This window comes from Tachyglossus aculeatus, chromosome 16, assembly GCF_015852505.1.
Source record: "Tachyglossus aculeatus isolate mTacAcu1 chromosome 16, mTacAcu1.pri, whole genome shotgun sequence".
Taxonomy (NCBI): domain Eukaryota; kingdom Metazoa; phylum Chordata; class Mammalia; order Monotremata; family Tachyglossidae; genus Tachyglossus; species Tachyglossus aculeatus.
In genome coordinates, this window is record NC_052081.1 from 4,278,959 (window position 1) to 4,400,854 (window position 121,896).

General features: G+C 48.4%; 5 protein-coding genes across 8 annotated transcripts in view; 3 read left to right on the top strand and 2 right to left on the bottom strand.

The window, feature by feature from the left end:
- POGK (pogo transposable element derived with KRAB domain) overlaps nt 1-545 on the top strand; it is a 13,164-nt gene extending 12,619 nt beyond the window's left edge. Inside the window, exon 6 of the mRNA XM_038757961.1 lies at nt 1-545. This exon is cut by the window's left edge and continues 1,325 nt beyond it. The gene's annotated coding sequence lies outside the window, so the exon portion shown is untranslated.
- A 298-nt stretch (nt 546-843) lies between these two features.
- On the bottom strand, nt 844-10,229 carry TADA1 (transcriptional adaptor 1). Its single transcript, XM_038757962.1, has 8 exons — nt 10,143-10,229; nt 7,070-7,161; nt 5,125-5,190; nt 4,215-4,312; nt 3,245-3,454; nt 2,690-2,841; nt 2,002-2,164; nt 844-1,877 (listed from the first exon to the last, which is right to left on the bottom strand). The coding sequence occupies exons 1-8, from the start codon at nt 10,214-10,216 to the stop codon at nt 1,725-1,727; spliced, it is 1,008 nt and encodes a 335-aa protein (XP_038613890.1). The 5' UTR covers nt 10,217-10,229; the 3' UTR covers nt 844-1,724.
- Nucleotides 10,230-15,845: 5,616 nt separating this feature from the next.
- Nucleotides 15,846-31,717, top strand: LOC119938150 (zinc finger protein ZFPM1-like). Its single transcript, XM_038757855.1, has 4 exons — nt 15,846-15,882; nt 24,641-24,761; nt 27,724-27,852; nt 30,750-31,717. Exons 2-4 carry the CDS (start codon nt 24,683-24,685, stop codon nt 31,715-31,717), a joined length of 1,176 nt encoding a protein of 391 aa, XP_038613783.1. The 5' UTR covers nt 15,846-15,882; nt 24,641-24,682.
- Nucleotides 31,718-31,867: 150 nt separating this feature from the next.
- LOC119938151 (zinc finger protein with KRAB and SCAN domains 7-like) lies at nt 31,868-40,710 on the top strand. The gene is made up of 4 exons (XM_038757856.1): nt 31,868-31,929; nt 32,397-32,420; nt 36,591-36,679; nt 39,102-40,710. The coding sequence occupies exons 1-4, from the start codon at nt 31,868-31,870 to the stop codon at nt 39,875-39,877; spliced, it is 951 nt and encodes a 316-aa protein (XP_038613784.1). The 3' UTR covers nt 39,878-40,710.
- A 9,564-nt stretch (nt 40,711-50,274) lies between these two features.
- On the bottom strand, nt 50,275-117,554 carry ILDR2 (immunoglobulin like domain containing receptor 2). Of its 4 annotated transcripts, none has more exons than XM_038758032.1 (10): nt 117,138-117,554; nt 96,669-97,001; nt 94,207-94,326; nt 70,256-70,312; nt 65,896-66,042; nt 63,733-63,909; nt 59,436-59,552; nt 57,259-57,466; nt 55,285-55,972; nt 50,275-53,289 (listed from the first exon to the last, which is right to left on the bottom strand). In XM_038758032.1, exons 1-10 carry the CDS (start codon nt 117,181-117,183, stop codon nt 53,254-53,256), a joined length of 1,929 nt encoding a protein of 642 aa, XP_038613960.1. In that variant the 5' UTR covers nt 117,184-117,554; the 3' UTR covers nt 50,275-53,253. The 4 variants fall into 4 exon arrangements, with proteins under 4 accessions (XP_038613960.1, XP_038613959.1, XP_038613961.1 ...); XM_038758031.1 differs by having other exon boundaries at nt 55,270-55,972; XM_038758033.1 differs by lacking the exon at nt 70,256-70,312 and having other exon boundaries at nt 55,270-55,972.
- Between the last annotated feature and the right edge of the window lie 4,342 nt (nt 117,555-121,896).

Sequence of the window (121,896 nt, forward strand, 5' to 3'; positions counted from 1 at the left end):
ATGTACTACAAGCATGTGCCCGAGGGGGACTTTGAAGGGGCAGAGGCAGACCACGGCGGCAAGGACACCTCCCGGCCCCTACTGTCGGCCGGCTCTGACCTAGAGGTAAATCTGTCGTCCACTCTGTGTCGGTTCAGCCCCCTTGCCCCCAGTAGGCAGCCGGTCTGAGCGAACACAGTGGAGGCTGCCACACGCCCTCCATCCCGCCCCGGTTCTCTGACAGGAACATAGCCTCCCGTCTCCGACCCGGAGCGGTGAGAGCCTTGGGGCCGTGAGAGGAGCCGGACGCTTCCTGTCCCAACCCCTCCAGCCCCCACCACGTAGGCCTGGGGCACGGGAGCAGCTTCTTACAGATGGTGATCCCTGCCCCTCGCCTAGATTTCCACCTCAGGAGCTCCGCCATCCTCCCACCACTGAACTGTGACCCCTGACCCGCCACACCGTAGCACCCAGGGCCAGTCGGTCTCCCGGCATCGTGAGTCGCCGCTGCCCTTTGACCTGTAGGTAGAGACCGGTCCCTCCAATAAAGTTTCGTAATGAAAGCCCGGGTGGCCCACGTGGTGGCACGCCGCGAGTTCGAAAGCGTCCCCGTTGCGGATCGTGCCGGGTTCGGCGCTCGGCCAGGGCTGGGGGGTGGCCGGGGATCGCCGAGGTGACGTTTGATTTCTCTGCGGGTCCAGTGGTTGCCCCGTCTCTGACCGAAGGGCCACGCTGAAGCCGCATTTGCAAAGGCCAAAGGAAGGAATTGAGGCTGTACCCCTGGGGGTGGGTAGGATTCAGCAGTGAGGTGTGTTTTGAGTATGCGAGGCCCCAGTGGAAGAAGTGAGCAATTGGGCTCCCAAGACTATTTTGGCATCTTTATTAGACAAAGGCTTAAGAAAATACAATGATTAAAAAAAATCGATTGCTCAGTCTAGCACTTGATACAATGTGTCATACCCGAGGGTTTGGGGCAAGGGGGTGTGTGGAGGGGAAGAGTGCGCTCAATAAATACTGAGATTACGAGCCCGGACTCCAGCGCCCGGCTGCCTTGTTAGAAGAGGGGTCTGACGGCTGAAGCCCGGCCCCTGCCAGCTCATGACCTCCGCTCCCCTATCAAACCATGACAGCAGTCCTGGTGCCTGCCGTGACCCCCTCCCCGGGACCCGACGGCTTCTTAAGTTTCGTGAGCCGGGGCCCTTGGTGTCTTGGAAGACGGGGATTTCCCTCTGCTTGACTCATCACGTCCTAGGCTTAGGGAACCGTAGCCGTTTAAGCTAGTATGATCTTCGGGTCGGAACCGTCTGCGGGGCCTTTGTCCTGCCTGGCTGAGAGCAGAGGGCCACCCGCTCTCCTGGATGGACTCCCAACGCTTCCGTGAACCAGAGCCAGTCCCCGGTCTCCAAAGTGCCCGAGGTTGGAGTCCCGGGCCTGGTAGAGCCTGCAAGGTGTGGGGCAGAACCCATTGTCCTGGAGGGAAGGGTGGGATCCCCCATGGGGGGAGAATTAAGCTGAAGGCCGCGGAGCCTCCGCGCTCAATTCAGGAAGGAAGGCATGTGGGAGGGCGGAGGCTACCCTCGGTCCCGGACTGGAGAGAAGAGGACAGGCCACCGTGTACAAGCTCCACGGCCGGGTGACCAGAGATGAGCCATGGACAGTCGTGGCTCCAAAAGGCTGCCGCGAGTCCCCGGGGCCCCCCGGCCCGCGGGACGCAAGGTCTCCCCGGGTCCTCCTTCCCCGACGCCTCAGCCCAGCAGGAGCCGCTGCCTGGCGGCCAGGCGCTGGCGGTGGACGCGGTCCTGCTGCAGCTCCTCGTGGCTGGGGTGCCACAGCTTCGTGATGACCCTCTCCATGTTCAGGGCGTAGACCGTGTGCGTGGGGATCACCTCCCGGTGCACCTGTGGAGGGGCCGGGCCAGGACAGCCACGTGTGAGTCCCCCGCCACCATCCCTTCGGGCCTCGGGGGGAGATTTCCGTCCGTCCGTCCGCCCGACTCGAATCGCGGACACCCCGCCCGGTTACCTGTAAGGCTTCGAACAGGTCGTACATGTTGACGGGGGGCAGGGCGGCCAGAAGACTATCCCCCGAACAGGCCAGGAGGAGCGCGGCCTGCTGCTCGGCGTCGTCGGGGGCCGGCTGCGAGGCCGGGTTCGGGCCGGCCGAAGGGGCCGCGCAGGTCGGGGGGCTGGGGAGAGAGGAGCCACGCGACGCGCAGCCGCCCAGGGCGACAGCGGGTCTGTTTATTGTTGAACTGTTCCTCTCCCGAGCGCTCAGTACAGCGCTCGGCCCGCAGTTAGCGCTCAGTAAATACGACTGAAGGAACGAACAAGTCCACGAGTCATCCCATCTCCCTTCTCGGGGGTGGATCCAAACCAAGTTAACTCGGCTCAGCATTAAGCAGTTGTATTTACTGAGTGCTTACTTTGTGCAGAGCACCGTGCTGAGCGCTTGGGAGAGTGCGATACAACAGACGCTTTCCTTGCCCACGACAAGTTTACAGTCTAGACTGTAAACTGACAATCCGACTGTTGCAGTACCCTGCGAGCTTCTTGAGAACAGGGTAGGGTCTTAGTCGGACTGTCCCCAAGCGCTCAGTACAGAGTTCTGCGCATAGTAGATTGTCGACTCCTTGAGACTGTGTCTGCTCACCCTATTATAAGCCCATAGGAAGCGCTTAAATAGCATTAAAAAAAAAAGGGGGGGGACTCACCACTCTATTAGATGGTTGTACGCGACGACGCTGTTTTTCAAGTAGGGCTGGGGATTCACGTTGCTCCCGAAGGCGAACTTGAAGTGGCCGTCCCTCAACCGGTAAGCTTTCCTCCGCGACACCACGGAGGTCAGGATGTCCTTCAGGTGATTCTGAAAGAAATGAATTTCTCCGTCGGGAGGGGGGAAACTGAGCGACGGAGCACGGGAGCCGAGAGCGACAAGCGGCCTGGGGGCTAGTAGGGTTAGGGAGGGGGATTCAAGGGGCCTGATTTGGAGTGAGCTGGGGTCTCTCTGTGTCGTCTCTACGCTGCGCCTCAATGGGAGAAGTAGCAATTGCTGTGTCTGTTTATTGTTGCGTTGTGTTTTTCCAAGCGCTTAATACAGAGCTCTGTACACAGTAAGCGCTCGGTAAGTACGATTGAATAATAATAACAACATGAGCTAAAGGCACCCCTCGGAGGGAGTCCTTGGCCGAGCCTGGAGGCCAAACCGAGCCGTCCCGCCCGGAGACGCGGGAGATCCCGCGGGGGTCCCGTCCCCCCCCCCCGCTGACCTCCACGGCGTAAACCACGGCGCTCACGGCCTCCTCGGTGACGTTGTCGAGCCCGTGCTCGAAGGCGGTGACGATCATCCTCCCCTCCAGCTGGCCCCGGGTGGGCAGCGCCATGGTGTGGGAGCAGAGCTTCAGGTCTTCGTCGTCCTGGGGGTCCTTGGCCACGAATTGCTGGGCGCCCGACAGCGGGTTCTGGGGCTGGAATCGGTGCTGTTCGGGGACATAGTAATTCCGGCTCTGTTCCCTGCCTGCCGGGTGACCCTGGGAGAGTCACTTTACTTCTCTGGGCCTCCGTCTCCTCAACTGCAGAATGGGGATTCTCATTCTCTCTCCTCCTCAGGCTTCGAGCCCCACGTCGGGGCAGGGACGGTGTCCGACCTGATTATTTTGTATATACTCCAGCGCTCAGCACACTGTCGGCGCTTAGTAAATGCCATCACTATCCTTAGGTAAAGAAACAGACAACTAGGAGGGCCCAGAAATAGTAATGGTGATAATGATAATAATTGTATTTATGTGCTTATGAGCACTGTACTACACTGCTCTGCACACAGTAAGCGCTCAATAAATACGATTGATGATGATGATGATGATGTTAGGGCTACTCAGATGACACCCAGGCCCTGTCCCATTCAGGGCTCACAGCCCAAGGGGGAGGGAGAACAGGTATTTGATCCCCATTTTACAGGTGAAGTAACTGAGGTACAGGGATTCCAAGTGACTCGCCCAAGGTCACGCGGCATGGAAGTAACGGAGCGCAATTAAAACCCAGTCCCGGGCTCTTTCCACCAGGCCAACGTGCTTCTCAAGCGCTATTACCTGGAGTTTACATCTCCCCAGGGGCAGAAGACCTTCCGCTTATCAAATCCCCGCTCCCCTTTCCAAATAAAGACCGCTGGCCGGGCTCGTATCGGCCTCGGCGACTTAATTCGTTCCCGTGGACCCGCTCGGTGGAACGTCGCCAACTCACGTCGAACTTCTGGCGCACCGAAGAGAGCTTTTTCTTTCCTTTTGGCTTCCCGGGTTTTGTGGCCGAGCCCCCGGACCAAGGCGTGGATCCCGTGCCATCTGGAAGGGTAGGAAAGATTGAGGATGCTACCTCTTGGCTGCTTTCTAGTGGGTTCTCCGCTGGCAGATTTCTGTTTCTCTTAATGTCTGTCCCCCCTCTAGACTGTAAGCTCGTGGTGGGCAGGGAACGTGTCTGTTGATTGGTATACTCTCCCAAGCGCTTAAATACAGTGCTCTGCACACAGTAAGTGCTCAGTAAATACCCCCGATTGATGGGCTGACATTTATTACTCTATTGTACGTATTTACTATTCTATTTATTTTGTTAATAATGGGCATCTAGCTTTATTTTTATTTATTCTGATGTCCTGACACCTGTCCACATGTTTTGTTGTCTGTCTCCCCCTTCCAGACTGTGAGCCCGCTGTTGGGTAGGGACCGTCTCTATATGTTGCCAACTTGTACTTCCAAAGCGCTTATTAAGTGCACACAGTAAGCGCTCAATAAATACGACAATGAATGAAGACAAGGAAACAAATGGCATTACGAACGCACAGAGCAGCTGGTTGGGGTCCCTTTTGACCTATCGTATTTATTGAGTGCTTTCTGCGCACACGGCATTTGGGAGAGCCCAATATAGAACAGTGCTTGGCACATAGTAAGCGCTTAACAGATACTATCATTATTATTAACATAACAGACACATTCCCTGCCCACAACGAACTTACAGCCTAGAGGGGAAGACAGACATTAATAAAAATAGGTAACCACCGGATATTGGACGTAAGTCCCTTTGTATTTTCACAGCTCCGTCCTCAAAGCCGACATGCTGAGACCCAGCTGGACAATTTCTGGGATGTCTCCCCGCTTACCTGGGGAGGAAACCAGGATCTGGCATCGGGTGAGTATGGCCAGGAGGAAATCGTTGTGCGAATGAACTGAAAGACACGAGGAAAGACGGACGACGGAGTGAACTGAGCGAGCAGCCGCGAGGCCTCGCGGGGAGAGCCTGGTATGTATATATGTTTGTACATATTTATTACTCTATTTTATTTGTACATATCTATTCTATTTATTTTATTTTGTTAGTATGTTTGGTTTTGTTCTCTGTCTCCCCCTTTTAGACCGTGAGCCCACTGTTGGGTAGGGACTGTCTCTAGATGTTGCCAATTTGGACTTCCCAAGCGCTTAGTACAGTGCTCTGCGCATCGTAAGCGCTCAATAAATACGATTGATGATGATGGCGGTCGGGACGCTGGGGTTCTCATCCTGGCTCTGCCGCTTGCCTGCTGGGGCACCCTGGGCAAGCCACTGAATTCCTCTGGGCCTCAGTTTCCTCATCTGTAAGATGGGGGTGGAATTCTTCCTCCCCACTGAGACTGTGAGCTGTGAGTGGGACGGGGGCTGTGTCAGGCCTGACGGTCTGGTATCCAACCCGGCGCTTAGTCCGTCACTTGTTTTTAGGAGCGCTTACTGTGTGCAGAGCACTGGGGTAAGCATCTGGGAGAGTCCGATATAAAAGACGCATTCCCTGCGCACAGTGAGCTTACAGTCTAGAGGGCTATAATAACAGAAATAATAGTTGTGGTACTTGTTAAACACTTACTATGTGCCATCATCATCAATCGTATTTATTGAGCGCTTACTGTGTGCAGAGCACTGGACTAAGCACTTGGGAAGTACAAATTGGCAACATCATCATCATAAATCGTATTTATTGAGCGCTTACTATGTGCAGAGCACTGTACTAAGTGCTTGGGAAGTACAAATTGGCAACATATAGAGACAGTCCCTACCCAACAGTGGGCTCACAGTCTAAAAGGGGGAGACAAAGCCAAACATACTAACAAAATCAAATAAATAGAATAGATATGTACAAGTAAAATAAATAAGTAATAAGGCACTGTACTAAGCGCTGGGGTAGATACAAGTGAATCAGGTTGGACTCCTGCCCCTTATGGGGCTCACGGTCTTAATCCCCATCTTACAGATGAGGGCACTGAGGCCCAGAGAAGTGAGGCGGCTTGCCCAAGGTCACCAAGCAGACAAGCGGTGGAGCCGGGATTAGAACCCAGGTCCTTCTGACTTCCAGTCTCGGGCTCTAGCCCTCAGGCTACGTTGCTTCTCTGACTCGCCCAGGGTTCCTGCCCCACATAAAAGCCTCGCTTCCGTGTCGCGGCGGAGAGGCGGTGTCCGAGGGGGAGGCTTGCGGGGCTCTAAAGCAAAGATTTCCTACCGAACGAGGAAAAAGGCTCCATGAAGTGACGGGGAGGGAGGCCGCAGGCTGAGGGGGAAGGGTCGGGGGGTGGCGTGGAAGTTTTATGGGGGGCAATAGCCCAGTGGGGCTCAGGAGAGCCTCCTTACCTCCTTCCCTTCCCCACAGCACCTGTATATATGTATATATTTATTACTGTATTTTACTTGTACATATCTATTCAATTTATTTTATTTTGTTAGTATGTTTGGTTTTGTTCTCTGTCTCCCCATTTTAGACTGTGAGCCCACTGTTGCGTAGGGACTGCCTCTATATGTTGCCAACTTGGACTTCCCAAGCGCTTAGTACAGTGCTCCGCACACAGTAAGCGCTCAATAAATACGATTGATTGATTGATTGATTGAGAGGAGAATCACGGGGGAGCTCTCTCTTCCTAGTCTTCCCCAAAGCATCCCCCCAGCGCTCCTGCTGCTCCGATTTCCACCCGCTCCCATTCTGGGTTAAGCTGGGCTCCCCCATTGGGATATTCTATCAGACTTTTTGAAAACCAAGAACCTCAGGATTCAAAAGCAACCCCCCCCCGCCACCCCCCAGCCTCTTACCATTATCCTGGGCCAGGAGCCTGTGAGCTTCAAGGTCAAACTCTTCTTTGCTGATCTTCTGCTTGAACCACAGTTTCAGGTTAGCCCAGTATCTGGAGGAGCGGCAGAGAAACCAGTAGCACCATCGGCCTCAGTTTCCCTCCTGGCTCTCCTCCATCCCGGATTTTTCGCCGGCTCCTCCTCTGCCCCCAGCCCCTCGGGGCGCGGTTTGGTTCCCCTTCGGCATCTACCCTCCCTTCCTTAGGGATTTGGAGCGTGCTCAGTCAGTCATATTTATTGAGCGCTGACTGTGTGCAGAGCACTGTACTAAGCGCTTGGGAGACGACAATACAACAATAAACAAACCTATTCCCTGCCCACAAGACTGGGAGCCCACTGTTGGGTAGGGACCGTCTCTATATGTTGCCAACCTGTACTTCCCAAGCGCTTAGTACAGGGCTCTGCACACAGTAAGCGCTCAATAAATACGACAATGAACGAATGAGCTCGGTCTACAAGGGGAGACGGACAGAAATAAAAAGTGACTCTATGAAGATGACTCCCAGATGGATCTAGATTTTTGCGAGCCCCTTGAGGGTCTAATTTCCTCTTGGATACTCTTTCCCAGCGCTTAGCACAGGGCTCTGCACACATTAAGCGGTCAACAAATAGAAAATCGGTTCAATCTCACAGACGACTACCGGTGCTATTTAGATAAATGATGGTTTTGTCACTGACCGGTTGATGACTAAGAATGAAATGTCCGTCTCCCCCTGTAATAATAATAAAGATGGCATTTATGAAGCGCTTACTATGTGCAAAGCACTGTTCTAAGCGCTGGGGAGGTTACAAGGTGATCAGGTGGTCCCACAGGGGGGGCTCACAGTCTTCATCCCCATGAGGTAACTGAGGCGCAGAGAAGTGGAGTGACTTGCTCAAAGTCACACAGCTGACAGTTGGCAGAGCTGGGATTTGAACCCATGACCTCTGATTAAAACCCCGGGCTCTTTCCACTGAGCCACGCTAGACTCCAAGCTCCTTGTGGGCGGGGAACGTTGCTTCCAACTCTTGTTTCGTTCCCCCCTCAAGCGCTTAGAACAGTGTTCCGCACGCAATAGGCGCTCAGTAAATACCATCAACAGGCTAAAGGCCCGACGAAGCCCCTCCTTTCCTCTTCTCCCACTCCCTTCTGTATGTTGCCAACTTGTACTTCCCAAGCGCTTAGTACAGTGCTCTGCACACAGTAAGCGCTCAATAAATACGACTGAATGAATGAATCGACTGACTGACTGAATTATAAATACAATTACTACTACCTCTCAGGCCCCAGCTGCTCTCCTCCACCTTCTCCTCCTCCCTCGGGGACACCTTCACGTGGAAGTCCTCAGGCTCCACATCTCATTTTCCCTCCCAAATCCTCAATGCCCTCCTAACTCTCTCACCTCGTCTGACAGGGCCAGCATCCTTCCCGCCTCTCGGCCCCATAACTGTGGCATTAGCCTCGACTCCTCAAATTCAAATCACCAAATCGTGGCGTGTTTTTCTTCACAACAAGCCTGTAGAAACACCCCCTACATCGCTCGCTGCCCTTGTCACGGCCTTTCTCAACTCCTGCACTGGCCTCCTCGCTGTTCTCCCTGGCTCCAGTTTCTCCCCGCTCTACTTCGCTCCGCTGCCTGGATTTCTCTAAAGAAAAAAAAAAATCATTCTGTGCCCATTTTTATAACTCATGCTTGCTTAAAGCGCTTACTATGAGCCAGGCTCTGTACTAAGCACTGGGGTAGATACAAGTTAATCAGGTTGGACCCAGTCCCTGTCCCACATGGGGCTCACAGCCTTAATTTCTCACTTTCCAGATGAGGGAACTGAGGCCCAGAGAAGTGAGGTGACTTGCCCAAGGTCACCCAGCAGGCAAGTGGCGGAGCGGGATTAGAATCCGGGTCCTTCTGACTCTCAGGCCCGGGTTCTACCCACTAGGCCACGCTGCTTCTAGTTCTCAGTGGGGGGCAGCTCTGGGGGTGCCTGGTCTACTGTGATCTGGTGGGGGGCAACTCTGGGGGTTCCCTGATCTGGTGTGTGTGTGTGTAGGGGGCAGCCCTGGGGGTTCTTGCTCTGGTGGAGGGGGTCCCTGCTCTTTTGGGGGGGGCAGTTCTGGGGGTCCCTGACCAGGTGGGGGGGGGGGGCAGCTCTGGGAGTCCCTGCTCTGGTGGGGGGGATAACTCGGGGGGGCGGGTTCCTGTTCTGTTGGGGGGGCAGATCTGGGGGTCCCTGCTCTGTTGGGGGGGGGCAGCTCTGGTGGTCCCTGACTTGGTGGGGGGGGGCATCTCTGGGGGTCCCTGAACTGGTGGGGAGGGGGCATCTCTGGGGGTCCCTGCTCTGGTGGGGAGGGGGCATCTCTGGGAGGGGGTCCCTGTTCTGTTCGGGGGGGCATCGCTGGGGGTCCCTGACCTGGTTGGGGGGGCATCTCTGGGGGTCCCTGCTCTGTTGGGGGGAGGCATCTCTGGGGGTCCCTGACCAGTTGGGGGGGTATCTCTGGGGGTCCCTGACCTGGTTGGGAGGGGGCATCTCTGGGGGTCCCTGACCTGGTTGGGAGGGGGCATCTCTGGGGGTCCCTGACCTGGTTGGGAGGGCATCTCTGGGGGTCCCTTACCTGGTGTAGGGGGGGGGCAGCTCTGGGGTCCCTGACCTGGTGGAGGGGGGCAGCTCTGGGGTCCCTGACCTGGTGGGAGGGGGGCAGCTCTGGGGTCCCTGCTCTTATGCGGGGGGGCATCTCTGGGGTCCCTGACCTTGTGGGGGGGGCATCTCTGGGGGTCCCTGCTCTTATGTGGAGGGGCAGCTCTGGGGTCCCTAACCTGGTTGGGAGGGCATCTCTGGGGGTCCCTGCTCTTATTGGGGGGGGGGGGGGGCAGCTCTGGGGTCCCTAACCTGGTTGGGAGGGCATCTCTGGGGGTCCCTGCTCTTATGGGGGGGGAGCTCTGGGGGTCCCTAACCTGGTTGGGAGGGCATCTCTGGGGGTCCCTGCTCTTACGGGGGGGGCGGGGGCATCTGTGGGGGTCCCTGACCTGTTAGGGGGGCGGGTCGGGTCTGCACTCACTGCTTGACGTTGTCGCCCAGCGCCTCGCTCAGGTTCTTCTTGGCCGCCTCCAGCTCGCTGACGAAGGTGGCCATGGCGCGCGGCCTGGGCCCCCGAGCCCCACGGGCCCGCCCACACGGGCCGCACGGCGCATGCGCGAGCGGGCACCCCACACCGCCCCCCCCGCAGCCCCATCCCTTTAAAAAAAAAAAAAGCCTCCCATAGCAACCGACTCCCTCCTTCCCCCGCCCACCAGACGTTGCTTGGTTTCCCGGCTCCCTCCCGCCGCTCTCGCGAGATCACGAAGGCGCGCGCGCGCGCCCCCTTCCCGGTCACGTGGTGCCCCCTCCGCCCGCGCGCCGCCTTCCCTCACGGTTTCCAGGCCGCCCGCCCTCATTCATTCATTCATTCATTCATTCATTCATTCATTCATTCATTCATTCATTCATCCATCAATCAATCAATCAATCGTATTTATTGAGCGCTTACTATGTGCAGAGCACTGTACTAAGCGCTTGGGAAGTACAAATTGGCAACACATAGAGACAGTCCCTACCCAACAGTGGGCTCACAGTCTAAAAGGGGGGAGACAGAGAACAGAACCAAACATACCAACAAAATAAAATAAATAGGAAAGAAATGTACAAGTAAAATAAATAAATAAATAAATAAATAGAGTAATAAATATGTACAACCATATATACATATATACAGGTCATATATATATACATATATACAGAATATACAACCATATATACATATATACAGGTCATATATATATACATATATACAGAATATATATACATATATTCATTATCATCATCAATCGTATTTATTGAGCGCTTATTATGTGCAGAGCACCATACTAAGCGCTTGGGAAGTACAAATTGGCAACATCTAGAGACAGTCCCTACCCAACAGTGGGCTCACAGTCTAAAAGGGGGAGACAGAGAACAAAACCAAACATACCAACAAAATAAAATAAATAGGATAGATATGTACAAGTAAAATAAATAAATAGAGTAATAAATCTGTACAACCATATATACATCCATCCATCCATCGCTTACTGTGTGCAGAGCACTGTACTGAGCGCTTGGGAAGTACAAGTCGGCAACAGATCATCATCATCAATCGTATTTATTGAGCGCTTACTGTGTGCAGAGCACCGTACTAAGCGCTTGGGAAGTACAAATTGGCAACATATAGAGACGGTCCCTGCCCAACAGTGGGCTCACAGACTAAAAGGGGGAGACAGAGAACAAAACTGAACATACTAACAAAATAAAATAATTAGAATAGATATGTACAAGCAAAATAAATAAATAAATAAATAGAGTAATAAATATGTACAAACGTATATACATATATACAGGTGCTGTGGGGAAGGGAAGGAGGTAAGATGGGGGGGATGAAGAGGGGGACGAGGGGGAGAGGAGGGAAGGGGCCCAGTCTGGGAAGGCCTCCTGGAGGAGGTGAGCTCTCAGTAGGGCCTTGAACTAGATAGAGACGGTCCCTACCCAACAGCGGGCTCACAGTCTAGAAGGGGGGAGGAGAGACAACAAAACAAGTAGACAGGTGTCAATACCATCAGAATAAATAGAATTATAGATATAAAATTGTGTTTGTCAAGGGCTTAACAATGGGCCAGGCCCTGTACTAATCGCTGGGGTGGATAATAATAATAACAATAATAATAATTGCGGCATTTGTCAAGCTCTTAACAATGGGCCAGGCCCTGTACTAATCGCTGGGGTGGATAATAATAATAACAATAATAATAATTGTGGCATTTGTCAAGCTCTTAACAATTGGCCAGGCCCTGTACTAAGCACTGGGGTGGATAATGATAATAGTAATGATGATGGTATTTGTTAAGTGCTCACTATGTGCCAAACACTGTTCTAAGCGCTGGAACAGATACAAGCGCTTAGTACAGTGCTCTGCACACAGTAGGCTCTCAATAAATCTGATTGAATGAATGAATGAATGAATGAATACAAGGTAATCAAGGCTGTCCCACGTGGGGCTCACCGTCTTCATCCCCATTTTACAGATGAGGGAACAGAGGCACAGAGAAGTTAAGTGACTTGCCCAAAGTCACACAGCTGAAGAGTGGTGGAGTTGGGATTAGAACCCACGACCTAACAAATAAGAAGCAGCGTGGCTCGGTGGAAAGAGCCCGGGCTTTGAAGTCAGAGGTCATGGGGTCAAACTCCAGCTCTGCCAATTGTTAGCTGTGTGACTTTGGGTAGGTCACAACTTCTCTGTGCCTCAGTTCCCTCATCTGTAAAATGGGGATTAAGACTGTGAGCCCCCCGTGGGACAACCTGATCACCTTGTAACCTCCCCAGCGCTTAGAACAGTGCTTTGCACATAGTAAGCGCTTAATAAATGCCATTAAAAATACCACAATTAATTATTATTATTAGGACTAGTAGTAGTAGTAGATGTATACTAGAAAGATAGACTTCCCCAACATAACTACAATCTGGGAGAAGCATCAGTGCCCAACCAGCTATTTTGATCCACTTCTCTGTTCTGATTGCTTAGTCTTTCATTCATTCGATCATATTTATTGGGCATTTACTGTGTGCAGAGCACTGTACTAAGCGCTTGGGAAAGTACAACGCAACAATAAACAGTAACATTCTCCTGCTGTGTGATAGGAATAGTAGTAAGGGTATTTAAGAGTCAGAAGGTCATGGGTTCTAATCCCAGTTCTGCCACCTGTGTGCAGTGTGACCTTGGGTAAGTCACTTAACTTCTTTGGGCCTCAGTCACCTCATCGGCAAAACGAGGATTAAGGCAGTGAGCAATTGGGGGATAGGGACTGTGTCCAACCTGATTTGCTTCTATCCCTCCCAGCGCTTAGTACAGTGGCTGGTACATAGTAAGAGCTTAACACATACCATTTTTTTTCATTCTACTGAGAGCAGTATGCAGTGCTAAGCATGGGAGAAGAACAATAGAAGCAGAAGACACGTTCCCCTGCCCACAAGGAGCTAACACTCTAGCAGGAGAGACATATGTGGAAATAATCATGAGCGGTAGAATCAGAATAGGCATTGATTATTCAATCGAATACGCATGTAGATCTATAGACGTGTTAGAGGCTGCTGAACTGTTGATAAGATTCTGTGTGTAGCCATCGCCATAGTGACCACCCAGGTTGCTGTTGCCATGGTGATAGTTGCCGGCAGTAAGGGTCAACCATCAATGAGCCAGATAAGAGGCATCCCATCCCAAATATCTCTTATCAAGAGAATCGGTGTTTGATGGCTTCTACCACACTTCTGGAAGGTAAACCCGCCTTTAGCGATGGTTGTCACGGATGATAATAATAATAATGGTAGTATTTGTTAAGCACTTACTGTGTGCTAAGCACCGGGGTAGATACCAATCAATCAATCAATCAGTCATATTTATTGAGCGCTTACTGTGTGTAGAGCACTGTACTAAGCGCTTGGGAAGTACAAGTTGGCAACATATAGAGACAGTCCCTACCCAACAGTGGGCTCACAGTCTATAAGATACCAGATTATCAGGTTGGACACAGTCCCTGGGGTTCACAGTTTAAGTAGGAGGGAGTAGGATTTAATCTCCATTTTACAGAAGAGGAAACTGGTGCACAGAGAAGTGAAGTGAGTTCCCCAAGGTCATACAGCAGACAAGGGGCAGAGCAGGGATTAGAACCCACGTCCTCTCACCCTTTCCACACAGACTCTCTCCACAAGGCCACACGCAGCTGCTCTTGGCCGAAGGGAGGCATGAAAATGGAGTGGAGGAGTCTGGGTGAGGGGAAGAGACCCTGTTTGCCCTCTGACCTTTGGAAATCTTTACACCGTCAGGAAAACTCTTTCCTTCTTAAGACGATTCAACTCTCACCTCTCCCTTCCCAGAACCACTCACCTGCCCAGCTTGGAAAAACTAGTGAGCCCATTCCCTTACAAACTTACCCTTTACCCACTCAAAACTTTCTCTCACCGTAAGGGTGAGGGAGGATGGTTGTACATATTTATTACTCTATTTATTTATTTTACTTGTACATTTCTATCCTATTTATTTTATTTTGTTGGTATGTTTGGTTTTGTTCTCTGTCTCCCCCTTTTAGACTGTGAGTCCACTGTTGGGTAGGGACTGTCTCTATGTGTTGCCAATCTGTACTTCCCAAGCGCTTAGTACAGTGCTCTGCACATAGTAAGCGCTCAATAAATACGATTGATTGATTGATTGATTGATTGATTGATCAGAGCTCATCCAGAACCCCTTCGGTGAGTCGGCCCTTGAGATGATTTGCCCCCTCCTATCTTAACTCGCTGCTCTCCTGCTACAATGCAGCCCACACTCTTCGCTCCTCTAATGCCACTACACCTCCATCTCGTCTATCTCACCGACGTCCCCTCGCCCACGTCCTGCCTCTGGCCTGGAACGCCCTCCTTCTCCATATCTGGCAGACAACGACTCTTCCCCCGCTTCAGAGCTCGATTAAAATCACATCTCCACGAGGGTTTCCCCAATTGATGCCCAGTTCCTCTATCCCCTCTCCCTTTTGGGTCAGCTTTGCAGTTAGAGCTGTACCCTTTCCTCGCCTCCCGCCACTTCGGCTCCAAATCCGTAACATTTATTTCTATTAACATCGGTCTCCCACTGCAGACTGAAAGCTCCTCATGCGTAGGGACTGTGTCTACCTATTATACTCTCCCAAGTGCTTAGTACACCCTGCTCTGCACACAGCGCTCAATAAATACCACTGACTGATTGATTAACCAGGGCATTTCAACCTCGCTTCTTGGTTAGCACCATTTAGAAGGGACACGCAAGGTGATGGATAGGAAACAGGGAACTATGATAACATTTATAGGAACATAGCAACCTTTAATACTAAATATTCTCATTAAATGATCAAGCCCCAATGGTGAATTAATGATAATAATAATAAAACAAAAGCAAATAGCCCGTAAAACATATAAAATTTGTACTTCCCAAGCGCTTAGTACAGTGCTCTGCACATAGTAAGCGCTCAATAAATACGATTGATGATGATGATAAAATGTGTTTTATATTACAACGTAAAATATTGATTGGTAACAACAGAAAGCACTGCACTTGGAAGAACAAGTAGACATTTAGAAATCAAATAATTTCTACTTATATTAATGTTAATATAAGCATTATAATATAATATAATTATAATATAATCAATATTAATGTTGATTAATATTAATGTGATATCTAGAAATCATATCATTTCTACTTACATTAATGTTAATATTAATGTTGATTAATATTAATGCTATATTAGCGTCTGCCTCCCCCTCAAAATGATAAGCTCGTTATGGGCAAGGGAACACGTCTACCGACTCTGTTGTACTGCACTCTTCCCAGAGATTAGCACAGTGCTCTGCACACAGTAAGCGCTCAATAAATACCACCGATGATGATGGTGATGATAAACCTAGGGTAAAATTTTTTCTGTAATAAACATCGGACCTATCGGGGATCTGGATTTTAAAAAGAGAGACAGTAAGCGCTCAATAAATACGATTGATGATGATGATGATGGTGATGATAAACTTAGGGTAAAATTTTTTCTGTAATAAACATCGGACCTATCGGGGATCTGGATTTTAAAAAGAGAGACGATTCAAAGCAAGCTTGTTGTTGTTGTTGTCTTGTGCTGCAGAGTCGTGTCTGACCCATAACGACGTCAAGGACACATCTCTCCCAGAACGCCCCACTTCCATCTGCAATCGCTCTGGTAGCGTATCCAGAGAGTTTTAATAATGATGGCATTTATTAAGCTTTTATTATGTTCAAAGCACTGTTCTAAGCGCTGGGGAGTTACAAGGTGATCAGGTTGTCCCACGTGGGGCTCACAGTCTTAATCCTCATTTTCCAGATGAGGTCACTGAGGCCCAGAGAATAATAATAATAATAATAATGGCATTTGTTAAGCGCTTACTATGTGCAAAGCACTTTTCTAAGCGCCGGGGGTGGGGGTTACAAGGTAATCAGGTTGTTCCACGGGGGGCTCACAATCTTAATCCCCATTTTCCAGATGAGGGAACTGAGGCCCAGAGAAGTGAAGTGACTTGCCCAAAGTCACACAGCTGACAACTGGCGGAGCCGGGATTTGAACCCATGACCTCTGACTCCAAAGCCCGGGCTGTTTCCACTGAGCCACGCTGCTTCTCTCTAGTACCATTTTCTTGGTAAAAATACGGACGTGGTTGTCCATCGCCTTCTTCCACGCAATAAACTCGAGTCTCTGCCCTCGACTGTCTCCCGGGCCGCCGCTGCCCAGCACGGGCTAGTTTTGACTTGTAGCAGGTTGCCTTCCACTCGCTAGCCACTGCCCAAGCTAGGAATGGATTGGGTATCATCATCATCATCAATCGTATTTATTGAGCGCTTACTGTGTGCAGAGCACTGGACTAAGCGCTTGGGAAGTCCGAGTTGGCAACATCTAGAGACGGTCCCTACCCAACAGCGGGCTCACAGTCTAAAAGGGGGAGACAGAGAACAAAACCAAACATACTAACAAAATAAAATAAATAGAATAGATATGTACAAGTAAAATAAATAAATAAATAAATAGAGTAACAAATATGTACAAACATATATACATATAGGAGGGTAGGCCTCTGCTTGACTCTCCCTCTGGTAATTGCGACCGGTACAGTCCTGGGAACTCTCCAGGTACGACCCTGAGAGGGGAAGGCAAGCTTAATCTAGAGAAATCTTGGTCTGTCTGAAATTACATCTCCTCCAGGAAGCCTTCCCTGATTAATCTCTCATCTCCCTTCCCTGTTTCCCCGCTAATTGCCACTTGAACACTTCAGGATAACCACGACCATCTGGAGACTCCCTTTCGTTGGGGTTTCCTATCTTCAGACTCTATTTGCTTCCTCCAACCTGTCAGCATTTTTTTTTAGCGTGTCTCTCCCATTAAATTGTAAGCGTCTTGAGGGCAGAGCTAATACTGCTCCTGATTATAATTATTCATTATTATTATATTATAATAATTGTTAGTATATAGAGCTTTGTGGATTGATCCTGGATATTAATCCCAGCTCTGCCACTTGTCTGCTGTGTGATCTTGGGCAAGTCGCTTCACTTCTCTGGGCCTCAGTTTCCTCATCTGTAAAATGGGGGTTGAGACTGTGAGCCCCACGTGGGACAGGGACTGTGTCCAACCCAATTGGCTTGTATCCAACCCAGCGCTTAGTACAGTGCCTGACACATAGTAAGCGCTTAACAAATACCATAATTTTCAACGCTCAGAACAGTGCTTGACACATAGTAAGCGCTTAACAAATACCATTATTATTAATATTATTATTGTTAATAATAAAATAATCATAGTAATTATTAAGCGTTTGCTATGGGCCAAGCACTGGGATAGATACAAGAAAATCAGATCAAACCCAGTCTGTGTTTCACACAGGGCTCGGCCTGAGAGGGAGGAAGGACAGATATCGTCTCCCCATTTTACAGATGAGAACACTGAGGCACAGAGACTTTAAGCGGCTTGCCCAAGGTCATCCAGCAGGCAAGTCGCAGAGCCAGAACTGGAACCTGGGTCTCTTGATTCCCAATCCCACGCCCTTTCCACTAGACCATACTGTCACGCTGTCTTTGATGACTACCGTCCTCTCCCAAGCGCTTAGTGCAGTGCTCTGCACAAGCTAAGCACTCAATCAATCCTACGGATTGATTAATTAATTAATTAATTAGTGGAAAGGGCATGGGCTTGGGAGTCCGAGGACCCAGATTCTAATCCCAGATCTGTCAATTTTGCTGTGAGATATTGGGAAAGTCGCTTAACTTCTCTGGGCCTCCTGGGACAATCTGATAACCTAGTATCTATCCCAGCGCTTAGAACAGTGCTCAGCACGTAGTAAGCACTTAAATACCATCATTATCATTATTATTATTATCTGTAAAATGGCGAGAAGATACCTGTTCTCCCACATTTTTACAATGGGCGCCCCGGGTGGGATGGGGAATTGGGTCAGATCTGATTATCTTGTATCCAGCCACAGTGATTGACTTATTGTGAGCGCTTAATAAATACCACAATAATAAAGCTCTCTGGGATTGGCTCTGTCCCCTTTAAACACTTGATATTCACCCCATCCTCAGCCCCCACGGCACTTATGTACATATCCATAAATGATTTATTTATATTAATGTCTGTCTCCCGCTCAAAACCGTAAGCTCCCATGAGCAGGGAACAGGTTTGCCGACTCTGTTATACTCTCCCAAGTGCTTAGTACAGTGTTCTGCACACAGTAGCGCTCAATAAATTCTACTGATCGATCTAATGAATGGTTCTTGCCTGGAATTCATGAAAGAATCGGTCCTATTGGGAAAATCCTCACTGACAAAATTAACTCACCACCCAACTCAACTATGAAAAAAACGCACAGGGATTGAAACTAAAGCAAGGAGGTGGGGCTGGTGATTGAGACATTGATTGGAAGGTCAATAAGGGATCATTACATCACCATCATCAGTGGTATTTATTGAACACTACTGTGTGCAGAGCACTGCTCTAAGTGCTTGGGAGAGAACTGGCAGACACCACAACGAGCTTACAGTCTAAAGGGGGAGATGGACTTTAATATAAATGCCTAATTTATAATATGCAATTTATAGATATAAATTGCTAGACTGTGAGCCCACTGTTGGGTAGGGACTGTCTCTATGTGTTGCCGACACAGTAAGCGCTCAATAAATACGATTGATTGATAGATAGGAAATCAATCGATGGTATTTATTGAGCGCTTACCGTACGCAGAGCACTGAACCAAGTGCTTGGGAGAGGACAGCACAACTGAGACGGCAGATGTGTTCCCTGCCCACAAATGAGCTTGCAGTCAAGAGGGTGAGACAAACATTAATATAAATAATTTATAACATATAATTTATAGATATGAAATCCATCGGTGGTATTTATTGAACTCTTACCATAATAATAATGATGGTATTTAAGCGCTTACTATGTGCCAAGCACTGTTCTAAGCACTGGGTAGATACAAGTTAATTAAGTTGTCCCATGTGGGGCTCACAGTCTTAATCCCCATTTTCCAGATGAGAAGTAACTGAGGCACAGAGAAGTGGAGTGACTTGCCCAAAGTCACACAGCTGACAAGTGGTGGAGGCGGGATTAGAACCCATGACCTTGGACTCCCAGGCCTGGGCTCTTTCCACTAAGCCCCGCTGCTTCTCATGTGCAGAACACTGACCGAAGAGCTTGGGAAAGTACAATACAAATACAGCAGCAGCAGCCAGAGGACCTGGGTTCTAATCCTGCTTCCCCACCTTGTCTGCCGTGTGACCCTGGGCATGTCACTTCACTTCTCTGGGCCTCAGTTCCCCCAAAAATGGGGATCGAGACTGTGAGCTCCATATGGGACATGGACTGTGTCCAACCTGATCATCTCTTTCCCAGTGCGTAGTATAGTGTCTGGCACATAGTAACCACTTAAATCCCATTAAAAATTAAACAACCCATTAATAATAATAATAATAATAATAATTATGATGGCATTTATTAAGTGCTTACTATGTGCAAAGCACTGTTCTAAGCGCTGGGGAGGTTACAAGGTGATCAGGTTGTCCCACGGGGGGCTCACAGCCTTAATCCCCATTTTACAGATGAGGTAACTGAGGCACAGAGAAGTTAAGTGACTTGCCCAAAGTCACACAGCTGACAGTTGGCGGAGCTGGGATTTGAACCCATGACCTCTGACTCCAAAGCCCGGGCTCTTTCCATTGAGCCACGCTGCTTCTGCTAAGCCTTCTGTTAAGCCTTCTCAGCCTTTAGCTGCTCTTTGATTTTATGATGTCAGAAATCTCTCAATTTCTGCACAACAAAAGAGGAAAGCAGAGAGGAAAGGATGAGGAGCAGGAGAAAATGGAGAAGGAGGGGGGTTATAATAATAATAATAATGGCATTTATTAAGCGCTTACTGTGTGCAAAGCACTGTTCTAAGTGCTGGGGAGGTTACAAGGTGATCAGGTTGTCCCACGGGGGGCTCACTGTCTTAATCCCCATTTTACAGATGAGGTAACTGAGGCCCAGAGAAGTGAAGTGATTTGCCCAAGGTCACATGGCTGACAATTGGCGGAGCTGGGATTTGAACCCATGACCTCTGACTCCAAAGCCTGGGCTCTGTCCGCTGAGCCACGCTGCTTCTCTAAGAAGGGGAAGGGGCGGGGAAAGAAAGGTTTAATTTAGTCCCTTCAATGGCAGAAACTTTGTACCTGGTGTTACATATCTTGGGCACAGATTTCATTACCAACAGTATTAATAATTAATGATGAATGAATAATGCTCATCATGGTGGCATTTGTTGAGCATTCACCTTAGGTCGAGCCCTATACTAAGCGCTGGGGTGGATATAGTACAAATAAATCAGACCCAGTCCCTGTCCCACTCGCACTCTGAGGTGGATCTCCTCTCCATTTTATGTATATATGTATATATGTTTGTACATATTTATTACTCTATTCATTTATTTATTTATTTATTTTATTTGTACATATCTATTCTATTTATTTTATTTTGTTAGTATGTTTGGTTTTGTTCTCTGTCTCCCCCTTTTAGACTGTGAGCCCACTGTTGGGTAGGGACTGTCTCTATATGTTACCAATTTGTACTTCCCAAGCGCTTAGTACAGTGCTCTGCACATAGTAAGCGCTCAATAAATACGATTGATGATGATGATGAGGATGGATGAGGAAATAGGCTCAGATAAGTGAAGTGACTGGCTCAGGGTCACCCAGCAGGCAAGAGGTAGAAGGGGGATTAGAACCCAGGTCCTCCTATTCATTCATTCATTCATTCATTCAATCGTATTTATTAAGCGCTTACACTGTACTAAGCGCTTGGGAAGTACAAGTTGGCAGCATATAGAGACGGTCCCTACCCAACAGTGGGCTCTTCCAGTCCTGAGGTCTTTCCGCAAAGCTTCTCGTGGGATTGAAGGGCAGATATTTTAAGGGAGATGAGGACTGGCAAGGGACAGCCTTCGATGGGTACTAACCATTCATTCAGTCAGTCAATCGTATTTATTGAGCGCTTACTATACTAGGTGATTGGATAGTACAATTCAGCAACAGATAGAGACCAACCCTGCCCAACAATGGGCTCACGGTCTAGAAGGGGGGAGACAGACAACACAACAAGTGGACAGGCATCAGTACCATCAAAATAGATAAATTACAGAGTTCTATAATTTCTCTCCTTCTACTGCCCAGCCCGCACCGTCCGCTCCTCCGCCGCTAATCTCCTCACCGTACCTCGTTCTCGCCTGTCCCGCCATCGACCCCCGGCCCACGTCATCCCCCGGGCCCGGAATGGCCTCCCTCTGCCCATCCGCCAAGCTCGCTCTCTTCCTCCCTTCAAGGCCCTGCTGAGAGCTCACCTCCTCCAGGAGGCCTTCCCAGACTGAGCCCCTTCCTTCCTCTCCCCCTCGTCCCCCTCTCCATCCCCGCATCTTACCTCCTTCCCTTCCCCACAGCACCTGTATATATGTATATATGGTTGTACATATTTATTACTTTATTTATTTATTTTACTTGTACATATCTATCCTATTTATTTTATTTTGTTGGTATGTTTGGTTTTGTTCTCTGTCTCCCCCTTTTAGACTGTGAGCCCACTGTTGGGTAGGGACTGTTTCTATGGGTTGCCAATATGTACTTCCCAAGCGCTTAGTACAGTGCTCTGCACATAGTAAGCGCTCAATAAATACGATTGATGATGATTGATGAATTGATGTAACCCACCAAGAAGCCACCATGAAGGGGTCATCTTTTTAGGGAGCCGGCAGAGCGGCTCAAATGGGTTGACGGGTGGGCACCTCTGAAACCCACAGTGGCTTGAAATTGCCCTCCGGGAATGGAAATGGGACAGGTGGGAGAGATCAAACTCCTTAGGAAAACGTTTGGGGATAACACCCAAAAGCAAAGTCACCTGAGAAATCTGAGTCAGGATTGGAGGGAGGCAGAGAACTTTCCACAGCCTGAGGAGGAAGCAAGAAAAGGCCAAAGCTGCCTTCTTCAGTTACATTTCTCTCCCTCCACACCAGGTAACTTTATTATTTTTAGACTGTGAGCCCACTGCTGGGTAGGGACTGTCTCTATATGTTGCCAACTTGTACTTCCCAAGCGCTTAGTACAGTGCTCTATAAATAAGCGCTCAATAAATACGATTGATGATGATGATGATTATTATTGTTTTTTCCTTCCTTTTTTTGCCTCCACGGGGCCCTCCTTCTTGGCCTGTGGATGTTTCAGAGAAGGGCTCAGGAGGCAAACAGCGGGGTGGTTGGCTTTGAGCTCATCACTGCCACGTCTCCCGGAGGTTCACTCGTTCATTCAGTCGTATTTATTGAAGCAGCGTGGCTCGGGGGAAAGAGCCCGGGCTTTGGAGTCAGAGGTCATGGGTTCAAATCCCGGCTCTGCCAGTTGTCAGCTGTGTGACTCGGGGCAAGTCACTTCACTTCTCTGGGCCTCAGTTACCTCACCGGTAAAAAAATGGGGATTGAGACTGTGAGCCCCCCGTGGGACAACCCGATCACCTTGTAATAATAACAATAATAATAATAACAATGTTGGTATTTGTTAAGCGCTTGCTATGTGCAAAGCACTGTTCTAAGCGCTGGGGTAGATACAAGGTAATCAGGTTGTCCCAAGAGGGGCTCACAGTCTTCATCCCCATTTTCCAGATGAGGGAACTGTAACCTCCCCAGCGCTTAGAACAGTGCTTTACACATAGTAAGCGCTTAATAAATGCCATCATTATTATTATTATTACCTGTAAAATGGGGATTAAGACTGTGAGCCCCCTGTGGGACAACCCGATCACCGTGTAACCTCCCCAGCGCTTAGAACAGTGCTTTGCACATAGTAAGCTTTTAATAAATGCCATTATCATTATTATCTGTAAAATGGGGATTAATCAATCAATCAATCAATCGTATTTATTGAGTGCAGACCACTGTACTAAGCGCTTGGGAAGTACAAGTTGGCAACATATAGAGACGGTCCCTACCCAACAGTGGGCTCACAGTCTAGAAGGATTAAGACTGTGAACCCCCGTGGGACAACCCGATCACCTTGTGACCTCCCCAGCGCTTAGAACAGTGCCTTGCACATAGTAAGTGCTTAATAAATGCCATTATTATTATTATTATCTGTAAAATGGGGATTAAGACTGTGAGACCACCGTGGGACAACCTGATCACTTGGTAACCTCCACAGCGCTTGGCACAGTGATTTGCACGTAGTAAGCGCTCAATAAATGCCATTATTATTATTATTGGGTGCTCCCTGTGTGCCGGGCACTGTACTGAGCCCACCCCGCACCCTCCGCTCCTCTGCCGCTAATCTCCTCACCGTACCTCGTTCTCGCCTGTCCCGCCATCGACCCCCGGCCCACGTCATCCCCCGGGCCTGGAATGTCCTCCCTCTGCCCATCCGCCAAACTAGCTCTCTTCCTCCCTTCAAGGCCCTACTGAGAGCTCACCTCCTCCAGGAGGCCTTCCCACACTGAGCCCCTTCCTTCCTCTCCCCCTCGTCCCCTTCTCCATCCCCCCATCTTACCTCCTTCCCTTCCCCACAGCACCTGTATATATGTATATATGTTTGTACAGATTTATTACTCTTTATTTATTTATTTTACTTGTACATATCTATTCTATTTATTTTATTTTGTTAGTATGTTTGGTTTTGTTCTCTGTCTCCCCCTTTTAGACTGTGAGCCCACTGTTGGGTAGGGACTGTCTCTATATGTTGCCAATGTGGACTTCCCAAGCGCTTAGTACAGTGCTCTGCACACAGTAAGCACTCAATAAATATGATTGATTGATTGATTAAGACTGTGAGCCCCCTGTGGGACAACCCGATCACCTTGTAACCTCCCCAGCGCTTAGAACAGTGCCTTGCACATACTAAGTGCTTAATAAATGCCATTATTATTATTATTATCTGTAAAATGGGGATTAAGACTGTGAGCCCACCGTGGGACAACCTGATCACTTGGTAACCTCCCCAGCTGTTGGCACAGTGCTTTGCACTTAGGAAGCGCTCACTAAATGCCATTACTATTATTATTGGGCGCTCCCTGTGGGCCGAGCACTGTACTGAGCGCTTGGAAAGAACAATTCGGCAACAAAGAGAGCCAATCCCCGCCCCACAACGGGCTCAGAGTCTAGAAGGTCCTGGGTGGTAGAGGAAGTGGGCCACCCCAATCTCCTCTTTGTTCCCCTTATCTTCTGAGCCATTGAAGGGTGGGGAGTGGGGGGGGGTTGTCGTCCCTGAGCCTCAGTTTCCCCCCCTCATCCAGCAGGGTAGGAGGAGGAGGGCTGAGGGAAGATGGCGGATTCTCCTTCCGGGCACTAGGGGGCGTCAGAGAGGGGCAGGGTGTGGCCGGGGAGAAGGCGGGGAGGGAGGCGGCCTCCATTTTGGTCTTCTCTGAGGGAAGCCTTCTCTCCTCTTTTTAGGCTAGGTCTTGAGGGCTCCTGCCAGCCAGACGGACGTCCAAGATGGGCAGAGGTGAAGAGTCCAAGAAAGAGGACCCCCAAGACCCCTCTGGGGACGAGGTGCCTGGAAACCGACCCCCAGGCAAGTCTTGGCGACTTAACAGGGGTTGCCAAAATGGTGGTCGTCTGAGGTAAAGACGACCACCATTTTGGCAGTCCCTCAGCCCAGCCCAGCAGAGACCACGGGCCGGCCTTCTCTTCCATCAGAATGGGCCGGAAAAAGCTATTTTCGGCCGCTTGTTGGAAGGGGGAGACCTTCTTTTGAAGCTCTTTAGTCGTACTGAGTGGGTTTATTTCTCATTTTCTCATGGAGGCCAACGGTTCCCAGAAACTGAGGAAATGACAGTGTCAGCGCTTAGAACAGTGTGTTGCACGTAGTAAGTGCTTAACAAATGCCATTATTATTATTAATTTATAACAACGATGGCATTTATTAAGCGCTTATTATGTGCAAATCACTGTTCTAAGCGCTGGGGAGGATACAAGGTGATCAGATTGTCCCACTGGGGGCTCACAGCCCTCATCCCCATTTTACAGATGAGGGAACTGAGGCCCAGAGAATAATAATAATAACGGCTTTTATTAAGCGCTTACTATGTGCCGAGCACTGTTCTAAGCTCTGGGGGGGTACAAGGTGATCAGGTTGTCCCACGGGGGGCTGACAGTCTTCACCCCCATTTTAAAGATGAGGGAACTGAGGCCCAGAGAATAATAATAATAATGGCATTTATTAAGCGCTTACTATGTGCCAAGCACTGTTCTAAGCACTGGGGGGATGCAAGGTGATCAGGTTGTCCCACGTGGGGCTCACAGTCTTCATCCCCATTTTACAGATGAAGGAACTGAGGCCCAGAGAAGTGAAGTGACTTGCCCAAAGTCACACAGCTGGCCCTTGGCGGAGCTGGGATTTGAACCCATGACCTCTGACTTCAAAGCCCGTGGGCTTTCCACTGAGCCACGCTGCTTCTCCTCTACCTTTGCCCTCCGATAGTACCTGGGGTTTGTAGGCTTCCTTGACCTATTTCAGAGGACATGGCCTATCTCGTTTTGGCCCTGAGAGGGAAGGGATGGAGGCGGTCAGTTGGCCCTCATTTTAAAGGCCCAAAAAAGGTGATTTATCCAAGGACAGACAGTGTAGAACTGAGGCTGGAACCTAAATCTCCCAGCTTGGGAGAGGACAATAGAGTTAGAAGACATTCATTCATTGAATCATATTTATTGAGCTCTTACCATGTGCAGAGCACTGTATTAAGCGCTTGGGAAGACAGTCTCTGCCCTCAAGGAGCTGACCGTCTGCCGTGTGTAGAGCACTGTATTGAGCGCTTGCGAGAGTCCAGTAGAGTCGGTAAACACAGTCCCTGCCCGCAAGGATCGGACGATAAAGCGGGGGATGGCGGAAGGGGCAAAGATATTGAAATATATTACAGGTAGGGTGTTATATGTACATCCGTGCGGTGGGGAATATGGAGTCAAGTGTGAAAATGATCAAAGGTAGGGGAGAGTTGAGAAATTATGGAAGGCTTCCTGGAGGAGATGTGATTTTTTTGGGGGGGATAGGGCTTTGAAGATGGGGAGAGTGGCTAGAACAGTGCTTGGCACATAGTAGGTGCTTAACAAATACCATCATTATTATATGAGGGATGGTGTGTCTGCAATTATTGTCCGTGCTAATGGGAGAGACAGGCAAAATACTTTTAATTGTGAAGAATAATATAATTGTGGTTTTTAAGTACTACGTGCCAAGCACTAGGAGAGATACAGTGCAGTCAGATCATTCATTCATTCAATCGTATTTATTGAGCGCTTACTGTGTGCAGAGCACTGTACTGAGCGCTTGGGAAGTCCAAGTCGGCAACATATGGAGGCGGTCCCTACCCAACAACGGGCTCACAGTCTAGAAGATCAGATGCCGTCCCTGTCCCATGTGGGCCTCTCAGCCCATAAGGAAGAGAGAATAGCTATCAACTAATCAGCGATATTTATTGAGCTCTTACTATGTGCAGAGCGCTGTACCAAGTACTTGGAAGAGTAGAGGTGGTAAACTCGATCAGGAACTTTACAGTCAATAGGGAGAGACAGCCACAATAAAATCAATTACAGACGGGAATCAGCAGATTATAAAGATATGTAAGTGGTGTGGAGTGGTGGTGAGTATCAAAGTGTCTAGTGGGTACAGGACCTAAGAGCAAAGATAATACAAGAGGGGAAAAAGAAATATGGTGGGGAGGGGTCTTGGAGGAGATGGGATTTTAGTAGGACTTTGAAGATGGAGAGAGCGGTCATCATTGTATCATCAGAGAAACAGCGTGGCTCAGTGGAAAGAGCACGGGTTTTGGAGTCAGAGGTCATGGGTTCAAATCTCAGCTCCGCCAGTTGTCAGCTAGGTGACTTTGAGCAAGTCACTTCTCTGTGCCTCAGTTCCTTCATCTGTAAAATGGGGATGAAGACTGTGAGCCCCCCGAGAGACAACCTGATCACCTTGTAACCTCCTCGGTGCTTAGAACAGTGCTTTGCACATTGTAAGCGCTTAATAAATGCCATTATTAGTATTATCATCATCTTTGGATATGAAGAGGGGAACGGGGGGCGGTTCCAGGCAGGAGGGAGGGTGTGAGCGAGGGGTCGATGGCAAATGAGATGGGATTGAAGCACCGTGAGCCCACTGTTGGGTAGGGACTGTCTCTATATGTTGCCAACTTGTACTTCCCAAGCGCTTAGTACAGTGCTCTGCACACAGTAAGCGCTCAATAAATACGATTGATGATGAGTAGGTTGGTGTTAGAAGAGCGATGTTTGCGGCCTGGTGGGTTGTAGTACGAAAGGAGCCAGGAGGGAGAGAACTGATCGATTGGCGAGAGTTTCCTCTTTGACGGCGGAGATGGGTGGGCACCACGGAAGGATGGATAGATGGGGGCATTTTAGTCGCCATTCTGTAGACGAGGACGCCGAGGCACAGAGTCGTCCGGTGACTTGGCCAAGGTCACACAGCATAAGCTCCCTGCCGTGAGCACCATCTGGGATAACTTCCTTTTGTGTGTCCCCAGGTTCCGAGACGGAGCTTCCGCAGCCCGAGGCCGAGAATTCCCGCCGGGATGGAGCGAGTGCAGGGCCCCGGGAACCGGATGGGCAAGCCTCTGAGGATGGGGCGGGAGGCCCCCAAGGAGCCTGGCCAGGTAAGGGGAGAAGGTCAAATTTGCTAGTTTGGACTGCCTCTGGGGTTGCACCATGGACAGATTCCATGGTGAATCTGAAGAGAAGCAGAAGCAGCGTGGCTCCGTGGAAAGAGCCCGGGCTTTGGAGTCACAGGTCATGGGTTCAAAATCCCGGCTCCGCCAGCTGTCAGCTGTGTGACTTTGGGCAAGTCGCTTCTCCGGGCCTCAGTTCCCTCTTCTGTAAGATGGGGATTAAGACTGTGAGCCCCCTGTGGGACAACCTCAAAACCTTGTAACCTCCCCAGTGCTTAGAACAGTGCTTTGCACATAGTAAGCGCTTAATTAATGCCATTATTATATTATTATTATTCCAATGTTGATTTCCCTTTGGCTCAAAGCAGTGGGGCTTAGTAGACAGATCCCAGGCCTGGCAGGCAGAAGGTCATGCGTTCCAATCCGGGCTCACCTGACTGCTCTGTGACCTTGGACAAGTCACTTCCCTTCTCTGGGCCTCAGCTGCCTTATCTGGAAAATGGGGATTAAGAGTGTGAGCCCTGTGTGGGACAGGGACTGTGTCCAACCTGATGATCTTGGGTCTACACCAGTGCTTAGAACAGTGCTTGGCACAGAGTAAGCACTTAGCAAGTGCCATCATCATTATTATTATTATTATTATATATTATATTATTATTATTATTATTAGGGGTGGGACGGTCCCAGGCAGCAGGGGGGGAGTGTAGGGGGGATAAGGCCGTCTAACGTGGGTGGCCTCTGTCTCCCGATGAGCCCAGTAGTAGTAGTAATAATAGTAATAAATAATAATAATAATAAAGTAGTACACACCTCCTGCGTGCAGAGCATGGTACTAAGTGCTGGGAAATGTACAGAGGCGAGAATTAGGATCCTCAGACACTATGAATAAGCAGGAAGGCTACAGACCCATGGGGAAAGATGAAAACATTTACACAAAGGCAGCGTAAGAGACTGGGACCGTTTGGATGAATACGAGGACATCAGGGCCTGGAGGAGAGGAGCAGACGCTCAGACTCGTTGGTCGGGATCATTTCGGGAAGAAATGGGGGGCTTTTTCCATGAGCCCAGAGGCTGAAGAATCTCCTTTCTGGAGCTCATCTAGAGCAGGGGGTGGAGACGCCCTTCATCAAGTCGATCGGATTTATTAAACACTGTGTGCAAAGCACAGTACTAAGTGCTTGGCAGAGTACCTTGTAGCCTCCTCAGTGCTTAGAACAGTGCTTTGCACATAATAAGTGCTTAATAAATGCCATCATTATTATTAGTAGTAGTATTAGTATTATTATCTTTGGATATGAAGAGGGGGAGGCAGACATTAATATCAATAAATGAATAGATAGTTAAAAATTATAGGTAAATACAGGTATATACTTCTGCCTCCTGGTTGGGTTTGACCTTGTCCAGAGGCGGGGAAATGGACCAGATGAGCATCTTAATTCCCTTTCTACTGTGGTAATAATAGGAATAATGATGGTATTTGTTAAGCGCTTACTATGTGCCAAGCACTGTTCTAAGCCCTGGGGTAGATAAAAAGTCATCAGGTTGCCCCACACGGGGCTGTCAGTCTCAATCCCTTGAGAAGCAGCATGGCGTAGTGGCCGGAGCCCGGGCCTCGAAGACCTTGTCTGCTGTGAGACCTTGGTCAAGTCATTTCACTTCTCTGGGCCTCGGTTACCTCATCTGTTAAAATGGGGATTAAGACTGTGAGCCCAGCGTGGGACAGAGGCTGTGTCCCACGCAATTTGCTTGTATCCATCCCAGCGCTTAGCACAGTATTTGTTAAGCGTCTTACTTTGTGCCATCTAGGTGACTCTGTCAAGGGAGAACATAAACCCTGCTCCTTACGGGGCTTCTTGTCAAAGCGGGAGGGAGAGCAGGCATTTAATTTTTTTAAATGGTATTTGTTCAGTGCTTACTATGTGCTAAGCGCTGGGGTAGATACAGGCCAATCGGGCTGGACACGGTCCTTGTCCCGCATGGGGCTCACAGTCTCAGTCCCCATTTTACAGATGAGGGAACTGAGGCCTAGAGATGGGAAGTGACTTACCCAAGATCACTCAGCCGACAAATGGTGGATATGATCGGAACCCGGGTTTTTTAATACCCAGGCTCGGTTCATTAGGCCATGCTGCTTCTGAAGGCCAACTTTTGGAACTGGTTGCCATTGAGTGGATTGGGGGGCCGTAGTGTACCGGACTGCCCCTCCACACTTTTTGGGAAGACTTTCTTCCCCCCCGCCCCAACCCCCCACCCAAAGAGAAGGTCCCCCCCTCCCATTACGCCTTAATGAGCCCCAGAGAAACAGCATGGGCTGGTGAATAGAACCCCTGCCTGGGAGTCAGAAGGTCCTGGGTTCTAATTCCGGCTCCGCCACTTGTCTGCCGCGTGACCTTGGGCAAGTCACGTGAGGCGGAGTGATGTAGTGCATGGAGCGTGGGCCCCGGAGTCAGATGGCTGTGATCCCGGCTCTGCCCCTTGTCTGCCGTGTGACCTTGGACACGTCACTTCACTTCTCTACGCCTTTGTTGCCTCATCTGTAAAATGGGGATTGATGATGATGATGATGGCATTTATTAAGCGCTTACTATGTGCAAAACACTGTTCTAAGCGCAGAACCCCACGTGGGGCAGGGGCTGTGTGCAGCCTGTTTTACTTGTATCCACCCTAGCGCCTAGTACACTGTCCAACACATAGTAAGCGCTTAACAGGTACCCCCGTTATTATCACTTCACTTCTCTGGGCTTCCCTGTGGGCCCCACATGGGCCAGGAACGGTGTCCGGCCTGATTAGCTTGTACTTTCCCTGTTGAGTAGCGCAATGCCTGGCACAGAGTAAGTACTTAATGAATATCACAATTATTATAATATTATTATTATTCCTTTCAGGAGTCCGCAGGGCCAGGCGGCCTCGCCGGGCAGCTCGAGGACCGACGGTGCACCTGATAGCGCTGCCGGTCCCCAGGAAGTGGCGAGCGCATTTCCTGAGGCGGGGGCTGCGCCCGTTCCCCAGGGAGGGCCGGGGCCGGGCCGAGGAGCGGCGGAGGAGCCCCCCGCCGCCTCCCCCGCCGCCTCCTAGTACCCCGCAGAGCTCCAGGAGGCCCCGGGTGCCCCCCGGCCCCTGGAGAAAGAGGGCGGGGACCTGCGCCCTGTGCCAGGAGGCGTCCCGCCCGGGCCCCCGCCGGCCGGCCAGGGGTGCCTCCAAGGGGAAGGGCGGGGGGCCGGCCCGCCGGGACCCCCTCCGCCAGTTGGTGGCCCTGGTGGAGGCGGCGGGCCTGTGCCGCTGCTCCCTGTGCCTCATGGGCTTCCGCTTCCAGCTGGCCCAGCTGCTGGTCCGCCAGGTCCCGCGCTGCCACGTGGCCGGCCCCCACCGGGCCGAGACCCTGCGCCGGTTCCGGGCGGCCTGCGCCTACCTGGGCCGCGCGCTGCGGGGCCGCGGGGCCGCCGGGGCCCACCTGACCGCCTTGGCCCGCAACGGCCCGGCCCTCCGCCTGGCCTGGGCCTTCCGCTGCCCGGGGCCCCGCGCCGCCATCGCCCGCCCGGCGCCCCCCGAGCCCGGGCCGCCGGGCCCGGAGGGCGGCCGCACCGCCGGGAAGCGGGGCGTCCCGAGGCTGGTGCTGGCCGTCAAGCTGAGGGCCTCGGAAGGGCGCTGCGCCTACACCTGCCCCTCCTGCCAAGGCCGAGTCTTCTCCAGCCGGGCCGGGCTCCGGGACCACCTGAGGGCCTGCCACACCTGGGGCCTCCTGGTCCCCCCCAACGGCTCCGACCCCAAACCTTTCCTCTGCCCCCGCTGTGGGCAGGGCTTCCGCTTTTTCTGCCAGCTGGTTTGCCACCGATGCTCTCCGAGCAGGAAGTAGCCCGGCCCGGGCCGGGGCCACCGAGGGGATGTCGGGGAGGGCGTAGAGAGCGTTGGGGACGGGTAGATGAAGAGAATCCCAACCCTCGGAATGGGCCGGTCCATCGTTTTCTGGGCCGCTGGGAGGGAGGGAGGGAGGGGGTTGCGACCCATGGGGGGGTGGGGAGCGGGTTCCGAAGCGGGGCGGGAAGCCGACTACGAGAATCCGGTTCGGCGGGATGGAGAAAGTACCAGTATAAAAGGCATTGGAAGCTCACCTTGGAATCTCTTTATGAGCTCCAGTTTCCAGTCTTGACCTTCGTCTGGTCCAAGCAAGCGGGTGGAGGGGTGGGGGGATCCTCGTGGATTTGTAGGGAAGGGGGTCCCCTTGGGGGTGACCCCTTGGCGTGCCAAGGGGACAAGCCGCTCGGTGGAGGTTGGAGGGTCGGAAGCCCATCTTGAACTCGGCCTGGTACCGAGACTTTGTTCAAGTTCAACAAAAATAAAGTTTTGCTTTTAAAAATACATCCACGCTTTGAGTTTGTGTGTGTGTGCGTGGGTGTTTTTCCCCTAAAAATGGGGCGGTTACCCCAAAACTGCCCGGGGGGTTCTGAGGAACGGAACCAAGGCAGCCTTGGAAAAGCATGAGACAGAGAGGTGAGGCGCTTTTTTCCCTGCTTCACACCCCCCAATCCTTTGAGGGTCGGCAAAGAGTTTGAGAAGCGGTGAGGCCTAGGGGATGGGGCACTGCCCTGAGAGTCAGTCATTCGTTCATTCAATCGTATTTATTGAGCGCTTACTGTGTGCAGAGCACTGGACTAAGCGCTTGGGAAGTACAAGTTGGCAACCTATAGAGATGATCCCTACCCAACAGTGGGCTCACAGTCTAGAAGGGGGAGACAGAGAACCAAACCAAACATATTAACAAAATAAAATAAATAGAATAAATATGTACACATAAAATAAATAGAGTAATAAATATGTACAAACATATATACAGGTGCTGTGGGGAGGGGAAGGAGGTAAGGCGGGGGGGATGAGGAGGGGAAGGAGGGGGACCCAGAAGAGGACCTGGATTCTAATCCCAGCTCTGCCACGTGTCTGCTGCGTGACCTTGGGTAAACCATTCACTTCTCTGTGCCTCAGTTACCTCATCTGCAAAATGGGGATTAAGACTAAACGCTATGTGAGACCTGAAGTAGATACAAGATCACCGGGTCCCACAGCTGGCTCACTCTAAGAAGGAGGGAAAACGGGTATCTAATCCCCATTATGCCGATGAGGGAACCAAGGCACAGAGAAGTTAAGTGACTTGCCCTAGGTCACAGAGCAGGTAAGTGGAAAGCCTGGGATTACAATCCAGGTTCTAAACCCATTCATAAAAATACCAGTTGGGGGGTTTTTCAGGCTCCGGGGCTACTTTTTACCTGCGTTCAGCACACGGACGCTTACTAATGTGAGAGTTAACAGATGATACGCTCGCGGGAAATGGAGGAGAAGGACGTTTCTGCAGAGGGCACAAGAGTAGAAAGGTCAAGCTAGATTTACGCTTCAGTTTCCTTCTGTGTACTCCACCTGGAACCTTGAGCTGATAAATCATCATCATCATCAATCGTATTTATTGAGCGCTTACTATGTGCAGAGCACCGTACTAAGCGCTTGGGAAGTACAAATTGGCAACATATGATGCTAGCCGACGCCTGTCTTCTGCTTTTCTGGGGAGTCGGAGTCTCAGCTGAGGCCATTTCCCAGAGGATGGTCTGGCAGCCAATTGAGGAGCAGAGCGTACTGGGAGCCCCAAAGGCCCTAAAGGCTAGAGCGAAACAGGATTAGTGCTAGCCACGTTTGATTTGGAGCAGCTACTTTATGGGTGGTGGTGGTGAAAGAAGATTTTTTCCTGAGGAAGAGCCCTCTTCTTGAGGTGAGAAGGATTTTTTTCTCTGAAGCAGGTTGGCAGTAGCCTTGTTTGATGAGCATCTTGGGCTGGAGGAAGGGGCAGGGGCCTCTGAGTCAGGAGACCCGAGTTTTATCATCAGTGGCATTTACAGAGTGCTTTCTGTGTGTAAAACTTACTGTACTAAGCTCTTGGGAGGGTGCAGCGCAATGGAGTTCATTCGATAGGACTTAGTAAGCCCTTACTGTGTGCGAAGTACGGGTAGACACACTCCCTGCCCTCAGTTTACATTCTAGAGCATAATCTTGGCTCTGCTTTCTGTGCGACTGTGGGTAAGTCACTTAACTTCCTTGTGCTTCCATTTCCTCATCAGTAAAAGAGGGATTTATTACCTGTTCTGCCTCTTCCTTAAAGTGCGAGCCCCATCTGGGACAGGGACTGGATCCAGCCTATCTTTCCTAGAGCTTATCACAGTGCTTGGCATAAAGTAAGCCCTTAATAAATGCCATAATTATTGTTATTAATGCTGTCTGTCTCTGCACTGACTTCCAAAGCCCTAAGCTCGTGAGGTAATTCAAGAAATAATGTATGGACTGTCCACTGTGATGACTGGTGGATATTTTCATTGGTTAATAATAATGATGACATTTATTAAGCGCTTACTATGTGCAGAGAACTGTTCTAAGCACTGGGGGGATACAAGGTGATCAAGTTGTCCCACGTGGGGCTCACAGTCTTAATCCCCATTTTACAGATGAGGTAACTGAGGCTCAGAGAAGTTGTGACTTGCCCAAGGTCACACAGCAGACGTGGTGGAGTCGGGATTCGAACCCATGACCTCTGACTCCAAAGCCCGTGCTTTTTTCCACTGAGCCACGCTGCTTCTCTAGCTGGTGAAGCTGGGAGGTATTTAATAATAATAATAATAATGATGGCATTTGTTAAGCACTTACTATGTGTGATGCACTGTTCTAAGCGCTGGGGGGGATACAAGGTGATCGGGTTGTCCCACGTGGGGCTCACAGTCTTAATCCCCATTTTACAGATGAGGTAACTGAGGCTCAGAGAAGTGAAGTGACTTGCCCAAAGACACACAGCTGACGGGTGGCAGAGCCGGGATTAGAACCCGTGACCTCTGACTCCCAAGCCCGGGCTCTTTCCACTGAGCCACGCTGCCCCCCTCCTATTTCTGCTGCCTCCCCAGAGACAGTCAATTGTACTTAATGCTTTATTGTGTAGGGAGCACTGTGCTAAGTGCTTGGGAGAGCACAATACCACAGACCCATTCCCTGCCCACGATGAGCCTACAGAATTATACTAGGAGGATCTAATTTCTGACTCTCAAACTTGTACTTCCCAAGTGCTTAGTCCAGTGCTCTGCACACAGTAAGCGCTCAATAAATACGATTGATGATGATGATGCTATTTCTTCTAGGCCACACTGCTTCCCTTCCAAAGCCACTTGAGTGAGTACAACCCAACAGAAATGGCAGACTTTGGTTTTAATAATGATAGTAGCATTTATTAAGCGCTTACTATCAATCAATCGTATTTATCGAGCGCTTACTGTGTGCAGAGCACTGTACTATGTGCCAAGCACTGATCTAAGTGCTGGAGAGGTTACAAGGTGATCAGGTTGTCCCACGCGGGGGCTCACAGTCTTCATCCCCATTTTCCAGATGAGGTCACTGAGGCCCGGAGAAGTGACGTGACTTGCCCAAAGTCACACAGCTGACAATTGTTGGAGCCAGGATTTGAACCCATGACCTCTGACTCCAAAGCCCGAGCTCTTTTTTTTATGGCATTTATTAAGCGCTTACTATCAATCAATCGTATTTATCGAGCGCTTACTGTGTGCAGAGCACTGTACTATGTGCCAAACACTGATCTAAGTGCTGGAGAGGTTACAAGGTGATCAGGTTGTCCCACGGGGGGGAGCTCACAGTCTTCATCCCCATTTTCCAGATGAGGTCACTGAGGCCCAGTGAAGTGACTTGCCCAAAGTCACACAGCTGACAATTGTTGGAGCCAGGATTTGAACCCATGACCTCTGACTCCAAAGCCCGAGCTCTTTTTTTTTATGGCATTTATTAAGCGCTTACTATGTGCATTGCACTGTTCTAAGCGCTGGGGAGGTTACAAGGTGATCAGGTTGTCCCACGCGGGGGCTCACAGTCTTCACCCCCATTTTCCAGATGAGGTCACTGAGGCCCAGTGAAGTGACTTGCCCAAAGTCACACAGCTGACAATTGTTGGAGCCAGGATTTGAACCCATGACCTCTGACTCCAAAGCCCGAGCTCTTTTTTTTTATGGCATTTATTAAGCGCTTACTATGTGCATTGCACTGTTCTAAGCGCTGGGGAGGTTACAAGGTGATCAGGTTGTCCCACGGCGGGGGCTCACAGTCTTCATCCCCATTTTCCAGATGAGGCACTGAGGCCCAGTGAAGTGACTTGCCCAAAGTCACACAGCTGACGATTGTTGGAGCCAGGATTTGAACCCATGACCTCTGACTCTTTTAGACTGTGAGCCCACTGTTGGGTAGGGACTGTCTCTATGTGATGCCAATTTGTACTTCCCAAGCGCTTAGTACAGTGCTCTGCACATAGTAAGCGCTCAATAAATACGATTGATTGATTGATTGATTGACTCCAAAGCCCGAGCTCTTTTTTTATGGCATTTATTAAGCGCTTACTATGTGCATTGCACTGTTCTAAGGGCTGGGGAGTTTACAAGGTGATCAGGTTGGCCCACGGGGGGCTCACAGACTTAATCCCCATTTTCCAGATGAGGGAACTGAGGCACCACTGAGCCATGCTGCTTTTCTTCAAGGGGGTGTGGGTCGGTAGAGAGTCTTGTGGCTGAGTCTCCTGGGGCCCTGCCCACCACAGAAGTGGCACTTCCCGTGGCCCAGTGCCACTGAGGCAGGGCCGGTTTGTTCTCTGGGCATGTATGTATGTTGGGGGGCTGACCCTGAAGTTGCTCCCCTGTCTCCTGCAGCCTCCCCAAGATGGAGAAGGACAAAAAGCTTCGTGATTCCCCTCTCCCAGCCTCTGAAGAGAAGCAAGACCCTCGTGGCCCCGGTGCGGGTGAGGCACGAAGGACGTGGCTGACTGGTTTTTGTTTTTTTTAATGGTATTTAACTGCTTACTATGGGCCAGGCACTGTACTAAGTGCTGAGGTAGATACGATATGTCGTTCATTCATTCGATCGTATTTATTGAGCACTTACAGTGTGCAGAGCACTGTATAATATGTCATTCAATCATACTGAGCGCTTACTGGGTGCAGAGCACTGTACAATATAAGGCATTCATTCAGTCAATCGTATTTATTGAGCGCTTACTGTGTGCAGAGCACTGTACAATATAAGGCATTCATTCAGTCAATCGTATTTATTGAGCGCTTACTGTGTGCAGAGCACTGTACAATATGTCATTCATTCAATCATATTGAGCGCTTACTGGGTGCAGAGCACTGTACAATATAAGGCATTCATTCAGTCAATCGTATTTATTGAGCGCTTACTGTGTGCAGAGCACTGTACAATATAAGGCATTCATTCAGTCAATCGTATTTATTGAGCGCTTACTGTGTGCAGAGCACTGTACAATATGTCATTCATTCAATCATATTGAGCGCTTACTGGGTGCAGAGCACTGTACAATATAAGGCATTCATTCAGTCAATCGTATTTATTGAGCGCTTACTGTGTGCAGAGCACTGTACAATATAAGGCATTCATTCAGTCAATCGCATTGAGCGCTTACTGTGTGCAGAGCACTGTACAATATGTCATTCATTCAATAGTATTTATTGAGAGCTTACTCTGCAGAGCACTGTGCAATGTCATTCATTCAATCGTATTGAGCACTTACTATGTGCAGAGCACTGTACAATATGTCATTCATTCAATAGTATTTATTGAGAGCTTACTCTGCAGAGCACTGTACAATGTCATTCATTCAATCGTATTGAGCACTTACTATGTGCAGAGCACTGTACAATATGTCATTCATTCAATCGTATTGAGCGCTTACTATGTGCAGAGCACTGTAAAATATGTCCTTCAATTGTAATGAGCGCTTACTGTGTGCAGAGCACTGTATAGTATGTCATTCATTCAATCATTGAGCGCTTACTGTGTGCTGAGCACTGTACAATATGTCATTCATTCATTCAATTGTGTTTTTTGAGCACTTACTGTGTGCAGAGCACTGTACAATATAAGGCATTCATTCAGTCAATCGTATTTATTGAGTGCTTACTGTGTGCAGAGCACTGTACAATATAAGGCATTCATTCATTCAATCGTATTTATTGAGCGCTTACTGTGTGCAGAGCACTGTACAATGTCACTCATTCAATAGTATTTATTGAGAGCTTACTCTGCAGAGCACTGTACAATGTCATTCATTCAATCGTATTGAGCACTTACTATGTGCAGAGCACTGTACAATATAAGTCATTCATTCAATCATATTGAGCACTTACTACGTGCAGAGCACTGTAAAATATGTCCTTCACTTGTACTGAGTGCTTACTGTGTGCAGAGCACTGTATAGTATGTCATTCATTCAATCGTATTGAGCACTTACTGTGTGCTGAGCACTGTACAATATGTCATTCATTCATTCAATTGTGTTTATTGAGCGCTTACTGTGTGCAGAGCACTACAATATGTCATTCATTTGTTCAATCGGATTTATTGAGCTCTTACTGTGTGCAGAGCACTGTACAATATAAGGCATTCATTCATTCAATCGTATTTATTGAGCGCTTACTGTGTGCAGAGCACTGTTCAATACAAGGCATTCATTCAATCGTATTGAGCGCTTACTGTGTGCAGAGCACTGTACAATATAAGGCATTCATTCATTCAATCGTATTTATTGAGCGCTTACTGTGTGCAGAGCACTGTACAATATGTCATTCATTCAGTCGTATTTATTGAGCGCTTACTGTGTGCAGAGCACTGTACAATATGTCATTCATTCAATCATATTTACTGAGCACTTAGGTGCAGAGCACTGTACAATATGTCATTCATTCATTCAATTTTATTGAGCGCTTACTGTGTGCAGAACACCGTACAATGTCATTCATTCATTCAATCATATTTATTGAGCACTTACTGTATGCAGAGCACTGTACAATATGTCATTCATTCAATCGTATTTATTGAGCGCTTACTGTGTGCAAACTAAGCTCTGGGGAGAGTACAATATAACAGACACATTCCTGGTTACAACGAGCTCACAATATAATCAAGTTGGACACTGCCCCTGTCCCACGTGGGGCTCACGGTCTTCACCCCCATTTTACAGATGAGGGAACTGAGGCCCAGAGAAGTCAAGTGATTTGCCCAAGGTCATACAGCAGACAAACGGCGGAGCCGGGATCAGAAAAACCGTCTTCTGTTTTGATCTTGTTCTCCTTTTCCCTCACCCCGGGCCCAGTTAGAGGATAGGGGTTCTGTTTCTCATTTCTCTATCATTCTTCTTCCTCTAGGTCACAACAGGGATATAATTCCCCGAACAGGGAATGTAATTCCATCCCTCCTCTCAGTTGCAGAAGACAAGAGCAGAAAGGACCTAGGATTTAAGCTGGTACCCTCTTCCCGGAGAAGCCGTGGGAGGCACGACGGAAGCCCGAACTCCAAAGAGGAAGGAAATCGAGAGCCAGGACCTTCCGGGCCCCAGAAGCGAGGCGCTCCGGAGGCGGAAGGCGCTACAAATCCAAAGAGGTCCCGCAAGAGGGGGAAAAGCAAGTTGGCCACGCTCCTCAAGGGGAAGAGCCAAGGCGTGTGCCCTTACTGCGGGAGACGCTTCCCTTGGGAAGCTCGCCTCGGCCGGAAACAGGAAGAAGCGGGAAGGCCGTACAACTGTGGGATCTGCGGGCGTGGGTTCGCCCGGCCCCTCCTCCTCAAAGCCCACCTCAAATTCCACACCAAAGCGACGCCCTTCTTCTGCGGCCTCTGTGGGCAGACCTTCAAGGAGGTGGCTCACCTGAGCGCCCACCTGAGCGCCCGCACCCAAGAGGGTTGCCACCGCGGCCCGCGCTGCCCGAAGAGTTTTCCCCCGGTGGCCCAGCTCACCGATCACCCGCCAACCCACCGGGGCCTCGGGCTCTTTAGGTGCTCCAAGTGTGGGAAGAGTTTTACCCAAAGATCCCGCCTCCTCCTCCACCAAAACGTCCACCACGGCCAGAAGCCCTACTTCTGCCTCAGTTGTACCCAATACTTCCAATTTCAATCCAAGCTGGGGAAACCTCTCTGCCCTGCCTAGGCGGGAAGACTTTCCTTTTCCTGTCCAGAGAATCACAGCTGGCCTTTGGTTTTTGGTTTTTTTTTTCGGTTGGGGCTTTGAGCCTGAGCTCAGAGGAAGAGATGGACCTCTGTGGGAGAAAGTGGGTGGGCTTGGGCTCTTTAGGTGCTCCAAGTGTGGGAAGAGTTTTACCCAAAGATCCCACCTCCTCCTCCACCAAAACGTCCACCGCGGCCAGAAGCCCTACTTCTGCCTCAGTTGTACCCAATACTTCCAATTTCAATCCAAGCTGGGGAAACCTCTCTGCCCTGCCTAGGCGGGAAGACTTTCCTTTTCCTGTCCAGAGAATCACAGCTGGCCTTTGGTTTTTGGTTTTTTGGTTGGGGCTTTGAGCCTGAGCTCAGAGGAAGAGATGGACCTCTATGGGAGAAAGTGGGTGGGCTTGGGCTCTTTAGGTGCTCCAAGTGTGGGAAAAGTTTTACCCAAAGATCCCACCTCCTCCTCCACCAAAACGTCCACCGCGGCCAGAAGCCCTACTTCTGCCTCAGTTGTACCCGATACTTCCAATTTCAATCCAAGCTGGGGAAACCTCTCTGTCCTGCCTAGGCGGGAAGACTTTCCTTTTCCTCTCCAGAGAATCACAGCTGGCCTTTGGTTTTTGGTTTTGTTTTTTTGGTTGGGGCTTTGAGCCTGAGCTCAGAGGAAGAGATGGACCTCTATGGGAGAAAGTGGGTGGGCTTGGAAGTGAAATGAAGACCAGTTCTGGTCCTGGCTCTCTTTTCCTGATCCATTGTCTTTCCGGTTGAGAGAAACCAGCGGGAGAGGAAATTGGGGAAGGATGGGAGCGAATCTCTGCCGCTTTAAAGGGCAAAATTGACGAGTTTCCTTCATTTTCCCCCTCCTCTTTATGGGGCTAACTTTTTTTTTGTTCTCTCTCTCTCTCTCTCACACACACACACACACTCACTTGGGTCTTTCCCATAACTTAAGGGAAGCGGTGCCTCACTGCATAATGGGAGCTGCATGGGAAACGTGTCCCTTTTGCAGTGGGGAGTTATTTAGTCTTGTCTTAAGTGTCCCCCCTTTTCCAGGCAAAACCATCTTTAGCTGGAACCTGGTACAGGAGCCTAGGGTGTGTTTTTTGATAATATACAGCATGTTTTTAAATACTGCATGAAATAAATGTATGCCTTCAGAAATGAGTGTTTAAAATGGAAGTGTGTGTTTGACTTATTTTTTCCTTTTGTAGCATGGAAGATTCTCTTCTGCCACTCTCAACTGGGGATAGGAAGTGGGTCTTAAGTCTGAAGTCCTGAATTGTCGGTGTGGGACAGCTTGGCGCGATGATCTAGCTGAAGACGGGAGATTATTTGATCTTCCGTTTGTAGGAATCAAAGATTCTCAGCTGGGACCAGGGTGACCATTGGTCTGGTTTTATTAGAGAGCAGTTTCTTTCTGACTAGTCTATCTCTTATTCAGGCTCTTGCTGTGTAGAAGCAGCGTGGCTCAGTGGCAAGGGCCCGGGCTTGGGAGCCACAGGTCATGGGTTCAAGTCCCGGCTCCACCAATTGTTAGCTGTGTGACTTTGGGCAAGTTACTTCACTTCTCTAGGCTTGAGTGACCTCATCTGGAAAATGGGGATTAAGACTGTGAGCCCCAAGTGGGACAGCCTGATTACACTGTATCTACCCCAGCGCTTAGAACAGTGCTTGGCACATAGTAAGCGCTTAACACTGGAGTCGACCTCATCTGGGAAATGGGGATTACGACTGTGAGCCCCAAGTGGGACAACCTGATTACACTGTATCTACCCCAGCGTTTAGAACAGTGCTTGGCACATAGTAAGCGCTTAACATTGGAGTCGACCTCATCTGGAAAATGGGGATTAAGGCTGTGAGCCCCAGGTGGGACAACCTGATTACACTGTATCTACCCCAGCGCTTAGAACAGTGTTTGGCACATAGGAAGCGCTTAACATTGGAGTCAGAGGTCACGGGTTCAAATCCCGGCTCCGCCAACTGTCAGCTGTGTGGCTTTGGGCAAGTCACTTCACTTCTCTGGGCCTCAGTTACCTTATCTGGAAACTGGGGATGAAGACTGTGAGCCCCCAGTGGGACAACCTGATCACCTTGTAACCTCCCCAGTGCTGAGAACAGTGCTTTGCACATAGTAAGCACTTAATAAATGCCATTATTATTATTATTATCATTATTATTATTATTAATAATAATAATGATAATAATAATAATATGTGTGCCATCCAGGGCTTGGGAGGGAACTGGCAGAGAACCGCTAGATGGCACCTCAGCTCAACAGATTTTGCAACTGGAAAAAACGGCGCAAAAAACCCCCAGAAAGGCAAGGGGGTGAAACTGAATTATCACAGAAACTTTTTGCGAGGTATTCCCTTGGCAACATTAGTAGGACCCATCTCCCCTCTTGTTCCCCAACTGATGCATTAAGCGCTTATTCTGTGCCAAGTTCTGGGGTAGGTACTTGGTAATCAGATCAAAGCTCTACATGTGGAGAGAGGAGGACAGGATATGCCCTCAATTCCTATTCCCTTCGACTTGGATGTGAGCCCCACGAGGGACAGAGACTGTGTCCAAACTGATAAACATCCATCCCAGCGCTTGGAACGATGCTTGACGCAGTAAGCGCTTGAAAAATACCCAAATTATCCAAAAATAACAAAACTGAGATGCTAGGTCCGCTCGGTGTAACGCGGCAGAGGGAAGCTGGGCATAAAGGTGCTTGGGTCCGTATCCATGCTGGACTGAGCAGCTTGGAAACGGGCCTGGCCAGTGTAAATAATAATAATAATGATGATTGCATTTATTAAGCGCTTACTATGTGCAAAGCACCGTTCTAAGCGCTGGGGAGGTTACAAGGTGATCCCAATGCACAGGAGCAAAGCAGCCTTTTCTTCCTAGGCTGTTACCTTCCTTGCTCTTCACTTCTCCCCACAAATTCTCCTAATAATTGTATTATTAATCAAGTACTTTACTAAGTGCCAGGTGCTGAACTAAGCCCTGGGGTAGATATAAGACAATCAGGTTGGACACAGTCCCTGTCCCTACTGGTGTAAGCACTGGGGAGGTTACGAGGTGATCAGGTTGTCCCACAGGGGCTCACAGTCTTAATCCCCATTTTACAGATGAGGTAACTGAGGCACAGAGAAGTGAAGTGATTTGCCCAGACAATTGACAATTGGCAGAGCCGGGACTTGAACCCAAGACCTCTGACTCCAAAGCCCGGGCTCTTTCCACTGAGCCAGTGGCCACCCTGCCTCTTAGCCACCAGAAATCGCTTCCTTCCCCATCTTTCCAGGTACAGCATCCTCGTCCCAGCTCTGTCATTTGCCTATAGTGTGTGACCCTGGGCAAGTCACTTCTTTGTGCCTCAGTCGTGGCTCAGTGGAAAGAGCCTGGACTTTGGAGTCAGAGGTCATGGGTTCAAATCCCCGCTCTGCCACTTGTCAGCTGTATGACTTTGGGCAAGTCACTTAACTTCTCTGGGCCTGTAACCTCATCTGGAAAATGGGGATGAAGGCTGTGAGCCCCCCGTGGGACAACCTGATCACCTCGTAACCTCCCCAACGCTTAGAACGGTGCTTTGCACATAGTAAGCGCTTAATAAATGCCATCATCATCATCCGTAAAATGAACATTAAATACCTCTTCGCCCTCCCTCTTGGGTTGTGAACACCAGTAGGGACAGGGACTGTGTCCAACCTGATTGTTTTATATCTACCCTAGGGCTTAGTTCGGCTCCTGGCACTTAGTAAAATACTTGATTAAATAATACAATTATTAGGAGAATTTGTGGGGAGAAGTGAAGAGCAAGGAAGGTAACAGCTTGGGAAGAAAAGGCTGCTTTGCTCCTGTGCATTGGGAATACATTTTTTAATTTTAATTTTATTTTTTTAGTGAAGCGTGGTATAGTGGATACAGCCCAGGCATGGGCGTCAGAAGGTCATGCGTTCTAATCCTGGGTGTGCCACTTACCAGCTGTATGACCTTGGGCAAGTCACCTCCCTTCTCCGTAACCTCAGTTATCTCGTCTATAAAATGGAGATTGAGGCTGTGAACCCCACATGGGGCAGGGACCACGTCCAACCCTATTTGCTTGTATCCACCCCAGCTCTTAGTACAATGCCTGGCACATAGTAAACACTTAACAAATACCGTAATTATTATTATGCTCTATTTAGAAATTTCAAGTGAACACAACCAAATTCATCTTCAACGCTGGACGGTAAGAATCACACTGTTTCAAGGGGGTTCACGACACAATATTTTGGTTTCACACCATGCTCACAGCTTGAGAGGGCCAGAATAGTAAGTGGTTAATAAATACCATTATTATAAGAGGGATGGAGATTGAGTGATACAGGCTGGCATTTTTCTCTTTGATCCTGCCCTTTGTGATGTCTTTTTTGGCTACCTGCAAAAGTTTCCAGGATCCAATGGGGAAAGGTACCTTGGTCTGGTTCACCTGGATGAGGATGAAGGTAAACCGTTAATTGTATTTATTGAGCACTTACTGTGTGCAGAACACTGTACTAAGCCCTCGGGAGAGTACAATACAGTGGAGTTGGTAGACTCGTTCCCTGCCCACAGCGAGCTAATGGTCTAGAGAGGAACTTCCAACTAAGATGGAGAAAATCAGACTGGCAACTTGCCCAAATAGCCCTTTCTAGCTCATCTTCCATTTTTGTCCCTCTCATTCCATATGCAACAGGAAAATCCTGCCATGGGGTAAAGGAGGTTGCCTGCTTCAATTAGACCAAGTGGTGGAATCAAAGTCAATTCCTCAGTTTTCCTGAATTTAGTCTTGGGTTAAATGAAGCAATCCAAAACTGAGGAATTGACTTTGATTCCCACCAGCTCCTTACGTAGGGCAGAGACTGTCTCCAACCTTTTTTTTTTAATTAAGAAAAAGCAGGTATTTTTTCTCTCCCCCTCGCCCCCTTCTCCATCCTCTCATCTTACCTCCTTCCCTTCCCCACAGCACCTGTATATATGTATATATGTTTCTACATATTTATTACTCTATTTATTTTACTTGTACATATCTATTCTATTTATTTAATTTTGTTAGTATGTTTGGTTTTGTTCTCTGTCTCCCCCTTTTAGACTGTGAGCTCACTGTTGGGTAGGGACTGTCTCTATGTGTTGCCAACTTGTACTTCCAAGTGCTTAGTACAGTGCTCTGCACACAGTAAGCGCTCAATAAATACGATTGATGATGATGATGAGGTATTAAAGCAATTTTTTTAACATGATTTGCTTGTATCCACCCCAGTGCTTAGTACAGTACCTGGCACAGAGTAAGTGCTTAACAGATACCATAGTTATTATTATTATATTAGATATCACCCTGTCTCACATGAGTCTAAGAGGAAACCCAGGGTAAGAGTCCCCTTTAGCAGAGGAGCAAATGGAAGTCCAGAGAGGTGGAATGACTTGCCTATCGTCAAACAGCAGGGTAGTTGCACAGCTGGGATTAGAACCCAGTTCACTAGGCTGTGCTTCCCAAGTGCTTAGTACAGTGCTCTGCACACAGTAAGCGCTCAATAAAGGTGATTGAATGAATGAATGTCTCTGGGATTCCAGGAAATGTGTGAAAGGGAGACCTGTTTGTTGTAATTTTATTTTAGTCATCTGGTCCCTGCTTCTGGCAGCCTGGGGGCTCTGACAGGTAGAGAAGCAGCATGGCTTAGTGGAAAGAGCCCAGCCTTGGGAGTCAGAGGCCATGGGATCTAATCCCACCGCTGCCACTTATCAGCTGTGTGATGTTGGGCAAGTCACTTCACTTCTCTGGGCTCATCTGTAAAAGGGGGGTAAAGACTGAGCCCCACGGGGGACAACCTGATTACCTTGTATCTATCCCTGTGCTTAGAATAGTGCTTCACACATAGTAAGCGCTTAACAAATATCATCATCATCATCTGATGCCAGGACTAGGATTGACTGTAGAAACAGTGGCTAAGATCTGGGCACCACGCTCTGGTCTCTCTTCTGGGCTGTGACCTGACTTGTCCCTGTTCTGCTCTCTGACCTGTAGTCCTCTGAAGGCTGTGTTTTATGTGGCCATCAGTGGCACCCCAACACCCCTTTAGTCCCCCCCTCTCCAGGGGACAAACCAGCTGAAATCTCCTTAGGTTGAGACTCTCCGGTTTCTCATTCATTCAGTCGTATTTATTGAGCGCTTACTGTGCGCAGAGCACTGTACTAAGTGCTTGGAAAGCACAATTCGGCAACAGACAGACAATCCCTACCCAACAACAGGCTCGCAGTCTAGAAGGGGGACCTCTCCAGGGACTTGTGAGTCCAGGGCCGGAATGACCCCTTGTCCAGGGATTTGGCGCTCACATCAAAGCCTTCCCTGATTAAGGCCTCATTTCCTCCTCTTCTAACTCTTTTGGCGTCACTCCAATTTGCTCCCTTAATTCACCCTCACCTCAGCCCCATGGGACTTACATCCAGAACTATCATTTATCTCTATTTATGTCCATCTCCCCCCTCTAGACTGTCAGCTCAGTGTGGGAAGGGACAGCATCTATCAACTCTGTTCTATTGTCCTCTCCCAAGGGCTTAGTACAGTGCTCTGCACACAGTAAGCACTCAGTAAACACGATTCATCTTGGTACTGTGTAGTAAATTGCCTCTCAAGCTCCCTGGGCGTCTTTTTCATTTGATGGAAGAATAAAGAAACCTGCAGTATATTTCCTGGGCAAAGCCACAGGCCAAGGAGACACTTGGTGGGTCAGGCTTGTGAATCAGATGCCTTTCCTGGCCCACGGACTCACCTTGGGGTCTCTCCTCTTGCCTCTGTCCTGCCCCGAACGACGTCGGATGATGAGAAAAATCACCGGCCATTTTTAGCTCTGTTCTGACACAGACCCCAGCGTGTTAAGACTTCTCTAGTCACTGACTCACCTAGGATCGATGGCGGCTTTCTCTCCTCCCTCCTTCAGTGGAGGAAAATGGCTCTTGGGGAAAAGCTGGGAGCCTGGGCTTGGGAGCCAGAGGACCTGACTCAACTCTGCCCACTTCTCTATTGTGTGACCTTGGGCAAGTCATTTAACTTCTCTGTACCTCAGTTCCCTCATCTGAAGACTGGGCATATAATACCTGTTGTTCCTCCTACTTAGGCTGTGAGCACCCTGTGGGATCTGATTACCTTATATTTACCCCAGTGCTTAGTACAATGTTTGACACATAGTAAGTGCTTAACAAATACCACAGTTGTTATTTTGGATGCAGGATGCTTGCCAGGTCAGCGAAGCCACCACCTTTCTTTACTTCTTTTTTTTTAATGGTGTTTGTATTTAATTCAGGCTCTGTACGAAGCACTTGGGTAGATACTAGATAATCAGTTTGGATACAGTCCCTGCCCCACATGGGGCTCACAGTCTCAATCCCCATTTTACAGGTGAGGGAACTGAGGCACAGAGAAGTGAAGTGACTCACCCAAGGTCACACAGCAGACAAGTGGCAGAGCTGAGATTAGAAACCAGATCTTTCTGACTCCTAGAACTGTGTTCTATTCAATAGGCAGTGCTGCTTCTGTAATGTCTCCCTCACTTTGGGAGAGGAGGGTACTACCTATGTTTTCCCTACTCCTTAACGGTGGGGAGAAAAACTTTTTCTACTGGTTGGGACCACTTTTTTTTGTTGAATTTATTTTGTTTGGTGTTTTTTTTGTTTGTCTCCCCCTTCTAGACTGTGAGCCCGTGGTTGGGTAGGGACCGTCTCTGTATGTTGCCGATTTGTACTTCCCAAGCACCTAGTACAGTGCTCTGCACACAGTAAGAGCTCAATAAATATGAATGAATGACTGAAAGATAGCTCTTTTTCTCCTCCCTATCTGATCTTCGCTCTTCTTCCTGTTCTCATTCTCTGTAGTTATCAGCCTGTCACTCCCATTAGAGTAGAAACTCCTTTTGGGAAGGGAGTATGTGTTTTGCTGCTTTTGAACTTTCCCCAGACATTTAGTACAGCACACTGTAGGCTCTCAGTACATCCTTTTATTGCCCATCTATAACACTTATTCCCAGCTGCTCTGGAGCTGCTAGGTTGTGTGACCTAGTGGAAAGGGGATTAACCTGGGTTTTAGGTCTGTCCTCTTCCCTCTCCTCACCGTTTGCTGTGTGACCTTAGGCAAGTCAATTAACCTCTCTGGGAAATGGAGCTGAGAATATCTGCATCCACCTCACAGAGTTGGAGAGGAGCAGCTTTAATCTATGTTAAAGCCCTTCGAGCTATCTGGGAGAAGAGAGCTAGGTAAATATGAGGTATTTTTGCTACAGAAACCAGAAATCCTCTTCCCTTTCCCCCTGAAACATTTACTGAGCAGCCATTGGGTGCTTTAGCATTGTATCCAGGCCCTGGGTCCTGAGTTTCTATTTTCAGAGTCACAAGTGACAGGCTGGCAACAACCCCCTCTCCCTGTAAGGTCAATCAGTGGTATTTATTGAGCGCTTACGGTGTGTGGAGCACTGTACTAAATGCTTGGAAGGTCATCCCTACCACTGAAGAGCCCGTCCGCCCCACTGCACAACACAGTGTTCAGCCAAAGTCCAGCAATGATTACCTACGCCATGAAGCGGGGAGGAATCTGGCTGAAAGAGGGCAGCTGCGAAGCCGTTGCCGGGCAACCCTTGACAGTTTGGGAGAGAGAAAAATGGAAAGCCCGTTTCCACCCCCCTACCCCAGCTTGAAATTGTCAGCAGGCGCAGGGGAGTTGAGACAGGTGAGGTGCAGAATTCTGGGTCTCCTTTTCTTCTTCTTCTTATTTGACCTCCCTCCTCCATGGGCGGAAAGCACTGTTCCCTATCTAAGGAGCCGGTGTGGTGGTTATAATAATTAAAAACCATGGTACTTGTGAAGCACTGTGTGCCAAGCACTAAGGAGGATACAAGATCATCAGGTCCCACAGGGACCTAAGGAGGACAGGCATCGAATCTCCAATTATGCTGAGGAGGGAACTGAGGCACAGAGGAAGTGAAGTGAGTTGCCAGAGGCCCCAGATGGCCATTAAGTGGCCGAGCCGGGGTTAGAAACCAAATCCTTGGGTTCCCAGGCTCATGCTCTTTCCACCAGGCCACACTGCTTCTCTGGTCACCTCCTCCACGAGGCCTCACCTCCTCCGGGAGGCCTTCCCAGACTGAGCCCCCTTTTTCCTCTCCTCCTCCCCATTTCCCCTGCCCTACCTCCTTCCCCTCCCCACAGCACTTGTATATATTTGTACAGCTTTATTACTCTATTTATTTTACCTGTACATATTTACGACACTATTTTGTTAATGATGTGCGTTTAGCTGTAATTCTATTTATTCCAATGGTTTTGACACCTGTCTATATCATCATCATCATCAATCGTATTTATGTTTTGTTCTGTTGTTTTGTTCTGTTGTCTGTCTCCCCCTTCTAGACTGTGAGCCCGTTGTCGGGTTAGGGACCGTCTCTATATTTGCCGACTTGGACTTCCCAAGTGCTTAGTACAGTGCTTGGCACACAGTAAGTGCTCAATAAATGCGATTGAATGAAAGAATGAATGGTTCTGGGGTGAATCCCAGACAGGGATAGGTTGTAGCCTGGACTCTGGGGTGCTCACCAGGAAAAGATGGGAGGAGTCTCTGCGGGGATTCGACCCATAGGAGTTCTCCTTGTTTCATGGCTACCGAGCTCCTGACCCTTTAAACCTCTCCAGATCATAGCTCTCCCCATCTTCAACGCCCACCTCCTCCGGCAACTGTTCGGCTTGGTGTATACACTCCCTTCTACAGTCCCACTCATTGTAATCAATCAATCAATCAATCGTATTTATTGAGCGCTTACTGTGTGCAGAGCACTGTACTAAGCGCTTGGGAAGTCCAAGTTGGCAACATATAGAGACGGTCCCTACCCAACAGTGGGCTCACAGTCTAAAAGGGGGAGACAGAGAACAAAACCAAACATACTAACAAAATAAAATAAATAGAATAGATATGTACAGGTAAAATAAATAAATAAATAGAGTAATAAATATGTACAATTGTACCCTGGGCAGTCCCCTCTAGACTGTAAGCCCGTTGTTGGGTAGGGACCGTCTCTAGATGTTGCCGACTTGTACTTCCCAAGCGCTTAATACAGTGCTCTGCACACAGTAAGCGCTCAATAAATACGATTGAATGAATGAATACGGCCTGGAAGTCAGAAGGACCTGGGTTCTAGTCCCAGCTTCACCCCTTGTCTGCTATGTGACCTTGGGCAGGTCATTTCACTTCTCCATGCCTCAGTTCCCTCATCTGTAAAATAGGGATTAAAACCGTGAGCCCCATGTGGGACAGGGACTGTGTCCAACCTGACTAGCTTGGCTCTATCCCAGTGCTTAGTACAGTGCCTGACACACAAGTAACCACTCAACTAATACCATAAAAACTTTAATTTTCTCCGCTTCATGCCCCGTTTCCCATTCTCACCATTCCTCGTAACACAATTTCCCTATCTATCAACATACTCTATTTAAATGCTTGTTCACTTAGCCGTCTTCCCATTCTTTTCTTCTTCTTCTTCTTCTTGTCCTGGTATTTGTTAAGCACTTGCTATGAGTCAAACGTTGTCCTAAGCGCTTGGGTAGATACAAGTTATTTGTTGTCCGTCTCCTCCAGGAGATTGCCAACTCCTTGAGGAGAAAAATTATCTTTTTCTCCTCTATTGTCCTGTCCCAAGCACTTAATACAGTGCTCCTCATGTGGTAGCAACTCAGTAAATGCTACGGATTGACATACTGACCAACAGCCATTTGGTCACCCGCCATTTTTTATTCCCAGCAAAGTACTTGAGGGATTTCACCCCCCATTCTGCCCCATCTCATTTATGTACACATCTACAAATCATTTATTTATATTTATGTCGGTCTCCTCTAGACTGTGAGCTCTTTGTAGGCAGGGGACGTGTCAACCAACTCTGTTGTATGGTACTCTCTTAAGCGCTTAGTACAGTTCTCTACACACAGTAAGCGCTCAGTAGATACCACTGATGGATTGACTGGCCACTCACTGTACCCTGGTCAGGAAAACACCTTTCCCTTACCCCCGTTTTCCTCCAGCGGTCCCCATGGCAGAAACCCCCCTGTTGAATATTGCTTTCTCTCTCGGGCGATGGGGCTGGAAAAATTGGATTATTGATGTAGTCCAGCAGGAGAGTGTGGACAGAGTGTATTCTGCTTCCCCTTGTTGTTTCATAAACCTGAGATTGTCTTCAAAAACACTCTAGGAGACGAACGAAGGTTTCCAAGAAGATATTAATTCTCTCCCTTGGTCTCTGTCAGCGTCTCGAACACCACCTTCTAATAATAGCGATATTTCTGGTCTCCGCAGCTGGTAAGAGGACCTCGGAGATGGTGAGAAGGCTGACACAGTGCTCAGTTGGAAGAGATAATATGACGGTCAAATTGCCCGCTTCCACAGGAGGAGTCAGAGAAAAGATACTTGTCTTCTTTCCCAGGCGGCCTCTCGGAGGCCACGAGAGCCGTGAGCGGAGACGAAGCTTGAGAAATGGAGAAGTCGAGCCCTTCCCTGGATTTCTCAGAGCTTTGGAACTGCAGTCTGGAGCCATTCCACTTCTCCAGGAAGGGCCGGTGGGGAGGGGGTGGCCCGTGTTCACCTCCTCTTCCCTGCTCAAAACTCCGAGCGGTGGAATCCCCTTGACATCCGACCACATGACGTGGAAGGCTGGGAAGCGTCACTCTGAAGGCAACTGGGCTGGTGGCTTCGTGATGATGGGAGGTTCCCCTGAACCGGCGACTTCTGAGTACCGGGACTCTGAGGGGAAACGACGGAGATGCTGAAGCCGGAAGAGGCGAACCATGACCTGAAATTTTGCGGCGGTAGGACTGGATCACTTCAGAGTATGAAGAGCAGCAGGCAGCTCCCACCACTTTGACCACCACCTTTCCAGCTGCCAACAGACCCAGTAAATTTTGGGCAACCGGGGCCCCGCGGAAGTGGGAGAGGGGGGCATTTCAGGGCTGTGTTGCCTTCCAACGCCTCATCCGAGAAGCCCTCCTGAAGCCACAGGAGGTCCGACGCTGTGGACGACTTCCACGGGTGAGCAGGACGTATGATGGAACGATGCAGGCGGTGGGTGAGCGGGGCTGGTAGAGAGTTTGGGGTCTCGGGTTGACTGTCGTGGTTAAGGGTGGAGCCATCTCAATGGGACTCCAGGAAGGTAGGCAGAGAGAGGACCAGGCGCGAATCTTACACAGACGTGATTGTTCAAATAACGGGGGGAGAAAGAGAAATCCCTTTTTCCCGAGACCCACCGGGACCGCTGCTTCCGTGTGCGCCCGGCCCTATCGTCCCGGACTTGAGCAGAAAAGCGAGAAGGAACACGAACACACATGCAGAAAAGGAGAATGGAGAATGCGGTCACTTGGTGTCGGAGGGAAGCAGCGTTGAAGTTTTTCTCCCAGCTTCTCATCCCATTTGGTCTCTCTTGCCCACCCTCATTTCCCTTCCTCCCTCCCAGCATCCCTTCTTTCCTCCTTAGTTGCCTGAGGTTATGCCTAGTTGCCCGATGAGATCCCAGCCAGAAAACTGGTGACAATGGGGTTCTGCTTGCGATGTCAAACCAGGGAAACTCAGGCCACCCTGACCCTTGGGCTGTCAAGGCCCAGCTGGTTGTAGGTCACGCGATTAGGCGGAATATAGGAATCTTTATCCCCTTCGGGGGTGACTTTTTAATGGTATTCATTAAGCACTCACTATGTGCCAGGCACTGGACTGAGCGCTGATGATTTTCCAAAAGGCTCGTCTCCCTGGCATTTCGTACCAGCTACAACACGAGTGGGAGATCAGAACAAAATGCAGGGAGTAGAATTACCACCGCTCCCTCGGTCAGGTGTAGCCACCGAGAACCGCGGTACACCCCTCAGGCTATCAGCCCGGGTTATGGATTTTAACTTCCCGATGTTGGCGAAACGGGAAGGGGATGGGAGAGAGGAGGGCACGGGCTTCAGGTCATCTGGACCCGCTAGCAGAAAACCTGCTAATCGGGAGGAAAAGGACTGCTGTACTTGGTGATATACTCCCAAACCCCATGAGCCAAAGAGGATTTGGGGAGAGAAGGGGAGGACAGAGGAAGTCCTGGGAGGCGGGAGGTAGACTCAGTGGAGGATAAAGATTGCGGCAAAGGAAGGTGGCGTTTTTCTCTCTGGGGGCAGGGGGCTGAGGGGACCACCCCCTCTCTGGATTTCCCGATTTGTTTGTGGTTCATCCGATGGGTCTGAGGGAACGGAACCGGCATCCTCCGGGGTTTCCGCCACCCGTCCCACGTCGGCCAATCTCGCTCAGGGTCCCCCCCTCCGTCCACCTCCACCGAGGAGCCGTCGTCTCGGAAACGAACGTCACACCACAAGGGACATCCTGGTGGGGAATTCGTTCTGAGGGAGAGAAGGAAAAGAAGCCGGCTAAAACCGCGGGCGGGCGAGGCAATCTTAGAGACGACGGGCAAGACAAATGGTTGGATGCACTCTTGACCCGGGGAGTGGCGGGCACGGGGTTTGGGATCTGATGAGGTCCTTGGAGGCTAGGTTTGAGGTGGGATGGGAAGGAAGGCTGAGGAAGGAACTGTACTCTCCCAAGCACTTAGCACGATAATAATAATAATAATAATAATGGCATTTGTTAAGCGCTTACCATGTGCAAAGCACAGTTCTAAGCGCTGGGGGGAATACAAGGTGATCAAGTTGTCCCACATGGGGCTCACAGTCTTAATCCCCATTTTACAGATGAGGTAACTGAGGCTCAGAGAAGTTAAGTGACTTGCCCAAGGTCACACAGCAGACATGTGGCAGAGCCGGGATTCGAACCCATGACCTCCGACTCCAAAGCCCATGCTCTTTCCACTGAGCCACGCTGCGTCTCTGCACAATGCTCTGTGCATAGTAAGCACTCAATAAATACCATTGATTGATTGACCGAAAGGGCGACAAACCATTAAATTGACCTCAGACCTGGAATGCTGTTGTCCCTTTTTTCAGATTCTTGTTATGTTGGGGACAAAAATGCCCATCCCCTTGCCTAAATATCTGTTCAAGCCCCTCGCTGCCCTTAACTTCCTTCTTTGCAGAGCATATCAGCCAGGATATATGCCAGAACTTCCATGTCAGGGTGGGGGGACCATGGTGTTTCCTTTGAGGGTCCAGCCCTCGACCATAATGGGCTCAGGGGAGGAACATCTTCTGCAGACCCACGGTCACTACAGCCCCCCAAGCTTGGTCATATATCCTTAAACCCTCTGGAAAAGGATTCTCTCAGGCCTAGTGGATGGAGGATCCAGAAGGATCCGGATTCTAATCCTGCCTCCTCCACTTGTCTGCTGGATGACCTTGGGAGAGTCACTTCACTTCTCTGTGCCTCAGTAACCTCATCTGTCAAATGGGATTAAGTCTGTGAGCCCCATGTGGGACAGGGACTGCGTCCAACCTGATTACCTTGTATCTACCCTAATAATTAATAATAATTACGTTATTCATTAAGTACTAACAGAGTGTCAAGCACTGTATTAAGTGCTGGGGTGGATACAAGCAAACTAGGTTGGACACAGTCCCTGTCCCTCATGAGGCTCACAGTCTCAGTCCCCATCTATTTTACTTCAGTACCTCATCCATTTTAGAGATGAGGTAACTGAGGCCCAGAGAAGTAAAGCGACTTGCCCAAGATCACACAGCGGACATGTGACCCTAGCACTTAGAACAGTTTGGCACGTAATAAGCGCTTAACAAATACCATTATTATTATTCCTCCCTTCCCCAGCCCCTACTTAGAGCCTCATTTGCCTCCTTCCCAGGCCACCTTGCAATTCCCAGCTCCAGGGTGTCTTTCCATTCTACCTCCTTCAATCCCAGGGGGGCCATGGACGGTCCTCACAGAGTCCAGGGACACACAGGCACACCCTTGTAACGTCACGCCTTGTGTCGGGCACGCAGCTGAAGGTCGTGACCTCACACGCACCATTCTGCAGAAGTCCGTCCCTCAAGCGTTCCCTTTTGGTACCCCCCCCCCCCCACCCCGCCGGCTACTCTCCCACCCCACCCCAGACCTGTCAGATCCCCTTCCCAGTTCCCGGGGAACACAGGCATCCCTTCCGAGTCCCGGCACTCGGCGAAGGAGAGAGGCCGGTGGCTGAGGAGAAGAACGCCGGACAGAGAGGCGTCCGATCTCGGGGATGGGCCGTTAGACCGTCCGGTATGAAACCGGACCGATGTCCACCCTCCTTAAATCTCTCCTCCCCTGCACTTCCCCGACCTCGTCGAACTCCAACCCCGGCCACCCCCGGCCTCCCGACCACGGAAAACGTCCCCTGCCTGGTGTTCCCCAGCTCATCCCACTTGAATCAGGAGCGCCAGACACGGCCTCACAGTTTTCCTGGGCACCTCCTTTTTCCTCCTCTTCTCCGAGTTGCTGCGGAAGGACGGCGGGTCTCGGGCCCGGTAGGAAGGCCCGCGGCTCAGCTCCCGCTCGCTGTACGGGGGCAGGGCATCCTCCTCTTCCTCCTCCACCTCTCCCTCCTCCTCTTCCTCCTCCTCGCCCCGCCGTGGGGGGGACGGCTGCCGGCTCCCGGCCTTGTAGGTGCCCGGCGGCGACCAGCCGTAGTAGCCGGTCCCTCTCCGGCTGGGCCTCGAGCCGAGCCTGGAGGCCGTCTCGAGACTCCCGCCTTCGGGCCGGCCCTTCCTCTCTGGGACCCCGCTCAGGTACGCGGGGTCGTACATCTGCCCGGCCCCCGGGGTCCGGCTGACGAGCCGGGGCAGGCGCTGGTCCTCGTCGGTCCGCTTCCGGGGCGGGCTGTAGGCCCAGCCGCGGGCCGGGTCCGTCAGGGGTTCTCGGCTCCGGCTCCTCTGGCTGTAGTAGCCCTCCAGGGAGCCGTCCTGGCACGGCACGGGCCCCCGGGACTCCGACCGCTCGAACCGGCCGCCCCCGCGGGGGTCCTGGCCGCCGCCCCCTCCCCGGCGGGACCCCTGGCTGTAGGACTCCGCGAAGGCCGCCAACTCGTCCATGGAGACGGCCGGGACTCCCGGGGCGAAGTTCTTGCGGGACAGCATCTCCGACTTGGACCTCTGTTGGCTGAGGGCGGGAGAGGGACAGAAGGGAGGTGGGCGTGAGGCGAAACCCCCCCACCGATCTGAGGCAGCGTGTTCTCTGGTGGCTTCCACCCAGCCCTCACGCTCCGCTCCTCTAAAGCCAACCTACTCAATGGACCTCGATCTCCTCTGTCTCTCCCCCAACATCTCGTCCGCATCCCACCTCGGGCCTGGAACGCTCTCCCTCTTCACATCCTACTCACCGCCACTCTCCCCTAAAGGCACACCTCCTCCGAGAGGCCTTCCCTAAATAACCTCTCATTTCCTCTTTTCCCCCCGTCTTCTGCGTTGCTCACCGGAACCCCCAGGACCACAGCCCTTATGTCCATATCCGTAATGTATTTATTTCTGTTAATGTCCGTCTCCCTGTTTAGACCGTAAGCTTTTTGTGGGCAGGGAATCAATCAATCAATCGTATTTATTGAGCGCTTACTATGTGCAGAGCACTGTACTAAGCGCTTGGGAAGTACAAATTGGCAACATATAGAGACAGTCCCTACCCAACAGTGGGCTCACAGTCTCAAAGGGGGAGACAGAGAACAAAACCAAACATACTAACAAAATAAAATAGATAGAATAGATATGTACAAGTAGAATAAATAAATAAATAAATAGAGTAATAAATATGTACAAACATATATACATATATACAGGTGCTGTGGGGAAGGGAAGGAGGTAAGATGGGGGGGTGGAGAGGGGGACGAGGGGGAAAGGAAGGAAGGGGCTCAGTCTGGGAAGGCCTCCTGGAGGAGGTGAGCTCTCAGCAGGGCCTTGAAGGGAGGAAGACAGCTAGCTTGGCGGATGGGCAGAGGGAGGGCATTCCAGGCCAGGGGGATGACGTGGGCCGGGGGAATGTGTCTGTTATATTGTTGTGTTGTCTTCTCCCAAGCACTTAGTACAGTGCTCTGCACACAATAAGCGCTCACTAAATATGATTGATTTGAGGAGCCGACGGGTCTGGGTGACCTCAGGCAAGTCACTACACTTCTCTGGGGTTCCCGGCTCCGCCACTTGTTCTTTGGGTGGCCTTGGGCTACTTGGCTTAACTTCCCTCGGTTCCCTCATCTGTGAAATGGGGATGAAGACTGTGAGCCCCATGTGGGACGGGGACTGTGTCCATCTCAGCTTGTATCTACCCCAGCGCTTAGGACAGTGCTTGACACATAGTAAGCGCTTAACAAATACCATTATCATCTTCTCTTCCCCATCCCCCCAATTCCCACTTCCCGCCATCCAGGGCCAATTCCCTGCCCAGCGAAAGCCCCTCACCTGTGCCTGAAACTCTCCCTCTCATCCCGGCTGTAATCGGAGCCCGAGGGGGCCCTGCCAGGACCCCCCACGACGCCCGTCCAATACTCGGGGTCCTCCTCCAGCTCCCCCGGGCCACGGGGCGGTTTTCTCCGCGTCTGCCGGTAAGACTGGCGGAAGTTCCCTTCGTCCTCGTGCAGGGAGCTGAGCTCAGAGATGGTGGTGTTGTCTGTAGGGCAAGACCCGGCTCCCCGTTAATAGTTAATAAAAATCACGGTATTTGTTAAACCCTGGTCATGGGTTCTAATCCCAGCTCAGCCACTTGTCTGCTGTGTGACCTTGAGCGAGTCACTTGGCTTCTCTGGGCCTCAGTTACCTCATGTGGAAAATGGGGATTGAGACCAAGAGCCCCATGTGGGATAGGGGCTGTGTCCAACCTGGTTAACTTGCATCTACCCCCAGGGTTTAGCACAGGGCCTAGCATATAGTAGACACTTAATAAGTACCATAAAAATGTCACTTAACTTCTTTGTACCTAATTTTCCCCTTCTGTAAATGGAGATTAGTACAGTAAGTGCTTAGTACAGTGTTCAGCATACAGTAAGCGCTCACTAAATACGACTGAATGAATGAATTAAATACTCGTTCTCCCTTTCCCTTTAGACTGTGAGCCCTGGGTAGGCCAGGGACTCTGTCCAATCTGATTCTATTGGATTTACCTCAGGGTTTAGTACAGTGTTTAAGTGAAGCAGCACGGCTTAGTGGATAGGGCACGGGCCTGGAAGTAAGAAAGACCTGGGTTCTAATCCCATCTCCCCCTGTTCTCTGCTGTGTGACCTTGGGCAAGTCCCTTTACTTCTTCGTGCTTCAGTTCCCTCATCTGTAAAATGGGGATTAAGACCGAGAGCCCCATGTGGGACAGGAACTGTGTCCAAGTTGATTAACTTGAATCTATCCTAGCACTTAGTACAGTGCCTAACAAATACCATAAACTTCCCCCTGAACAACAAAAAAATCATAACTTCTCTATACCTAATTTTCCTCTTCTGTAAAATGGGGATTAAATACCTGTTCTCCTTTTCTCTTCAGGTCATGAACCCTGTGCTAAGAAGGGACCCTGACCTATCTGAACGTATTGGAACTACCTGGGGTTTAGCACAGTGCTTGCGTAAAGTAAGTGCTTATTCAATACCACAGTTATTACGACTATTATTAATGGAGCTTGGGGCAGACTCCCCTGGCCCCAGAATCTCTGCCTCCCTCCCTTCCCTCCTCTAACTCAACTAGCCCACAAAGGGGGTCTGGACCTCTGGGTTCTTGACTTTCCGGGTTAGAGATGGTCTTTTTATAGGGCTCTAAGTGGGAAGGAGCAGCGTCCGTGGAAAGGACGGATTTAGAACCGCAGCAAAGATTTTGCTTTCCCTTCATCCGAGCGGGGCCGCTTTGCAAAACCTTTCGCCTCTGATGAATTAAAGGGGGGCGGGAGGGTGGGGAGAGAGGACAGGGGGAACATCTCTCCCCGCCAACCTCCTCCTCTCCCTTCCCCCCGGCCCCCGGATAACCAGCCCCTACATGTCAGGCCTCTGGCCCACGTGGGCCCTTAATGATATACCCTGGGAACCTCAAACTAAAGAATCAGCCCAGTCAGCCATGACAGGCCCAGGGTCAGACGGTGAGGAGGGAGCGAACCTGCGGCCTACGCACTTGTTAATTAAAAGGTCCCTTCAAAAGAAGAGGCGGCCCCCTTTCCCTCATTCCCCCGGTCTCAGCTTCCAACTCTTGGGTCCGCTTGCTGAGAATTCATCCGGCCCATTTGGCTCTGTTTCTCCTCCCTCCCGGAGAACCTAGCAGAGTTCAACTACGCAGGCCTTAATGAGCTGATGATTAAACCTTCTCCCCTCAGGGTCGCGGATTGTTTTTTTTCCTTTTTCTTTCACGTTTAATGATTCCCTAGCGATTGGAGAGTTTGTGTCTCTGGGTTCCAAACCAGACTGGACGGGATGTCTCCGGGTGGCATTAAATGATGATAATAACTGTGGTATTTGTTAAGCGCTTCCTAGGGCCTAAGGGCTGGACGGACGGACAGGTGGACGCCCCCCTGGGGGAGTCGAGGAGTGTGGGGGGCGCCCCTGATTTAAACCAGCCTCCGGGCGGTTCTCACAAGCCGACAACCCGCCGGAGAGCGATGGACCGCTCACATCTCTCTCGCATCCTCCTGGCCGGATCGAACTGAGCCAGTTCTTTCTCGACGTAGTACAGGACCTTCATGGAGTCCCTCTCCTTGTCGGCCTGGATCCGGTAGCCTTTTCGCACGGCTGAGGGGAGAAGAGCAGACGTAACGATCGAGCAGTCAATCAGTCAATCAATAAATCGTACGTACTGAGCACCTACTGCGTACTGAGCGCTGGGGAGAGTACGTACAACGGAGTTGGTAGACATGAGTTGTATTGAGTGTTCGCAATGCGTGGAGCACTGTACTAAGAGCCTGGGCTTTGGAGTCAGAAGTCATGGGTTCAAATCCCAGCTCTGCCAATTGTCAGCTGCGTGACTTTGGGCAAGTCACTTCACTTCTCTGGGCCTCAGTTACCTCATCTGTAAAATGAGGATGAAGACTCTGAGCCCCCCGTGGGACAACCTGATCACCCTGTAACCTCCCCAGTGCTAAGAACAGTGCTTTGCACATAGTAGGTGCTTAATAAATGCCATCATTATTATTACAATATAACAGAGTGCTAGACCCGAATCCTACATATGAAGTGCCTATTACTGAGTGCAGAGCACTGTACTAAGCGCTCGGGAGAGCACAATACAATAATGATAATTGCGGTATTTGTTTAGCGCTATTTGCCAAATCCATACTAAGCACTGCAAGATAATCAGGTTCCACATCGGGGTCACAATCTAAGTAGGAAGGAGAACAGGGATTGAATCCCCATTTTGCCAGTGAGGGAACTGAGGCATTGAGAAGTTAAGTGACTCAATACAAAAGAGGTTTTTTGATTTTTTTTGTTTTTAACGGCACTTACTAAGTTCCGGGCACTGTTCTAAGCGTTGGGGTAGATACGAGCTAATCAGGATGGACACAGTCCCTGTCCCACATGGACTCAGTCTTAATCCCCATTTTCCAAATGAGGTCACTGAGGCATAAAGGAGTTAAGTGACTTGCCCAAAGTCACACAGCAGACAAGTGGCAGAATCAGACTTCGGAACCCAGGTCCTCTGATTAACTGGCCCATGCTCTTTCCCCTGGACCATGCTGCTTCTCTGTGTTGCATTAACGATAATAATAATAAAAATAATAATAAAAACCAGAGTTGATAAATATGTTCCCTGCCCACAAGGAGCTTACAGCCTAGGTGGGAGTTGGGGCTATTTTAAAACCTCAAAATTGTGACTTATAGGTCTTAGTGCTCAAATCCTTCCTCTGCCTGGCATTCCCTTCCTTTTCAAATCCCCCAAACCATAGCTCTCCCCATCTTCCAACTTCCCAGACTCTCACCATTCCCAGAAAGTCTTCCTGGTTAATTTCCATCCCTCACCCGCTCAGGTCACGTCACCACAACAACCAACAGAGTTTTCTCAAATCAAAGGGTGGAATGGGCCGCCCTGGCTTTTGGTTAAATCGCACGCTGCAAAAAAACACACACCACAAACACACTCACACACATACACGCCGCTGGAATATCAAATTTTTCCGAGCTCTAATCACAGTCCCTGAAAGCCACCCACTCATCCGCTCGCAGGTGCACTGATTTTTCCACATGAGAGCCGGCTGGGAATCTCTTGAGGTTTTTATTTTTTCCTTTTTTAATTTAATGCATCCCAGCACACACCTTCCTAATGACACCTTCTCCTGCGGGTTTGTTCCCGAATCCTTTCCTGGAGGCAATTATTAGTGATAGTGATTTTTATCTATCAAACAAAGGCTCCTCCTCCTCGACAGCGGTGTCCCTAGACGTTTCACTTGAAAAGCAATTAGCATCCAGGGACCTGGTGGTCCAATGGGCAGGTAAGTGATACCACAGTCCCTGGCTAACTTTCTGAGTCACGGGGAGCAGATTAGAATAATAATAATAATAATAATAATATTAATAATAATGTTGGTATTTGTTAAGCACTTACTATGTGCCAAGCCCTGTTCTAAGTGCTGGGGGAGATATAAGGTTGTCCCATATGGGGCTCACAGTCTTTATCCCCATTTTCCAGATGAGGGAACTGAGACCCAGAGAAGCGAAGTGACTTGCCCAAGGTCACACAGCTGACAAGTGGAGGAGCCGGGATTAGAACCCATGACCTCTGGCTTCCCAGCCCGGGCTCTTTCCATTGAGCCACGCTGCTTTTCTATTCACTGGGTCTCAGTTTCCACATCTATATAATGGGAATAATTGAGGAGTTGTCTGTAGGAATGACAGGTCTGGCACTCAGTACCTTTAGAGTAGTAGTAGTAGTGATGGTGGTAATAATAATAATAATAATAATAACTATAATCATGGCATTTATTAAGTGCTTACTATGTGCCGAGCACTGTAGTAAGCACTGGGGAAGCTACGAGTTCATCGGGTTTCACATCACAGTCTAAGTAGGAGGGAGAACAGGTATTGAATCCCCATTTTGCTGATGAGGGAACTGAGGTACAGAGAAGTGAAGTGACTGGCCCAAGGTCACACAGCAAACAAGTGGCAGAGCAGGAATTGGAACCCAGCACCTCTGAATCCCAGGCCCATAGTTTATTTATATTAACGTCTGTCTCCCCCCTCTAGACTGTAAACTCACTGTAGGCAGGGAATGTGTCTGTTATATCGTACTCTCCCAAATGCTTGGTACAGTGCTCTGCACACAGTAAGTGTTCAATAAATTCATTCATTCATTCAGTCGTATTTATTGAGCGCTTACACTGTGCAGAGCACTGTACTAAGCGCTTGGGAAGTACAAGTTGGCAACATATAAATATGACTGATTGACTGACCGACTGACTTAGCTGCCCTGCAGCGGGAAGCAGGGTGACTAGTGGGAAAGGACTGAGCCTGGGATTTAGAGCACCTGAGTTCTAATCCCGGTTCTGCCTCTTGTCTGCTGTGCAATCTTGGGCAAGTCACTTCACTTCTCTGGGCCTCAGTTCCCTATTTTTTTTTAACGGTGTTTGTTAAGCCCTTACTATGTTGCAGGCACTGTACTAAGTGCTGGGGTAACAATAATGATAATTGTACTTGTTCGGTGCTTACGTTGTGCCAAGCACTGTTCTAAGCGCTGGGGTAGAAACAAGTTAATCCGGTTGGACACGGTCCCTGTCCCACATGGGGCTCACAGTCTCAATCCCCATTTCACAGATGAGGTAACCGAGGCCCAGAGAAGTGAAATAACTTGCCGTACCCACCAACTCGGTTTTACTGTACTCTCCCAAGCGCTTACTAAGGCTCTCGGCACACTGTAAGCGCTCAATAAATACGACTGATTGACTGAACCTCACACACGGACCACGCGGTCTATAGCCTACTGTCTCACTTCCTGGAGGCCGCAGCGTGGCTCAGTGGAAAGAGCCCGGGTTTGGGAGTCAGAGGTCATGGGTTCTAATCCCGGCTCCGCCACTTATAGGCTGTGTGACTTCGGGCGAGTCACTTCACTTCTCTGGGCCTCAGTTCCCTCATCTGTCAAATGGGGATTGAGACTGTGAGCCCCACGTGGGACCACCTGATCACCCTGTATCCACCCCCAGTGCTTAGAACAGTGCTTTGCACATAGTAAGCGCTTAGCAAATGCCATCATCATCACCTCTGTTGTTGGCCAAGGGCGTTTAGATTTAAGATGTCCGATAGCTCCATCCCGTCCCCGAGGCCGCGTGAGTTAAGATTCCTCCCTCCCTCCCTCCTCCTCCGCCCCCACCAGTCCGAATCGAGCTTCTAATTATGCCGGCATTCAGCCTAATTATAAGACATTTGCATTTGTTATCATTTGCAGTCACTTACCATGGTGATTTGGGAATCTAAGTATCTGTTCGTCCTCCCTCTTAGATCATGACTGGATCTGATCTTGATTATCACGGACCGGGAATTACCATGTGGAGAAGTAGTGTGGCTTAGTGGGTAGAGCACTACCCACTAGGCCTGTCACAGGAAGTCCTAGCTGCTAATCCCAGCTCTGCCACTTTCATTCAATCGTATTTACTGAGCGCTTACTGTGTATAGAGCGCTTGTCTCCCGGGAGAACTTGGGCAAGTCACTTCACTTCTCTGGGCCTCAGTTACCTCATCTGGAAAATGGGGATTGAGACTGTGAGCCCCGTGTAGGACAAGGACTGTGTCCAAACTGATTAGGTTGTATCTAAGCTCGTTGTGGGAAGGGAACGTGTCTGTTGTATTGTTATGTTGTCCTCTCCCAAGTGCTCAGTACAGTGGTCTGCACACAGGAAGCGCTCAATAAATATGATTGATTGATTGATTGATTGATTGGTTGACGAGGGAGAGGAGAGCGTCGAGGCCTTGGGGAGTGCGTGAGTTACCATTCTGGCTTCCTCCAATGGAGTCGCTCGGGGCGAGGGGTGGAGCGTGGGGCTTATCCATCAGCATGGCCGAAGAGGAGACGCTGCCCACGGGGACGGAGGGGATGTAGTATGGACCGGGGGCGCTGGAGATGGCAGGAGGGTACCCGGCCTTGGCGGCTTTTCCCGCTTCATACACTGCCATGGGAGATGGAAAAGGACAGAGGAAATCACATCCCCGCCCTCCCCCATCCTTCCGAACGCCCACCCCGTAGCCCCCTGAGCAATCTGAGGAGAGTTCGCACTGGTCATCCTCTTCCCTCCCCCGACTCACTCGACCCAAACCCACCCAGTTTCTTCTTCCCCAGAGGGCCGCCATTTTGGTTTTCCAAGTTTCAGCTCGGGAAAGTTGGACCGGCATTCCCTCGGGCTTGGGAAAACCCGTTCTTTCAATAATAATAACTGCGGTATTCGTTAAGCGCTTACTATATTAGGTTGGTATTTGTTAAGCGCTTACTATGTGCAAAGCACTGTTCTAAGCGCTGGGGTGGATACAAGGTAATCAGGTTGTCCCACGTGGGGCTCACAGTCTTCATCCCCATCTTCCAGATGAGGGGACTGAGGCCCAGAGAAGTCAAGTGACTTGCCCACAGTTACACAGCTGACAAGTGGCAGGGCCGGGATTTGAACCCACGACCTCTGACTCCAAAGCCCGGGCTCTTTCCACTGAACCACGCTGCTTCTCTGCTACTATATGCCGGTCACTGTACTAGTCACTGGGGTAGATACAAGATAACTGGTTTGGACACAGTCCCTGTCCCACACGGGGCTCACAGTTTTAATCTCCGTTTTACTGATGAGGGAACCGAGGCCCAGAGAAGTGAAGTGACTTGTCCAAGGTGACTCGGCGGACAAGCCGCAGAGCCGGGATTAGAGCTCAGGTCCTTCTGACGCAAAGACCGGGGCTCTATCCACTAGGATACCCTGCTCCACCCTGCCTGGCAGTCACTGAGGTCAAGAAGACTTGACTTTTAGACTGTGAGCCCACTGTTGGGTAGGGACTGTCTCTATATCTTGCCAACTTGTACTTCCCAAGCGCTTAGTACGGTGCTCTGTACCCAGTAAGCGCTCAATAAATACGATTGATTGATTGTCCCGAGGTGACCCTTGGGTACCGGCCATCTCAAGGTCAAAAGCTATCTCGTGACCACCTGAGCGGAAGTGAGGGTGGGATACGGCCCCCACGACCAAATCTGCTAGATTGACAGCCCAAGCTGGGAATACAAAAGGTGTCCCTCGCCCCCGTGCCAATCAAATTAGGTATGGAGGAGGCGGGGAGGGCAGAGATTGGATAGACTGAGGCCAGAAGCTGGAATGGCCTAGGGGCACAGGCAATAAATACCTGTCGCCTCTGACCTTCGGGATCAGAACACCAGGACACGCAGCAGCAGGAGCAGCCGCAGCCCACGTGTCTCTCCCTGCCCAGAAGGCCAGATGCCCGCTCTACAACCAGAACCAACACACTGAGGCAAGGGCCGCGGGATGGGTGAGTGTCTCGTGGGTGGGACCCAGGTATCCCGCTGCTGATGGGAATTATGAGTGGATTCCTCCCATGTAGGGAGAGCACACTGTGAGAGCTAGCCGCCCACCACGTGCACGGGGAATGTAATGAATCCTTCCCATGTGGGAAAGTAAGTGGATTCTTCCCGAGTGGGAAGCGCACACGGGTGAGAGTTAACCAACCCACCCACGTGCGATTAACGGATGATTGTGTTCCTCCCCTGTAGGGAAGCTCTAATATTGCTAATTGATTGTATTCCTCCCGAAAGGGAAGCTCAATCCATTGCGCCTAAACAATTACATAAATTCAATTCACCTCGCGGAATCAATTTTATATAAAACTTAGGCTTTCCGTCCCCGGCCTCTCTCTCTCTCGCCTCGCCGATCACTGAACAAACCCGTCCCCGGATGACGGGTGACGTTGATTGAAAGAAGAAACCCTGGGGCGGGGGGTCAAATGCTTCGTTGACCGGGGGGGATCGGGGCTGAAAAGTCTCTCCGGTCAACCTGGCCGCCGGAGAGGTAGAAAGGTGTGGACACGCCGTGGCTTGTGGGGGAGATGAGAGGTTTTGGGGGAGAGGGCGTAGGGGACGGGCCCCCGGGGAGGATGATCTGGTCACTCACAAGCCCTCGGGCAGCAGCAGGAATCCGGGCAACACGGACAACGGACGTAACAGCAGCAACTGTGTGGGCAGCACTGGCACCAGCAGATGCCCACCAGCAGGAAGAAGAGGAGAACTCCCAGGATGACCAGGCCGACGAACACCCACTCTGGAAGCACAAGGGGAAGAGGCCGCGCTCTGAGTCGGAACGTCATCGGGTGCGGGGGCGCGGGCTTGGTTTCGCTCCTCTTACGCCAACCTATTCCCTTTCATTCATTCGTTCAATAGTATTAATTGAGCGCTTACTGGGTGCAGAGCACTGAACTAAGCGCTTGAGAGAGGACAAACAGCACCTGTATATATGTTTGTGCAGATTTATTACTCTATTTTAGTTGTCCATATTTACTATTCTATTTATTTTGTTAATGATCATCATCATCATCAATCGTATTTATTGAGCGCTTATTATGTGCAGAGCACTGTACTAAGCGCTTGGGAAGTACAAATTGGCAACATATAGAGACAGTCCCTACCCAACAGTGGGCTCACGGTCTAAAGGTCTAAATGATGTGCATCTAGCTTTATTTCTATTTATTCTGATAATAATAATAATGGCATTTATTAAGTGCTTACTATGTGCAAAGCACTGTTCTAAGCGCTGATGACTTGACACCTGTCCACATGTTTTGTTTTGTTGTCCGTCTCCCCCTTCTAGACTGTGAGCCCGTTGTTGGGTAGGGACCATCTCTATATGTTGCCAACCTGTACTTCCCAAGCCCTTAGTACAGTGCTCTGCACACAGTAAGCGCTCAATTCATTCATTTATTCATTCAATCGTATTTATTTCTGTATTTATTTTACTGGTACATATTTACTGTTCAATTTATTTTATTTTGTTAATATGTTTTGTTTTGTTGTCCGTCTCCCCTTTCTAGACTGTGAGCCCGTTGTTGGGTAGGGACCGTCTCTATATGTTGCCAACTTGTACTTCCCAAGCCCTTAGTACAGTGCTCTGCACACAGTAAGCACTCAATTCATTCATTTATTCATTCAATCGTATTTATTTCTATATTTATTTTACTTGTACATATTTACTGTTCAATTTATTTTATTTTGTTAATATGTTTTGTTTTGTTGTCCGTCTCCCCTTCTAGACTGTGAGCCCGCTGTTGGGTAGGGACCGTCTCTAGATGTTGCCAACTTGGACTTCCCAAGTGCTCAGTCCAGTGCTCTGCACACAGTAAGTGCTCAATAAATACGATTGATTGATTGATTGATTATATCCACATCCATCATTTGTTTCTTTATATAAATGCCTGTCTCCCCCTCCAGACTGTAAGCTTGTTGTAGGCAGAGAATGCGTCTACCAACTCCATTGTAGTGGACTCTCCCAAGAGCCTAGTACAGTGCTCTGCACGTAGTAAGCACTCAGTAAATACCATTGATGGATTATAGGACAAGGACCCTATTCATTCAACAGACTTTCCCTCCTGAAACTCGCCACCTTTTATTCCTTTTAAAAATAGTAATCGTGGCATTTGTTAAGTGCTTACCATGTGCCAATCAATCAATGAATCGGAGAAAAGACCATCAAATCGGACACATTCTCTGTCCCGCAAGGGGCTCACTTCTTAGCAGGAGGGAGATCAGGTATGGTATTCTTATTCTATTCTATTTATTTATTTATTTTATTTTGTTGGTACGTTTGGTTTTGTTCTCTGTCTCCCCCTTTTAGACTGTGAGCCCACTGTTGGGTAGGGACTGTCTCTATATGTTGCCAACTTGCACTTCCCAAGCGCTTAGTACAGTGCTCTGCACACAGTAAGCGCTCAATAAATACGATTGATGATGATTCTACGGGTGAGGAAACAGAGGCCGGAAGAAGTTAAATGACTTGCCCAAGGTCACACAGAAGGTAAGTGGCGGAGCTGGGGTTTGGAACCCAGGACCCTTGACACTCAGGCCCGAGCTCTTTCCACTGGGCCACACTGCTTCTCTTTTGTACAATTCCTTTTAGTCTATCTCTCCTAGCTGTGATTTATTTTAAAGCCCATCTCCCCCCATGGACTGTAAGCTCCTTGTGGGCAGGGAATTACATCTACCCATTCTATGATTTTGTACTTTGTCGAGCACTTAATACACTGCTCTGCACACGGTAAACCCTCAATAAATACCACTGACTGAGGTATTGATTCATTGCAGAAGTATGTGGGGTTTGAAATAGGACACCAACGATGATAATAATAGTGGGATTAATTAAGCACTTTTTAATGGCATTTAATAATAATAATAATGATGGCATTAATAAATGCCATCATTATTATTATTATTCTTGTACTTCCCAAGCACTTAGCACAGTGCTCTGCACACAGTAAGCGCTCAATAAATACGATTGAATGAATGAATGAATTTATTAAACACTTACTATGTGCAAAACACTGTTCTAAGCGCTGGGGAGGTTACAAGGTGATCAGGTTTCCCATGAGGGTGCTCACAGTCTTCATCCCCATTTTCCAGATGAGGTCACTGAGGTCCAGAGAAGTGAAGTGACTGGCCCAAACTCACACAGCTGACAATCGGCGGAGCCGGGATTTGAACCCATGACCTCTGACTCCAAAGCCCGGGCTCTTTCCACTGAGCCACGCTGCTTCTCTGCTGCATTTGTTAAGAGCTTACTATGTGCCCGGCACTGTTTTAAGCGCTGGGGTAAATACAAGCTAATCAGGTTGGACACGGTCCCTGTCCCACCTGGGGCTCCTAGTCTCAATCCCCATTTTACAGATGAGGGAACTGAGGCCCAGAGAAGTGAAGCGACTTGCCCAAGACCACCCAGCAGAGAAGTGGCAGAGCCGGGACTAGAACCCAGGTCCTTCTAACTCCCAGGCCCGTGCTCTATCCACTAGGCCACGCTGCTTCTCTGAGCACTTACTATATGCCAAGTACTGTGCTAAGCGCTGGGGCGGATACAAGATCATCAGCAGCTATTGGTGCGGTTGACTGCCCCAAGACTCTCTGCCCTTGCTCAGATGGTCCTAACATGGCGTGGTGGAAAGATCATTCATTCAGTCGTATTTATTGAGCGCTTACTGTGTGCAGAGCACTGTACTAAGCGCTTGGGAAGTACAAATTGGCAACATATAGAGCCCAACAGTGGGCTCACAGTCTAGAAAATGCGGCTGGGAGTCAGTTCTACCCCCAGTTCTGCCACTGGCCTGCTGTGTGACCTTGCGCAGGCCACTTAACCTCTCTGGGTCTCCTCATCTGTAAAATGGGAATAGGGCACCCTCTCTCTCGTCTACCTCGTGAGCCCCTGGGTGAGTTGGAAACTGCGCTTAGAACAGTGCTTTGCACATAGTAAGCGCTTAATAAATGCCATTAAAAAACAAAAACAAAACAACTGTATCCGATCTGATTACGTTGTAGCTACGGTAGTGATTGGCACAGAGTATGCACTTCATAAATGCCATCATTATTTCAAAGCCCCGTGTCAGCGAGCCCTTCTTCAACCCTAGGATAGAATTCCAATATTGCCGCCTCTCCCGAAGCACCAAGGCCTAGCGGATGGAGCAGGGGCCTGGGCGTCAGAAGGACCTGGGTTCTAATTCTGCTCCTCCGCTTGTCGGCTGGATGACCTGGGAAAAGTCACTTCACTTCTAGACTGTGAGCCCTTCTAGACTGTGAGCCCACTGTCGGGTAGGGGCCGTCTCTATATCATCATCAATCGTATTTATTGAGCGCTTACTATGTGCAGAGCACTGTACTAAGCGCTTGGGAAGTACAAATTGGCAACATCTAGAGACAGTCCCTACCCAACAGTGGGCTCACAGTCTAAAAGGGGGAGACAGAGAACAAAACCAAACATACTAACAAAATAAAATAAATAGAATAGATATGTACAAATAAAATAAATAAATAAATAGAGTAAAAAAATGTTTTTTTATATATGTTGCCAACTTGTACTGCCCAAGCGCTTAGTACAGTGCTCTGCACACAGTAAGTGCTCAATAAATACGATTGATTGATTGATTGATTCTCTGTGCCTCCATTAGCTCCTCTATAAGCTGTGGATTACGACTGTGAGCCCCAGGTGGGACGGGGACTGTGTCCAACCTGATTAGCTTGCCTCCCCCCCCAGCGCTTAGAACAGTGCTGGACACACAGTAAGCGCTTAACAAATGCCATCGCCGCTATTATTACGCCAAAGCAGCCGGTTCATCCGGAGAAAGTTCACAGACACGGATGCTTCTTTCCTAACATGCACACACGCATACGCACACCGACATATCGTAGATCGGCTGGGAGATTAGTGGTCAGTACAGAGCTGGACAGACAGATGGACAGGATAGAAGAACAGGTCAATAAGGAGTCAAATCATGGAATACCTGACATAGTATCCACAGCGAAACTGGGCAAGAGATCAGCAAGCAGCCCTGTCCTGCCTGCAGCCGGCAAGAGAAAGAGAAGAAGGAAAGAGGTTACTCTAGGGAAAATGCAGCTCAAAGATCGAGAAGCAGCGAGTCCTGGGTTCCAATCCTGCTCCCCCAACCCACTTGCTGTGTGGACTTTGGGAAAGTCCCTCAACCGCTCTGGGTCTCAACTCCCTCATCTTTAAAATGTAGATTAAATCGCCGCTCACCTTCCTCCTTCAAACTCCGCATCTGTTGTGATTACCCTCTATCTTTGTGGGCAAGGATCTCAGCTCTGCCAATTGTCAGCTGTGTGACTTTGGGCAAGTCACTTCATTTCTCTGTGCCTCAGTTCCCTCATCTGTAAAATGGGGATTGACTGTGAGCCCCCCGGGACAACCTGATCACCTTGTAACCTCCCCAGTGCTTAGAACAGTGCCTTGCACATAGTAAGCGCTTAATAAATGCCATCATCATCATCATCTACCAATTTTATTGTGTTGTTCTCTCCCAAGCTCTCGGCAGAATGTTCTGCACATAGTAAACACTCAATAAATACCACTGATTGACTGATTTGGGAATTTTGAATAGAAATAAGATGCTAAGCTAGCTGTGGGCAGGGAATGTGAGCATGTCCGCTTATTGTTGGATGGTGCTCTTCCAAGCGTTTTAGTACAGTGCTCTCCACATTCATTCATTCATTGTCATATTTATTGAGCGCTTACTGTGTGCAGAGCACTGTACTAAGCGCTTGGAAGGTACAATTCAGCAACAAAGAGAGAAATCAGCATTCGATAAATACAATTGAATAAATGAATGAATGAGTTAATAATAATAATAATGATAGCATTTGTTAAGTGCTTACTATGTGCAAAACACTGTTCTAAGCGCTGGGGGGATACAAGGTGATCAGGTTGTCCCACGTGGGGCTCACAGTCTTAATCCCCATTTTACAGATGAGGTAACTGAGGCTCTGAGAAGTGAAGTGCCTTGCCCAAGGTCACACAGCAGACATGTGGCGGAGCAGGGATTCGAACCCATGACCTCTGACTCCAAAGCCCACGCTCCTTCCACTGAGCCACGCTGGTTCTCTATTTGCAGGTGTGTATATAAGAATTGCAGGTGTGTATATGTGACTGCCAGCATTTGCTTCTATCTCAACTATTCATATTGTCAATATCAGTGGTATTTACTGAACGCTTACTAGGTGCAGAGCACTGTTTTTTATAATGGTATTTGTTAAGCACTTACTACGTGCCAAGCACTGTCCTAAGCGCTGGGTTAGATACAAGGTAATCAGCTTGGACACAGTCCCTGTCCCACATGGGGCTCGCAGTCTTAATCCCCATTTTGCAGATGAGGCACTTTAGGTCCAGAGAACTGAAGTGACTCGCCCAAGGTCACATGGCAGAAAAGTTGGTCCACAACAAGCTCACCAGAGGAAGAATCCTACCCACCTCCCTCCCGGCTCCGGCACATGTCTGCTGTGTGACCTTGGGCAAGCCACTTAACTTCTCTGAGCCTCAGTCACCTCATCTGTAAAATGGGGATTAACACTGTGAGCCCCATGTGGGACAACTTGATCTCCTTGTATCCACCCCCAGCGCTTAGAACAGTGCTCTGCACATAGTAAGCGCTTAACAAATGCCATTATTATTATTATTATTATTATTATTATTATTATTATTATTTCTGAAACTAAGGCGACTGTCTCTGATCAGGAAAATCACCACAGAGCATTCTGAGGAATGAAAAACACACCGCCTTTGGCTTCCTAGTCGGTTCCTCTGAAAGAGTTCCTGGAGTTCAAACAGTGGCAGCAAATGCATTTAGATTCAGGCGGCACTGGCAAGCACTTGGGAATCAACCCAATTCTTCCAGCTTTCCGTGTAAGAGCGGCAATCTCAAGTGGCATTGAATTGCTTAGAAAAGGATGGAATGGGAGCTCTTCAAATAAAAGATCTTTTGTTTACTCCTTTCAAACTAACATCTAGCTTTTCACTGGAGCGTCTCCTGGCCCAGAATCCTGTGTGAATCCCCTCTTTAAAGAAACGACCGCGTGCGCAAGAGTTGATGAAGCAAATACTAACATGGACCCAAGACATCAGCATTGCAGAGATCACATCACGGGAAGCCAGCGTGGCCTAATGGAAAGAGCCCGGGCCTGGGAATCAGAGGACCTGGACTCCCGTCACCTTGGGTAAGTCACTTCACTTCTCTGGGCCTCCATTTCCCCATCTGTAAAGTGGGGATCCAATCCCTGTTCTCCCTCCTCCTTAGACCGAGAACCCCGCGTAGGACAGGGACCGTGTCCGACCTGATTAACGTGTATCTCCCCCGTACTTAACAAAAATAATAATAAAATAACAACAGTGCATTAGAATTCAGACAGTCCTCTTTGGAGCTCGTAAACTAAAGCCCAGTGAACGTCAATAAAATTGGGAATCTGTGTCACATTCATCGAAATACATGAGGCTTATTTATATCATGGCCGTTAGAGGAACACTCTGTTCGTAGAAAAAGACCTAGAACTCCAGACTTGAGAGTTCGAGAGCTGGCTGGCTGAGTTAATAATAATAATAATAATAATAATAATAATAATAATGGCATTTATTAAGCGCTTACTGTGTGCAAAGCACTGTTCTAAGCACTGGGGAGGTTACAAGGTGATCAGGTTGTCCCACGGGGCCTCACAGTCTTAATCCCCATTTTACAGATGAGGTAACTGAGGCACAGAGAAGTTAAGTGACTTGCTCCAAGTCACCCAGCTGACAATTGGCAGAGCCGGGATTTGAACCCATGAACTCCGACTCCAAAGCCCGGGCTCTTTCCACTGAGCCACAATCTGGGCAAGTTTCTTAACTCCTCTGCCTCTCCCTTCCCCCTCTGTTGAGTCGGAACAGTCAATCTCCCAGGAGTGCCACAAGGGATCAGTTCAATAAATCATTCCGCTCAGGAAATGACAGTTCTGAGGCTGGTGTTGAATATTTTTGTGGGTTGACAGCCTCTTCGCATTATTGAAATTACAAAGCTCAAATCCAAACATCTCTTTTCCCATTCAGATATCACGGATGGGATCACCCTCACCGCACGCTGCCATCAAAATCAAAGATTACCACAGAAGCGCGTAGATTCAAGCCAAAGAGGGAGGTACTTATTCACCCAGCAGGAAGTAAGAACTCGGAATTTGTTACGCCGGGAAGTTGTGCGGGGAGAAAATGTCAGTTTGGTCCAAGACTGGTTAAAGTAAAGGCAAGGACAGTGGGATATCGGGGGAAATGGTAGGGATTTTGGAAGGTAACCCCTTCCAAAGTGACCACCACATTATTTTCCCATCATCTTTTGGTGCCTCTAAAAAGAGAGGATGCTGGTTTATTTGGGCCACTGTTCTAGCCTGTGGTCCTGCTACTGTGAAGCGTCAATGTATAGTGGAAAGAGCATAGACTAGACCTAGTCTATTTTACCTCCTCTATAAAATGGGGATTAAGACTGTGAGCCCCACATGGGACAACCTGATCACCTTGTAAATTCCCCAGCGCTTAGAACAGTGCTTTGCACATAGTAAGCGCTTAATAAATGTCATTATTATTATTATTATTATTAGTGGAAAGAGCACAGGGCTGGGAGTCAGAGGGACCTCGGTTTTAATCCCGGCTCCGTCGCTTGTCTGCGGTGTGACCCTGGACAAGTCACTTCCCTTCTCTGGGCCTCTGTTACCTCACCTGTAAAATGGAGATGATGACATGTGAGTCCCATGTGGGACGTGAACTGTGTCCAATCTGATTAGCTTGTCTCTACCCCAGTGCTCAGTATAGTGCCGGGCACGTAGTAAGCACTTACCAAATACCGTAAAAAAAAAAGAAGGCTGGAGTTCTAAGTCGGTGGCACTGGCCCTGCAGTGTGATCCTGGAGAGGCCATGTGACCTCTCTGGGCCTCAGTGACCTCTTCTGTAAAATGGGGATAATGATATGATGATATCAGCCTGTAAGGGCTCTGGAAGAATAAAAGTGCTTCTTTCATGCACAACTACTTTCCTAACCCTGAGAAGCAGCATGGTTTAGTGGAAAGAGCCCAGGCTTGGGAGTCAGAGGTCATGAGTTCTAATCCTGCTCCGCCACCTATCTGCTGTGTGACCTTGGGCAAGCCACTTACCTTCTCTGTGCCTCAGTTACCTCATCTGTAAAATGGAGATTAAGACTGTGAGCCCCACGTGGGACAACCTGCTGACCTTCTATCTACCTCAGCACTTAGAATAGTTTTTGGCACATAGTAAGCACTTAACAAATTATCATTAACCCTAATTCCCCATTCTCCTACACCTAGTCTCACTTTTGAAATTCAGAGAAAGTGGCCAAGATTCCTTTTCAAGGCCTGAGCAGAGAGACCTCTGCTCCTGCTGGTTTGCATTTGCAGATGTCTCACTGTACGCGGGATAATTAAAGTCTAATTTTTGAATGCAGGAAACACTGGAAATCATTGAAAAACCCAGCACCGATTAACACTATCGCTCGCTTATGATTACCAGATCTGCCCTAGCTCAGTATGATCTCATTACAGGACACTCATCCTACTACTATAAATGAATAAACAGCAATGAAAATGATTGCCGATATAAAGCGCCGAGGAAACTGAACTTTACAATCCGTGCGTGGACGGGTTTGGCTTTAAGCGGCCGTGGGGTCGGGTGGGCCGGGATAGAGCGGAGCCTTGAGTTTAGGGTTCCTGTGGTGTGATTTTAAGTTGTTTCTTCCAGAGAGGTAGAGATTTATAGATCGGCCTCTTCGTGCAACCCGCAGCCCTGGGAAAATCAAGTCTCTGAAAAACACTGGGGGATTGTGTGGCTTCTTATAGGTCTCCCATTGTCCTCGGCCTCTTCTTCCCCTCTCTGTGAGCGAGGGCCTCATTCTATGGAGGAGTTCCCAGTATCCTTCGGAAGAGTTGATTCGGCGTAATCCCTGCTAAGGGTCGCCTCTTGAACCCAAACGTGCCTCACTTGAATAGCGCAGCTGGGCTCTGGGTAGATGGAATGAAGGAAACCGACCTGTTTTTATTTTTTTTTTTCAATGGTATTTGTTAAGCGCTTATTACGTGCCGGGGCACTGTACTAAGCGCTGGGGTAGATACAAGCTAATCGGGTCAGACACAGTCCCTGCATAGGGCTCACCGTCTTAATCCCATTTTACAGATATGGGAAATGAGAAGTGAAGTGACTTGCCCGAGGTCACCCAGCAGACAAGCGGAGGAGCCAGGATTAAAAACAGGGCCCTTCTGACTCCAAAGCCCAGGCTCTATCCACTAGCCAGTCGTTGGGTCAATCGTATTTATTGAGCGCTTACCATGTGCAGAGCACCATTCTAAGCGCTTGGGAGGGTACAATACGGCGATATAACAGACACTGTCCCCGTCCACAACGAGCTTACAGTCTGGAGGGAGAGGCAGATGTGAATAGAAATCAATAAATTGCAGAGATGGATATTAGTGCTGGGGAAGTGGGAGGGGGAATGAATAAAGGGAGCAGGTCAGGGTGATGCTAGGCCTCGCTAGACGCTGCCTCCCTTTCTGTCCGGAGGCCGAGCCGGTAGATGGGCTGAGCGACTCAAGAGGTAGCATGGATCAGGGGAAAGAGCATGGGCTTCGGAATCAGAGGTCATGGGTTCAAATTCCGGCTCCCCCAGTCGTCAGCTGTGTGACTTTGGGCAAGTCACCTAACTTCTTTCTAGACTGTGAGCGAGCTGTTGGATAGGGACTGCCTCTATATGTTGCCGACTTGTACTTCCCAAGCTCTTGGTACAGTGCTCTGCACACAGTAAGCGCTCAATAAATATGATTCTCTGTGCCTCAGTTACCTCATCTGTAAAATAGGGATTAAGACTGTGAGCCCCCAGTGGGACAACTTGATCACCTTGTAACCTCCCCAGTGCTTAGAACAGTGCTTTGCACACAGTAAGCACTTAATAAATGCCATTATTATTATTATTATTATTATCCCATCCCCAAACTCTGGATCCTCGGCCGACCCTTCCACCATCCGCCATCCCCCCCAACCTTCCTGGACCCCCTCGCCTTCCGGGACCGTCCCCTCTCTGTTAACCCCCTCCTGCGAAGCAGGCTGCTCTGGTTCATACCAGCGGTAGCCATGGCAACCATAGGGCGGGCGAGGCCCCCGCCATGAATGCTCACTAATTGAAGGCCGACTTTCCTCCCACGGTGATGAGCAACAAGTGAAACAAAAATAGTGAGGGAAAAGGAGAGAGGCAGGAGGGAGAGAAAGGCGGGGGCGGCGGGAGAGGGGAGGCAGGAACAGTAATGCCGGGGAGAAGGAGAAGTTGGAATGCCACCTTCCGCTCCAATCTGACCAGAGGCCCGGGGCTGAGATGTCACCCTTGACCGCAGGGGTTTGTGGAGTTTGGGGGAGATCATCATCATCATCATCAATCGTATTTATTGAGCGCTTACTATGTGCAGAGCACTGTACTAAGCGCTTGGGAAGTACAAACTGGCAACATATAGAGAGAGTCCCTACCCAACAGTGGGCTCACAGTCTAAAAGGGGGAGAAAGAGAACAAGACCAAACATACTAACAAAATAAAATAAATAGAATAGATATGTACAAATAAAATAAATAAATAAATAGAGTAATAAATATGTCCAAACATATATACATATATACAGGTGCTGTGGGGAAGGGAAGGAGGTAAGATGGGGGGATGGAGAGGGGGACGAGGGGGAGAGGGGGAGAGGGGGAGATACGAGGGAATCAGGCCTCGTGGGGCTTCTGTTCTAATAATCATAACGATAATCTGTTAAGTGTCTACCTTGTTGACAAGCAGTGTACTAAGCGCTGGGGGAGGGCCAAGAGAATCAGGTCAGACACAGCCCCTGCCCCTCGTGCTCTTGTGATCTAATAATCATAATAATAATGATGGCATTTATTAAGCACTTACTACGTGCAAAGCACTGTTCTAAGTGCTGGGGGATACGAGGTGATCAGGTTGTCCCACTTGGGGCTCACGGGCTTCATCTCTATTTTACAGATGAGGTAACTGAGGCCCAGAGAAGTGAAGTGACTTGCCCAAGGTCACACAGCTGACAAGTGGCGGGGCCAGGATTCAAACCCGTGACCTCTGACTCCCAAGCCTGTGCGCTTTCCACTGAGCCACGCGGCTTCTCTATGATTGTGGCATTCGTTAAGCGCTTACTATGTGACAAGCACCATACTAAACGCCGGGAGAGAGCCAAACTCTGGCCCACACGAGGCTCACAGTCTAAATAGGAGGGAGTCAATTGTATTTATCATTCATTCATTCATTCATTCAATCGTATTTATTGAGTGCTTACTGTGTGCAGAGCACTGTACTAAGCGCTTGGGAAGTACAAGTTGGCAACATATAAAGGAGGTCCCTACTCAACAACGGGCTCACAGTCTAGAAGGGGGAGACAGAGAATGAAACAAAACATATTAACAGAATAAAATAAATAGAATAAATATGTACAAGTAAAATAAATAAATAGAGTAATAAATAGAGTAATAAACAAATAGAGTAATAGCACTTACTGTGTGCAGAGCACTGTACTAAGCACTTGGGAGAGTACACTATAGCAATATAAAGACACATTTCCTCCCCATAACGAGCTTACTGTCTAGAGGAGGACAGACAGTGAATCCCTGTTTTACAGATGAGGAAAACTGAGGCCCAGAAAAGTGAAGCGACTCGCCCGTAGTCACACAGCAGGCAAATGGCAAGGCTGGGATTAGAATCCAGGTCCTCTGCTTCCTAGGCCCGGGCTCGTTTCCACAGACCTGCTGCTTCCCTAAGAAGGAAGAACTAAGAGGGAAGGAGGACTGGTACCATATACCCATTTTACAGAGGAAGAGACTGAGGCCCAGAGAGGTTCAGTGGCTTGTCTAAAGTCCCACAGCCCACCAAGGGAAGAAATGGAAATCTGGGTCTCCCAACTCCCAGCCTTCAATCAATCAATAAATTGTATTTATTGAGCGCTTACTATGTGATGAGCACTGTACTAAATGCTTGGGAGAGTAAAATCTAACAGAGTTGGAAGCCCTGATCCCTACCCACAACGAGCTTACAGCTGTAAAATCTTTCCACGGGCTCTTCGTGTGGACAGTCCTCTAGATTGTAAGCTTGTTATGGACAAGGAATGCATCTGTTATATTGTTCTGTTGTCCTCTCCCAGGCACTTAGTACAGTGCTTTGCACACAGTAAGCGCTCAATAAATACCAACTGACTGACTGACTGATACTACTGGGTGGGGAACTAGCTAAATGTGCAAGAAAAACCCTGTGGATGGGGTTTAAATGCAGAGTTCTCTCCTGTGACAGGTGAGGGGTGGTATCGCTGCTTTATAGTCTAATTAATGATGTAGTTTATTCATTTATATTAACATCTGTCTCCCCTTCTAGAGTGTTTGCTCATTGTGTTAGCTCATTGGAGAAGCAGCGTGGCTTAGTGGAAAGAGCCCGGGCTTGGGAGTCAGAGGTCGCGGGTTCTAATCCCGACTCTGCCACTCGTCAGCTGTGTGACTTTGGGCAAGTCACTTAACTTCTCTGTGCCTCAGTTCCCTCATCTGGAAAATGGGGATGAAGACTGTGAGCCCCACGTGGGGCAACCTGATCACCTTGTATCTACCCCAGTGCTTAGAACAGTGTTAGGCACATAGTAAGCTCTTAACAAATACCAACATTATTATTGTGGACAGGGAATGTGTCCATTTATTGCTATATTGTACTCTCCCAAGCGCTTAGTACAGCATGGCCTAGTGGATAGGACACAGGCCTGGAAGCCAGAAGGTCATGGGTTCTAATCCCTGCTTCACCACGTGTCTGCTGTGGGACCTTGGGCACGTCACTTCATTTCTCTGTGCCTCAGTTATCTCAGCTGTAAAATGGGGATTTAGACCGCGAACCCCACATAATAATAATAATAATGATGGTATTTGTTAAGCGCTCACTATGTGCAAAGCACTGTTCTAAGCGCTGGGGAGGTTACAAGGTGATCAGGTTGTCCCACGGGGGGCTCACAGTTTTAATCTCCATTTTCCAGATGAGGTAACTGAGGCCCAGAGAAGTGAAGTGACTTGCCCAAAGGCACACAGCTGACAGCTGGTGGAGCCGGGATTTGAACCCATGACCCCTGACTCCAAAGCCCGATAGGGTCCGTGTCCAACTTGATTTTCTTGTATCCACCCTAGCGCTTTGTACCGGCCCACAGTAAGCTCTTAACAAATATCATTATTATTATGCTCCACACACAGTAAGTGCTCAATAAATATGATTGCTTGCTTGATTGCTACCCTTCTGCCCCCGGGGCCGTGTTTTCGGGGGACCGAGGGACCCCTGTCCCCGCTGATGCTGTGGAGGGGACACATTCCCAGCATCCCCTTCAGCTTCTTCTCCTCGGGGCCGCCGCCACGGTCCCTGTTCTAAAAATGGATGGTTTGAAGAAAGGGTGAGTGGGCAGTGCCAGGCAGGGAGGCCACTGCGCTGAATTAGGCCGGGATGCAGAGGTAGGGAGGAGGAGGTGGGAATGGGGAGAAATGGGGGGCCGGCTGTACCGGGTCCTCATGGAGACCCCCTGCCCCACAGCATTGACGCTCCTACCTCACCTCCCTTCTCTCCTGCTCCAGCCCAGCCCGCACCCTCTGCTCCTCCTCCGCTAATCTCCTCCCCGTACCTCGTTCTCGCCTGTCCCGCCATCGACCCCCAGCCCACGTCATCCCCCGGGCCTGGAATGCCCTCCCTCTGCCCACCCGCCAAGCTAGCTCTCTTCCTCCCTTCAAGGCCCTGCTGAGAGCTCACCTCCTCCAGGAGGCCTTCCCAGACTGAACCCCTTCCTTCCTCTCCCCCTCATCCCCCTCTCCATCGCCCCCATCTTACCTCCTTCCCTTCCCCACAGCACCTGTATATATGTTTGTACATGTTTATTACTCAATTTATTTATTTATTTATTTATTTTACTTGTACATAGCTATTCTATTTATTTTATTTTGTTAGTATGTTTGGTTTTGTTCTCTGTTTCCCCCTTTTAGACTGTGAGCCCACTGTTGGGTAGGGACTGTCTCGATATATTGCCAATTTGTACTTCCCAAGAGCTTAGTACAGTGCTCTGCACACAGTAAGCGCTCAATAAATACGATTGATGATGATGATGATGAGCCAGGGCAGACTGGAGGTCAGAATCAGAACCCCCCGGCAAAGACTTAAAGACATCTAGGGCCCGTCCCGGGGGTCGTGGCCCGAAGATGGAAGTGACCGGAGACCGTCCGGCAGAGTGAACTAGTGGAAAGAGCACGGGGCTGAGATTAGAACCCGTGTCTCCCGACTCCCAGCCCCGCCACCGGCCTGCTGGGTGATCTCGGGCAAGTCTCTTGACCTCTCTGGGCCTCGTTTTCCTCCTCTCGAAAATGGAGATAAGATACCTGCTCTCCCTCATTCTTAGGGTATGAGCTTCATGTGAGATTGTGGCTTCCCGTGTAGGATTCCCTCAGACCTACAACCCAGGGCTTAGTGGGTGCTTTGTCACATGGCAAGCACTTAATAAAATACCATTTTTGAGAAAGTGAACAAACCCAATTCCACCCACCACAATTCCCCTGGGATTTTTTTTTTTTCCCAGACGGCTCCTTTGTGCCTTGGGTGAAGACTCCCGGGTTTTGGAAGTCAGACAGGAGCTTTTTTTCTGTCTCAACAAAAGGATTTAGTCCTTCCTGCTTTCCCGGCAGCCTCTTGCTCATTCCAAAGAAGCAGTGTGGCCTAGTGGATAGAACACGGTCCTGGGAATCAGAAGGGCCTGGGTTTGAATCCTGGCAGTGTCAGAGGGCCCTGGAGTGACAAAGCAGCCTTAATCCCCTAACCAAGCGCTTAGTTTGTACTCATGGATGCCCAAGCACTGAATGCTCCGGAAGCCAAGGCTGTTTATTGCTGGATTGCCTCTTCCGAGTGCTTAGTACAGTATTCTGCACACAGTAAGCACTCAATAAATACAATTGAATGAATGAATGAATGACCCCACTTTCTCCAAATGCAGCAGACCCACTCACCCCCCGGGGTCGGGGGGGAGGGGAAGGGGAGGAGAATAATAATAATAATAATGATAATTATGGTATTTGTAAGGTGGTTACTATGAGCCAGGCAGCCAGCCCTTCTTATCAATCAATCAATCAATGGTATCTATTGAGCGCTTAATGTTTGCAGAGCACTGTACTAAGCGAGTGGTAAGGTGTTTTCCTACAAGTCAGGAATTCCACCGGAGATGCTGAGAGATTGACTGGGGGAGTGTGGCTGCGTAATTAATTCCTTCTTCTCCCTGCCAACAGTAAACTTTCCTTTCTTCGTCCCCCCTCCCTCCTTTTCTCCCCTCCTCTCTGTTTGTGCATCTCGGAGAGAAATAGCAGCAGCCACTGGTGGAGATCAAAGTTTCCCCCTGAAACAAAGACCGCCAAGGAAGCCGTTGCCATGGGAACTCTCCCGGCTTCGTCGGCAAATCTCGGTTCTTTTGGCGGTGGGGGGACTGGGGGCTTTGGGGCTGCTGTCAGATGGGGAAGAGAGGAGTAGGGAAGACGCCCTTTGCAACAAGTAGCACTTCTGAAGGCCGTGAAATAAAAATCATGGGGGCGGGAGGCAGGAGAGGAGGTTGGAGGGTTGGCTGGATTGGCAATCTTCTTGCCAGCTGGATTTTCGTTGGGGAATTTCAACTCGAGCCATTCTAGGGCATAATAATAGTTGTGATAATAATAATAATGGTATCTGTTAAGCGCTAACTATGTTTGCTAGGCACTGTTCTAAGCGCTGCGGCGGAGCAGATCGGGTTGGACACAGTCCCTGTCCCACATGGGGCTCGCAGCCTCAATCCCCATTTTGCAGATGAGGGAACCGAGGCCCAGAGAAGTGAAGCGGTTTGCCCAAGGTCACACAGCAGACGAGTGGCGGAGCCGGGGTGGGAACCCAGTTCCTTCTGACTCCCAGTTCACAAGTCCATGTGGTCCCAGCCAACCAATCAATGTCGGTGGTATTTATTAAGCGCTTACCATGTACAGAGCATTGTACTAAGCAATGCCCTCCCCCTGCCCGTTATACTCAATCTCAGAGTCTGATCCCGGCGGAACAGACTTTTGGACTTTGGCCACCCACGCCTTGGTGACTACTTGTTGGACACTTGTCAGAACTTGGGAGCATACAGTACAACAGAATTAGCAGACACAATCCCTGTCCTGAAGGAATTTACGGTCTCGAGACGGGGAACCTCTGACTAGGGCACCGAAGGATGCTCGGAGAAACAGTGTGAGGTTGTCCTTTCTACTAAAACATCCTGGCCAAGTGCTTAGTACAGAGCTCAGCACACAGTAAGCGCTTAATAAATACGATCGAATGAATTACTGGATCTTTCAGGTACACGTGATTCACCTCTAGTGCAGGAACTGTGTTCTTGCAATATGCCATGTTAAGGAAACTTGAAATATAACAGTCGTTCATGTCTGTGCACACAACTGTTTCTTCTGACTCTGTTGTGTTTTGGGGTTTTTTTTAAATGGTTATTTGTTAAGAGAAGCAGTATGGCTCAATGGAAAGAGCCCGGGCTTTGGAGACAGAGGTCATGGGGTCAAATCCCGGCTCCGCCAATTGTCAGCTGTGTGACTTTGAGCAAGTCACTTCGATCAATCAATCAATCGTATTTATTGAGCACTTACTGTGTGCAGAGCACTGTACTAAGCGCTTGGGAAGTACAAGTTGGCAACATATAGAGACGGTCCCTACCCAACAGTGGGCTCACAGTCTAGAAGGGGGAGACAGAGAACAAAACAAAACATATTAACAAAATAAAATAAATAGAATAAATATGTACAAATAAAATAAATAGAGTACTAAATACATACAAACATATATACATATATACATGTGCTGTGGGGAGGGGAAGGAGGTAAGACCGCGGGGAGGGGGAGGGGGAGGAGGGGGAGAAATCATGGAGAAGTCATGGGTTCAAATCCCAGCTCTGCCAATTGTCAACTGTGTGACTTTGGGCAAGTCTTAACTTCTCTGTGCCTCAGTTACCTCATCTGGAAAATGGGGATTAAGACTGTGAGCCCCCCGTGGGACAACCTGATCGCCTTGTAACCTCCCCAGCGCTTAGAATAGTGCCTTACACAAAGTAAGTGCTTAATAATATAATAATAATAATAATAATAATAATGGCATTTGTTAAGCGCTTACTATGTGCAAAGCACTGTTCTAAGAGCTGGGGAGGTTACAAGGTGATCAGGTTGCCCCACGGGGGGCTCACACCCTTCATCCCCGTTTTACAGATGATGTAACTGAGGCTCAGAGCAGTGAAGTGACTTACCCAAGGTCACACAGCAGACTTGTGGTGGAGCCGGGAGTCGACCCTATGATCTCTGGCTCCAAAGCCCATGCTCTTTCCACTGAGCCACGATGCCATTATTATTATTATTATTATTATTATTATTATTATTATTATTAAGCGCTCAGTATGTGTCAAGCACTGCTGTAAGCACTAGGGTAGATATAAGTGAATTAGTTTGGAGACAGTTTCTGTCCTGCGTGGGGCTCACAGTCTAAGTAGGAGGAAGAACAGGAGAACTGGGGCACAGAGAAGTGAAGTGACTGGCCCAGGGTCACACCACAGGTAGATGGCGGGGCCGGGATTAGAATCCAAGTCCTCTGACTCCCAGGGACGTCCTCTTTCTACTAGGCCAGCCTGCTTCTCTGTTGAATCCAAAGCAGGCTTGCGTCATCAGAAGAAGGTGGTTGATGCTAGGCCACACCTCCTTCTGCATCTTTTCTCCCATTTTTAGGGTTTTTTTGTTAAAAAAAGCATCCCATCATCTGCTGATCATTTCGTTCTCCCACCTCTCAGCTGCTGATTCCCTCCAGACGGTTGAAGCACATGGAAAACCGCCGTTTTCCCCCCAAATTTGGCTTTATAAATGTGGATGGGGATCATAATAATAAAAATAATAATAGTGGTATTTGTTAAGCGCTTACTATGTGTCAAGCACTGTTCTAAGTGCTGGGGTAGATACAAGACAATCAGGGTGGACACAGTCCCCGTTCCACATGGGGATAGCAGCCTTAATCCCAAAATGAGGTCACTGAGGCCCAGAAAAGTGAAGTGACTTGTCCAGGGTCACACAGCAAACAAGCAGCGGAGCCGGGATTAGAACCATCGAACCTACCCACTCTATTGGGTTCTCCCAAGCGCTTAGTACACTGCTCTGCCCGCAGTAAGTGCTGAATAGATGCCACCAAAAATGTGGCAATCAATCAGTCGCATTTATTGAGTGCTTACTGTGTGCAGAGCTAACTGTACTAAGCGCTTGGGAGAAGCAGCGTGGCTCAGTGGGAAGAGCCCGGGCTTGGGAGTCAGAGGTCATGGGTTCAAATGTTGGCTCTGCCACTTGTCAGCTGGGTGACTTTGGGCAAGTCACTTCACTTCTCTGGGCCTCAGTGACCTCATCTGTAAAATGGGGATTAAGACTGTGAGCCCCCTGTGGGACAACCTGATCACCTTGTAACCTGCCCAGCTCTTAGAACAGTGCTTTGCACATAGTAAGCGCTTAATAACTGCCATTATTATTATTATTATTACAATATGGCAGAGTTGGTAGACATGTTCCTTGCCCACAGTGAGCTGACAATCTAGAGGAAGAGACAGACAATATAAATTAATAAATGATGAATATGGACATAGTCAATCATCTTTATTGGGAGCTTACTGTGGGCAGAGCACTGTACTAAGCGCTTTGGGTGTATAACAATAGAACAGATACATAAGTGCTGTGTGGGTGAGGGAGGGGTGATTAAAGGGAGTAAATCCAAGTGCAAGGGCAACGCAGAAAGGCTTGAGAGAAGAGGAAATGAAGGTTTGGTCAGGAAAGACCTCTTAATAATGATAATAATAATGATAATAAAAAGGCATTTGTTAAGCGCTTACTAATAGCAACGCCCTACCATCTTCCCCTCCCCACAGCACCTGTATATATGTTTGTACAGATTTATTACTCTATTTATTTTACTTGTGCATATTTACTATTCTATTTATTTTGTCAATGTGCATCTAGCTTTACTTCTATTTATTCCGACGACTTGACACCTGACCACATGTTTCGTTTTGTTGTCGGTCTCCCTCTTCTAGACTGTGAGCCCGTTGTTGGGGAGGGACCGTCTCTAGATGTTGCCAACTTGTACTTCCCAAGCGCTTAGTCCAGTGCTCTGCACACAGTAAGCGCTCAATAAATTCGATTGAATGAATGAATGAATGCCAGGCACTGTTCTAAGCACTCTGGTAGATACAAGATAATTGGGTTGGACACAGTCCCTGTCCCGCGTGGAGCTCACAGTCTTAATCCCCATTTTCCAGACGCGGGACCTGCGGCCCAGAGAAGTGACTTGCCTAAGATCACACAGCAGATGGGTGGCGGAACCGGGATTAGAACCCATGACCTCCTGATTCCCATCATCATCATCATCATCATCATCATCAATCGTATTTATTGAGCGCATACTATGTGCAGAGCACTGTACTAAGCGCTTGGGAAGTACAAATTGGCAACATATAGAGACAGTCCCTACCCAACAGTGGGCTCACAGTCTAAAAGGGGGAGACAGAGAACAAAACCAAACATCCTAACAAAATAAAATAAACAGAATAGATATGTACAAGTAAAATAAATAAATAAAAATAAACAAATAAATAAATAAATAAATAAATAAATAAATAAATAAATAGAGTAATAAATATGTACAAACATATATCCATATATACAGGTGCTGTGGGGAAGGGAAGGAGGTAAGATGGGATGGAGAGGGGGACGATGGGGAGAGGAAGGAAGGGGCTCAGTCTGGGAAGGCCTCCTGGAGAAGGTGGGCTTCCCAGGCCTGGGCTCTACCCATTAGGTCGTGCCGCTTCTCCGGAGGAGATATGCTTTTAAATATTGCTTTGGGGCAAGTCACTTAACTTCTCTGGGCCTCAGTTACCTCATCTGTAAAATGGGCATTGAGACTGTGAGCCCCACGTTGGACAACCTGATCACCTTGTAACCTTCCCACTGCTTAGAACAGTTCTTTGCACATAGTAAGCACTTAACAAATGCCATTATTATTATTATTATTATTATTATTATCACATATGATATTTTAATATAATCCATATGATTTCAATTTAACGTGTTTCTGCGGCCTTTACACCCTGCGAGGTTTCAGAGCATCCTATCGCTCTAGGACTGCCCCGCAGTCCCCATGGCAATAGGTTTCCAACAAAACGCTGTACTGGGCAACTAAACACGCTCACAATTAGCTAATTGCAGGCTCCGCGAGCCTCTTGTTCCCCCAAACTTGGCCAGCGCTACTATGTGATTAGGCAAAAATGAATCTTTTTTCTTTTCTCTTGTTTCCTTCTGGTCCGGAGATTGGCAACAGATTCTAATTCTGATTTCTCCTAGTGTTTGTCAGCAGTTGTGACGTGAGCCTCTCGCTTTTGTCCTCCAAGTATTCGTGGGCACTTTAATTCAGATGCAAACTAGCAGTCGATGGGCTCCCGGGAAATTCTCGAGAACTTAAAACCCCTCACCCAAATGAGTCCGGACTTTAAACTCGTTGTGGGCAGGGATTGCCTCTCTTTATTGCTCTCTGCTACTCTCCCAAACGCTCAGTACAGTCCTTCGCACACAATAAATACGATTGGCTGAATGGATGAAATGAATCATTCCACCTGTTAGCAGGGTGGTCGTTATTATCAGTGTCAGAAGGAGAAGCAGCAGCGGGTGGCCTAATAGAAAGAATTTGGGTTTAGGAGTCAGAGGACCTGGGTTCTAATCCTGGTTCTGCTCATAGAGCAGTGCTTGGCATATAGTGAGCACTTAACAGTTATCATCATTATTAGCCTGCCACTTGCCTGCTGGGTGAACTTGGGTAAGTCACTTCACTTTCATTCAATCGTATTTATTGAGCGCTTACTGTGTGCAGAGCACTGGACTAAGCTCTTGGAAAGTACAGTTTGGCAACAGATAATAATAATAATAACGACGGCATTTATTAAGCGCTTACTATGTGCAAAGCACTGTTCTAAGCGCTGGGGAGGATACAAGGTGATCAGGTTGTCCCATGGGGGGCTCACAGTCTTCATCCCCATTTTACAGATGAGGGAACTGAGGCACAGAGAAGTTAAGTGACTTGCCCAAAGTCACACAGCTGACAGTTTGCGGAGCCGGAATTTAAACCCATGACCTCTGACTCCAAAGCCCGGGCTCTAAGATAGAGACAACAGATAGAGACAATCCCTACCCAACAATGGGCTCACAGTCTAGAAGCAAGAAGCAGCGTGGCTCAGTGGAAAGAGGCCGGGCTTTGGAGTCCGAGGTCATGGGTTCAAATCCCGACTCTGCCGCTTGTCAGCTGGGTGACTTTGGGCAAGTCACTTCACTTCTCTGTGCCTCAGTTCCCTCATCTGTAAAATGGGGATTAAGACTGTAAGCCCCCCGTGGGACAACCTGATCACCTTGTAACCTCCCCAGCACTTAGAACAGTGCTTTGCACATAGTAAGCACTTAAATGCCATTATCATTATTATTATTATTATTACTAGAAGGGGGAGACAGATAAAACAAAACAAAACACTTCATTTATGTGGGCCTCGGTTTCCTCATCTGTCAGGTGGGGATTCAATAATAATAATGATGGCATTTATTAAGTGCTTACTATGTGCAAAGCACTGTTCTACATGTTCTCCCTCTTAGCCTCATGTGGGACAAGGATTGCATCAGTCGGCTTATCTTGGGTCTATTCCAGCGTTTAGTACAGTGCTTGGTACGTAGTAAGCGCTTAACAAATATCACAACTGTTATTAGAAGGAAAAACCAAATAGCAAAGAGAAGTGATTTAACAAGTCACTCAGAAAATCAGGAGTAGATTCATTCATTCATTCAATCAAATTTATTGAGCGCTTACTAGATTCATTCATTCATTCAATCAAATTTATTGAGCGCTTACTGTGTGCACAGCACTGTACTAAGTGCTTGGAAAGTACAATTCAGCAATAAAGAGAGACAATCCCTGCCCACCCTTCAAGAGCACCATGGCCTTGTGGATAGAGCACGGGCCTGAGAGTGAGAGGACCTGGGTTCTAATCCTGACTCTACCACCCGAGTGGCTCTGCTGTATGGCCTTGGGCAAGTCACTTTGCTTCTCTGGGCCTCAGTTCCCTCATCTGTAAAATGGAGAATAATACCGCAAGCCCCCCAGGATATGGACTGTGTCCAACCTGATTAGCTTGTATCTACCCCAGCACTTAGTACAGTGCTTGGCACATAGTAAGCGCTTAACAAATATCATTAGCAGAACTCAGGAGAGTTAGACAGAAATGAGACTCTTTCCTTCTAGGGAAACTGTGTTTCCAACACTCAGGATTACCAATCTTCCAATGCTGACCCTAGATTGTAAACTCATTATGGGCAGGGAACTCTGTTGTATTGGCCTCTCCCAAGCGCTTAGTACAGTGATCTGTGCATAGTAAGCACTTACTTTAAATCCTGAGTATTTCTACTTCACATTTCTCAACTGCATTTCTCTTGGGAAAAACCAAATTACCCTCTCTCTTTCATTTTAAACCTTTGAGTGTGTGTCAATCAGTGGTATTTAATGAGTGCTTATAGTGTGCAGAGCACTGTACTAAGCGCTTGGGTTAGTTGGTAGACATGTTCCTTGCCCACAAGAAGTTTACAGTCTAAAGGGGGAGACAGATATTAATATAAATAAATAGGTAAATAAATTATGGATATCTACAGGCTGTGGGTCTGAGGGTGAGGTGACTATCAGGTGCTTAAAGGATCTATCAGTTGCTTTCTTTCCTCCCTTACAATATCTAGGTACTACCAATCAATGGTACTTATTGAGCGCTTACTGTGTGCAGAGCACTGTATTAAAGGCATGGGAGAGTACACTACAGCAGAGTTGGGAGACGCGGAAATAAGAGTTAAAGCAAATGAAACTCCGAAGGGAAGAAAAATGGGGAACTCAAGCTAATCCATTATGAGAACATTAAAAAAGAAGAAAAAAGTAGATATATATATACTTGGACTACGTACAGTGACGCGGTTTGCTGTTGTTTGTTATTCCCTTTTATCATTTCATTGGATTTTCACTCCTCGGATTTCTAAATTTAGGCCCAGGGCAAGTCATTTCACATGCATGTGCTTCCAAAACCAAGGCTGAGGGTTTCTGTTCGTGAGGATCAGGATCAAGGCATAATGGGAAAGCCGCAGAGAAGCAGCGTGGGTGTGGCGGGATAGAGCCCGGGCCTGGGAGTTAGAGGGTCATGGGTTCTAATCCCGCCTCATCTGTAAAAATGGGGGTTAAGATTGTGAGCCCCATGTGGGACAACCTGCTTACCTTTGTGTCTACCCCAGCGCTTAGTACAGTGCTTGGCACACAGTAAGCGCTTAACAAATACTCTAATTATTATTATTATTGGGAGTCAGGGGTCGTGGGTTCTAATCCCGGCCCCACCACTTGTCTGCTGTGTGACCTTGGGCAGGTCACTTCACTTCTCTATGCCTCAGTTGCCTCCTCTGGAAAACGGGGATGGAGGCTGTGAGACAGGGACTGTGTCCAACCCAATTTGCTGGTATCCACCCCAGCGCTTAGTACAGTGTCGGCACATAGTAAGCTCTTGGCTCTCTCTTCCTTCAGTGGCTCCCCTCCCTCCCAAGGGAATTGTTGTAAGCGTCTTGTGGGCAGGGATCGTGTCTACCAACTCTATTGACTTGGGCGCTCAGTACAGCGCCCTGCACACAGTAAGTGCTCAATCAATGCCATCGATCGATTGAATTATCCTACAAACTGAACCTGAACAACTCACAAATTGTTTCATGCAGAGCTTCTTCCCCGCATTTCCCATTTGCCAAAGTTCTTCACCTTGCCCTTCAATTCTAATCCCATCTCTGCCAATCTATCGCGTGACCTTGGACAAGTCACTTCTCCGTGCCCATTTCCTCATCTGCAAAAATAGAGATTTAGTCACTGTTCTCCCTCTACCTAAGTCTGTGAGCCCCATGGTGAGGCCCAATAATAATAATGGTATCTGTTAAGCGCTTACTATGTGCCACGCACTGTTCTAAGTGCTGGGGGAGATACAAGGTGATCAGGTTGTCCCACGTGTGGCTCATAGTCTTAATCCCCATTTTACAGATGAGGTAACTGAGGACAGAGAAGTTAAGTGACTTGCCCAAGGTCACCCAGCTGACAAATGGCGGGGCCAGGATTGGAACCCACAACCACTGACTCCCAATAATAATAATAATTGCAGTATTTGTTAAGCGCTTACTATGTAAGCTTACGCTGAGAAGCAGCGTGGCTCAGTGGAAAGAGCCCGGGCTTTGGAGTCCAAGGTCATGGGTTCAAATCCCGGCTCTGCCAATTGTCAGCTGGGTGACTTTGGGCAAGTCACTTCACTTCTCTGGGCCTCAGTTCCCTCTTCTGTAAAATGGGGATTAAAAACTGTGAGCCCCCCGTGGGACAGCCTGATCCCCTTGTAACCTCCCCAGCGCTTAGAACAGTGCTTTGCACATAGTAAGCGCTTAAGAAATGCCATCATTATTATTGTGTGCCAAGCACTGTACTAAGTGCTGGGAGAGACACAAAGGTAAGCAGGTTGTCCTATGTGGGGCTCACAATCTTAACCCCCCATTTTTACAGATGAGGTAACTGAGGCACAGAGAAGTTAAGTGGCTTGCCCAAGGTCACCCAGCAGACAGGTGACGGGGCCGGGATTTGAACCCACAACCTCTGACTCCCAAGTGTGGGCTCTTTCCACTGAGCCACGCTGCTTCTACCTGATAATCTTGTATCTGGACAGCGCTTGGCACACAGTAAGCACGTAACAAATACCACCACACTAATGATTCTCTTTTACGTGGAAATCAACTGGGGCGGGGGAAAAACGAGGCAAGGACCTCGATATCTTGGAAAAACCTATGGATTCCTTCCAGCCTCGAGCCCTTTGTGTTATTTTTAGCCCCTCATCTGAGAGAAACAAATGCGTAATTTGAAAACGAGAGAAGCGGAAGGGATGAGAAGGGGGAGAAAGGAAAATGCAAGACAAACAGCTGGGATGTAGCGAGCAGGAGAAAAAGTTGGAATAACCCTGCGGGAGGGCAGCCGTCTTCAAGCCACACGAAGGTCTTGAGTTCGAGCCAGGTAAAAGAGTGACCACGTCTGTGTCTGCGTTCATCATCAACATCAATCGTATTTATTGAGCGCTTACTATCATCATCATCATCAATCGTATTTATTGAGCGCTTACTACGTGCAGAGCACTGTACTAAGCGCTTGGGAAGTACAAATTGGCAACATATAGAGACAGTCCCTACCCAACAGTGGGCTCACAGTCTAAAAGGGGGAGACAGAGAACAAAACCAAACATACTAACAAAATAAAATAAATAGAATAGATATGTACAAATAAAATACATAAATAATAGAGTAAAAAATATGTACAAACATATATCCATATATACAGGTGCTGTGGGGAAGGGAAGGAGGTAAGATGGGGGGGATGGAGAGGGGGACGAGGGGGAGAGGAAGGAAGGGGCTCAGTCTGGGAAGGCCTCCTGGAGGAGGTGAGCTCTCAGCAGGGCCTTGAAGGGAGGGAGAGAGCTAGCTTGGCGGATGGGCAGAGGGAGGGCATTCCAGGCCCGGGGGATGACGTGGGCAGAGCACTGTACTAAGCGCTTGGGAAGTACAAATTGGCAACATATAGAGACAGTCCCTACCCAACAGTGGGATCACAGTCTAAAAGAGAATACCCGGGATAGACCGTGTGTGGCTCCGGACCTTCGGCGAGACAGAGCGAAGCGGCAGGGAGCCTGCTAGAGAAAGACAAGAGAGGCAGCGTGGCCTAGTGGGTAGAGCCCGGGCCTGGGAATCGGAGGATCTGGGTTCTAATCCCGGCTCCCCTCCGTGTCTGCTGTGTGACGACTCACTTCACTTCTCCGTACCTCAGTTCCCTCATCTGCAAAATGGGGATTGAGAATGTGAGCCCCGCGTGGGATATGGACTGTACATGGCCTGATTAGCTTGTAACTACCCCAGCGCTTAATGCAGTGCCTGGCACATAGTAAACGCTTAACTTACTACATAGTAAGGCCCTACTGAGAGCTCACCTCCTCCAGGAGGCCTTCCCAGACTGAGCCCCTTCCTTCCTCTCCTTCTCGTCTCCCTCTCCATCCCCCCATCTTACCTCCTTCCCTTCCCCTCAGCACCTGTATATATGTATATATGTTTGTACAGATTTATTACTCTATTTATTTATTTATTTATTTTACTTGTACATATCTAGTCTATTTATTTTATTTTGTTAGGATGTTTGGTTTTGTTCTCTGTCTCCCCCTTTTAGACTGTGAGCCCACTGTTGGGTAGGGACTGACTCTATATGTTGCCAACTTGTACTTCCCAAGCGCTTAGTACAGTGCTCTGCACACAGTAAGCGCTCAATAAATACGATTGATGATGATGATGATGTGGGGTAGGGACTGTCTCTATATGTTGCCAACTGGTACTTCCCAAGTGCCTAATACAGTGCTCTGCACACAGTAAGTGCTTAATAAATACGACTGATTGATTGGTTGATTGATTAACAAATTCTATCAATCCATCCATCAAATGTATTTATCGAGCGCTTACTGTGTGTGGAGCACTGTACTAAGTGCTTGGCTGAGTACAATATAAGCAGAGGAGCAGCGTGGCTCAGTGGAAAAGAGTCCGGGCTTTGGAGTCAGAGGTCATGGGTTCAAATCCCGGCTCTGCCAACTGTCAGCTGTGTGACTTTGGGCAAGTCACAACTTCTCTGTGCCTCAGTTCCCTCATCTGTAAAATGGAGATTAAGACTGTGAGACCCCGTGGGACAACCTGATCACCTTGTACCTCCCCAGTGCTTAGAACAGTGCTTTGCACATAGTAAGCACTTAATAAATGCCATTATTATTATTATTATTATTATTATTATTATTATTATTATTATAACAGAGCTGGTAGATCCGTTCCTTGCCCACAATGAGTTTACAGTCTAGAGGGGGAGACAAATATTAATAGAAATAAATATTACAGATATGTACACAAATATTCTGTGATTGAGGGTAAGGGGGGCATGGATTGTGTCAAACCCGATTAGCTTGTATCTACCCCAGCACTTAGTAAAGTGCCTGGCATGGAGTAAGCGCCAAATACCATTTTAAAAAATTGAACAAAAACAAAAAGAACAAAAATGACAAGAAGCAGCATAGTATAGTGGATAGAGCTTGAGCCTGGGAGTTGGAAGGTCATGGGTTCTAATCCCAGCTCAGCCACTTGTCTGCTGTGTGACCTTGGGCATTTCATTTCACTTCTCTGTGCCTCAGTTGCCTCATCTGTAAAATGGGAATTGTGACTATGAGCCCCACGTGGGACAGGGACTGTGTCCAACCCAATTTGCTTGTACTTATCCCAGTGCCTGGCACATAGTAAGTGCCTAACAAACACTATAAATAATAATAATAAATAATAATAATAAAAGAAAGCCCTTTATTATATTAATAATTATTACAATAAAGAAGCAGTGTAGCCTAGAGGAAGGAGCCCAGGCTTGGGAGTCAGAGGATGTGGGTTCTAATCCCGGCTCCGCCACTTGTCTGCCGTGTGATCTTGGGCAGGTCATTTCACTTCTCTGGGCCTCAGTTACCTCATCTGTAAAATGGAGATGAAGACTGTGAGCTCCACGTGGGACAACCAAATTGCCTTGTATCTACCCCAGCGCTTAGAACAGGGCTTGGCACATGGTAAGTGCTTAACAAATACCATTATTATGATTATAATTATGATAATGAAAAGGAAGAAGATGGGAGGGTCCATGGATCCAGCACTCACCCAACACCAGGAGTTCTACCGCATCCTCATTCTTGCCCTCCACGTCGTCGGGTGTGATGATGATGCAGTAATAGAGCCCGCTGTCTCCCCACATGAGCTTCCCGATCTGAAGATCCGCGTCTGAGAGGGCAAAAGAAAACATGGCCCGCTGGAAAGGTCTCAGGCCTCGGAGTCAGAGGCTCCGGGTTCCAATCCCAGCTCTGCCGTTTGCCTGCTGTGTGACTTGGGGTTAGTGTCCTCATTTCCCTGAGGTCCATTTCCTTGTCTGTAAAATGGGGATTCAACGCCTGTTGTCTATCCCTCTTGGGCTGGGAGCCCTAGGTGGGACGGTGGGAATGCCCTCTCTCTGCCCATCCGTCAAGCTCGCTCTCTTCCTCCCTTCAAGGCCCTACTGAGAGCTCACCTCCTCCAGGAGGCCTTCCCACACTCAGCCCCTTCCTTCCTCTCCCCCTCGTCCCCCTCTCCACCCCCCATCTTACCTCCTTCCCTTCCCCACAGCCCCTGTATATATGTATATATGTTTGTACATATTTGTTACTCTATTTATTTATTTATTTTACCTGTACATATCTATTCTATTTATTTTATTTTGTTAGTATGTTTGGTTTTGTTCTCTGTCTCCCCCTTTTAGACTGTGAGCCCACTGTTGGGTAGGGACTGTCTCTAGATGTTGCCAACTTGTACTTCCCAAGCGCTTAGTACAGTGCTCTGCACACAGTAAGCGCTCAATAAATACGATTGATGATGATGATGATGGGGAAGCAGTGTGGCTCATTGGAAAGAGCACGGGCCTTGGAGTCAGAGGTCATGGGTTCGAGTCCCGCTCCGCCACATGTCCGCTGTGTGACCTTGGGCAAGTCACTTAACTTCTCTGAGCCTCAGTTCCCTCATCTGTAAAATGGGAATTAAGACTGTGAGCCCCACGTGGGACAACTTGATCACCTTGTATCCCCCCCAGCGCTTAGAACAGTGCTCTGCACATAGTAAGTGCTTAACAAATGCCACTATCATTATTATTATTATTATTATTATTATGATGGGGACTGTATCCAACCTGGTTACCAGGTGTCTTCCCCAGCGCTTAGTGCAGTGCTTGGCACATAGTAAGCGCTTAACAAATACCAAAGGCAGAAGAAAGGGGTCTGTGGAGGACCCCAAATCTCAAGACCTCTGTCTGCAATCCCCCAGGCTGCCATATTTTTCGTTCCCGGTTCTCTTCATCCCCAAAGCCCTCCTAAAACCCCCGTTCCCCAGAGAGCCTTCCCTGATTCAGTCAATGAATCAATCAGTAGGTGATATTTATTGACTGACTGTAAGCTCACTGTGGGCAGGGGATGTATCTGTTTATTGTTCTATGGTTCTCTCCCAAGCACTTAGTATAGTGTTCTGCACACAGTAAGCGCTCAGTAAATATGATTGAATCGATGAATAGAACAATAGAACAGACACATTCCCTGCCCACAGTGAGCTTCCGTTCTAGGGGAGGAGGTGGACATTAACAGAAAGAAATCAATTATGCAGCTTTATTCATTCATTCATTCATTCATTCAATCGTATTTATTGAGCGCTTACTGTCTGCAGAGCACTTTCCTAAGCACTTGGGAGAGTACAATACAACAATAAGCAGACAGAAGCAGCGTGGCCAGTGGATAGAGCACGGGCCTGAGAGTCAGAGGTCATGGGTTCAAATCCCAGCTCTGCCAATTGTCAGCTGTATGACTTTGGGCAAGTCACTTAACTTCTCTGTGCCTCAGTTCCCTCATCTGTAAAATGGGGATGAAGACTGTGAGCCCCACATGGGACAACCTGATCACCTTGTATCCCCCCAGCACTTAGAACAGTGCTTTGCACATAGTAAGCACTTAACAAATACTATTATTATTATTACTATTATTATTAGAAGGACCCAGGTTCTAATCCTGGCTCAGCCACTGGTCTGCTGTGTGGCCTTGGACAAGTCACTTCATTTCCCTCTGCCTCAAATCCCACCTCAGGAAAATGGGGATGAAGACTGTGAGCCCCGTGTGGGAGAAAAGCAGCGTGGCTCAGTGGAAAGAGCACGGGCTCTGGAGTCAGAGGTCATGGGTTCAAATCCCGGCCCTACCAATTGTTAGCTCTGTGACTATGGGCAAGTCACTTAACTTCTCTGTGCCTCAGTTCCCTCATCTGTCAAATGGGGATTAAGACTGTGAGCCCCACGTGGGACCACCTGATCACCCTGTACCCCCCAAGCGCTTAGAACAGTGCTTTGCACATGGTAAGCGCTTGATAAAAACCATCATTATTATTATTATTCTAAGGACAGTGTCCAACCCAATTAGCTCTTATCTCTCCCAGTGCTTAGAACAGTGCTTGACACATAGTAAACGCTCCACCAGGATCATAATTATTTTGATTATTCTATGGATGCAAGTGCTGGGGATTGGGGAGGCCCCAGCCAGGGGCCGAGCCGGGGTCATTACCGTGGACGATGGTGACCTCTCTGCCCTTGTAGAAGTCCCCGACGGTCACGGCGGAGCCCTGCTTGGAGGCCACGACGCGGACGGTGCGCCTGCTGTCCACGCAGTCCACCAAGGGGTCCCACTCCAGGTTCCTCTTGCTCAGGGCCTGGGCGCGGGCGTTGGCCATGCCCAGCGCTTCGCCCGTGCGGTCCTGGCAGTAGGATTTGAACTTCCACTGCACGACGGCGGGCTGGCGCGAGGACGTGGAGAAGCGGCAGCGGAGCTGGGCGGGTTGGAACAGCATGGCCACTTTCTTCTTCTCGGGCACCGAGACCTGAAGGCACTGAACCGCCGCTGAAAGACCGAACCGGGCGAGGTTTCAGTAGCCGATCGATGAATCCACCGCATTCATTTGTTCAGTCGTATTTATTGAGCGCTTACTGTGTGCGGAGCCCTAGACTACTGCTTGGGAGACGACAATGGGACAATAAACGGATTTATTCCCTGCCCACGATGAGCTGACAGTCTAGAGGGGGAGACAAATATGAATGTAAATAAATAAAGGACACATAAATGGTGTGGGGCTGGGACGGGGGGATGAATAAAGGGAGCAAGTCAGGGCGACGCAGAAGGGAGTGGGAAAAGAGGAAAGAAGGGCGCAGTCAGGGAAGGCCTCTTGAAGGAGAATTTTATTAATGTTATTAATCTATTAATAATAATGGTACTTGTTAAGCGCTTATACTATGTGGCAAGCACTGGGAGAGATACAAGTTAACCAGGTTGGGCAGAATCTCTGTCCCACACTGGGCTCCCAGTCTTAATCCCCATTTTTAACGGTTGAGGTTACTGAGGCCCAGAGAAGTGAAGTGACTTGCCCAAAGTCACACAGCTGATAAGGTGGCAGAGCCGGGATTAGAACCCACTACCTCTGGCTCCCAAGCCCAGGCTCTTTCCACTAAGTTACGCTGCTTCTCTAATATATCTAATTTATGAGGCAAGCCCAGATACAAGACGATCAGATCGGACACATGTCTTACCCCACACAGGGCAAGTCACTTAGCTTCTCTGAGCCTCACTTATCTCATTTGTAAAATGGGGATGAAGACTGTGAGCCCCACGTGGGACAACCTGATAACCTTGTATCTACCCCAGCGCTTAGATCAGTGCTTGGTACATAGTAAGCGCTTCGCAGATACCATTATAGTTATGATTAAAATGCAGGGAGAACCAGGAACCTTTCCCCCTTTTTTCTGAAGAGGAAATTAAAGCCCAGAGGGGTTTACTTGGAGACCCACAGCAGACAAGCGGAAGGTCTGGGATTTGAACCCAAACCTCTAGACCCTTTAGCTGTTTCCACGAGATCAGGCTAGATAAATACAGAAGAGTTAAAGGAGGGTGAGAAGGAGTAAGAGTGATAAACCCAAGGGATTAGATAGATGAATAGCAAATCAGTGAAAGCAGCAGAAAAACAGCGTGGCTTAATGGCAAAAGCACAGACCTGGGGAACAGAGGACCTGGGTTCTAAACTCAGCTCCACCACTTGCCTGCTGTGTGACCTTGGGCAAGCCTCTTCACTTCTCTAGGCCTCAGTTTCCTCAGCTGGAAAGTGGGGATTAAGACCGTAAGCCCCACACGGGTCATGGACTGTGTCCAACCTGATTAGCTTGTATGTGCCTCGGTGCTGAGCACATTGCCTGGCACACAGTAAGCGCTTAACAAAGACCATTAAAAGAAAAAAGAAGGATACATCCGTTCTGAGGCAGCTGATAAATCCATGTGAACAGGAAAGGCGGTGCGATTAATCGGCATAATTGCCCGGATTTGACAAGTCACAGTGGCAAGTCAGGAATGTAGAGAATGAGTTTGGGAACCTCCTGGATCCATTAAATATGACTTAAAATATTAATATTTGAGCTTAAAATATGATATTAAATATCACTTAGTAGGACACACATGATTCCACGTTAATTCCATCAGGGCTCCCGCAGTAACTACTACATTTCCAAGGTTCCTCTGAGGTCTAGAAATAGCAGGTTCAGGAAGAGTTTGGATCTTCGTGGATGAATTGCGGGGTGAGTTTGGGACAGTGATGACAAAAAGTAGCGGGGCCTAGTGGGAAGAGCTTGGCCCAGGGAGTCAGAGGGCTTGGGTTCTAATCCTGTGCCCGCCACTTGCCTGCCGTGTGAACTTGGGTGAGTCACTTCACTTCCCTGGTCTTCCGTTCCCTCGTCTGCAAAATGGGGATTCAATATTTGTTCTCCCTCCTATTCCTGTGAGCCCCATATAGGACCTGATGATCTTGTATTTACCCCAGTGCTTAGTACAGGGCTTGGACATAGTAAGTGTTTAACAGATACTGTTATTACTATTATTACATCTGAAATCATTAGAGTGGATATCAAGGGATTCAACTACATGAGTCCTGTTGGAAAGGAGGAAACTGAGGCACAGGGTGGTTAGGCAACCTGTCCAAGGTCACCCAGCAGGCCAAGCTGGGACGAGGACTCGGATCCCTTGACTCCCAGTTCTGTGCTCTTTCCACTGGGCTTCCCTACCTCTCTACTTCCTTTCCCTCTTCATACAAGACTCAAAAGTGCTTTCTCAGAAAGTGCGCTTTCCTTTCTTCCATTTGTTTCAGATGGATCTTCCGTAGAGAGGCCATTATCGTCATCATCTTCATCAAATTAGCGCCTTTCTTCTTAGGAATCTGAAATTCCCGCCTCTAGCCTGGAATTCCCTCCCCGCCCATATACGGCAGATGATCACTCTCCCCACCTTCAAAACCCTCCTAAAATCCCATCTCCTCCAAGAGGTCTTCCCTGACTGAACCCTCATTTCTCCTATTCCCTCTCCCTTCTGGGTCGTCCTGGCATTTGGATTGTTTTGTTAGCTGTGCAGCGTTTATGTACAGACCCGTAATTTCTTTATTTAGACTAATGTCTGTCTCCCCCTCTAGACTGCAAGCTCTGTGTGGGCAGGGAAGGTGTCTTCCAGCTGGGTTCCTCCCCCTCCCAAACTCTTATTATAGTGCCTTGCACAAAGAGAGCAAGCTCTGCCATTTGTCTGCTGTGTGACCTTGGACAAGTCACTTAACTTCTCCTCGCCTCAGTTCTCTCACCTGTAAAATAGGGATTAAGACTGTGAGCCCCACGTGGGACGGGGACTGTCTTCAACATGATTAACTTGCATCTACCCCAGCCCTTAGTATAATGCCTGGCATAAAGTAAGCACTTAAATACCATTAAAATCTAAATAAATACCACTGACTGATAGATTAATTGATTCCCATACAAGTTTACATCCTCACAGCATCTCTCCGAGTCACCAAGATCAGGGCTTAGTGCTTAATACAGTGCTTTGCACCCAGTAAGCGCTCAGTAAATACGATTGAATGAATGAATGAATAAGATTCAGGGCTACCCCTCTTTTTTTTTTTCCATCTGACCTTGCGGTCTCCTGTGATTCAGAACTAAATGCTAAATTTGATGAGAAACCAGACTCTCTCAGTTTTTTAGGAGGAGAGGGTTTCCGAACATTAATTTGAAAGTGAGACATTAAATTAAATCATCTGACGCTGCGGTGAATCTGAGACTTTCTGAGTTGGCAGACAAGGAGAGCGTCTACTCCGAGAATCGATAGAAAGTGATGGATTCAAGAGTCAAAATAACAGCCTCTAGTGAAAACCCAGTGGGTGCAATGCACCGTACTAAGCACTGTGGGGGTCCCTGCCATTCATAAAAATAAGAGGAGAAGCAGTATGGCTTAGCGGAAAGAGCACGGGCTTGGGAGCCAGAAGTCATGGGTTCTAATCCCAGCTCCGCTACTTGTCAGCTGTATGACTTTGGGCAAGTCACTGCACTTCTCTGTGCCTCAGTTACCTCATCTGGAAAATGGGGATTGAGACTGTGAGCCCCACGTGGGACAACCTGAATAGCTTGCATCTACCCTAGTGCTTAGAACGGTGCTTGGCACATAGTAAGTGCTTAACAAATGCCATTATTATTATATAATATATGTGATAATATAATAATAACATAATAATAATAATAATAATTGTGATATCTAAGCCTGGGAGTCAGAGGACCTGGGTTCTAATCCTAAATCCACCATGTGTCCTTGGGTGGGTCAATCAATCGTATTTATTGAGCACTTACTATGTCAGAGCACTGTACTAAGCATGTGGGAGAGTACCATATAACAGAATTAGCAGACACATTCCCTGCCCATAATGAGTTTATAGTCTGGATGTGGGGGGACATAAATGAATATGATGCTTTACACATAGGAAGCGCTTAACAAATATTATTATTATTATTATTATTATTATTATTAATAATAATAACTTAACATCTCTGTGCCTCAGTTACCTCATCTGTAAAATGCGGTTTAAGACTGTGAGCCCCACACAGGCCATGAACTAGACTGTGAGCCCACTGTTGGGTAGGGACTGTCTCTATATGTTGCCAATTTGTACTTCCCAAGCGCTTAGTACAGTGCTCTGCACACAGTAAGCGCTCAATAAATACGATTGATAATGATTAGCTTGGATCTATCCCAGTGCTTAGTTCAGTGTCTGGCACATAGTAGATGCTTAACAAATACCATTTTGAAAAAAGCATTTCCCATGTGTCCAGCACTGTACTAAGCACTGGAGTAGATGCAAGATAAGCAGATTGGACATAGGCCCTGTCCCGCACGGGGCTTGCAGTCTAAGCACCCATTTTACAGATGAGGAAACTGAGGCCCAGAGAAGTAGGGTCATTGAGACTGTAAGCTCTCTGTGGGAGGGAAACATGTCCATGATCTCTGTTGTATTGAACTCCCCAAGTGCTTAGTCCAGTGCTCTGCACACAGTACAACTGCTCCGTTTTTGGTCCCTTTCTATTTGGGTGGGTCTGACTCACCGACGGTTGAGGGAAGAAAACTATAATCTGATGATCCCACCAATGAACTTGGCTTTCCTGTTTTTCATGGTATTTGTTAAGCGCCTTTTATGTGCCAGACATTGTACTAAGCACTGGGGTAGATGCAAGACAATCAGGTTGGATACAGTCCATGACCCACATGGGGCTCACGGTCTTAATCCCCATTTTTTTGCTTAGAACAGCGCTTTGCACATAGTAAGCGCTTAATAAATGCCATCATTATTTTTCCAGTTGAGGTAGCTGAGGCCCAGAAAAGTGAATAGAAATAATAATAATAAATCAATCAATCAGTCGTATTTATTGAGTGCTTACTGTGTGCAGAGCACTGTACTAAGCACTTGGGAAGTACAAGTTGGCAACATATAGAGACAGTCCCTACCCAACAGTGGGCTCACAGTCTAAAACACAGTCTAATGATGCAGTCTATTAGTTAAGCGCTTACTGTGTGCCAGGCACTGTACTAAGCGCTGGGGTAGACACAAATTAACCAGGTTGGACACACTCTATGTCCCGCGTGGGGCTCCCAGTCTTAATCCCCATTTTACAGATGAGGCCAGAGAAGTGAAGTGATTTGCCCAAGGTCGCACAGCAGACAAGTGGGATTAGAACCCATGACCTCTGGCTCCAAAGCCCGGGCTCTTTCCATTGAGCCACGCTGCTTCCCACAGAGTGACTTGCCCACGTCACACAAGTGGCGGAGTGGGATTAGAACCCAGGCCCGTGCTTTCTCCACTAGGCCAGGCTGCTTCCCTACTGTTTCCCTTCTCTCCCCATCTCTCCCCTACACAAACCACATTGCTTTTCCTCCAACAGACCATGATTTCCAAAGTACACACTGAGCCTCAATTTACTTATCAGTTCTCCTGATTTACCAGGGGTAGACATAAGGCGTCTAGTGGTTTATTATTCCCAGGATCAGATCTGGAATTCTTTTTATAGATGGGCATTACATTAGCCTATCTTCCTTTTCACTAGCTCCTTGTAACAGTAAGTTCCTCTGTGAATTCCTTCGGAACTCTTGCGTGGTTGCCAGGGATTTGTTTATATCCAGTTTATCGATTTAGTTGGAAACATCCTATGAGGTCACCATAATTCATTTATTCATTCAGTCAGTCATATTTATTGAGCGCTTACTGTGTGCAGAGCACTGGACTAAGTGCTTGGGAAGTACAGTTCGGCAACATATAGAGATGGCCCTTACCCAACAACGGGCTCACAGTCTGGAAGCGGGAGACAGACAACAAAACAAAACAAGTTGACAGATGTCAAAACCGTCAGAATAAATGGAATTATAGCTATATGCGCATCATTAATAAGATAGAGTAGTAAATATGTACAAGTAAAATAAATAAAGTAATAAATCTGTACAAATATATGCAAGTGCTGTGGGGAGGGGAAGGGGGTAGGGCCGAGGGAGGGAGGGGGGCGATGGGGAGGATCTCTGATCTCAGATGAGATCTCACATGATCTCTGATCTCATACAAGCGCTTAGTACAGTGCTCTGCACATAGTAAGCGCTCAATAAATACGATTGATGATGATGATGATGATATGAGAAGCAGCGTGGCTGAGTGGAAAGAGCATGGGTTTGGCAGTCACAGGACATGGGTTCTAATCCTGCCTCTGCCACTCATCTGATGTGTGACCTTGGGCAAGTCACTCAACTTCTCTGTGCTTCAGTTACCTCATCTGTAAAATGGTGATTAAAAGTGTGAGCCCCACGGGGGACAACCTGATTACCCTGTGACTACCCCAGCGCTTAGAACTGTGCTTGGCACTTAGTAAGCACTTAACAACCAAAAAAATACCATAGTTACAATCCCGGCTTTGCCACTTGTCTGCCACGAGACCTTGGGCGAGCCACTTCATTTCTCTGTGCCTCAGTGACTTCATCTGTAAAATGGGGATAAAGACTGTGAGTCCTATTTAGTCCTATTTTTAGACTGTGAGCCCACTGTTGGGTAGGGACTGTCTCTATATGTTGCCAACTTGTACTTCCCAAGTGCTTAGTACAGTGCCCTGCACACAGTAAGCGCTCAATAAATACGATTGATGGTGATGATGGTGACAAGGACTTTGTCCAACCTGATTATCCTTTTATCAACCCGAGCGCTTAAAACAATCCCCGGCACATAGCAAACGCTTAACAAATACCATAAAAAACTGCTTGTATCTGCTCCCTAGAGCTTAGCACACATTAAGCACTTAATAAACACCATCATTATTATCAAAGTTATTTTTCTGATCTATCCTTACTTACATTGTTATGATGATGATGATGATGACGATGATAATGACTACGCAGTTAGTGATGGCGAGATGAACTTTTTTATGGTATTTGTTAAGCACATACGATGATATAGGACTAAAGAGCAAGAAGATAAAGCAGGATTCAGAGAATGACAAAGTAAAATAATTCAGAGGGTTTCAATCGATCAATCAATGGTATTTATTGAGCACTTACTGTGCGCACAGCACTGTACTAAGCACTTGGGAGAGGACAACAGGACAGAGTTGGTAAACCCATTCCTAGCCCACAACTTGCTCACAGCCTAGAGGAAGAGGCAGATGTGAGCAAAAATAAATAATCAATCAGTTGTATTTATTGGGCAGCTTCTGCATTTAGAGTACTGTACTGAATGCTTTCATTGAGAGAGGGTGGAGAAAAGAGGAACCAGGAGGAGAGAGGAGGCAAGGCTGAGAGGAGGAAAAATCCAATTTTATACTCTTCCATTTGGGCCAATTCCCCTTGAATTCGACTTCGCAAGTAACTGGGCTCAGAGAATAGCATCTGTTCTGTAGGGAGGAGAAGAGGCCAAGATGAAACATTTGGTAGCAAGGATCAACAAGGCTCGCTTCGCCCTATTTATAAAAATGAGGACGGAACTCAACTCCGACTCGGTAGCGCATTTAGAACTGATAATGGGAGATAATGAACACGATCTGTGTCATCTATTTCCCAAAGAAATGCTTTGAGTCCAATCATTCTGTGCGATTTCAGAGTCCTCTGGCTGCTTACGTGAATGGGTGTGACTCAGACTTGTATTTAAACAGCAGGTTAGTCTAAAGGGACCCAGGAAAATAAAAAATAATTGCTTTCGTAGCTAAAGGAACTTTCTCCAGGCAGCTCAGGATGGTATAGAGAAGCAGCATGGCTCAGTGGGAAGAGCACGGGCTTTGGAGTCAGAGGTCACGGGTTCAAATCCCGGCTCTGCCAGTTGTCAGATGTGTGACTTTGGGCAAGTCATTTAACTTTTCTGTGCCTCAGTTACCTCATCTGTAAAATGGGGATGAAGACTGGGTGGGACAACCTGATCACCCTGTAACCTCCCCAGCGCTTAGTACAGTGCTTCACACATAGTAAGCGCTTAATAAATGCCATCATTATTGTTATTATTATAGTCATGACCTCATTTATCCTCTGAGGGGTGGAACAGAACATTCAATATTATTATTGAATATTATTATTATCATTATCTCCTCAGGTGTGGAACTGGACATTCAATATCATATTATCTCCTTTCTATAATAATAATGATGGTAGGCAGTGTGGCTTAGTGGTAAGAGTCAGAGAACGAGGGTTCTAATCCCGCCTCTGCCATTCATCTGCTGTGTGATCTTGGGCAAGCCGCTCAACTTCTCTGTGCCTCAGTTCCCTCATCTGTAAAACGGGGATTAAGACTGTGAGCCCCACGTGGGACAACCTGATTAGCTTGTACCTACCCCTGCGCTTAGAACAGCGCTTGGCACATAGTAAGCGCTTAACGAATACCATAATTATTAAGTGCTTACTATGTGTCATGCACTGTTCTAAGTGCTGGGGTAGATACAAGCTAATCATGTTGGCCACATGCCACGTCTCACATGAGGCTCTCCGTCTTAACCCCCGTTTTGCAGATAATAATAATAATGATGGCATTTGTTAAGTGCTTACTATGTGCAAAGCACTGTTCTAAGCGCTGGAGGGGGATACGAGGTGATCGGGTTGTCCCACGTGGGGCTCACAGTCTTAATCCCCATTATACAGATGAGGGAACTGAGGCCCAGAGAAGCAAAGAGATTTGCCCAAGGTCACACAGCAGACAAGCATGGGAGCCGGCATTAGAACTGTGAGCCCACTGTTGGGTAGGGACTGTCTCTATATGTTGCCAATTTGTACTTCCCAAGCGCTTAGTACAGTGCTCTGCACATAGTAAACGCTCAATAAATACGATTGATGATTAGAACGGTAATGGGCACGTGGCAAGCGCTCAGTAAATACGATTGATGGATTACTGCATATAGAGCACCGTACTAAGTGGCCAAGGGGGTACAATCCAACAGGGTGGGTAGACATGTTGCTTGCCACCAGAGAGCTCACAGTCTAGAGGGGAAGAACGACAATAAGATAAATTATGGATATGGACACAAACGCTGCGGGGCTGAGGGTGGGGTGAATAGCAAGCGCCTGAGCAGCGTGGTTCAGTGGAAAGAGCACGGGCTTTGGAGTCAGAGGTCGTGGGTTCAAATTACGGCTTGGCCAACGGTCAGCTGTGTGACTTTGCGCAAGTCACTTCACTTCTCTCGGCCTCAGTTCCCTCATCTGTAAAATGGGGATTAAAACTGGGAGTCCCCCGTGGGACAACCTGATAACCTTGTAACCTCCCCAGCGCTTAGAACAGTGCTTTGCACATAGTAAGCGCTTAACAAACCCTATTATTATTATTATTATTATTGTAACCTCCCCAGCACTTAGAACAGTGCTTTGCACATAGTAAGTGCTTAACAAATGCCATCATTATTATTATTATCCAAATGCACAGGAAACTTGCTTCACACCTGCTCTTCTCCCCACAGCTCTGCATTCTATTCCTGCCGAGTCTTACCTCCCCTCTTTTAGACTGTAAGCCTGTTGTGGGCAGGGATTGTCTCTCTTTACTGCTGAATTGTACTTTCCAAGCGCTTAGTACAGTGCTCTGCACACAGTAAGCGCTCAATAAATACGACTGAATGAATGAATTGCATGAGTGGATTATCACACATTCTTCACACTCCCCAAGCCTTCTTTTTCTCAGTCTCGGATATATCTGGTGTGGTTTTTTTTTTTTATTTTAGTTTTTATCTTGAGCAATAAGTCCTTCACAGTGTCTAGAAGAAGTGTGATTTCTCATCTGGGAGTGTGCAATCAGGAATCTCATTATCTATTTATTTATCAACTGTCTTTAGTCAGATCTGGGGTTGGTGAATTGTTGTATTGTGGTTAGAGAAGCAGCGTGGCTCAGTGGAAAGAGCCCGGGCTTGAGAGTCAGAGGTTGTGGGTTCTAATCCCGGCTCCTCCACTTGTCAGCTGCGTGACTTTGGGCAAGTTACTTAACTTCTCTGTGCCTCAGTTACCTCATCTGGAAAATGGGGATTAAGACTGTGAGCCCCCCGTGGGACAACCTGATCACCTTGTATCTACCCTACAGTGCTTAGAACAGTACTTTGCACATAGTAAGCACTTAACAAAAAACATTATCATTATTATTATTACTCTCCCAAAAGCTTAGTACAGTGCTCTGCATACTGTAAGCACTCAATAAATATTATTGATTGAATGAATTGGCAGCAGGCCAATAGACATCCACCTGAAGTGAAACTACCATCGAAAGTGGTTGGTCCTAGTGATTTGCTTGTATCTACCCCAGCGCTTTGTACAGTGTCTGGCACATAGTAAGTGCTTAACAAATGCCACAATTATTATTATTATTATTATTATTATTATTATTATTATTGTTATTATTATTATTATTATGTGCTGACTTTGTTTCAAGCACTCTTCTATGTTGCCAATACAAGTTAATCAATTTGGAAACATGTTCCCGTCCCACATGGGGCTCACAGGCTCAGCAGGAGGGAGAGCAGGTAACGAACCTCCATTTTACAGATGAGGAAACTGAGGCCCAGAGAAGTGAAGTAATTTGCCCAAGGCCACACAGCAGGTGAGTGGCAGAGCTGGGATTAGAAACCTGGTCTTCTGATGTGCCAGGCCCGGGCTCTTTCCACTAGGCCATGCTACTTCCCAGGCTGATACCCCGATAACGGGCAGTTTCTTGAGCTGCACGGGGTTCTTTGAGGACTCAGGGCAGCAGCCTCTAAAACCACACTGAACTGATTATAGCCCTTTCATGTTTTCAAAAGGTTTTCCCCGGTCCCTTCCAGAGGAGGTGAGAGTCAGACCTGTCCTCTCAAGCCTGGATGGGAAGGGACTGGATCTCTGCAGGAAAGCAGATCTGTTCCTGTCCTCTTCCTTCATTTCCAAAGACTTAGAGGTGAAATCAGGATGCAAAGGAGAGGAATGAGTTCCAGATCTTCCCCGAGCCCCTGGAGAATCCACCCATCCATCTGTCCTCCCTCCCTCCCTCCCTTCCTTTCTCCCGCCTTCCTCCCTTTTAGCACATAGTGTTTGGCACATAGTAAGCACTTAACAAATACCACAATTATTATTATTACACATCTCTAAAACCACGCTGAACTGTTTATAGCCCTTTCATATTTTTAAAGGGTTTTCCCCAGTCCCTTCCAGAGGCGGCGAGAGTCAGACCTGTCCCCTCAAGCCCGATTTAAAGGAGGCACAGAGAGAGAGAGAGAGACTCTGTTGCGCTACTATATATCTGAAACATCCTCAGTACACTGTTTTGCACACCATAAGCACTCAATAAATACGACGGACTGAATGAATGAATGAATGAATCCTCACTGCTCAGCCCCAGGTCCAAGAAAACAAGATGAGGCTGAGATAGTTCATCATTATGATTATTAGCAGTATTAATAATTGTGGTATTTGTGAAGTGCTTACTATGTATCAAGCACTTTTCTAAGCACTGGAGTAGATACAAGGTGATCATGTGAGATCTCTGTCCCACATGAGGTCCACATTAGGAAGGAGGATGCACCTGTATATCAATCAATTAATCAATCGTATTTACTGAGTGCTTACTGTGTGCAGAGCACTGCTAAGCGCTTGGGAAGTACAAGTTGGCAACATATAGAGACAGTCCCTACCCAAAAGTGGGCTCACAGTCTAAAAATATATGTATATATGTTTTTACGTATTTATTACTCTATTTATTTATTTTACTTGTACATATCTATTCTATTTATTTTATTTTGTTAATATGCTTTGTTTTGTTCTCTGTCTCCCCCTTCTAGACTGTGAGCCCACTGTTGGGTAGGGACCGTCTCTATATGTTGCCGACTTGTGCTTTCCCAGCGCTTAGTACAGTGCTCTGCACACAGTAAGTGCTCAATAAATATGATTGATTGAGGATGGGGATTGAATCCCCACTTAACAGATGAGGAAACTGAGGCCCAGAGAAATGAAGTGACTTGTCCAAGGTCACCCAACGGGCCACAGCCAGGATTAAATCCCAGGTCCCCTGACGCTCAGGCCCTTGCTTTTTTCACTACCAATTCTTTTAGAACACACTCTCCAAAGTGCTCACACATTAAGTGCTCAACAAATACGACTGATTGACGAATTGATTGATCTAGCCTCAGTGCTTCTCCAAGACCACCGGGGTCTGTATTCCCCGAAACAGACCCGCTGGAGGCAACGCTAAGCCCTCCGGCAGTCGCAGGAAACCTGTTGCTAGAAGAGCAGCTGCAAGCGTTTAGAAAAAGAGGCGGGAGCGGGGAAGGAAATAAACCAAACGGATGGAGAACCAACCGGAAGCCAGACAGTTACCCGAAGAAATCACGGGGCTCGACACCCGTCAGAGAGAAATCCCGACCCTGCCACCGAAGGGCGGAGGAATTAGGGGCAGACGCCGACTGAAAGAATCAGGGTAGAGCTGGCTTGGACTCTCGCGGCCCAGCTCAAGGAGAGAGGTGGGGAGAAATTGGATTTTCTGTCGCATTTCTTCAATCCGCCCTGACTGCCTCTCAGCCCTCTCGAGCCTGGTTTCATCGATCGGTCTGTGCTGAGGTTCCTTATTCTCCTCTCTCGGCTTCCCTGCTAGAATCAGAGTCTGAATTGAAGCCCCGGCCACCCCCCGGCCCGCCACCATCAGTCAGGACCCCCACGACTTCTCCCACACACAACCCGGCCTCAGTTCTGTCCACTCGACTTTCTCCAGTCCTTGGGGATGTTTCTGGCTCCATGTGGAGACAAGCCAGGGGCAGGGACACAGGAGTTGGGGTAGAGGGGCGGAGGAGACAGGGCCGGGGTGAGGGGGTGGGCAGACAAGGATGGATGAGGGGCTTGAACCCACGTGGATAAGCAACGTGGCATAGAGGATAGAACCCGGGCCTTGGAATCAGGTGGACCTGAGTTCTAACCCCGGCTCTTCCACTTGTCTGCTGGGTGACCTTGGACAAGTCCTTTCACTTCTCTGGGCCTCAGTTCCCTCACCTGTAAAATGGGGGTTCCCCAAGTGGGACAGGAACTGTGTCCAACCTAGCTTGTATCTACGCCGGAGCTTAGAACATTGCTTGACACCTACTAAGCACTTAAATACCATCGTTATTATTATTATTTTTATTATTGACCCTGAGAGATCTGCCGGCTTTCCGACCTGGAATGCCCCAGACACATCGATCAGTGGAGGCAGGTCCGCTCCTGGCCTGGGGCTAATAATAATAATCATAATAGTATCTATTAGCAACCTGATCACCTTGTAACCTCCCCAGCGCTTAGAACAGTGCTTTGCACATAGTAAGCACTTAATAAATGCCATCGTTATTATTATTATTATTAAGTGCTACGTGCCAGGCACTTTACTAAGCGCTGAGGAGGATGCAAGCAAACGGGTTGGACAGTCACTTGTCCCACATGGGGCTCACAGTCTCAGTCCTCATTTTAACGATGAGGTAACTGAGGTCCAGAGAAGTGAAGTGATTTGCCCAAGGTCACATAGCAGACAAGTGGCAGAGCTGGATTAGAACCCAGGACCTTCTGATTCCCAGGCCTGTGGTCCGTCTACTATGCCTTGCTGTTATTGTTCTATTGTACTCTCCCAAGCGCAGTGCTTTGCATACAGTAAGCACCCGATAGATAGGATCGACTGTGAGCCCACTGTTGGGTAGGGACTGTCTCTATGTGTTGCCAACTTGTATTTCCCAAGCGCTTAGTCCAGTGCTCTGCACACAGTAAGCGCTCAATAAATACGATTGATGATGATGACTGACCGATTGTTGCCTGTTTCCCAGCAGCCTCGGGATTTACTGACCATGGACTATATCACCAACTTAATCCATCCCCCTCCTTCCGTCCCCATCCTTTCCTCCACAAAGTCTTCAAATGCCCCCTTGGGCTGCAGCCAATCCTCTTCTGTATATCTCCCCCAAATACAGCCCAACTTTACCTTCTTTTTTTTTAACGGTATTTGTTAGGCGCTTACTATGTGTCCGGCATTCTACTAAGCTCCGGGGCAGATACAAGATAATCAGGTTGGACACAGTCCCACATGGGGCTCACAGTCTTACCCCCATTTTACAGATGAGGGACTAGAGGCACAGGAAAGTTAAGTGACTTGCCCAGGGTCACACAGCAGGCAAGGGGCGTATAACTTCCATCCACACTGAACTTCATTCAATCATATTTATTGAGCGCTTACTGTGTGCCGAGCACTGGACTAAGCGCTTGGGAAGTCCAAGTTGGCAACATCTAGAGATGGTCCCTACCCAACAGTGGGCTCACAGTCTAGAAGGGGGAGACAGAGAACAAAACAAAACGTATTAACAAAATAAAATAAATATGTACAAATAAAATAGAGTAATAAATATGTACAAACATATATACATATATACAGGACTTTAGCTGGGCTGAGTCTGAGCCTCGGGAAAGGGCTGAACGGAGAAGCGATGTGTTCTAGTGGTTAGAGCACAGGCCTAGAAGTCAAAGGAACTGGGTTCTAAATAAGGTCTGCTGTGAGACCCTGGGCAAGTCACTTCACTCCTCTGTGCCTCAGTTCCCTCATCTGTAAAATGGGGATTAAGATTGTAAGCCCTTTGTGGGACAGGGACTATGTCCATCCTGATTATTTTGTATCTACCCCAGCGCTTAGAACAGTGCCTGGCACCCAGTAAGTGCTTAACAAATGCTATTGAAAACATAAAAAAAAAGACCCCTACTGGGATGGCTCCGGATGGTTTCGAATGGCTTCGAGACACCCCCAACAAAAAAAATAAAATAACTGTGGTATTTATTAAGCCCTTACTATATGCCAAGTCCAGAGGTAGATATAAAATTAGAGAGTCCCTGTCTCACAGGGGGTTCCCACTCTAAGTAGAAATCAATCAATCAGTCAATCGATCAGTGGTATTTATTGAAAGTAAACCTCTAGGCTATAAGCTCCTGTGGGCAGGTAACCAATTCTGCTATATTGTCCTCTCCCAAGCCCTTAGTACAGTGCTCTGCACATAGTAAAGCGCTCAACCAGTACCAGCGACTGATTCCAGAGCACTGCACTAAGCCTTTGAGAGAGTTCACTACAACCCAAGGAGAAGCGGTATTAAATCCCCATTTTACACATGAGGAAACTGAGGCCCGGAGAACAGAAGTGAGTTGCCCAAGGTTACCCAACGGGCAACAGCAGGGCAGGGATTAGAACCTAATATATGTTGCCAACTTGTACATATGTTGCCAACTTGTACTTCCCAAGCGCTTAGTACAGTGCTCTGCACACAGTAAGCGCTCAATAAATACGATTGAATGAATGAATGAATGAACCCACATCTTCTGATTCCCAGGCCCCGGGGTCCTTTCATGTGGTTTAGCGTCTTTTAGACTGTGAGCCCACTGTTGGGTAGGGACTGTCTCTATATGTTGCCAACTTGTACTTCCCAAGTGCTTAGTACAGTGCTCTGCACACAGTTAGCGCTCAATAAATACGAATGAATGAATGAACCCACATCTTCTGATTCCCAGGGGTCCTTTCACGTGGTTTAGCGTCTTTTAGACTGTATTTTAGACAGTATTGATGATGATGATTTAGCGGAAAGAGCCCGGGCTTGGGAGTCAGAGGTCGTGGGTTCTAATCTTGCTCCATCACTTGTCAGCTGTGTGACTATGGGCAAGTCACTTCTCTGTGCCTCAGTTACCTCACCTGTAAAATGGGGATGAAGACTGTGAGCCCCACTTGGGACAACCTGATTACCTCGTATCTACCCCAGCGGTTAGAACAGTGCCTGGCACATAGTAAGCGCTTCACAAATACCATCGTTATTATTATGATGATTTCCACTAGTCTGCACGGCTTCCGTCTGAAGGACACGGGGGTGAAGAGGAGAAGGCTGGTGGGGGTTGGGGGTGGGGGGGAGGTGGCGTCTAGCTGAGAAAGCTTGGAAAGAGAGTCATCGGCTAGATGATTCATAGTCAAACGGGGGGGAGGCAAGAAAAAGACACTAAAAGGAGAGGTTGGCTATGCTAATGAAACTGAATGCTAAATGCAGGTCGGAACAAAAGAGACAAGTGCTAAGGCCCCTCGATTTGAAAAACCTCTTGGAAGCTGATGCAATCCTAAGCTTTAAGGAATTTGACTCCCCCTTTCCATCTCTCCTCTGTCTCTCGTCTCTCTGTCTCTTCCTCACTCATTTTTCTTCCCTCCCCACTTCTTTTTTTTATGGTGTTTGTTAAGCTCTTACTACGTGCCAGGCCTGTTTTCCCCCCTCAAGTGATGGGGCTGTTTGGGGATTTTAATTTGTTCCGATTGGATTTCACCTTCCTCGGTCCCCTCCAATCAATCAGTCAATCATATTTATTGAGCGCTTACTATGTGCAGAGCACTGTACTGAGCGCTTGGGAAGTACAAATTGGCAACATATAGAGACGGTCCCTACCCGACATTGGGCTCACGGTCTAAAAGGGGGAGACAGAGGAAAAAAAACAAAAAACCAAACATGCTAACAAAATAAAATAAATAGAATAGATATGTACAAGTAAAATAAATAAATAAATAAATAGAGTAATAAATATGTACAAACTTGTAATAAATATGTACAAACATATATACATATATACAGGTGCTGTGGGGAACGTCCAACCCTTGGACGTTCCCAGGGGTTCTGAGGGACAGTCCTATCAGTCAATCAATCGTATTTATTGAGCGCTTACTGTGTGCAGAGCACTGGACTAAGCGCTTGGGAAGTACAAGTTGGCAACATATAGAGACAGTCCCTACCCAACAGACCTATCCCCCTCCCTGCCCTCCTCCGCCCCCCTGGAGCCCCCAATTCCTGTTTCCCACGGTTCTCTCTCCTCCATTCTGGCGTATTGGTGAGCCTCTTGAGCTCTCCAGAACAATAATAATAATAATTGTAGTATTGTAGCAACAGAAGCAGCGTGGCTCAGTGGAAAGCGCCCGGGCTGGGGAGCCAGAGGTCATGGGTTCTAATCTCGGCTCTGCCACTTGTCAGCTGTGGGACCTTGGGCAAAATGGGGGTGAAGACTGCGAGCCCCACGTGCGATAATCTGATTACCTTATATCTACCCCAGTGCTTAGAACAGTGCTTGGCACATAGTAAGCACTTAACAAACACCAACATTATTATTATTATAGTATTTGTTAAGCGCTTACTATGTGCCACGCACTGTACTAGCGCTTAGAACAGTGTCCAGCGTTTAGAACACTGCCCAGCGCTTAGAACAGTGTTTTGCACATAGTAAGCGCTTAATAAATGCCATTATTATTATTATTATTGTTATTACTAAGCGCCCGGGTGGATACAAGCAAATTGGGTTGGACCCATTCCCTGTTCCAGGTGGGGCGGACAGGCTCAATCATCATTTTACAGATGAGAGAACTGAGGCCCAGAGAAGTGAAGTGACTTACCCAAGGTCACATGGCAGACAAGAGGAGGAGCGGAGAACCACTCTGGTCCCTCTCTCCTCCTCCGGCTCACCCCCTCCCTCCAATCCATGTCCTCATTTGAACTCGACTCAACTGTAGCCCAATCCTCCTCAGTCCTCTGCACCAGTCTGTTCCATCCCCTGTCATTCCTCCTCACGGCCTAGTGGGTAGAGCCCAGGGCTGGGAGTCAGAAGGACCTGGGTTCTAGGCCCGGCTCTGCCTCTTGTCTGCTGTGTGACCTTGGGCAAGTCGCTTCCCTTCTCTGGGCCTCAGTTACCTCATCTGGAAAATGGGGATTACGACTGGGAGTCCCATGTGGGACACGGATTGTGGCCAACCTGATCACCTTGTATCTTCTCCAGCGCTTAGAACAGTGCCTGGCACATAGTAAGTGCTTAACAAATAACATAACCCTGCCAAAAAAAAACAGGTGGGGAAGCAAGCATCTAAGGCAGCCCTAGGCTGTGGCCCTTCCCAATGACCCAACACTTTTCTGGGCCACCAGCAATCACTGCTACTTGTTAATGGTATTTGTTAAGCGCTTACTATGTGCCAGGCACTGTACTAAGCACTGGGGTAGATACAGGCTAATTAGGTCAGACACAATTCCTGCCCCATATGGGGCTCAAAGGCTAAGTTGGATGGAGGACAGGTTTAGAAACCCCATTTTAATAATAATAATAATAATAATAATGGCATTTATTAAGCACTTACTATGTGCAAAGCACTGTTCTAAGCGCTGGGGAGGTTACAAGGTTGTCCCATGGGGGGGCTCACAGTCTTAATCCCCATTTTACAGATGAGGTCACTGAGGCACAGAGAAGTGAAGTGACTTGCCCAAAGTCACACAGCTGACAAGTGGCGGAGCCGGGATTTGAACGCGTAACCTCTGACTCCAAAGCCCGTGCCTTTTTCCACTGAGCCACGCTGCTTCTCTCATTTTACAGATTAGGAAACTGAGGCCCAGAGAAGTGAAGTGATTTGCCCGATGTCATACAGCAGACCAGCGGCAGGGCCGGGATTGGAACCCAGGTCACCTGAGTCACAGGCCCGTGCTCTATCCACTAGGCCAAGCTGCTCCTTTTTGTGTTTTTTATGGTATTTGTTAAGAGCTTATTATATACCAGGGACTGTTCTAAGCGCTGGGGTAGATACAACCTAATTCAATACAAGATATTCAGGTCAGACATAGTCCCTGTCCCACTTGGAGTTCCCAGTCTACGTAGGAAGAAGTTCAGTTATTGAATCCCTATTTTACAAATGTGGAAACTGAGGCACAGTAAGACTAAATGACTTGCCCAAGCTAATGGAGGAGATGAGTGGCAGAGACTGGATTAGAACCCAGGTCCTCTGACCTCCAGGCCCTTTCTCTTTCCACAAGGCTATGCTGCTCTAATAATAATAATAATAATAATAATAATTGTGATATTTTTAAGCACTCGCTACCTGCCAAGCAATGTATTGAACCCTGGGGTAAATACAAGTACAATCAATGGTGTTTATTGAGTGCTTACTTTGTGCAGAGCACTGTGTGACCTCGGGAAAGTCACTTGACTTCTCTGGGCCTCAGTTTCCCCATCTGTAAAATGGGGATTCAATCCCTGCTCTCTCCTAAGACTATGAACCCCACACGGGTCAGGGACTACTACTAATACTAATGATGGGATTTGTTAAGTGCTTACTATGTGCCAAGCACTGTTCTAAGCACCAGGGTAGTTACAAGGTAAGCAGGTTGTCCCACGTGGGGCTCACAGGCTTCATCCCCATTTTGCAGATGAGGTAACTGAGGCACAGTTATCTGTTGTTTGACCTGATGATATTGCATCTACCCCAGTATTTAGAACTGTGCTAGACGCAAAGTAAGCGCTTAAAAGTGAGGAGCCCCAGGAAGCAGAATGACCTAGTGGATAGATCCCGGGCCTGAGAGTCAGAAGGACCTGGGTTCTAATCCTGGCTCCACCACTTGTGCTCTGTGACCTTCACTCCTCTGAGCCTCAGTTACTTCATCTATAAAATGGGGATTAAGACTGTGAGCCCCATGTGGGTCACGGCCTGTGACCAACCCGACTGGCTTGTACCCACCCCAGCGCTTAGTACAGAGCCTGCCACATAGTAAGTGCTTAACAAATACCAGAATTATTATTATTATGGTTATTCTGAAGTCCTCCGCAGGCGGTGGGGGAGTGTGAAAGAGGGGATGAGGATTTATGATGGGCCTGTTGTCAATCAATCAGTCGTTATTTATTGAGCATTTATTGCGTCTCCCCTATGCCCAAGGCACTGAGCACACTGGAGATTTCAGCCTCCAAGTGCCTCAGACGAGCAAATCCACGGACTTCCAGGTCGGAAAACAAACGGAGCGTTGCTCAGCTTTGAGCCTCCTCCTTCCACCTCCCCCGTGGCCCCCCGAACTCAAACCTTAGCCCCCCAGTAAGGCAAAGGGGGCTGGGGAACCAACCCCCCCGCGCTGCCAACTCCTATGAAAGGCTGAGAAAGAGGTCCTCGCAGGATGGGAAGAGGGGGAGAGATGACAGTGGAGAAGGAAGGTGAAGGAGAGACGCTTATTGGAAAGAAAATCCCTCCGTCTGCCCTGGCTCACGGCCCAGCCCCCTCCCTCCTTAGAACCACTATTCCAAGAAGTTTCCAACACCGAAAGAGGGGGCGACGGGTGGGTGAGCAGGAGGCAGCCCCCCACCTCCGCCGCCGTTATATATTCTCGAAAAAGTGATTCGTCCTTGCGAAAGGCGAGCGCTTACCTGTTAACCAGAGGAGAGACATCCACCCTGGCAGGATCTGATCCATCTTCCCCGATTTCCCATCCGGGAGAGAGCCGGGGAAAGTGTGTGCGTATGGTGGTCGTGGTGGAGGGGGGGGTTGAAGTGACACACAAAAAAATAATGAAATAAGACGAAGAGTCGAAGGTCTCGATGGACCGCGGGCACGGTAGGGTCTTCTTGGTCACCGTCGGCTCGGTTCAGATGTTGTCTTGGGGGGACGTTGAGCCAGGCCAAACTGGGGGAGCGATCACCCAACTGGGGAGAGGAGAGGGGTTGGTTGGACCGATATCCATCTTTCCTGATCCCAGCCTGCGCTGGCCTCCCAAGCCGGTCAGCCAGAACGGGTTCTAACGTGTTGATAGAGCGAGCTGCATCACTGCAGACAATAAGCCAAGGAAAATTAAAGCTCAGGGTTTAGTCTCTCTGGCTCCACTCCTCCCCCTTCCCCTTCTCCGCCTCCCCCCCACCACCACCCCCATTCTCCACATCCCTCCCCCCCCCGCCCCCTAAACTCCCGGAGTTTCTAAATCCATGGACGTTGCACACGAGCCGAGAGGAGTTGGGCGTTGAGCAACAAAGTTCACCCGGAGAGAGGTTGGCAGGGCCGATTAAGTAACGGGAGGCAGGCGCTAAATGAGAATTTTTTTTGTGTGCATTTGTGAAACTACCCCTGGAGAGAAGGGAGGTGTGGGCGGGAAGGTGAAGGGGGCTGGAAGTTTATAAGAGGGGGCCCGGAGGAGAAGCAAACCAGAAAATGCGTCGACCTTGGCTCGGACCTTAAATCAACACTCAGGCCGTGAGCCCCATGGGGGACGGGGACTGTGTCCAACCTGATAAATTTGTATCTATCCCAGTGCTTAGAACGGTGCTTGGCACGTAGGAAACACTTAACAAATACCATTATGAAAAAAACAATAACAAACTTGACCGTTTGGACTTTCAGTTCTGGGACTTTTTTTTTCTTTTTCAATTAAAAAAAGACACGCTTCATTTGGAGTTTTTAAGAGCTTGGAAACGGGAAAAGGAATTAGAGATTGCCCCCACCCCCCAGGATTGAGAAAGATGGATTCAGCCACAGTCCTTTTTTTTTTTTTTAATGCAACTGGGGAGAGAAAGATGAGGCGTCCGAGCACACCCTAAACTGGAATGGAGACGAAGAATGCTGGGTGGAGGGAGTGTTGGGGGGAGATTACAAAATGAAGATCGGAGAAAATCTTTAGGTTCTTGTCTTCTCCAGAGTCCCCCTCACTCCCACCTCTGCATTTCCACTCTCACAACCCCTGGACCACTATTATTATTATTCTTATATTCCTTGAGCACTTATTCTGTGCCAAGCACCATTCTTCGCACTGCGATAGATCCAAGTTAATCCGGTGGACACAATCCCTGTCCCTCAGAGTCTAAGTAGTGGGGAACTCTCAACTTACATGTCTATTACTTCTAGACTGTAAGCTCCTTGTGGGCAGGGAATGTGTCTCTCAACCCTGTTGCCTTGTACTCTCCTGAGCACTCTCCCTCCCCCTCTCTCCTCTCCCCCTCGTCCCCCTCTCCATCCCCCCATCTTACCTCCTTCCCTTCCCCACAGCACCTATATCTATGTATATGTTTATACATATTTATTACTCTATTTATTTATTTTACTTGTACATATCTATTCTATTTATTTTATTTTGTTAATATGTTTTGTTCTCTGTCTCCCCCTTCTAGGCTGTGAGCACACTGTTGGGTAGGGACTGTCTCTATATGTTGCCAATTTATACTTCCCAAGCACTTAGTACAGTGCTCTGCACACAGTAAGCGCTCAATAAATATGATTGATTGATTGATTGAGCATGTAGTACAGTGCTCTGCACCCAGATCCCGACCCAGAAAGTGCTCAGTAACAATAATAATGGTATCATTATTGCTAATAATATTATTGCTATAATGCTAAGCTCTAGGGTGGATACAAGCAAATCAGGTTGGACACGATCCCTGTCCCATAGGGGGCTCACAGTCTCAAACCCCATTTTGCAGATGAGGGAACTGAGGCACAGAGAAGTGAAGTGACTTGCCCAAGGTCACACGGCAGACAAGTGGCGGAGGCGGGATTAGAACCCATGACCTTCTGACTCCCAGGCCTGTGATTGATTGGTTGAGATTGATACCACTTAAGCACCCCGTCCTCCGCATAGTCACTTCTTCCTTCCTCACGCTGTTCATTTACTTTGTGTCTGTCTCTGCTGCTAGAATTTTAGAAGGCAGAGATCACCTACACTAACTCTATCGTGCTCTCCCAAGTGTTCAGCTCAGGGCTCTGCACACAGAAGATTGTCAGCTCCTTGCGAACAGGAGTTGTGTCTTCTAGCTCTCTTGTTCTAATCCCCACTCTGTCACATCCTTGCTGTGTGACCTTGGGCAAGTCATTTAACTTCTCTGTACCTCAGTGTCTTCATTGAAAATGGGGATTCAGTACCTGTTCTCCTTCCCGCTTAGACTATGAGCCCCTTGAGGGACAGAGACTGTGTTCAATCTGACTATCTTGTATGTACCCCAGGGCTTAGTACAGCAGTTACCACATAGTAAGCATTTGAGAAATAGCACAATTCTCCTCCTCCTCCTCTTCTTCCTCTTCCTCCTCCTCCTCTTCTTCCTCTTCCTCCTCCTCCTCCTCCTTCTTTTCCTCTTCTTCTTCTTCTTCTTCTTCTTCTTTTCTTCTCCTCCTCCTCCTCCTCCTCCTCCTCTTCCTCCTCCTCCTCCTTCTTCTTCTTCTTCTTCTTCTTCTTCTTCTTCTTCTTCTTCTTCTTCTTCTTCTTCTTCTTCTTCTTCTTCTTCTTCTTCTTCTTCTTCTTTTCTTCTTCTTCTTCTTCTTCTTCTCCTCCTCCTTCTCCTCCTCCTCCTCCTTCTCCTTCTTCTCCTTCTCCTTCTCCTCCTCCTCCTTCTCCTTCTCCTTCTCCTTCTTCTTCTTCTCCTTCTTCTTCTCCTTCTCCTTCTTCTTCTTCTTCTCCTTCTTCCAATCCCTAAACTCATGGGAACCTGCAGAGCACTGGACTGAGAACTCGGGAACATATGTTAGACATAACAGACACCATCACTGCTCTCAAGGAGCTTACAGTCTACTGTGTGCAGAACACTCAGCCTTGCCCTTGGAAGAACACAATAAAACTAACAGACAGGATCCCGACCCTCAAGAAACTTGCATCCTAGAACAGGAGACGGAAACGAAAATAAATTACAGATAAGAGGAAATGTTAGAGTAGCTACGATTCATCCACAACAGGTCAACTTTTATCTCAGGCCAGAGAGGGGGACCTCTTCGGGTGATCAGGACAGCTCCGGTGGTATTTCCAGCAGCTCTTGGATTAAAAAAACAAACAAACTGGGGCTGGGAAGGATGGGAGCAGAACAGGAGAAGCCGTGTGGCTTAGTGGAAAGAACGTGGGCCTGGGAACCAGGGGACCTGGGTTCTAATTCTGACCCCACCACTTGTCTGCTGTGTGACCTTAAGTAAGTCTCTGGACCTCAGTTGCCTCATCTGTAAAATGGGGACTACTCCTTCCTGCTTAGACTGTGAGCCCCGTGTGGGTCATGGACTGTATCCAACCTGATAATCTTGTATGTACCCCAGGGTTTTTTTTCAATGGCATTTGTTAAGCACTGACTATGTGCCAGGCACTTTATTAAGTGCTGGGGTAGATACAAGACAGTGTGGTTGGACACAGCCCATGTCCAACCATGAGGCTCACAGCCTTAATCCTCATTTTACAGATGCTTAGTACAGTGAGTGGCACTTAGAAAGTGTTTAACAAGTACCATAATTATTATTTTGGGGGTGGGGGGTAGGTGAAAATGCTCCCAAGGCAAAAATCTGGGCATTAGAAATCTAAATCAGGAAGTGGAGAAAGGAAAAGAGAAACAGCAGACAGAGACATACTGGTAACTGGTGGCAACCGCACTGTTGTAAAAATAATACAGCGGAAACCTCGTTATGGCAACCCCCACACTCAAAGCACCTACGCGCGCACACACACACTCACACACACATATGTATATATCTGTAATTTATTTATTCATATTAATGTCTGTTTCCCCCTTTAGACTGTGAGTTTGTTGTGGGCAGGGAATGGGTCTGTTTATTGTTATATTGTATTCTCCCACAGTAAGCACTCAGTAAATACAATTGAGTGAATGAATATATATATATATATATATATATATATATATATATATATATATTTATATATACAGGTCTTCTTCTGAAACACCTAGTCACTCTTTACGCCCAATTTTGAAGCTTCAGTAATCCATGTAGCTAGACATTCATGGGTTCCTTACATTTCCCCTACCTGTCAATCATGTTGTCTCTTCCCTCCTGCTCAAATCCAAGCCCGCCCCCGGATCTTTGCGGGAAAAATGGGTAGAGCCCAGGCCTGGGCGCCAGAAAGACCTGGGTTCTAATCCCGGCTCTGCCACTTGTCTGCGGAGTGACCTTGGGCCAGTCACTTCGTTTCTCTGGGCCTCGGTTACCTCATCTGGAAAATGGGGTGAGTCCCAAGTGGGACAGGGACTGTGTCCAAGCTGATGCTCTTGTATCTACCCCAGAGGTTAGGACAGTGCCTGGGGCGCTTAACAAATACCAATTAACAGAAAATAAAAATGATCTAGTTTAATCCCAGTTCGTGGCAGGAGTTAGAACGAAGGGCCATAAGGTCTGTCTGGGGGTTTCTGACGCTTCCAGGAAGGACAGGGATTCAACGCG

Excerpts from the sequence above, each read along its gene's own strand:
- TADA1 (XM_038757962.1), bottom strand. The coding sequence starts at position 10,216 with ATGGCCACCTTCGTCAGCGAGCTGGAGGCGGCCAAGAAGAACCTGAGC. Across the intron at positions 7,162-10,142 it reads CTGGGCGACAACGTCAAGCA|ATACTGGGCTAACCTGAAAC; the intron begins GTGAGTGCAGAC and ends CCGCTCCTCCAG. Across the intron at positions 2,165-2,689 it reads TACAACCATCTAATAGAGTG|CCCCCCGACCTGCGCGGCCC; the intron begins GTGAGTCCCCCC and ends CTCTCTCCCCAG.
- ILDR2 (XM_038758030.1), bottom strand. The coding sequence starts at position 117,183 with ATGGATCAGATCCTGCCAGGGTGGATGTCTCTCCTCTGGTTAACAG. Across the intron at positions 66,043-70,255 it reads CGCTGTGGATACTATGTCAG|AGTGGGTGTTCGTCGGCCTG; the intron begins GTATTCCATGAT and ends TTGTGCTTCCAG. Across the intron at positions 63,910-65,895 it reads CTGCTGCTGCCCGAGGGCTT|TGTATGAAGCGGGAAAAGCC; the intron begins GTGAGTGACCAG and ends CTCCCATGGCAG.
- LOC119938151 (XM_038757856.1), top strand. The coding sequence starts at position 31,868 with ATGGGGGGGTGGGGAGCGGGTTCCGAAGCGGGGCGGGAAGCCGACTAC. Across the intron at positions 32,421-36,590 it reads GGCAAAGAGTTTGAGAAGCG|CCTCCCCAAGATGGAGAAGG; the intron begins GTGAGGCCTAGG and ends TGTCTCCTGCAG. Across the intron at positions 36,680-39,101 it reads CCCTCGTGGCCCCGGTGCGG|GTCACAACAGGGATATAATT; the intron begins GTGAGGCACGAA and ends TTCTTCCTCTAG.
- LOC119938150 (XM_038757855.1), top strand. The coding sequence starts at position 24,683 with ATGGGCAGAGGTGAAGAGTCCAAGAAAGAGGACCCCCAAGACCCCTCT. Across the intron at positions 24,762-27,723 it reads GCCTGGAAACCGACCCCCAG|GTTCCGAGACGGAGCTTCCG; the intron begins GCAAGTCTTGGC and ends GTGTGTCCCCAG. Across the intron at positions 27,853-30,749 it reads CCCCCAAGGAGCCTGGCCAG|GAGTCCGCAGGGCCAGGCGG; the intron begins GTAAGGGGAGAA and ends TATTCCTTTCAG.